General features: G+C 33.8%; 10 protein-coding genes and 1 pseudogene across 15 annotated transcripts; 6 read left to right on the top strand and 5 right to left on the bottom strand.

Moving 5' to 3' along the window:
- Positions 1 to 20,867: 20,867 nt before the first annotated feature.
- LOC109796144 (uncharacterized) lies at positions 20,868 to 29,264 on the bottom strand. The gene is made up of 8 exons (XM_083074325.1): positions 28,978 to 29,264; positions 26,826 to 26,945; positions 26,671 to 26,714; positions 25,466 to 25,997; positions 23,085 to 25,327; positions 22,720 to 22,824; positions 22,385 to 22,559; positions 20,868 to 21,456 (listed from the first exon to the last, which is right to left on the bottom strand). The coding sequence occupies exons 1-8, from the start codon at positions 28,978 to 28,980 to the stop codon at positions 21,253 to 21,255; spliced, it is 3,426 nt and encodes a 1,141-aa protein (XP_082930451.1). The 5' UTR covers positions 28,981 to 29,264; the 3' UTR covers positions 20,868 to 21,252.
- Positions 29,265 to 35,355: 6,091 nt separating this feature from the next.
- Positions 35,356 to 36,779, top strand: LOC145957935 (uncharacterized). The gene is made up of 2 exons (XM_083074380.1): positions 35,356 to 35,670; positions 35,895 to 36,779. The coding sequence occupies exons 1-2, from the start codon at positions 35,356 to 35,358 to the stop codon at positions 36,777 to 36,779; spliced, it is 1,200 nt and encodes a 399-aa protein (XP_082930506.1).
- Positions 36,776 to 39,407, top strand: LOC109796462 (putative ribonuclease H protein At1g65750). The gene is made up of 3 exons (XM_083074343.1): positions 36,776 to 36,869; positions 37,042 to 37,356; positions 37,444 to 39,407. The coding sequence occupies exons 1-3, from the start codon at positions 36,776 to 36,778 to the stop codon at positions 39,405 to 39,407; spliced, it is 2,373 nt and encodes a 790-aa protein (XP_082930469.1).
- A 21,420-nt stretch (positions 39,408 to 60,827) lies between these two features.
- Positions 60,828 to 63,287, bottom strand: NRPB12 (DNA directed RNA polymerase, 7 kDa subunit). Its single transcript, XM_020357041.3, has 3 exons — positions 63,132 to 63,287; positions 62,916 to 63,008; positions 60,828 to 61,119 (listed from the first exon to the last, which is right to left on the bottom strand). The coding sequence occupies exons 1-3, from the start codon at positions 63,169 to 63,171 to the stop codon at positions 61,097 to 61,099; spliced, it is 156 nt and encodes a 51-aa protein (XP_020212630.1). The 5' UTR covers positions 63,172 to 63,287; the 3' UTR covers positions 60,828 to 61,096.
- Positions 63,288 to 65,272: 1,985 nt separating this feature from the next.
- LOC145957870 (uncharacterized) lies at positions 65,273 to 70,058 on the top strand. Its single transcript, XM_083074304.1, has 6 exons — positions 65,273 to 65,501; positions 65,604 to 66,056; positions 66,144 to 66,261; positions 66,357 to 66,534; positions 69,017 to 69,097; positions 69,915 to 70,058. The coding sequence occupies exons 1-6, from the start codon at positions 65,273 to 65,275 to the stop codon at positions 70,056 to 70,058; spliced, it is 1,203 nt and encodes a 400-aa protein (XP_082930430.1).
- Positions 70,059 to 81,351: 11,293 nt separating this feature from the next.
- On the top strand, positions 81,352 to 83,578 carry LOC109795715 (putative GEM-like protein 8). Of its 3 annotated transcripts, none has more exons than XM_083074290.1 (4): positions 81,352 to 81,542; positions 81,724 to 81,831; positions 82,319 to 82,593; positions 83,042 to 83,578. In XM_083074290.1, exons 1-4 carry the CDS (start codon positions 81,434 to 81,436, stop codon positions 83,222 to 83,224), a joined length of 675 nt encoding a protein of 224 aa, XP_082930416.1. In that variant the 5' UTR covers positions 81,352 to 81,433; the 3' UTR covers positions 83,225 to 83,578. The 3 variants fall into 3 exon arrangements, with proteins under 3 accessions (XP_082930416.1, XP_020210819.1, XP_029126921.1); XM_020355230.3 differs by having other exon boundaries at positions 81,358 to 81,542; positions 81,724 to 81,789; XM_029271088.2 differs by having other exon boundaries at positions 81,504 to 81,571; positions 81,724 to 81,789.
- Positions 83,579 to 84,110: 532 nt separating this feature from the next.
- Positions 84,111 to 84,999, bottom strand: LOC109797511 (kunitz trypsin inhibitor 5). The gene has a single exon (XM_020357567.2). The coding sequence runs from the start codon at positions 84,927 to 84,929 to the stop codon at positions 84,315 to 84,317; it is 615 nt and encodes a 204-aa protein (XP_020213156.1). The 5' UTR covers positions 84,930 to 84,999; the 3' UTR covers positions 84,111 to 84,314.
- Positions 85,000 to 87,329: 2,330 nt separating this feature from the next.
- On the bottom strand, positions 87,330 to 88,234 carry LOC109798100 (miraculin). Its single transcript, XM_020358311.3, has one exon. The coding sequence runs from the start codon at positions 88,130 to 88,132 to the stop codon at positions 87,491 to 87,493; it is 642 nt and encodes a 213-aa protein (XP_020213900.1). The 5' UTR covers positions 88,133 to 88,234; the 3' UTR covers positions 87,330 to 87,490.
- An 810-nt stretch (positions 88,235 to 89,044) lies between these two features.
- Positions 89,045 to 89,914, top strand: LOC109797949 (miraculin). The gene has a single exon (XM_020358125.3). It carries the CDS (start codon positions 89,108 to 89,110, stop codon positions 89,738 to 89,740), a length of 633 nt encoding a protein of 210 aa, XP_020213714.1. The 5' UTR covers positions 89,045 to 89,107; the 3' UTR covers positions 89,741 to 89,914.
- Positions 89,915 to 96,778: 6,864 nt separating this feature from the next.
- On the bottom strand, positions 96,779 to 100,149 carry LOC109796463 (coatomer subunit epsilon-1). Of its 4 annotated transcripts, none has more exons than XM_083074310.1 (7): positions 99,759 to 100,149; positions 99,531 to 99,682; positions 99,321 to 99,425; positions 99,081 to 99,236; positions 97,978 to 98,043; positions 97,551 to 97,647; positions 96,779 to 97,015 (listed from the first exon to the last, which is right to left on the bottom strand). In XM_083074310.1, the coding sequence occupies exons 3-6, from the start codon at positions 99,423 to 99,425 to the stop codon at positions 97,639 to 97,641; spliced, it is 336 nt and encodes a 111-aa protein (XP_082930436.1). In that variant the 5' UTR covers positions 99,531 to 99,682; positions 99,759 to 100,149; the 3' UTR covers positions 96,779 to 97,015; positions 97,551 to 97,638. The 4 variants fall into 4 exon arrangements, with proteins under 4 accessions (XP_082930436.1, XP_082930434.1, XP_082930441.1 ...); XM_083074308.1 differs by having other exon boundaries at positions 99,321 to 99,455; positions 99,759 to 100,147; XM_083074315.1 differs by having other exon boundaries at positions 99,327 to 99,425; positions 99,759 to 100,147.
- A 13,295-nt stretch (positions 100,150 to 113,444) lies between these two features.
- Positions 113,445 to 114,287, top strand: LOC145957864 (miraculin pseudogene; annotated as a pseudogene).
- Positions 114,288 to 118,938: the final 4,651 nt, after the last annotated feature.

Here is a 118,938-nt window from a genome sequence, read left to right as displayed (position 1 = left end):
TACCTGTACATGTGGTTGTGTGGTGAAATGTTGGTCTTGTGTATCCTCTTCCTTTACTTCAGGTTGTACCTCCTCAAGAACAAGTTATTGTTGTTGGGGTACATCGGTCAATTACTTCAAGGGGAAACACCATGTCGTTTCATCCTTAACTGTATAGTATCAATTTGGTAGTAAATGATTCACTCCAGTTTGACTAACAATGAAATAAAACCTGCTACCATTGTCCTTAGTAATACACTGCATTGTCCTTAATGATACACTGTATAGCCCAAATATTTAGTAATTGAAGTTATCAATCCCCATTGACAATATTACCAAATCTAGTGTTTGAAATGTTTTGTACCTTGGGTCTTTTTCCTTGCATGATTCACAACCGTGAACTATAATCATCGATCATTTCTGTTTGGCATTCTGGAACCAGAACGGTCCATTCTGGTTTCAGATGCATTAAAGAAATTTGGCATCCACCTATGCATTTACGTGGCCAATAGTTAACTCCGTTTAAATAATTTGGACGGAAGTCCGACATTGCACTAATTATTAGGGACCAAATTGAAACAAAAAATTAAAGTGGGACTAAATTGAAACAAAAAAATATTATAAGGGAACAAATTTGGGTTTTAGCCTATATTTAAATATCTATTTTTAAAGTATTTTTTAAATATCTATCTAGCCAAATCTATTTTTTTAAATGTTTTTCTAATGTCCAACCACACAATCGTTTTTTTTTTTCTAATTTCTTTTCTTTTTCTTCCAAAAAATAAGTCACTGGCCTAGTAAATAATCCTTCTAGTGTGACATTTGGCTAAATGAATAAGTGAACTATGAATTTTTAGTTTTTCTTATGTGAATGGGTTGTGTGTTTTTTTTTTTAAATAAGCGGGCTTTATACTTTATATATATATTTTTTTTGTGTGAATGGGCTGTCGCCACCGGCCCAAACGGGCTTTCGGCATTCGCGAAGGATGGTTGGACTTGTTTTATTTGTTTGAAAATGTGGATTGCTAGAATGACTTATTCTCAAACTGAGACCTCGTCAAACGAGCAATTTTATTAAAAGGCTCACCAATCCATATTAATCCCAAGCGGGACCCTCCATGGATTAGTGGTTTTCGTAAAAGGAGGGTTCGTGGAGTCGCCACCAATGTTTTACTCAAAACATTGGAAAAAGGGATAAGGCAATTGATTAAAAATCAACTTTGGCCATTACAACCAGAGTTGGGTAAGGGAGTCGGTTACGCGTGGGGAAGGTGTTAGCACCCCACGGCGCCCCTTTCGGGTTCCCTATGACAGATTATTTTCTAAAATAACAGCGTAAAATTACTAAATTACCCCTATTTATTCTAAACAATTATGAATTGACTATCTACATGATGACAGTTTAAATATGCACACAGAAAGCAGTAAAAGGAAGGATTGAAGGGAAACCTCTTGAAGCGTGCTTTTTATAAAAAATGAACTGGGAAGCGTTTTGGCGTTCCCTCGCTCTACAAGCCCGCTCCTCGCTCTCCTAGAACAAAATTTTAACTAAGGGAATCAAAGAGATTTCCCCTCGACTAGGTTCGATCCTCAAGCAAAATGGCTCGGGCTCAAGAACTTCGTCGGATCAACTCTCCGAGTGATTTCTAGGGCAGAACACTGCTCAAAAACCCCAGAATACTCAAGGAGAGGGTTCAAACTATGTTGAAAAGTGTGGAATGACGTCCAATTGACGTCATATTTATAGGGAATAGGCGCAGTACGGCCTACAGGGCCAATACGGCCGTATTGAAATTTTTGAACTTCAATACGGTCGTATTGGGGTTCAATACGGTCGTATTGAAAGTCAGAAATTTCAATACGCCCGTATTGAGTTCGCAGCGGTCGTATTGAAGTGTCAATACGGTCGTACTGACTTCAGTATGGCCGTATTGAAGCTTCAATACGGCCGTATTGAGTTCAGTACGGCCGTATTGGGCTTTTTCCCTCCACTTCTTTATTTTAAACTATTCTAAGACCTCTGGACCTACAGAGAACCCTCCTAGGGCCTTCGAGGAGTCCTTCTGGCTGATTATCCTTCAGTCTTCGAGAGTCTTCAAGCTTTATTTCTGACCCGGACAATTTTAGGGGTCTACAGCTGCCCCCCCTTTACTTAGTCGGACGGCCTCTTGGTGTATCGGCTGACAAGTAAAGGAGTTGACCCAATTGTCCGGGTATTGTGCCGACCTTCTGACTTGTAGCGTCTTCCGGTGGGAAAATGTTGAGTAGCCTCTCCAGGTGGGTGCATACCTCGGCGCTTCTGACATCCTCGGTAGCTGAGTTTACCTTCTCCAAGGCCAACTTCACTCGACGCCCGAGCCGGAAGTTGGACATCAACGCGCCTCTGATGACGCTGATGGTTGAGTACCGCCTCTCTAGGCTTAGCTTCACTCTTTGTTCGAGCCGGAAACCAAGCACCTTTGCGACGACGGTGAGCAGTGTGAGTTTTGCCTCTCCAGGCCTTGCTTTGCTTGTTGCCCAAGCTGGAAGCTGTGAGTACCGTCTCTCCAGGCTTAACTTCACTCTTTGTTCGAGCCGGAAGCTAAACACCTTTGTGACGACGGTGAGCAGTGTGAGTTTTGCCTCTCCAGGCCTTGCTTTGCTTGTTGCCCAAGCTGGAAGCTGTGAGTACCGTCTCTCCAGGCTTAACTTCACTCTTTGTTCGAGCCGGAAGCTAAACACCTTTGTGACGACGGTGAGCAATGTGAGTTTTGCCTCTCCAGGCCTTGCTTTGCTTGTTGCCCAAGCTGGAAGCTGTAAGTACCGTCTCTCCAGGCTTAACTTCACTCTTTGTTCGAGCCGGAAGCTAAGTACCCTTGTGACAACGGTAAGTAGTGTGAGTTTTGCCTCTCCAGGCCTTGCTTTGCTTGTTGCCCAAGCTGGAAGCTGTAAGTACCGTTTCTCCAGGCTTAGCTTCACTCTTTGTTCGAGCCGGAAGCTAAGTACCTTTATGACAACGGTAGGCGGTGAGTACCCTTTTTCAGAGATAGCTTCGCTCATTGTCCGAGCCGGAAGCTGCATACCTCCGTGTTTGTGACGACGGGGGTAGCGTGAATATCTCCTTTCCAGGGATTCGTGATGATTTTGTCTCCACAGTCCACGATGCTGCTTCGACGGTCGTTTTTTTGATTTTTGTGCCGCTGAGGGCTGGATAACGCAGGGATCCGTCTAGGGGATGTGCAGTTACTCATAGGTTCTTGTGTCCCAACTTTCCATTGCGTAGTTGGTGCCCACTGGGGAATTTCTGATTCCTTTGGGGTGCAGACACAAAGATGCTCTTTCTGATGTGAGCGGTGCCTTATGATTGGCTGACGTCCTTTCGACGTTGGTGGAGTATCCCGGCTATCCTTGTTCGGGTGTCTCTTTTGGTTTTCTGATTTTGCTGCCTCTGTGTAGGCTGTTATCCACTGGGGGATTTTGTCGTTGATTTTGATTAGCCTCTTCTGTTAGGCGTATCAGCTTGACGTTCAATGATTGGCTAAGAGCCAGATCCCACTTGGGGAATGATTATTGATTTTTTTTATTTTTTTCTTTTGCAGGGATGCCTCTTGAGTAGGCGACTGGGGATTTGGGGATCTTATGTATCCCAGAGTTTTATTTAGGAAGCCTCTACAGGCTTAGCCTCACTCGACACTTGAGTTGGAGAGCTATCTTCACTGAGGAAGTTTAAGTCCTTTGACTTGGATATTCTGCTTGGGTGATCGTACTTCCATTGGGGATTTTGACGATTTTGCTTTGATAGCTCTTGCTGGGGATTTTCCCGTAAGCTTGAGCTGAGGTTCCCTCTGGGGAGTATTATTTCTGCGAGCCTCTCCAGGCTCAGTTATTCTGAGATGTGGAGGATGAGGAGTATTTTGGTAAGCCTCTCCAGGCTCAGTTATTCTGTACAAACTGATGAGTATTGTTTCGGCAAGCCTCTCCAGGCTCGGTTATTCTGCGGGATCTTTTTGTTGGATTTTCTATATCCTTGCCTTTTTCATTTTCGGCTTTTTCTGTATTTTGCCTTTTCTTCTGATTTGGCTTTTTCTGTATTTTGCCTTTTTATGTTTTTGGCTTCTGCTGTACAGAAATTAAAAGTGCCAAAGAAATTAAATTCTGTTATTATGAGAGAGTATTATTTCGGCAAGCCTCTCCAGGCTCAGTTATTTTGTAGGAGTATTGTTTCGGCAAGCCTCTCCAGGCTCAATTATTCTGTGGGAGTATTGTTTCGGCAAGCCTCTCCAGGCTCAATTATTCTGAGAGTATTTTTTCGGCAAGCCTCTCCAGGCTCAGTTATTCTGAGAGTATTTTTTCGGCAAGCCTCTCCAGGCTCAGTTATTCTGTATGATGCTGTTGATTTTCTGAATCTTTGTATTTTGCTTGCTGTTGTCATACACAAGCAATTTTCTATTTTTCTATTTTATGCAGTTGCCTCATGATAAGGTCTTTGAATGTGCAACTCATGTGTGTGATGCACAAATGTAATACAATTTTTATTTTTGTTCATTTATTTAGAAAAGTGAGTGGCTCTCCCTATCCTCTTCTTCTTGGAGGACTTTCTGTCATTGACGCGAGGGAGTATTTTTGTGAGCCTTTATGCAGGAGATTATGGATTTTACAGGAACCCCTCCAATTTTCTTTTATTGACCGATTATTAAGAGTTTCGTACAATTTTTAGAAACATCAATTTTAAAGGCATAATCACAAGGTCAAGAAAGAAAAGAAACAAATGGATATTTTATTGATATTCACAAATGTTCATACAGAAAGATTTACAAAAGGAATTTCTGAAGAATGGCTGGCCAAGGTAGGCTATACATTTTTGGCTTAAACAATTATATCTGTAATTGTCGCTTTTCTCGTTCCCCTAATCGTTTTGGGTGAGATGCCTGAGCCAGGAGTGTAGATACTGCAAGACGCTTGCTTCTAGAAGATTATCACTTGAACCGCCTTTCGGTTTTCGGTTCAAGTGATCGTTGCTTGCTTTACTTTTTGCATCTTATTCTTTTGCCCCTAATTTTTGCCTAGGACGTGTCCTAGCGGGGATAATTTTGCCTTTGTTTTGCCTAGTACCCTTGTACTGGCGGGCTTTTTGTTTTGCCCTAACTTTTGCCTAGGATGCCCTTTTTGGGTTTTCATCCTAACGGGCTGATGCAAGCAACGTCTTCAAGCATAATACTTCTTTACCACGTCAGCGTTGACTGGGTATCGAAGTTCTTCTCCGTCCATGTCTGTGAGAATCAATGCTCCTCCGGAGAAAGCTCGCTTCACCACATATGGTCCTTCGTAATTTGGGGCCCACTTTCCGATTTTGTCCTTTTGAGCTGGTAGCAATTTCTTCATCACCAGCTCTCCCTCATGGTAGATCCGAGGATGGACTTTTTTGTCGAAAGCCTTTTTGATCTTCCTTTGGTAGGCTTGACCATGGCATATGGCGTTCAGTCGTTTTTCTTCGATAAGGTTCAATTGGTTGTATCGACTTTGAACCCATTCTGCCTCGGAAAGTTTTGCTTCCATGATTACTCTCAGAGAAGGTATCTCGACTTCAACCGGCAGAACTGCCTCCATTCCATAAACAAGGGAGAATGGAGTAGCTCCTGTGGATGTACGTACTGAAGTCCTATAACCATGGAGAGCGAAGGGTAGCATCTCATGCCAGTCTTTGAATGAGACAACCATCTTTTGTACTATCTTCTTGATATTCTTATTGGCTGCCTCGACTGCCCCATTCATCTTTGGTCGATATGGGGAAGAGTTATGGTGCTGAATTTTGAACTCTTTGCACAGCTCTTCCACCATCTTATTGTTCAAATTGGATCCATTATCAGTGATGATTTTATCGGGAATACCGTATCTGCATATGATATTCTTTCTGATGAAGGACGTTACCACCTTTCGGGTCACATGAGCATATGATGCCGCTTCTACCCATTTGGTGAAATAGTCAATGGCCACAAGGATGAACCTATGTCCATTGGATGCCTTTGGCTCGATGGGTCCAATAACATCCATGCCCCACATTGCAAATGGCCATGGTGAAGCCAGAACATTGAGTGGCGTTGGTGGGACATGAATATTGTCGGCATATGCTTGACACTTGTGGCATTTCCGGACGTATTGGTAACAATCCCTTTCAATGGTCGACCAGTAATATCCTGCTCTAAGGATTTTCTTAGCCATTGCAGGCCCGGGAATATGGGTACCAAAAACCCCCTCATGTATTTCTTTGATCACGTTTTGAGCTTCGACTCGGTCTATACATCTCAACAAGACCGAGTCATAATTCTTTTTGTAGAGGGTTTCCCCAATCAACAGAAATCCCATGGCCCTTCTTCGGATATGCTTTTTATCATTATCACTAGCCATATCAGGATATTCCCCTTTTGACAGATATTGTTTGATGTCATGGAACCATGGATGATCGTCAACAGCTTCATCTATCAGTAGGCAGAACGCTTGCTTATCGTGCCGCCGGATATTGATGATGGGCATTTCATGCTCCTTATCCAATGCGAACATCGATGATAGTGTAGCAAGGGCGTCAGCAAACTGATTCTCCTCCCTTGGAATGTATTCAAAGGTGACACTTTGGAAAAATTGTGTCAAATCTTTGATATGCTCAACATATGGTATCAGTTTAGGATTTCGGACTTCCCAGTCACCTCGCAGTTGGTGAATGACTAAAGCCGAATCTCCAAATACTTTGAGCTTTAGGATACCATTGTTGATTGCTGCTTGGATTCCTAACGCGCAAGCCTCGTATTCGGCCATGTTATTTGTACAGTCAAAGTTGAGTCTTGCCGTTAAGGGGATATGCTTTCCTTGCGGGGAAATTAATACTGTCCCAATCCCTTGTCCAAGCATGTTGGAGGCTCCATCAAAATACATGGTCCACGCATCGTCTTTTAGTTCTTCATGTTGTATACTCATTATGTGCTCGTCGGGGAAATCATCCTGAAGGGATTGGTAATCATTGGTCGGCCCATGTGCTAGGTAATCAGCTAGGGTACTGCCTTTGATGGCCTTTTGTGTGACATGTATGATGTCAAATTCTGATAATTGCACTTGCCATCGGGCAATCTTCCCAGTGATTATTGGTTTGTCGAACACGTACTTAATTGGGTCCATTTTGGAAACCAACCAAGTAGTATGCCTTATCATGTACTGCCTGAGCCTTTGTGTTGCCCACGCTAACGCACAGCAAGTCTTTTCTAATGGCGTGTAGCGGGTTTCATAATCAAGGAACTTTTTGCTCAGGTAGTAGATGGCTTGTTCTTTCTTTCCAGTTTCGTCCTGTTGCCCTAGCACGGCTCCCATGGACTCATCAAGCACTGTCAGATAGAGGATTAATGGCCTTCCCTCGACAGGTGGCACCAATATTGGTGGATTGGCCAAGCACTGTTTGACCTTGTCAAAAGCTCGTTGACAATTCTCATCCCAAGTTTCGGAATGATTCTTGCGCAACAACTTGAATATTGGTTTGCACGTGTCAGTCAACTGTGCGATGAACCTTGCGACGTAGTTCACCCTGCCGAGGAATCCTCTAATTTCTTTCTCAGTTTTAGGAGGAGGCATTTCCATTATTGCCTTTACTTTATCGGGGTCCACCTCTATGCCTTTTTCACTGACGATGAACCCGAGAAGCTTACCCGACCGAACTCCGAAAGTACACTTAGCCGGGTTTAGCTTAAGCTGATACTTACGAAGCCGATTGAATAATTTTCTCAAATATTGGATGTGGTCCATCTCGTCTTTTGACTTTGCGATCATGTCATCCACGTATACTTCAATTTCTTTGTGGATCATATCGTGGAATAATGTCACCATCGCTCGTTGGTAGGTGGCACCCGCATTCTTGAGTCCAAAAGGCATTACCCTATAGCAAAACGTGCCCCAAGGTGTAATGAAGGAAGTCTTCTCGCGGTCTTCCATGTTCATCTTGATTTGGTTATACCCCGAGTATCCATCCATAAAGGAATAGAGTGTGTTTGTGGCGGTGTGATCCACGAGTGTATCAATATGTGGCAAGGGAAAATCGTCCTTTGGGCTGGCACGATTCAAATCCCTATAATCAACACACACTCTAACCTTTCCATTCTTTTTGACGACTGGCACAATGTTAGCCAGCCATTCGGGATACTGGGATACAACCAAGAATCCCGCGTCCAATTGTTTTTCTACCTCCTCCTTAATCTTTAACGACCATTCGGGCTTGATTCGTCGAAGCTTTTGCTTAATAGGTCGGAACCCCTCTTTTAAGGGCAACTTGTGTTCGACAATGTTGGAGTCCAACCCGGGCATATCATGGTACGACCATGCAAATACGTCCTTGTATTCCCTCAATAATTGAATTAATTGCGTTTTTATTCCATCACTGATACGGGTCCCAATATTGACCTCTTTCAATTCTTGACCCTGCCCCAAATTCACGGTCTCCAATTCTTCTTGATTCGGTTGGAGTAGACGAGCTTCTTGATCTAGCAGTCTTTGCAGGTCCGGAGAGATGGTCTCCTCATCACTGTCCAACTCAACCCATTCATCCTCGGCTTTCGGATCCCGGTCAGAGCGAGCAATCACAGACATAATTATTTATTGGTTCTGTTTAGGTTTAGAATTTATTAATATTAATGAGAGAGAGAGAATAGAACAAAATGAGAGAATAATTGTGTGAAAAATGCCTTTTTATTGATATATGAGTGTAAAACTGTACAAAACCCTTTATTTACATGAAAAGGTCCTCATGATCTCGGGTATTGATCATGAGTCCCTAAAAGAAAAAATGTGGAGGGGCCCTATCATGGCTTGCCCTTCTCTCTACTCCTGCTGCGGTAGAGGATTCTTGCTCACGTCGGGCGCCGTCGAATCGAAAGTGACCCACCCAGCGTCGATAAGGTCTTGGACCTTATACTTGAGAGCTCGGCAGTTCTCCGTTGAATGCCCTTGTGCCCCCGAGTGGTATAGACATTTGTCTTGTGGATTGTACCAATCGGGGTAGGGTGGATTCACCTTCTTTGGTGGAATGTAAGCTATAAGACGCGCCTCCACTAGCTTCGGCAGGAGATCGCTATAAGTGGTCGGAAGTCTATCAAACTTCTTCACAGAGTTGTTTTGCGATTTTCCTGACTTCGAAGCGGAAGAAGACGGAGCAATGGTTACAGCGTTGACTCCTCCTTCTTTCTTCTTCCCGAAGGCCTTCTTAGCTTCATATGATTGGGAAGGCTTAGCCAGCTTCCCACTTTTAAGTCCTTGTTCCACCCTTTCTCCTATGGTGATGATGTCCGAGAAGAGTGTCGTTGTGTTCCCTATCATTTTATCGTAATAGGGACCAGTCAACGAGTTGATGAATAAGGACACCGTCTCCTTATCCGACAGCGGGGGCTCTATCTGTGCCGCCAACTCCCTCCAACGTTGGGCGTACGCCTTGAAGGATTCATCGTTCTTTTTACTCAAGGCTTGAAGATCAGACCTATCGGGTGTTAGGTCGATGTTGTATTTGTAGCGCTTGAGAAAGGCGTCGGCCAACTGCCTCCATGTATGTACTAGATTTCCGTCTAGCTGCATATACCAGTTGAGCGCGGTTTCAGCTAAGCTCTCTTGGAAACAGTGGATCAAGAGCTTTTCATTTGTGGCATATGCAGCCATCTTGCGACAGTACATGGTGAGATGACTTTTAGGGCAAGTCGATCCCACGTACTTTGGGAAATCTGGCACTTTAAATTTAGGAGGGAATTGAATGTCCCTCACTAAACACATGTCGGCGGCATCCTTAATGTCAAAGTCATGCCCCTCCATAGCCCTTAGCCGATCCTCGAGGGCATGGAATTGTTCCTTTGAGACCTCGGGCTCTTTTATTATAATTCCTGCCCCAAGGGGTACGGCGTTTGGAGGATCTTTTTCATGCTCTTCCTCCTCTCCCTCATGATGGGACCCATGATCACTATGATGAGAATCATGGATGTTGTGATGACGCATGAGTTCCATCATTTGCGCCATCTGCTCTTTAAGCTGTGAAAGCTCGGTTGTGAGCTTCTTGTTTTGCTCCTCCAATGCTTCCATTTTCTTGATCTTCCGTGCGCGCGTAAGGACAGAGAGATGACCAGCCACTTTCTAAAATGAATGTTTAGTTAGTTTATTTTACGGAATGAATACACTCTTTAACATGAGCTTGATAAACCTCCATCTTTAAGGCGCTGCCTTTTTAAGACGGAAGTTTACCACCCTTCTTTGTCTATGATTTCTCCCCAACGGAGAATCTCTATAGTCATGGGTCTCTTTCACTCATGTCAAGAGGTATTGGTGATCCTAAAATGTATGTTTTTATGAGGATGCATGATGTCTTATTGGTAATGATGTACATGCTTCTCACTTTTATTATATTTTCACACATGGTCTTTCCTCTCATGTCATGGTTTTTTATGCATGGGGATTATTTTTAGACCTTATCACGAGGTTATTTATTAATGCACAAACAATTGCACGTAAACATTTACACAAACAATTCACTCATCCACGAACAGTCACGAGCGAATCACGAGGTAGGGGTCTCCTGCAGAAATGGTGCATATTCAAGGTAGGTTCTAACTGTTCTCACCAGTCCAAGGCCCCCAAGGTGCCCCCATTATAGGGATCCAATTCCTCTCGTCGTAGGTCGATGGAAAGTTCCAACGCACCGTCGGACTCAAGTTCATGGTTATCACCTTGAGTGATGTTTTCCGACAACGGTCTACGGGCACCTATAGACCCATTCGACAACCGGCCGTACTAACATCCACTCCCTATGGTTAATCACTCATGCCCCCGGGTATAGAGGGAACTGTTGTGTGCAAAGGTTTGTGTACAGTTTTTATTTCAAACAATTGCGTAAATTTAAAAATACAACAGTTATTAAAGCCAAATAGATAAACATGTTATCATACAAGTGAGGGGTAATGAAGTAATTTTAACTATTATTTGTTAAAAATAATCTGTCACTAAATGGGACTGACTCTCGAGGCTTCCCCAGTGGAGTCGCCATCTGTCGCCACCGGCCCAAACGGGCTTTCGGCATTCGCGAAGGATGGTTGGACTTGTTTTATTTGTTTGAAAATGTGGATTGCTAGAATGACTTATTCTCAAACTGAGACCTCGTCAAACGAGCAATTTTATTAAAAGGCTCACCAATCCATATTAATCCCAAGCGGGACCCTCCATGGATTAGTGGTTTTCGTAAAAGGAGGGTTCGTGGAGTCGCCACCAATGTTTTACTCAAAACATTGGAAAAAGGGATAAGGCAATTGATTAAAAATCAACTTTGGCCATTACAACCAGAGTTGGGTAAGGGAGTCGGTTACGCGTGGGGAAGGTGTTAGCACCCCACGGCGCCCCTTTCGGGTTCCCTATGACAGATTATTTTCTAAAATAACAGCGTAAAATTACTAAATTACCCCTATTTATTCTAAACAATTATGAATTGACTATCTACATGATGACAGTTTAAATATGCACACAGAAAGCAGTAAAAGGAAGGATTGAAGGGAAACCTCTTGAAGCGTGCTTTTTATAAAAAATGAACTGGGAAGCGTTTTGGCGTTCCCTCGCTCTACAAGCCCGCTCCTCGCTCTCCTAGAACAAAATTTTAACTAAGGGAATCAAAGAGATTTCCCCTCGACTAGGTTCGATCCTCAAGCAAAATGGCTCGGGCTCAAGAACTTCGTCGGATCAACTCTCCGAGTGATTTCTAGGGCAGAACACTGCTCAAAAACCCCAGAATACTCAAGGAGAGGGTTCAAACTATGTTGAAAAGTGTGGAATGACGTCCAATTGACGTCATATTTATAGGGAATAGGCGCAGTACGGCCTACAGGGCCAATACGGCCGTATTGAAATTTTTGAACTTCAATACGGTCGTATTGGGGTTCAATACGGTCGTATTGAAAGTCAGAAATTTCAATACGCCCGTATTGAGTTCGCAGCGGTCGTATTGAAGTGTCAATACGGTCGTACTGACTTCAGTATGGCCGTATTGAAGCTTCAATACGGCCGTATTGAGTTCAGTACGGCCGTATTGGGCTTTTTCCCTCCACTTCTTTATTTTAAACTATTCTAAGACCTCTGGACCTACAGAGAACCCTCCTAGGGCCTTCGAGGAGTCCTTCTGGCTGATTATCCTTCAGTCTTCGAGAGTCTTCAAGCTTTATTTCTGACCCGGACAATTTTAGGGGTCTACATGGGCTCATGAGTCAGCCCAACTTATTACAGATTCAATTCGAATGAGTCGAGTTCTTAGCATCAGGTTGAATTTGTAACATATTGAAATTTTATTTTATTTTAATCTAACTTAACTCAAACCTGTGATAGGTCAAATTAACTTTTGAAGTGTGACCCATTTTTATAATTCTAATCATGGGACTTTACCTAGAACATGACAAGACACTCGAGGAGGTAGATGCCAAGGTAGCTCTGGTCGAGTACTTGGAGACATGAACAAAAAGCAGTTAAAGACATGTATGTTTCTTTAAAGAAATAGATCGATACATAACAAACTGATTTTTCTATGTATTAGGTTTGCAATTTACTAGAGGTCCCTGAAGTTCAACATAAAATATGTAAATTGCCCGACAAATAAACAATTAAATGCTTGTTTTTCTTTCATAGGAAGAATCATATTAGAATGAAAAATGGACAAGGAAAGGACATACTTGTTTATGAAGTATATCTATCTACAATGAGTAGAAGTGTGGGACCTAATTTAACAACTAATTCTTTATCACAATATAAACACAAGCAAAAGCTAGTATTCACAATGCATTTTGAAAATGTAATAGTAATATTACTGAGAGTTATTATTAGAGTAAGTAATTTCTCATTCATGTATAGTAAAATCATCAAATCTAGGATAATTTTTAGTCTGTTAACCATGCAATATTTTTATGGTTGCATTATATTAAGATAACTATCACAAATTAAATTTATGCTTACAAAGCTTTGTAGGAGTACTAACTTAGTACTCTATCTCTTTAGATTTGTTATCTTTTCAATTGTCATTTTTATGAGTTTGTTATTATATAATTTGTTATTATATTGATACTAATAAGTATCAATTTGTTATTAAACTGATATTTATTTAGTTTATAAGTTTTTATTCAACATCTATATAAGTGCAATCCTTATGTACTCTGATTATGATTAAAATAATAATAGATTTCTCTGTTATTTTGCCACTAGTTTATATGGTATTAGATTAAAGCCTATTGCTTAACAAGCTTTTCTTTCGATCCAATGGCCTCTCAATTGTCCACGACTGTCATTCCTTCTCCCACCCTTTATGATCTAAAGGATCTTGTGGAATTTAATGCCACCACCCAATTACCTATCAAACTAAACTCCTCCAATTATCCTGTGTGGTATCAACATATTCATTCTCTGCTTGTAGCCCGTGGCCTTGAAGGCTACATCACGAGTGACACAACTTGTCCCCTAAAACCATTACCACTGCCTCTAGTGTGTCTTCCAATCCATCTTATAATTTTTGGTTTGTCAAGACAAATACCTCTACATCACCTTACATGGTTCATGCAATACCGAGGCCCATGCCATCATGTCCATGGCAGAAGCATCACATGCTGCTTAATTGTCCTTGGAACGTGCCTTTACTGCTCACTCTCGCTCTCGTGTCATGTCTTTTAAAGAGTGTTTGAATTCTAGCACCAAGGGCTCTTCCACTGTTGCTGCATATTTGCAATCAATTCGCTCGATTGCTGAGGAGTTATCCTTGATAAGACATGCTGTTAATGACATTGATCTGGTTATTCATACTCTTAATGGCCTTGACCCTTCTTTTCGTGAGTTCATGGACTTCATACGCACTCGCGACACACCAATCTCATTCGACGAGTTGTTTGTCAAGCTGCTAGATTATAAAATGTATCTTAAACGTGATGAACATTTCAACCACCAAACTTCCATCACTGCCAACTATGCTAATCAAGGACGCTCCAACTGTTCCAACAAGGGGCGCCACCATAATCACTCCTCTGGTTCATCCACTTCCTCCAGCAAATGCAACAATTATTCCTCCACCTCTAACATTATTTGCCAACTCTGCTCCAAGAAGGGACACAATGCTCAAACTTGCTACAAATTCACTAAGAACAATCGGCGATCTTCCAACCCTACTACTTACGCAACCCATGCCACTATTCCACCACCTGAATGGTTGTTTGACTTTGGTGCTTCACATCACATCACCAATGACCTCAACAATATCTCCTTAATATCTACCTACACTGTCAATGATAAACTCTATGTGGCAAACAATATGTCCCTTCCCATCACACATGTTGGTTCTACTACCCTTCACCCACCTACACATCCTTTATCACTCACCAATGTTTTGTATGCCCTTAGAGTCACCCAAAATCTTATATTTGTGTCTCAATTATGCAATACTAACGATGTCTCCATTGAATTTTTTCCTTACTTTTTTAAGGTAAAGGATTTGAGGACAGGGGCAACGCTTCTTTGAGGTCCGAATGATGACCATGTTTACAAACTCCCACCCACCTCAAACACTCATCGTGTCTACTCAACCACCTCTACCTCATCTTCTCAACGTTGGTATACTCGACTTGGCCATCCATCCTCTCGTGTCTTACATCATGTTCTTCAATCAAATAGAATTCCCTTTCATGGCTCAGTCAATAATTGTACATTGCATGACAAATAAGTGTCATAAGTTACCTTTTAATAAGTCATCTTTATCTAGTTCTCATCCCCTGGAGATTGTATATTATGATGTTTGGGGACCATACTCTTTCACTTCAATAAATGATTTTCGGTATTATGTGATATTTATTGACCATTTTTTCAAGTATCTGTGGTTGTTTCCTATGAAATTGAAATCTAATGTGGCAATCATTTTTCTTATCTTATAATATTGTTGAAAATCAATTCACCTGCAAAATTAAGAATTTTTATTTTGATAATGGTGGAGAATTCATTACACTTAAATCTTTTTTTCAAAATCATGGCATAACTCATTTAACTACTCCACCACATACACCAGAGCATAATGGCCTTTGTGAAAGAAAACACTGCCATTTGCTTGAAACCCACAAGATGTCTCCTTCATCACACTTCTCTTCCCCTAAGTTTTTGGTCATTTGCCATCCAAACGGCTGCCTACCTCATTAATCGTCTCCCTACCCCAACCTTGAACATGAATTCACCATACTGCACCTTATTCCATAGTCAGCCCAATTACACAAAACTCAAGTCTTTTGGCTGTCTATGCTTTCCATGGCTAAAACCATACACCTCTAATAAGCTTGAACCACACTCTGAACCTTGTGTCTTTCTTTGGTATAGCCGAACTCAAAGTGCGTATAGTTCTTAGAAGATGTCTATTCGTTCTATCAAACTAATCCAACCTCTTAATCACATGAATCTCATAATCTTAACTCCCATGTCAACAATTCCTCAAATTCACTACCTCTCACTATTTTCCATAAACCACGACCACATTCAACACTTATCCACAACCCTCAGCCCACTTCTTCTACTGCAATCGAATCCTCAGCCCCACATCCTTCTCTTTGCACATCACCCACGCCTCCCAACCTCATCACCCTACCATATTGGAATCCTCAACAACCACGCCTTACTCAACTTCCCTTGCAACCACTTACCTCCTCCATTCACCCTATGCAAACCCTCTCAAAGACTGGAATCTACAAACCAAAAAAGGCCAACCTTGTCACCAAATATCCTCTACCCAATTCCACAGAACCAACTTGTGTATCCCAAGCACTTAAGTCACCAAAGTGGCAACAAGTAATGAGTGATGAACTCATGGCTCTCATGAAGAATGGAACCTAGACCTTAGTTCCCCCTTGTCCTCACTACAACGTGATTGGAAATAAGTGGGTGTTTAGACTCAAGTGGAATCATGATGGCTCTATATCACGGTATAAGGCAAGGTTAGTGGCAAAGGATTTCACCAACGACTAGGAATTGATTTCAAGAAAACCTTCAATCCCATGATCAAGCCCCAAACAATCAAGTTGGTGTTATGCCTTGATATATCTCATGGTTGGTCCCTTTCCCAAATGGATGTCAATAATGCCTTTTTTCATGGCACTATACAAGAGGATATATACATGTCTCAACCTGCTGGTTTTACTCACTCCTCCTTTCCTAATTATGTCTACAAGCTTCACAAGGCATTATATGGGCTTAAACAAGCCCCTCGAGCATGGTTTCAATCCTTACATGAGTTTTTGCAACACCAAGGTTTCACCAATGTCAAATCAGACACGTCCCTTTTTATCTATAACAAGGGATCCATTATTGCTTATTTTTTAGTTTATGTTGACGATTTATTACCTTCAAGAAACAATACAAGCTTTCTTTTGTCAATTCAAGACATCTCTTACAACCAAATTTTCCCTCAAAGACATGGGGCAATGGAGTCACTTTCTTGGTGTTGAGATCATTCCTACCACCTCTGATCTCTTCCTAACACAACACCATTACATAAGGGACCTTTTTCAACGAGCTAACATGATTGATTCAAAGCTTGTGTCAACACCCATGGCCACATCCTTCTCTTGAAACCCTGTTCCGAGCTCCACAACTTGTGATAGCAATCTCTTTCGTAGTATCATTGGCTCCCTACATTATCTAGCTATTACACATCCAAATGTAGCGTTTTCGATTAACAAACTTGCTCAACACATGCAGTCTCCTACTGCCCTTCACATGCAAGCATTGAAACAGATTCTGTGTTATCTCAAATCCACTATCTCCCATGGGTTGCATCTCAACAAGTCATCAAATCAATGCATCTCTACATTTTGAGATGCAGATTGAGGCAGGAACACAACGAATAGAATGTCCACTAGAGCTTTCTTGATCTATTTTGGCCCCAATGCCATATCTTGGTCATGCAAGAAGCAACCACAATTGCCTGATATTCCCCCGAGGCAAAGTACCACACAATTGCCACCACCACTGCTGAAGTTCTCTAGCTGCAACAATTACTCCATGAACTTGGAGTTTCTATCTCTACACCAACAATCTTTTATGATAATATTGGAGCTACCTATCTATGTGCTAATGTTGTATTTCATTCACAGATGAAACACGTCACCATAGATTTTCACTTTGTTCGCGAATTAGTTGTAGAAAAGAAGCTCAATGTTTCACTTGTTCCTACCAATCACCAGCTTGCAGACTTACTCACCAAGCCACTTTTACCTTCGCGACATCACTTTCTCAAATCCAAGATCGACTTATTAAAGATACCTCAATCTTGCGGGAACATGTAGAAGTACTAACCTAGTACTTTATCTCTTTAAATTTGTTATCTGTTCGATTGTTATTTTTATGAGTTTATTATTATATAATTTATTATTATACTGATATTAATAATTATCAGTTTGTTATTATACCGATATTTATTTAGCTTATCAGTTTATATTCAACATCTATAATATAATTGTAGTGCTTATGTACTCTGATTATGATTAAAATAATAATAGCTTCTTCCATTACTCTGCTACTATTTTATAAGCTTTAGGTTATACGTAACTAATAGATTATGAAGGAATCATATTCAACCAAAAGCATAATATAATAAAGCACATTGATAACAAATAACAATTAACAAAGTTTATTTTAAAAGACATACTGAACTCAAAAATATATATAAAAAAAAGTTTGTTACTTATCTTTTTTTCGATTAAAGTTTGTTACTTATCTAAGACGTATTTATGTCCACTTCTTTTCTTTTTTCGGTAATAATTTTTATTTTATTTTTATAATTTATGTCCTCCTCTTCATCACCAACAAAAAGGTTCCTTGTGGAATTTGAATGTAGTTGACGTGAGACACTTAAAAAGGAAATTTTTTAGATATTTTATTATAAAGACTGATGGTGCTATTTTTTATTACTAAAATGAATATTTTGTCTCAATAATTATTATTTTTATTTTGATGACTAAATGAATTCATTTAAATAATTTTTTTTATTAAAAATAACATTAAATATTTATATTCTTATATTTAAAATTTATCCATATTCATAATGATTGTGTGAAAGGACTTGTATCGTATAATATATTTAAATATCATTATTTTCTTAATGATTAGTCAAAATTTAATAATATCTTATTTAATCTATTACCTTATTTATCAAACTCATCTAACTATTGAAATTGTTCGATAACTGACCTATTTAACCCCCAGCTTGTAGTGACTTGTGTTTAGTCACAACTGGCTTGCATACTATACGATTTTATATGATTTTTTAAATGCTATATATAAAATGAAAATTTTATGATGATTAAATATTATTTTTTATTGAAAGAATTTATAATTTTCAGAAATAAAAAACAAAAACCACATGATAACTTTATTAAAAAAAAAAATCATTCAAGGCAGACATGTGAAAGTAAGATAATGACAGGGAAAAGTCCTTAGGCTACGGCGTGACTATTGTTTATATTATTTACTTTTTTAAGGATAACGACCATTCCATGTGCGTCACGCTCACGCTAAGTCGTTTCAAATCAAATTAACTATTTATAGTGTGTTTGCTTCCGCATCAATAACGTAATTTTTCACGTCAAATTAGAAGTAAATAGTTTTTACTTCCGCGTTTCAAGTAGAATGGACGTGAAAATTTGTTAAAAAACGCTAAAACAAACACGTTATTAATCAAGAGACTAATCATTCGTTGGATTTTGAATTATTTAAACAAAAGCTAATGCAACTTATGTTGGCTAATTTGATCGGCCATTTTTAATATTTAAGAAATCTTTCACCATCATCGACTTTATGTTAGTAAAATTAAAAATAATATTATTTTATTTTTTATTTTAAATCTATTTATTATCTAGAAAATTATTTTTAATTTTTTACATTCTTGTGTTGGGAATCTTACATTAGACATTAGCTACTGTAATGAATGTAATAATATATATAAGTGATGAGTAATCTATATTTTATAAATTGATTTGATAAGATTGTGTTAGTCTCAATTTCAATTTTTAAGATAATATCAAAGTCTATATGTTAACGATTGTTGTTGAGTTTATCGTGTCACTCAATTCTACAAATGTTGTGCTTGAGATGTCTCACACATCCATAATTTGTAAATATCCAATCTTATAAACTTCATCTTCAAATGTCTGTTATTCAATTTGAAATAAAGTTATTCTCATCTTACAAATTAATTTTATAAAGTTGAGTTAAATTTAATGTCACTATCTAATATATTGATAATTAGTAGGGACAAATTTAATTATAAGAGAGTGGGGACAACTATCCCTACTACTTTTTTTTTTTTTTAATCATTTGTAAATTTATAAATACAATATATTTATAATAACAAATTATAAATAATTTGAAATACAATTAAAAATAAATTATATTTACATTATAAATATTTTATGTCTTTATTAATTTATTTTAATTAGTTATCTTTATTTTTTAATTAAACATTCTTAATATTATTTCTATTTTTTAATATAAATTTTACGCATTATTTTTATAGTAAAAAAAACTCTCTCTCAATTATGTTAAATTATATTTATTTTACTTTTATGTAAATAAATAAATTTTAATTATCTAACATTTTGGTGTATTATATTTTAACTCTATTTTTAGTTGACTTATTTTGATAACTTATTTTGAGAAATTATTGATATTTAAAAATAATTTATATGAAAACAGTTATTGATTATCCATTCAAATTTTAGTTTACATATTTAAATATGTTTATTTATGATGAATTTTAATTATAATATAATTTAAAAATTAAAAATATTTGCTATGTTTTAATTATATAAAAAATACCATATATAATATATAATTAAAATACTAATTTATATATATAAATATTTCTCTGATGACCTAAATTTTTTTGGATCTATCGGTAATAATTTCCAACATAATTATTATGTGAGAGAACGTAATACGTATTTCCTTATATTACTATAGTATAGTTATATTTCCATAAAATTCAAGATATTTATATTATAAAAACTCAAAATATCTAATTACTTTTTTAATTCCTACTAACTAATAATTATTTTAAAATAAAAGAATATCCGTTATGCGAGTCTAACATGTACACAGATCCGATCCTTGACAAACGATAACATGTTGTTTTTCTGATAGTTCCAAGAGACAATCGTGAACATAAATATATGCAAACACATTCTGAAGCTTAAGTCACCATTTATTTCTTAGATTAATAATGGTAAAACACAAGTGTACTTTAGTCTTATAAGATGGAGAAAGGGTAATAAATAACTAACACCATATCTATATTTAGTCTTTTCCCTTTTAATTTTTTGTGTGCAGTTAAAGCCCCTTCGGTAAAGTCTAAGTTTAGGCATTGAATTCATACAAATTGTAATGTGAATGTCTTTAAGGAAAGATTGCTTAGGTCCTAGTCATTGTGTGTCACTAATGACCACAATTTGGTCCAACATACCACCAATCATCAATAACGTGACGTATAGCTAAAGTAATTAAATTTAGACTTCATTTTTTTTTTATATTGTTAGCATAATAAATTTTTTCCCCAAAACTTGTTTTTTATATATACCATAGCCTAACTTAGTTGAGTTTATAAGTTTTGCCAAAAATAACGTAGCATATTAAGTGCGTGCTTATATTGGAAAGTAAAAGAAGTATCAAACCGATTTCCAACCACAGCGTAAATGATCCATGAACAAAAAAAGATAAATGATTGTGCAATAAAATATTATAGTGCATAAAAAATAAATTCAATTCCGATCAATAAAAAAATTACCTTTTTTTTTAAATGGGAAAAGAGCAAGTTGGAGATTGTTAAGTATGAATGTAATAAAAGTAATCATGTATGAACGCACATATGGCAGCATTCACTACCTTCAAGCTAAGGAAAACAAGAAACATAAACTGAACTATAGGGAAAAATCCACAATGACTGCTAATATCTCACAATCAGCACTAGATGTTTATTGTTCTCTCTAAAACCCGAAGCAAAATTGAAAGTAAGAATTGAAAAGGCGAAAAAAGGGTACTGCACAAAGCTGCTATGTACAAACGAATTGATGTTGAAACTAGGACCTAAAGACACATGCCATAAGACCAATCACACTTGGATCTTATTTGGGTCATATATCCTACTATGTGATGAATGTAGCCAAAATCATTTGTAAGTTGTAACTATTATCTGGCCTAACCATAGTTATTTTATGGTGAGAAAATTTGAAGAATCAATATTCAATACCGTCGCCTAGACAAGAAAAACTCATAATCAGGATGTCTGTTTGTACAGGTTAGTTTCCCCTTGTTGACAACAGCCCTTGCCATGAGAGATGCTGTTTCCTCAAGTGTCCTCAAACGCTTTTTAAGAAGTAAAGAAGGGTCTAAGCCCACCATTTCTGATGTCTGTGCAGAAGGCTTCATCTGGAACCAACATTCTCCCTGTTCATATCAAATTAAGTGCTTAATTGTTAGAAAGCCTAAAAATGGATCCACATTACTTATCAAAAGTGTCAATGCAAGGCAATCAGTGACATGTAATGAAGCATGAGTACAGTCACAATTATTTCAAGACATGGCACAATGGCTTCTATCTTTGACCAACAAACTACTCGTGTAAAATCAACCACATTAGATGATATTTAGAACTTCTCAATAGGTCTTGTTTGAAAACTTCTCAGTAAGCAGTTATAGAAGAAAATAAAAAGCAAAATAAATCAAACTTTTTCATAAATTAAAAAAAATCAACTTATGCATCATAATTTTTGGAGAAGTTAGATGAAAAGAGCTTTTTATAAAAGTTGAAGTACACAAGTTGATTTAAACTATAGAAGTTTAATTTGTTACTTATTTTATTTATCCTAAAAGTATTCATGGAACCAATGGGATCTAGCTCAGTTGGTTGCGCAGGGTGCATAGTGCTGTAAATCCTTTGATATCAAGTTCGCTTTCCATGTATAAAAGAAATTACTCATGGAAAATTTATCCAACCATGTATAGTTTGAACAACATTCAACAACATACTCCCTTAAACATCTTCCAATAATATTCTCCATGTAAATAACTTCTCCCTTGACTTCTCTTTTAGCAAACTGCAAAATTTCATCGTTTCACCACTAGTGGGGTCCAGAAAATTCATCTTTTACATTCTATCTTTTCCCCACCCCGGCAAAGATTGCTTCCAAATTAAATTAACTGACATTTACATGATTGAATATACCAATATCTTGAAATCAGCCACACAAAAAAGAAAAAACTGTAAAATCTGTCGTAATCTTATTCGCAATTGACTCATCTCAAAAGGTTTTGCTTGATCAATTGAAAGGTTCATCTCAATGCATGGAATAATATGAAGCATCAACATTCTTACCTGGGCATTGTAACTTTGAAGACCCACAGCTGGAGATACTATGCAAGAACCTAGTATAGACAAATCTGAACTAGTTCTTCTAGGAACCAAATGCCCAAGGGAATGGTAAGTCAAAAAAGATGCACGAAAGTTGCCATCTGGTATGCGGTAAATAGGATACCATGCAACTGAGAACCTGCAGACCAAGTGGTCTTAAAAATGCTACCATTTGAAATATCACTAGAAATTGAGTGAAGATAATGCTTACATCTTGTTATCTGATTTAAAGGCAGACATAATCATACTTTGTTTTGCATGTGAAATATAATTGACATGTAGAATTGTAGATCACTTACCAAGACCTAGGGTGAAGATCTCTCAGATTTAATGAATCCAGTTTGGTTGGATCCCCATAAGTTGTAGATTGGATTGGTATATTGCCTCTAACCAGTTCTTGAATCCTGTAAGAAATCAAAAATCAAATCGTAAGCACGTGTTCAACTGACAAACCTGAAAAAAAGGTGAAAACATTTTCTCTTATTCAACTGACCTCCCCCTCCTCCTTTCCCAGAGTATAATGACATAAATTTTGTTGATGATCTTATTAAAATTATCCAGTGTGATATATTCAGTGAAGAACATATAAAATGGCCAGCACTATCTATTCTAATTGAAAACTACTATGTTCTGATGACAGGATAAAGGAGATGAACAATCTTACTTTTCATACAGAGGTTGTCTTTGTTGAGGCTGCTCAAGTTCAAAATATTCAAAAAGAAGTTCTACATCACCAGAGCATGTTGAGTTGATAGACGGAATAGATACATTATTGATAGAAGCTGTCTCCTTTGGTGGTTGAATGCATGCCTCCTGATTGCGAGGTTGAGGAAAGAGAACAGAAAATATAGAATGTTGACTGGCAGTAGATGAGTTTTCTGAAATGTCAACCATTTCACATGCCTCTGAATCCTCACAATTTGGAAGCTTGTCACTGCTGTTTATGCATTGGTTTTCACGGTTCTTAAACAGCTGAACTGCTGATAAAGAAGGGACAAAGTAGGCACGAAATGGGAAATCACCAACACTTCCTTCTCTTTTTGGATTTTCAAGATCCTGAGCCCTAATCTCTAACCCATAGCTCCCATGTTTTTCATACCACTGCCAGAGGCATCCCAAAGATAGGTTAGGGATCTCATGTCTACACAGTGAGACACCACCAGCATGGTTGCATGAGCAGGATGAGCAACCAAGTGAATTGAGTGATTTACAAATAACAGGACTACAAAAATAAAGTAGTCTTTCAAACTCTGCAACTGGACCACCAGTAGCCATGTGTACAGTCTCACAAGCTAGTTGTGCCATGCAAGCATCATTCACGGCTTGAGCTATTCTGTAAGAATCATTTTCTAACATCTCTGGATTTTCACATTCAAAAAGAATGTGATTAGCAACTTTATGCTTGTTCCTGTGCTCTGTGAATGCACATGCAACCTGACTACCCATTTTATGTTTCTCCTCATCTGGACAAGACACTTTGTTGTAAATCTGGCCGGTGCATGTTCTGCTTGCATTTAGTGAAGAATCCAGATTTTCAGAAGAGGCTACTTCCGGTTCAGCGCTGCTTTCAGAGTTGAAATTGTTACTAGAGGATGTATCAGAATATTCTGGTGGTGAACTATTAGATTCAGATTTTTCCAACCCTGTATCCTTTTTGCTGACTGGTATCCATTTCCATAGGGTAGGTCCAGAACTGTGGTTTTGTGCATAGTAGTCTGCAGAAGAAACTTCTTTCTCTGTTTGACCAACCTCATCACCTTCAAGATTACAAGACACTGGAGACAGCTGCTCGGACATATTTGATTGATTGAAGTTCTCACCTGGCATTACCAATGAGCTATCTTCAATGTCTACATTTTCACTGTTTGTGTTTACAATTGTATGACAGGCACCCTTTTGTGGATCTGACTCCTCCAGACAGATTTGTGTGCTTTGAACTATTTCAGATGTTACCTGTTCAAATCCATTGGTCTGAACCCCATCCATCAGGCAATTAATATCAGAATTAAATCCAGAGACAATGTTCAATCCTTGTTGATCAATTTCATCAGATGAGATATTCAACATATCAATCTTTTGAACACTAACCTTCCCATGATCATTTGGCAAAGACTTGTTAAAATGGAAATTTTTCTTAGAATAATTGCCTTGTCCCTTTTTTGAAACTGAATCCATTTTACCTTTTGATTTCCTACCAATTTTATTTTTCAAGTGTTTCTTATCCTCAGTTTTTGATACACCATTTACACCAACAGAACTACAATCTTTGATAACTGAAGGATCCTTTTCCACAGTAGAATCAATTTGTGACAAAGTAGTGTTCACTTTCTTCAAATCACCACTACATTCATCAGAACTGTTCTTCTGAACCTTTTGCCACACGGAATGACTGTTTTCCTTTCCTTTTCGACCATGCAAAACTCCAATGCCCCCAAATTTATTTAAGCTTGAACTCTTTGACATTGTTCTCTTCTGCTTGACTCTTTTATCATTACTGATGCAATTTTGACCACCATGCTTAATCCCCTCAGCATGTTCACAGTTTTTGTGAATACCATTCGTTAAGTTTGGACCAAGAAAATATCCATCTCCCGAATCTGAAGTGTTTGTGCAATTTGCCTTGTTGGACTGTTTTCCTATACCAACAGCATTGATACTTTCATCACTTCTGGAACCAACTGAAACTGAATCCAGCACCAAAGAGTCTTGTATATCATTAAAACAGCATGGCTCAACATGTTGGATGTCCTTTATTTCTCTATCAATGACTGCAAAATCAGTGCCCCTATCTTGGAGCTGGTTCTTGGATTCAAATGTGGCACATTCTCCAGCGGAACTTTGAACAATAGGAGCAAAGGCTTTTGACATCCCCTCCTGATCAACACAAGAGTTGCAACTATTAGGTGCCTGCATAACATTGATGTTGCTGTTCATTTCATTCCTTTTACAATCAGATCTTATTAATATATTATCAGAAGTTGAAAATTCAGCCACACACTCCTTATCCACATCATTGCTGCTACAGGTTTCAGAAGTCATACTTACAGAGACATATTCCTCATTAAGAACTTCATGTTCAGTAATGCCACTGTCACTTGACTTCTTCTTACTCCGTCTATCTTTCTTTCTAACCCTTTTTCTTGAGTTTTTCTTTAAAGATTTGTCATCTTCCTTGGAATGACTTGTGCCCTTATCAGATGAATTAACTGTAGTAGAATTACCAGGGAACAAGGCAGGGCCACAGACTATTGAACTTTGAGAACAAGAATTGTCAGGGTGTTCATTCAGTTTAGAAGCTCTGTTAGCAATCTTGTTTTGGCATCGACGGTGCACATTTGAACCAGTAAAGCCTTTCTTTGTACATGATTTTGCTGAATAAGCATAGGGAGGAAGAGGCACTCTAGGCCCTTTACATTGATCAATCTTCAACCTATTAATCGTTGGAGGGATTAGAAGTTGCAGACCATCCATAGTTACAGCAGAAGCTAAGTTAATGTGATGGGAAATCTGCACTGGTACGTCAAAAGCTTTCCAGATTCCATGATCCTCACTGTAAAGGATTGTAATGATGGCACACCTGATCAATAATTAGCAGAACTTAGCCATAATCACTTCCAAGTTTCAAGTGTCTTTTGAATATAAAAAATCAAAATATAAGGGAGCAATATAACAATGGAAAAATATTTTAAAAATTTGAGTCGTGTAGCCATTAAGAGGTTTAAAAGCTTCAACATTGTGAAGAAATTAAAAAATTGCATCAGTTATTCAAAATAAGTTTGTTATAGTCTTGTGTCTTTTATAACCCCAAAGAACCAGACCACCTTTTGGATGCTTTTGCCACAGATAAAACGTGTTTTCCAACCATATTTCCCCAACTGATGAAATAAAATTAGGTAATACAAGAATAATGAAAAAACAAGGATACCAAGAAGATGTAGAATGAAGAGAGCAACTCCTTCAAACAACCATACGGTATCATTATGACAGTACCAACAAGGAAATGTTCTCTCCCAGCTCCCATCATGCACAAAATCAATAACACTACAAGCTTTTGGTTTAAAGCCTTAGAATTAAAACCATTCTAAAAGGAATGGTATACTTCTAAAGAATGTCTTAGAAGGCTAGGAGTACATTTTATGTCAATAGGACAACAATTTCAACAAAAGAAACATGTAAATTAATTAAAGAATCATATAACCATAAGAACAAAAGATAATGAAAGAAATGCTACAGTGACAAAAATATTTTACCTACTATCAGGGTTAATCTTTGGAAGAGAAGACTCTTGACAATCCTGAACAAAAGAATTACATTTAAAGAGGAAAAACAACAGGTAAGGATCAACTGCCTTTCCAAAATCAATTAAAAAATCATGGAAAAAAATAGGACGGAAATTTATTGTGACCTCCAAAGATGTGAATTTATTTTGTTGTTGATATGTTGTTGATATGGAATCCTCTCTTGCTTCTGAAACTTTTGGACTATCATTACCTTTCTTTTGAGGGGCACCATGCATCTTCCTTGCCTATCCATCAAAAAGTAAAAGAGGAAAAAGAAAAGAATGAGAAGAAGGAAATTGCAGTTTAAAAACAAGATATTACTCTGGAGAATTGATATGCAAATACTTGTAATGTTTTACATTATCAACTAGTAATGTTTTCAACGACCTGAAAGTCATCTAGAGATGAATAAGTTATAACCAGGTTATGATCACTTAAAAACTTGAAGCTAAAATCAGAACAAGAGGAAATCATCTAAACATTTTATAAGCCTCTTTCTTTCCATAGTTCTAAAAGACAGCCATTTACCAAAGAAACAACCAAGGACCAATTTAGTTTCACTATTTATAAATTCTAATAATAACTAAAAAAATGATGAAGACTTCCAAATGGACTTGGAATGGTAGAACAGGGCTATTTGATATGGTCCTAATTGAAAAATTGACAGCAGAATAAGAACAAACCCCAAAACCAATATAATCCGGTGTACCTAACCTTATATGTTTATTGTCAAGATTAATTTCTCCATTTAGATTACAAATCACTACAGGGTAACTACATAAAGAACAGTAGCCATGTTGCTTAGACACAATAAATTAGCCATATTCCTTTATAGTCTGAAAAGAAAATGGCCACAAAGAAATGGGACTTCTGTCCAAGAATAGATGTAATGAAAATATTAATATCAAAAAGGTTGAAACAGGTTAAGCGTTACTAGAACGATAACGGCTAAAACATAGAAATTCATAGTCAAACTCAAGCAATTACAATTCAATAGGACAAATTGAAAACAGCGAAACACCAAACGATATTTAATAAAAAGAACTGTTTTGGAGTTAACACCAAAGTCCAAATGGTATAAATGGCATGCCAAACATAACAAATAAACCTACACAGAACACTTGGCTTCCTTCAACCAATTTCATTGAAAAAATCCAAGTCAAACAGGAACATAAAAAGAACTGTTTTGGAGTTAACACCAAAGTCCAAATGGTATAAATGGCATGCCAAACATAACAAATAAACCTACACAGAACACTTGACTTCCTTCAACAATTTCATTGAAAAATTCCAAGTCAAACAGGAACATTCCTAACGAACACAATACCTCGTCTCCGCAATCTTCGGATGCACCTTATCAATTCAAACATAATAGATGGCATCTACACCAAACAAATTCAACTTCTAGCTGCTCATATCTATTCAAGCACATTCAATAAAACATGAAAGACCATGAAGCCTTTATTCCTGTAGGCTTTGGTTCATATTCTATAGGGCATATACAAACCCCTCCACTTTTCTTGGCTTTCATGAACAAAAGAAGTTGAAAGTCTAGAGAGAACTGTTTAAAAAAATGAACAAAGAATGCAATTCCACACACATAATAGAGATGTGCAGGAAAGGAGAAACCTCAACTTGGGTTTCTCCAAATTAAAACCAGGAAAAGATTGAATTATCCCAAAAGGAATTGAATTTTGTCTACCAATCAAAACAAAGGTTATTCTCTAATTTAACCAAAACCTCACTAAAAGCCTATACAAAGCCAATCTCAATATCAGAAAACTACATAAATAAGCAAACGAATAGGGAAAACAAAATCAAACTTGAAACACCGAGGCTTAATCTGAACCATTCACACAAAATCTTCAAGTAAAATATTACTAAACCACAAATCCCCTGCCTAAAATATCAAAAAGAAACACCACCGTATCCTTAGCCATAGAAATCGTCCCCAGATTTAGGCCTTTGCTTCAGATTACAGATACACACAAGAACACCTAAATTAGCCAAAGATTTCCTATATTTAGATTCCAGCCACCCCACAAGCCCGATCACTTACCCCCACATAAAAAAAAAAAAAATCATTTTTTTTTCAAAGAACCAAAGAAACCAGCAAAAAGAACCACACCCCACTATCACTCCCAATTTAAAAACCCAAAATTTTCAAACAATCCAATCACACAATCAGAAAAGTGAAAATGGGTCATCACCAAAAACACTCAAACACAAAAAAGAAACATGGGAAAAAACAAAGAAACAAAAATTGAGACGACGAACCATGATGCAAGTTCCAAAGGGTCGGAACTGAATGGCTCTCTTCCAAGCCTCAACGGCTCTCCTCTTTCTCGAGTAATCACCCGTTTTGTCCTTTGGGATTGAACCTCTCTCTCTCTCTTTCTTCCGGCAGAGAGAAAGCGACTTCGGATTTTGCTGAGAACAGCAACACACATGCGAACACTGAGGTAGTTCAGTGGCCACACACAGAAAGAAAGTAAGACAGACACTATTGAAGAAGAAAAATGAGAACTCTAACAAGAAAATGATTTTGATTTGACTGCAATGCAACTCACATCATCAGGGGACAATATCGTCACATAAATGCTAATCGTTTTTGCAAACAAGGAAATTTTTGCATTGGTTTTTTCTTTTTGTTGTTGTAGCTATACACTTGTGAGCGTGTGAATGAATTTTGACACTCTATTCAATGACTGGCTGGTGTCACCGTTTCACAACACGTGCACCAATCAACAAAATTAAAAACTAAATTCTCCCAGCCAAGCGTGAACCATGCAACACACAACTTTTTTTCTTTTTTCAATGAAAGTAAAATATTAAAATAAAATAAAATAAACACTCACCTTACTCATTTAATTTACAAAATTTTATTATATTACTCTCTTAAATAACGATATTAGAAAATTGATCAAGCACGTTAACGGTTAAATTAGTTTAAAATTAAAAATATTATAAATATTCAGAAATTAAAATAATAATAATAATAATAATATGTAGTTAAATATAAACACTAATATCAATCATTTGGATCAATTTAATATAAGATTGAGATACTAAATAGAAAAAATGACCTTCAACTTCATTATTATTGTTGTAAATTTTATGAATAAAAAAGGTAAATATCAATATAATAATGATTTCTAAATTCAAAATGAAAATAACTATCATTTAAAAAAAAAAAAACTTGAATAACGTATGCACAAACACAGGAAAAAAGTTACTCTTTTCTCCCCTTCATTTGTTCCGTTATTAAAACTTTTGAAAAAATATCTTACTTTATAAAAGTATGCATTATCTTTATTTTATTTATTTATTTGTCAAAAAAGCTTTAGAAATGGGAAAAAAGATAAAGATGATGCTTTCTTTAACCGACTAGGTTAGAGTAAAATAATTTTTAATGTTTTAAGTTCTAATGTTGTTGATATTATTATATAAAAAGTTAGTATATGTTAATAATGAAAATAATTTTACATCATTATTTAATTATAAATATTTTCAAAGTCATAAAAAAATAATTATTTTGGTGGTTGTGTTAAAAAATATATTGACAAACATAAATTAAAACAATAATTACAATTACAGCAATATCAACGATATTAGTCTTAAGCAGAGTGATAGAAATATTTGTTATCGGACAAAAAATTGAAACTAATTTTTTACTAGGATATATTTTAGGAAATGATATTAAATTATATTTATTTATTAAACTAATTATTATAATTTATGATAAATTACATGTATTTGTAAAGAAAATTATAAAGGTATTAATTTTTGTGAAACTTAAATATATTTTGAATCCCTGTAAAATGAACGAGTTTTATATTAACCTTTGTAATGTTTTATCATTCTTAAATTTATATAAAAAAATTTCTTATAAAAAAAATAAAAAAAAATTAATCCTTAATAAAATATTTTTTTTTAATGTTCATCTTTCTAAAATTTAGTTACTATATTTGGTTGTAATAATTATTTTAAGGTATATATAATAATTATTTTAAAAATTTATATAAAAATATCGTCTTAGATAGTCGCATAACCTTCTAATAAACATGTTAGTTAAGAATAATAATATAATAGTAGAAACTAAAATAATAGTTTTAAATTTTAAAGATAAAAAAAAATATAAGGATCAAAATTAAAACATGCTCATTTTCTAGTGATTAAAATTATATTTAAGTCTTTTGTAATTAATAAGTATCATTTTAAGACAGGAATTGTTTTAAATAATAAATCTTCTTTTCAGAAAAATAATAAAATCATTTAATAGTTTCTTTGAATGTGATATAAAATAAAAAGAGGAAATAAAATGAAGAAAAGTGTAATTGAAGTATAAAAAAATCATTTTTTATCATTTAAATAAAGAGTAAAAAAAGAAAAAATAATTACTTTATATTCTTATTCATTGGACATGAAAAGGTCATATTAAATATTTTATATTCTTTGAACATAACTTTAAACTGAAAGTTATTCGTTTGTTCATTTTCTTCATCAAAGAAGGGGAAAAATTATAGGCATAACAGTTTTATTTTTCTTTTCTTAATTAATATGATAGTAAATATAGTTTTTTCCTCTTAATTTTCTTCAGTCGTTTACTTTCCGCTAGCTTTGTTCTTAATCAACAAAATAATTGTTTGGCATGACCTCAATAGAACAAATAAGGGATCAGTTACGATCTTCTCCTATCTCTGCTACTGGGTGTAGGGTACATTATACTGTAAAAATCAAAACCATTTATTATAATTTTTCTTTCTTTAATTATTAGTGTAATGATTAATCAACTGTTGAAATTAATTGGATTTTAGCTGCATACATAAACATAATTAACCAGACAGGGTCTGATTTTTTCACTAATAAGAGGAATGTTACCGCTAAAAGTAATATATTTTTATATCTACTTTCCAAAATATATTATTAATTATAGATTAAATTTATTAAAAATTATATGTAAAAATATTTATTGATTGAACATACTTGTTACGGGAATAAAGCAAGAATAAGATGGAGGATGAACATTTTTTGAGAGTCATGTTGGAGGATGACAATATTATTTGAAGTACTCTAAAATAACTTATAAATAGTAGTTGTTTGACTGATAACTTAGTATTTGTTTGACCAATAAAATGTTGGAACATTTAAGTTTTCAACAAATTATTCCCTATACACACACATATATATTGTTTCATGTATATCTAGGAACTACTTACGTGATAATCTTAGGTTAATAGATTAATGCTTTCCATTACTAAATTATAAAGTATAGGAACCTGTCGAGTCGTCACATTTTTATGATATCAAGTCAGTCAAGTATTTTAGGCATTTTGTGGGGATGATCCCATTATTTTTTTGTTATGATTATTGTTTTCTGTTGTGTTGTTGAACATTGTTGCTTATGGATATTTGATCTCAATATATGATAGTTAGAGCACACTTTGACCAAATAGTCAAGGCCATAGAGATGATGGTTACAGTTATACATTAACATAATGTCAATTTTGCTCATATAGAAGCAAATCGTGTTACAGTTGAAGTAACTAGATCAGTAGTGTCTCATGAGTATTAGGGCTTTGTCAAGTTTAAGAAGGGTAATCCTCCTTAGTTTAAGGGTGAGGTTTATCCAAATATGGTTGACTAATGGATCAATGAGATAGAGAAGATTTTTAGGGTGACAACATGCCTAAAAAGATGACTTATGTTGTTTATATGTTGATTGGGAGGTTGAGTACCGGTAGAGCGGTACTCCACAAATGTTGGAGGCTAGAGGTGAGGTGATGGATTGGGAAAGCTTGAAGAGGGTATTCTTGAGAAACATTTCCCAGATAGTGTAAAGTATTCCAAGGAGATAGAGTTTGTGAGACTAGATCAAGGAGATATATTTGTTCAAAAGTATGTCATGAGATTTGAGCATTTGACCTACTTTTATTCCCATATTATCTTTAAGGCTTGGATGAGCAAAGAGTTTAATGAAAGGTTGAGACATGAGTTGAAAACATGTTTCTATAAACGTTTATCAAAACGTGAATGAACACTTATCTAAAAATATCTCGTAATTACTTTTTTTTTTATTATAAAAAATCAATATTATCCGTTTGAAGTCTCTCAAATATAAATTCAAATAAGCTCTAAGAGGTTTTGCAAATAAAAGAAGGTTTAATCATAGGTTTTGCAAATAAAAGAAGGTTTTCTCATATTAGGGAGCTTATTTATAGCTTCTGTTTGTAATTTTCTTGTTTGAGACTCGTAGCTAGGAGAAGGAAGGGTGTGATGTAGTAGTGGTTGTGGAAGAGGTTGGCATATGAGTGAAGTTGCATAAAGAGAGTGTGGTTCGTGTAGATATTTTCAATTCCATGCCTCAAAGCGTGACGTTGACCATATCTTGGGGAATGAGCTCATAGTATTATTCATTCGGCAATTTTTGCAGAGAAATATTTTATGGAGACATTTGAAGGGTTTGCGTGGGACAATTGATAGGCACCAGATGTTTTGGAGATACATTGGAATGGTCATGTATCATCTAATGAATATATAAATAATTAGAAAGGTTTCCACAATAATAAAGATTAACATCATAATTTCGAATTTTAAAAGAATAAAAAATAAAAATATAAAAATTATAATCAAAATATATTCATTTTTACATAAATTAAAAATATATTTAAATCTTTCAAAAATTAAATAATGATAAGTAATTATGAATTTTAAATTAAAAAAAAATTTATATCCTATCCGATTTAAAACTTTAATTCTTTTAACTTTCTACACACATATAAAGAAATATTAAATTTATATACATTTAGATTAAATTACCCTCATTTATTACTTTTTACTCAAAAGTACCAACATTAATGACCAACATTAATGACCAACATTAATGATCTATTTAAATTATTTTAATTACTCAACTACATATTAGGTATAATTGAAAAATGATACAAAAAGATATTGAAATCTTAAAAGAAAAATCAAATGGAGTATTATGCACAAGGATTTTACCATAATAAAACAAGTGGTAGGTAGTCATAATTCAAGATCATTGATTAAATTAAGTAACATAGAAATCCGGTCTGAAAATGGAGCGGATTTGGGGCATGCCTATGGGGAGCCAACCACTGTCGGAGCCGCCGAATGGGGGCATTGGGAGTCATAAGATGAATCAGACAATGACCTTTAAGGAGAAGGTACTGGGAACTCCGGCTACGCGGCCGACTGTTCGAGATCTTATTAAGGAGGGGGCGATGACGTTGGAGTTTGAGGGTGGTGATCGGTTGCTACCCAAATTTAGCATTACGGCACCCACCCTTAAACAGTTGTGTGAACCATGGGAACAGTGTCTAGTGATCAAGCTGCTAGGGAGAGAGGTGGGGTTCCTAACCTTGCGGGACCGACTGTCTGCTTTGTGGAAGGTTCAAGGAGGCTTCGAGCTGTTGGACGTGTCAAATGGTTATTTCATGGTGAAGTTTGATCTGGAAACAGATAGAGATCGGGTAATGCATGGGGGCCCATGGATGCTCTTTGACCACTATCTGATTGTGAGACCATGGTCCCCGGAGTTTGTTGCATCAGCAACAAAGGTCGACAGTACTCTCGTCTGGATCCGGTTTCCAGGTCTCGGAGTTATGTTCTATGATGAGAGTGTTCTCTTAACAATCGCCTCAGCCATCGGGAAACCAGTCAAGGTGGATCTTAATACCCTGAACATGACTCGGGGTAGGTTTACACGGGTTTGTGTCGAGATTAATTTGGAGGAACCAGTCGTAGGAAGATTTTTTCTTAATGGTGTGTGGTATAATGTAGAATATGAGGGACTACATTTGTTGTGCTCCTCGTGCGGTTGCTATGGGCATGTTCTACGGAATTGCCCGCATGCCATTAGGCCTGAGTCAAAGGTAACTGCCATGGGTGAGAAGGAAAATACGGTACAGCTGCCAAGGGATCCACCGCATGGTGAGGGTTCTGTTGCTCCAACAGGTGAGCAATCTGCTCTGCGTGTCAGAGGGGAATTAGCGCCTGAACCGCATGGAGATTGGTTGATTGTGAAACGGAGGAATCGAAAATCAAATCTCGGGAAACCGTTGAATAAGGGCAGATCTTCCTCGCATAATGGGAGTGAGATAATCACGGAGCAGCATCATAATGTGCCAAGTTACTCGAAGAGAGGAGTCCACAATTTGGCGGAAACACGTCTAGGCTTTAAAAGCACACATACGGTGAGAGAGTCCCCACGTGAACAGGGCCATGCATTGGGATCTTTAGCTCCTGATGGGGGCCACGGGGTGCTTATAAATGAGAATCGTATGGGTCCCACGCTGGATAGGAAAAAACGTAGCAGAGGGGGGGAGTCAAATGCCCAACCACGACCCATTCCAGCTAATGCGGCTGCGTCAGCAGCTTCGAGTGCGCTTAAGGACCGAAGCACGCACACCAGCCCTTATCTAGGAGACTCACGCCTTGTGCAAGAGGGCATGCAAGGTACAACGTCCAGTGTGCTTCATACAGGGTGCACAACCAACGTACACAATGATTCCGAGGACACAATACAAGAGATTCCGGGGGTGGAGGATATCATGCAATACGACCAGCCATTGGAGACCATGATGGCCTGAGTTTTTTTTTTTTTTTTTTTGTTGTGTCTTGCTGTTATCAATGACTACAAATTTTAACATTTTGAGTTGGAACATTAGAGGGGCTGTTAATGCCAAAGGTAAAAGGAGGGTCTCGGAGTTGGTAAGGCTCCACCACCCATCTTTTTTTATTGTTTTGGAAACTCATTGCCAGTTTTCTTCGGTGGAATCCTTTTGGAGGAAGATGGACTATCAATTGTGTTACAGCGTGGAGGCTACAGGGCATTCCAGTGGTATTTGGGTTCTGATGGCGGGATCGTGCTCTGCTAATATCTCTAAGTTTGCCTCTCACCCTCAGGCTATCTCGTTTAAGGTGGTTGAAGGTAGGAAGAGCTGGGTGTGTACGGCCGTATATGCTAATCCTCGGGTGGACCTCAGACAACAGGTTTGGGTTCATCTTCGGGAGCTGGGAGGTCGGATTACGTTGCCATGGCTAGTGCTTGGGGACTTCAATGAAATTATGTTGTCAACGGAGTGTAGGGGCGGGCGCTTCTCGATAGCAAGGGCTTCACAGTTTCTGGAGGTTTTGAATGATTGTAATCTTCTTGACATGGGGCCAAGGGTCTCCGTTTCACGTGGTATCGTAACCAACGTGGGGTTGTGCTGGCTAAGCGGCTGGACCGTGCGGTGTGTAATGTTGCATGGCAAGCAATGTTTCCGGAAGCATATGTTGAGAATCTGTGTAGGGTCTATTCTGATCATTGCCCTCTCCTACTGCGGCGGGAAGGCTCAAGGGATAATTCTCATGATCGACCCTTTCGGTTCCAAGCTGCATGGGCCACCCATAAAGATTTTGAGCGAGTTGTTAGGGAGGCGTTGTGCCGGAGCACTCCGACCCTGGCTAGTGGTTTACAAGCTGTTCGTGTGGATGCCATCAAGTTTAATTACGAGGTGTTCGGGAATATCTTTAATAGAAAGCAGGCTCTGCAACGACGTCTCAGAGGGGTTCAATTACAGCTCGAGGTAGGGGAGTCAGAGAGTCTGTCGCGCTTAGAAAAGGCCATTCAAGTGGAGTTAGACGAAACTTGTCTCCAGGAGGAGTTTTTATGGTTTCAGAAATCTAGAGAGAAGTGGGTGAGGTTTGGGGACCGTAATACGTCCTTCTTCCATGCTCAAACTCTTGCGAGGAGAAGGAGGAACAAAATACAGGGGTTGTTTCTACCGGATGGGTCTTGGAACACGGACCCTGGGGTATTGAAAAATGAGGCAGTCCGGTTCTATACAGATCTTTTCTCGATCAAGAGTGACCAAGAATCCCTAGTCATGTATACTGGGGTTCCACCTGGCCTGGGAGTTGAGGCCCAATCTGCCTTAACTGCCCCAGTCACGAAGGAGGAGGTTCGCCGTGCGGTGATGAGTATGAAGTCGTACAAGGCACCAGGGCCGGACGGGTTTCAACCATTCTTTTTCAAGCAATATTGGCCTATTTTGGGTGATGAGCTATGACGTACAGTGAAAGATGCTTTTCGGCTCGGGTTCTCGGAAGTATCACTATTGGAGACTCAAATGGTGTTAATTCCGAAGGTGGACCATCCGGTTAGTCTTAAAGAATTTCGTCCTATTAGCTTATGTAATGTGGCCTGGAAGGTTATTTCTAAAGTGCTGGTGGCTCGTCTTAGACCCTTTTTGCAGGATGTCATTGGTCTTTTCCAGGGCAGCTTTATCCCTGGGAGGGGGACTCAGGACCATAGTATTATTGCTTAAGAAGCCTTTCATTTCGTACGGAAGGACGGCTCAGGTGTGGGGTCATTGGCATTAAAGATTGACCTTGAAAAGGCATATGACAGGGTCAGGTGGGATTTCTTGGAGTCTACGCTGGTGCAGTTTGGGTTTCCCCCAGTCACTATCCAACTCATCATGTGGGGGTTGAAGAATTCGACAATTTCACTCCTTTGGAATGGAAGCGCCTTACCTTCCTTTGCTCTGTCTCGTGGCCTTCGACAGGGTGACCCACTATCTCCGTACCTGTTTGTTTTCTGCATGGAGCGGCTCGCCCTTCGGATATCGGAGATGCTCCAGGAGGGTCAGTGAAAACCGATTCAGCTTTCCCCTGGGGGGTTACCACTTTCACACCTTTTCTTTGCTGATGATATTTTACTGTTCTGTCAAGCTTCAGAGGGCCAGGCTCAGTTGGTGGCGTCAATCTTGGAGGAGTTCTCGCGTTCATCAGGCTTGAAAGTCAATTTGACTAAGTCCCAGTTCGTGAGCTCTAGAAGGGTTTCTCAGAGGAGGATTGATACATTGGAGGGATTGCTAGGGATTGGCCACACAACTCGGATCGGGAAGTACTTGGGGGTTCCCATGACTCAGGGTCAGCCGAGGTGCGCAGATTTCTATGACGTGATGGATAAGATCCAGAGTAGACTTGCGGCTTGGAAGTCCAAGCTTCTTAATAAGGCGGGTAAGTTGTGTCTAGTAAAGTCCACTATCTCCTCTATTCTAGTTTATAATATGCAAACCTTGTGGCTTCCTCAAGCAGTTTGCAATAGGATTGATCAGGCTTGTCGCCGTATGCTCTGGGCAAAGTCCGACAGTTCACGGTTTTGGTCCCCAGTGAGTTGGGATGTTGTTACTCAACCCATGATGTTGGGTGGCCTGGGGGTTAGGGAGGCGCGAAGGGTGAATGTGTCACTCCTTGGGAAGTTAATTTGGGATCTGCTTATAGCTCCACAGAAGCCTTGGGTTCATATCCTCAGCAGTATATACCTACATGGAGACTCTATCCTGTGTGCGCAAAATAGGCGGGGTGCGTCTCCAACCTGGTCGAGTCTTATTAAGGCCCTTCCTTTCCTTCGTGAGGGATTCGAGCCCCAACTAGGATCGGGTGCCTCATCATTGTGGTACACGGACTGGTCAGGTACTGGGCTTTGGTGCGGAAGAGTTCCTTTTGTTCATATTGCCGATACGAACAGAACGGTCGCAGACTGCTGGGTTAACGACCATTGGGATTTCAATTCCTTGTATACTGCTATCCCGATGGAACTGATTCACTCGGTCCAACGGTTGACTGTCTCCAACTCCTCTTTAGGGCTGGATCATTATGCTTGGCGGGGTGATAACTCGGGGTGCTATACAACGGCGTCTGGTTATCGTTTCCTGTCTATGGGTTCGTCAATAGAAGATGATGAAGTTTGGAAGAAGTTCTGGAAGTTAAGGCTCCCTGAGAAGGTTAAGTTCTTCATGTGGCAATGCTTTCATTCAGCCCTTCCAATGAATCAGGTTTGGGCTGATAGGCGGTTGGCCGAGTCTGGGGCGTGTTCGCGTTGTTCTTGCCCTCACGAGACTATTTTACATGCACTTCGTGATTGCCCGTACTCGAGGGAGGTGTTGATGTTGGGTGGGGTCAGTGTGGGTTGGTCTTTCTCTGTAATGGACTGTTTCCGGTGGCTGAAGGGGATTATTCTGCATCCGGATGCTATTAAGCTCTCCATTACCTTGTGGTGGGTCTGGCGGTTTAGGAATAACATGGTGTTTAACGACGAGCTTTGGACGATCTCGGCGGTCCGTAGGAAGGTGACATTGTCTACGGTGGAGAATAGTGTGTACAACGCTAACAGGCGGTTATGGGTGGAGCAATCACGTTGGAGGCCTCCGGAACATCCGTGGGTCAAACTAAACACGGACGGGAGTTGGTTGAGTGAGAATTCTGCTATGGGGATGGGTGGAGTCATTCGAGATTCGGCAGGTATGTGGCGGGGAGGATTCTCGCGGGGAGTGCGACATGGTGATGTGTTACGTGCTAAGTTGTTGGCCTTGGAGGAGGGATTATCATTTTGTTGGGATGGTGGGTTTCGAAAAGTGAGTTGCGAATGTGATTGCCTGGGAGTAGTTACGTTATTTCAAGACCGGTCAATGGATAGGGATCATCTACATAAGCACTATGATGTTATTCGTCGTATTAAGTGCATGATAGCTAGGGACTGGGGAGTTTACGTGAGTCATATCCTTAGGGATACGAATTCAGTAGCCCACACGTTGGCTAATTGGGGTGTTCGGAACTTAGGTTCTAATGTATTTTGGAGGAGTCCTCCTGAGTTTATCCTGTTACCGTTAGGAAGAGACTCTATGTCTTGAGTTGTCTGCTGCTTTAATTTTCATTCTTTACCAAAAAAAAAAAAAATTAACATAGAACATTTAGTTTTCTAATCAAAATTTAAGTGTTACTTCAATAATGTATAATAAATTATTTCATTAAATATAAAAAAGCATCCACAATCCATCAACCGAATTTGAAGTTCTTAAATAAAACTCATGTATACACATTATCATTTTTATCATTTTTAAATTAAGACTGTTGTAATCACTTTATTCCTAAAATCTATCACCACCAAAAAAATTTACTAAATGAATATCATCAATATCCTCGCATCCTTACAATTTAATAATTTCAATTATTAAGAAAAAAAAACGTTACATATATTTTTTCAATATGGGCCCACACAAAAAATTTAATCAGCAATCCTTACATAAGCACCCTCCTCTAATGATAAGTTCCTAGTTTACATCACTGCTTAAAGGGTAAAATTTTTGAAAATTTTATATGGCCCAACACATACAATTGTGATTAGAATACCAAATTACCAATATCAACTATTGTACTTACGTTTTGTCTTAAAAAGTTTATAAATCATTTATTTATATTGAGTTTATGGATAAAAAATACGATTAAATTGAAAGACTTATTAAAAATAATTAGTCAGTTGTACAATAAAAATTAAATAAAATTATTAATATCATACAATAATAACATAATTAGAGAAATAAATAATAAAAACAATAGAAATTATGTTGAGCCACATTTTTCATGATCAGGTTACAAAGAAGTCTCCATCATAAGAATATCATGTCTCAGCAAGCATAAAGGACAATTATTGAGGTAGATAGTATTTATTTATAATTAGTGGACTCTATGTCTCTATATTTACTTAAAAATATTTTAAAAATTATCAATATTTTAAAATATTTCTTTTCTTGGTCCAAGATCTCCTGATGTCTGCCTTTCTTAATTGTACATTGGCTGTTAGCTTTCTAGAATATGAGAAGCTTATTAGATATAAGTTAATTAAGTCGTTATTTTTTGTAAGCTTTTAAGTTGACGTGGATTTGATTGACTTTCTTAATTTATTTTTGTAAAATACTATATGTATATAGGTTAGAGTACCATTTGTACTCTTGTTAATTCTATTTTACTTATAAAAAAAATCTAAATTAATTAGTGTTGTGTCTAATTCTTTGACCTTAAAATCTTGAATGAGTTTTGAATTTATAAAAATAATCTTAAAAAATTGTATGTTAAGAATAGGAAATCATTTTCATATATAACTAGGTATAGATGACATCACCCTTTTCTTTAAAAAAAAAATTAAAATATTAATATATTTCTAAAAGTTAAGAACTAATTTTTAATAATATATTTAAAGAACTCACATTTTTAAATATATATTTCCTCATTTAAATGTACTAAGCAAAAATGGGTAGAAGAACGAAGATAGACAAAGAAAAAAAAAGTAAGTGTTAGGAAATTATTTTTACATAATTGATTTTTTTTGTTTGATTACGTAATTGATCATTGGATGTATTAATTTACCTCTAAAACTGGCACCATACCATCAAATCGCGAGGAAGTCACTGAATTAATATCATGACTTTATGTAGATAATTTTTTTCATAAATATTTTTAGAAAAAATAAAATAAATTTCTCAATAGATTAATACTATTTCTTAATAGATTAATACTAATTTTATGCACAAGTTAAAATTAGTATTTTAAAAAAGTTAATTAAAAAAAGTTTTTTTTATATAAATTAACTTATATTTAAATTATTTTTTTATAAAGAAGTTTATTTTATTTTTCTTTTAACAATTTTATTTTCCTTTCATAATTTTTTTTATCATTAACATGTCTTTAATACAACAATCGGATCCATCCCTACCACACCAAGCCTCTACTGGTTGTTGTTTTCTTTGTTGTTTCTAATTCTGATACTTAAAAATTATTAATTTAATTATTTTAACAATTAAATTATTGATTAATAAAAATAATTTAATTATGTGGAACTTCATCTTAATTACTATTCTACATAGGAGGTGTTGATGTATCGACGTTGTTAATTACCATATATTAGTATTAAAGTTTAAAGTTTACTACAGGGGCTAATTATCTCGACGGAAAAAAAAATAGAAATCATATGTACTTGAAACATTTACAAAGGATTAAAATGTATTTAGATCTTAAAAAGTATAATTTATTCAGCTATAAATTCTAGAAAAATAATTCTATATGAATAGCTTTAAATTTATGTAAAAAAAAATAGTTTAGAGTTTAGGATTTATGTAAAAAGGAGTCATGTTTTTTGTTTCCTTAGTGAATTTTTGCATGTCCCTAAAACTTGTAATAAAGTTTCATGCCAATTTCAAGGCCTAGAAGTTATATTTTATTTATTTATTAAAGATATTAAAATTTTATTTACAGTTTTGACTTGTCTATTTGCTTGAGCATAATAAGGTGTCAAAGTAATCAACTTAATTATTTTAAATTTAGCATATTGTACTATTCGTTGACCTATAAATACAATTCCTTGATATATAGTTATGGTTTGTGGTATTCCAAATGAAAAAAAAAATACGATCTTCGATAAAGTTTATAACTTATTTTTTATTCGTTGACCAATCAAATATAAAGTCTATCCTTGAAAAGGCCATTGTTGCCATTGTTTAACAATAGAATGTAATTCACTTGTTGGAACTTATTGTATTGGTCCATATTTTTTTACATTTATTACAACTTTTGGCATACTCAATACAATCTTTCAACATAGTAGGTTGATAATAACCTTTTCGAGACAATACCCACTTCATTTTTCCACCAACTTGATGTGTACCATAAATTCCTTCATGTATTTCTTCCATAGCTAAATAGATTTCATGATCTCCCAAACATTTGAATAACAAACCATTATATAATTCATCATTTAAAATTACATAATTCATGGCTTGATATCTTAGTTTTCAATCCATCTTCATATTTCACTACAAGAAAATTGTTAATTAGAGAGGGATGATCCCTCACTAAGGACAATAGCGAGGGATTAGCAAAGAATTTGTGAAGAATCATTCCATCACTAAGTCCAAGTCGCTATTGGTGACAGCAAAAAATCCCTCACTAATTCCCTTACCATTCTTTTACAATTCCCCTTGCTAATCCGTCGTTATTGCCTTGTAGATGCAATCCTTCTTGTTACTCACTAAATATCTTCATTATTTCCTTGCTAACACCTCTCTAAGCCCCAGTAATGTATCCCTCGCTAGTTTGTTAGTTTGTTGCTATTATCGCAAAAAAAAATTTAATTGTTCCCTCCCTATATCCTTACTAATCTCTTGTGAGATATGGTCGCTAACTCCTCATCAATCCTTCACAATTTTCCCTCGTCATAGCTTCGCTAATCTCTCACAAAAGACGCTCATTAATCCTTCACAATTTGTAATAAGTAATTTTCTCCAATCATGAAAACTCCTTTCTAACTGAACCCTGATATTAATCAACTTTGGTTTCAATGTTGTAAACCAAGTAAATGCATTCTTAGTTAAAGAACTTGGAAAATACTTCATTTTCAAATATTCATTTGCAACTATATCTCCATGTTCTACTTGATATCTTCCTATATGCTCTACTATAGATTCTCTAACTTCTCTAGCAAATTTCAAAAATTTAGGGATTTTAACCCCCTTTGGTAACTTAGTCTGTATAATGTTTTCAAGAAAAAAAAGGGACAAAGTAAGGTTGGTTATAGCATCCTATATCAAAACCATGTCTATTAAGCACTTGCTCAACCACATAATCTAAACTTTCACCATAAATTCAAGGTTGGTTTTGAAGATTTTGATTTTGATGTTGAACTTGATTTAAAATCCTATTTGCATTTTTTTTCTCTACTGACTATCACAGGATTCCCAAATCATTTTGATCTCTCTTTATTCCTTCATTTCTAATATTATTATTTGAATTAGAGGGTTGATTTTGACCATCTATCTTTTTTCTTATTTTGTTTATCAAATCATAGAAAGGAGTCAATACTATTGACAATTGTGTTGATAACATATTCACCATATCATGATTACTATGATCCATTTGTTGTCTAAAGGTCATCCCTGTTTGATTATTTATACCAATTGGTATATAACTACCTTGTCTAATCTTAGAACCTTCTTAACTTGTTCCTACATGTTAAAAAAGGTCTTGCATTACAAACTTCATTCCATGTGGACTTTCATTATATCCATATGAGGACAAATGGACTTAAGGATTAGGCATGAAGTAGGTCAAAGGAATTTCCATATTAACTGGTTATTTTGTTCTCTAATTTGTAGACATACCCCATGGGTATTCCTTCGTAACATTCACTAATGAAGATTGTGAAAAACTCGCATTTTGTCCTATGATGTTTTCTATCACAGGGGATAGAGTAACTACCATTGCTATTATAGATTTGACATTTTCACTCACATTAACTTGTTCTACTACATTTTCATTCTCATTATTATTATAGGCATTTCCTTGATTTGATGTAGACATAATTCTACCACTCTTAAGTCTCATATAACATATTTAAGACTAGTTCAATTATGTTTGACACAAACGAAACCCAGTTGATGTGCCAATTTGTTTTCAATGAATTTTATTTAGTGGATTCTTTAAATTTGAACTAGCAAATTCAACTTAAATATGTTCAGTAAATTATGATTTCTAGAAATGATTTGCTCATTATTATAATATTTAAATCATTCAAAGTCAAACTTACAATGATCAATTGAATAACATGAATGTTGATCGAATAAATTATTTCAAAGAATAATACAACTAAAAAGAAGAAAATAAAAGAAACGAAAACATGTGTATATTACACTAAAAGAGAATAAGGAGTTGGTACGAAAATACATACAAGCATCCCTCAAAATTGAAAATGAGAGAATATGTAGAATGGTATATATAGAGGTTCATGTAAACTATTTCTAACCTCTAACTCATGCCCAATTCTAATGAGTTGAGCTGGGCACAAGCTTGCCCATATTAGGTTTCCAGTGCATCAACACCACAAGGTGAAACCCTAGGCAGTTCCTCCCCAACAACAACGAGAAGATCTCCACTTATCAAGGATAATATCTTCACACAACCACTAGAACATATCTTTGCTAAGTCAAAAAGACGATTCCCTAAACTCAAAATTTTAATGCTAAACAAAAAAATAATTTTATATATAAGAAACGCCTGTGAAAACTTCTTTGAAGATATCTTTGAAAAGTTTATCAGATGAAGTGTAAGACGCAAAGCGTCTATAAGACGATTATTAATCAAACGAAACAAATAGTCTGTCTCATATACATTAAATATTTATCATTTATTGAGATTAACGACAAAGTTTGTTTTGAATGTTTCATTCCTTAGCAGATCGAATCAAAATATCATCTTGGAACTCACAAATCTGTTAAAGTAAAAAACCATGTTTTCCATCAAAATAAAATCCTTGATATCACAAAGAAAAACAAAAAAGTCATTGTTATAACTGTTTTGCGATGACAATGCTTCTACAAGTTTCGTTTGTTTTAGAAAGTTGATAAGTAGCCTCCTTGATTAGATAAGAGGTACTATTTGGTGAAATGCATTCAATATTTGCATTAAATGTGTGAAACGACCACTTGCCACCACAAGGGAAGACGATGAAGATGGACAAAACAAACTTGTGAGTTGGACTCAAAGTATTGCAATAATCATCTTCTCTAAGCTACTATATAAGAAGATTCAAAGCTCAAGAAAGATGTAAGATACAATTTACACTAGAAAACAAATATATATAGATAGATTTGTACAAAAACATATTCTTTGTAAATATATTCTTTCTTGTAAATAGGCATTGCTCTGTATTGGTTGTATAACATCTAAGTGAGTCGAACGCAACATCTTTGTAACCTTCATAACCATTGTTATCAGGTTGAGCCAAGAGAGGCTTATCTAGCAAAGAATACTTGGTTGTTGAGCCTGGAGAGGCTTTTTTGTAAAAGAGTACTTGTTTTGAGATTGGAGAGGCTTGACTGTAAAAGAGTACTTGATTGAGCCTAAAGAGACTTGTCTAAAAAAAATATTTGTTCTTAAGTTTGGAGATGCTAGATTGTAAAAGAATACTTGTTCTTGAGTCTGGAGAGACTTGATTATAAAAGAATACTTGGTTGTTAAGCCTGGAGAGACTTGTTAAAAGAATACTTAAGTAGTTGCTTGAAGAGCCAAGTCAAATAATACTTATGGTTGAGCCAAAAGTATTTGTTAAAAGAATATTTGTGTCTTTGTTTAAAGATAGTGGAACTCAAATGGGTTGGATTGAGAATTAGATGTAATCTTGTTAATTGAGACGAATTAATATAAAAATACTTAATGTTCCATGTGAATGCTCTTCTTACTTTATCTAACTAGAATTACTACTTCATTGTAGAAAATGTGTGAATTTTTTTATATATATTATTTAATCTTTCTTCTAGTGTTTATCTTTTCTCCATAATCTTCAAGATATCATACAATAATATCTTTACATATCATGCCTCATAAAATTAGGGATTACATTATAAGAACAATATATTACTTATCAATAAGAATATCTCCTAAAATCATGCAACATTATCTTTAAAGTTTAGAGATAAGATTAATCACCTATATATAGGACACCAGATATCACTTTAACATTAATCTCATTCTTAATCTACATTCTCTTCTAAATTGAGCATCAGAATATTTTTGTAGGTGTCTCCCATTGATATTAGAGCAACTAAGATGACATTTTGATCGCTGAAGCACTAGCATATTTTGGTAAGAACAAAACTATTCACCTAAAGAAAAATTTGAAAATAATTGATGTTTCATAATTAAAAATAAAAAAAATAAATGTTAAATAAGAGTAAAGTTACACATCACATAAGAAAAGAAAATATAATGATAAACATTCTTATATCCTGTCACTAATTTAGTAGATCGAATGGAGTAAAATTATTTAAATTTAATTACTGATATTAAGTTAAAATTTAAGTATGTACTTATATTAAATATTTAAAGAAAAATTTTTGTTGTCAATTATGATTTTACTCCACTTGAACATGATTATTTTTAATAAATGTGCTATAGATTAAAGAAAAAAGAAATCTCACATTCTAAAATTAAAACTTAAATGTATAATTTTGGGAATAATTGTCTTTTAAGAAGAGTAATGATACATGCATATACAACAAAAACTATATAACATTTTTGTATCTATTTCTCTTTATCGTAATAAGTATTTTTCTTTACAATAAATGAGTGATTGGGAGAAATTAAAAAAAATAATGTTGGACAAGTTATTATATATGTATTATTAACTTCTTTTTTAAGTATTGCACTTTCATTGGAGAGGTGTTTTACGTCATTCAAAACTCCAAGAGAATTTTGTAGTAATAGTGTAACCAATAATATTTTTAAATGGTTAACTTTGTCCAATTCTTTGTAAACACTCATAATTTTATTTAATCTCTTTATATCAAATCATGTTATATATCATATTTATATTTTTCATTAAGATCTTCCATATTATCATATAAACATAATTCTTTATTTATTTTTCTTATTAAGAAAATCCTCTATAACAAATAGTTACAAAATAATGATAGTTGTTTACCCATTTTGGGGGCAGATTGAGGTAAAAAATAAGAGAGATATAGGAATAAAAGAGATAATTAAAAAAATAATAATTGTAATCGATGATAAGATAAAAAAAAATGATGAGAGGTAGAGAGAAAATGAGGTGAAAGTGAGAAAAAAAAATTATATGTATGATAAGTATTTTTCATAGTCAAAATTAATTCTTTTTGAGGTGGAAAATTTATCAAAGTAAATTTTGGTTTTTTAAACAAAATTTTCTTCAAACATATAACTAGTTATTGAATTCTCAATAACACGTTTAAGAAATACAACTATCTACTGTGTTACACTTTTTCGATAAATATTGAGATTAAATTATTATTACGACCTTTACTAACCCCTAATCGACCTTAAATCATTTAAAAAAATGTACTTTACTTTTTACCTAAAAAATGGGACAAACTTTGTTTCGACCAATTGATTAATGATATTCATTTGATTTTATATTTATTGGCTTTGTCTTCGAGATGGATGTGGACAATAAACAACCTGATGTTACAAGAAAGGCGAGAAGATTATGATAAGCAAAATATTATCATCAATGGACAATGGCTACAAAGTTCAACTTCTGCCCCCACTTCAATTAATTTGGCTCATTACTTTCCTTTTATACAATTATTTGATAAAATCAAATTGTAAAACTTGTTGTGTACACTAGTACAAAAGACCCTTTTTACGTCGGTTATTTAGGGGTTTTTACGTCAGGGAAACGTCCGACGTAGAAGCGGGAGACGTAAAATTTACGTCGGGGGTCAAAAACCGACGTAAATTTACGTCGGACATACCCAGGTCCGACGTAAAAAATCGTAAAAATTTAAAAAAAAAAGAAAAATAATGCAGCAGAACGGCCCGTTCTGCTTGGAGAACGGCCCGTTCTCCTTGCAGGACGGGGCATTCTGTTTGGAGAACGGCCCATACTGCTTGGAGAACGGGCCGTTCTCCTTGCAGAACGGCCCGTTCTGCTTCCCAGAAATCGCTTTTCTTCTGCGTTTTCCTCCCAGAAATCGCTTTTCTTCCCATAATCGCTTCTCTTCTCTGTTCTCCTCAGGCTTGGCTTCAGCCACTGGTTGTTCCTACTCAAAATATATAAAGAAACACACATAATAAGTTCAAAATACACATTTAGTCGTATGAACGCAAACTGCTTGTTTTTGTCGTATGAACGGAGACTGAATGATAGAAAAATTATAAGGAAGGAAGGACCGAAGGAGTAGGAGGCGGAGGGATTTACACAACGAAGAGGAAGAGGGTTTACAGAGAAAAAAATGAAAAGTGAATGCGCGCGGTGTGCCTCGCGCTCTCTTATTCAAATTTGCGTCTTTTTTACGTCGGACCTGGTAGGGTGCGACGTAAATTTACGTCGCACCTGGGAAGGTGCGACGTAAATTTACGTCGCACCTGGGAAGGTGCGACGTAGGTTGGACTTTTTACGTCGCACCTGGGAAGGTGCGACGTAGATTGGACTTTTTACGTCGGACCTTACCAGGTGCGACGTAAAAAAGTTCGCAAAAATTACAAAAATGCCACCGCATTTTTTTTACGTCGGATTTTCGTATTTCCGACGTAAAAGGGGTGACGTAATATACTTATTTTCTACTAGTGGTACAACGCATAATATAAATAATTGATTTTTCATGGTTTTAAACAGAAATTAAAGCTTACAAATTACGATCTAAGATTCATCAAATTGATATATTTGATAAACTATTTATAATTTTTTTAAGATTGGTACAAATAATTGTAATTCGATGATTTCATTTTAAAATTCAATTATGTTAGTGGAGAAATTGTTTAGAATTTTTAACCCAAAGTCAATATAATTATTAGTGAGATCAAAATGTTTTGTAACTCTATATTTTATTTAATAAAAATATTTAAAAATTATTAATATTTTTTTAGATAATGGTGTTGTATTTGACTCTTAAGATTTTGAGTTTTGAGCATTGTCTTTATAAAAGTAATTATTTTTAATATTATTTTTATTATTAAAAAATATAATAATAAAATTGTTTAAAAATATGTATATCAAATCAAACTACGATCTTTATATATGTTATAGATTAAGAAAAAAGGGACATTTCGTATCTATCTATTTTTAAAAAGCTAATGAATGGGTTATTAAAAAAAACGAAATTTGAAAACTAAATTTTGTTAAAGTAGAAAAAAAAAAGAATAAATAAAAGAGAAAATAGTGTAGAGATAATTATCTATAATGTAACGACCCATCATTTTTCACACAGTCTATAGCGTCAAGGGAAAACATGATAATACATTTCCCATACTGATAAGTGTCTAATTGGTTTAATGAAAATATTAATTTAAGACACTTATCTAGCACAAATTTTTTGGATCTAATTGTAAAATTATGGAAAATACACATGGAATCAAAAAGGGGCTCTTAATTGAAGTCATTATATGGAGTGATGATTTTCTTAATAAAAAATTCCCTTTAATTTGTAGATTTTGAAGATTGGAGCAAGAAAGAATTTCTGGAAGAAAACGGCTTAGCCCTTTTAAAGGGCTGAGCGCTTTTAAGGCCGCAAGCAATTACTGGAGTAGTGGAAAAAGGGCTCAGCGGATTTAAAGGGCTCAACCCTTTGGATTATTTAAGGGTTAAGGAGTCTCCCAGGCGCTCAGCGGATAAAAAGGGCTCAGCCCTTTGGATTACTTCATAATGAAGGATTCTCCAATCCGCTCAGCCGTTTCCAGGTGCTGAGTGGTTCTTTTTCTTTCTTCCCCACTCTGATTTGATTTCAGCAACTATAAAAGGGCAGAGGAGAGAGAAAATGAGGATCATAAGTTGCACGAAATAAGAACAGAAACGAAGGAACAAAATAGAGCACCTTGGGGCTCGTGGGAACGCGGTTCTTAGGAGGATCTCTTTCTTCTACCTTTCTTCTTGTTATTTTGTGATTTCTTCTTCTATGGAGAGCTAAAGCTCTAGGGTTGGGATTGATGTAATCATCAAACTCTTGTGTATTCCTTTTTGATTCATATATATATATATATATATATATATATTACATCTATTATTCAGTGTTAGTGATTTGTATTCTATTCTTAATGCTTTGATAAACTGATCATTTATTTTTTATCTCAGATTTAGAATTTGGTTGGAAAACGTTTTCTGAATCTAGATTTGAAACAAATCACCTATTAGTTTTGAAAGCCAGGAATGGTTTTGAAATTAGTAGTTGCAACAAGTTCTGATTCTTAATGCGAGACATTTAACTGAATGAAGTGAGGAATCATTCATTGAGTTAAATATCTTAGAATTTCTTATGCCAAGGAATTGACTCTGAATGAATATAGAGAACTCAATGGCAATGAGTAATGGAATCATTTGCAAGAATCATTAGGAATACATAAGAGGGAGATTGATGAAATTTAATCCCAACTGTTTTTCATATCTTTTTCCTTAAATTTAACTTGATTTTGGTTACTTAAGTTTAAACCACTGCTCACATCAAATATTTGACATGTGTGATTATTCAAGCTTTGAACTTACAAGTAACAATTAGTGTAATAGAAATCAAAATGTACTTCACAAGTCCTTGAAGACTGAAAACCTTTTTACTATACTACAGAGACTTGGGTGCGCTTGCTCGGAAAACCAACACATACCATACATAATGCATAAAAATAAAACATCTCCATTTAGCAGTTATATACATGATGATGATAAATAATGACTAAAGTCTCATATACATATATATATGATTGAAAATGGGATATAATATACTATACAAAATATATGGTAGCCAACAAAACATAAACAACACAATGACCACTCCTTAATTGTGTCTCGATCAAAAGTCCACCTTCCCATCACAGCATCACCTACTCATGATCGCTAACATACCAAAATATGGTCATCGCAGTCCCAACCACAAGGGAAAACATGCTAGGGTAAGCTCACAACAATAAACATCACAAAACAACATCAACATATAATAAACAACAATAGAATTCAACTTTTCGTCTTTCAACATCAGCTAAAAAGAACAAAATTTTCTACACATTCAACATGATATACAACTTCAATGCAACCACATAGGCAACATCCATGCAACATCATATGCAACATCTACTAATGCATCGTCACACATATACAACTAGGAAATCTCCAACAATTGAGGTTGAGTAGTCTAAGTGGCATAAACCCTATTGAATCCAACGTTTGACCTATCTCAACCAGGTCCGGTATAGGGCATCGTTAGGAACTCCAAAGAGAACTAGGTATAGATAACAATAGGCAACTAGTCAGGTGTGCCACTCAGACACCATCTACCACACATACATAATACACAATAAATATAAAGTACATTCCTGAGTAAATAAAACTTTCTTAAAAATAAGGTTTCAAAACACATAAATAGAGAGTTCACATTCATATTTTGCAAATCATAGTCCAACGCGGAAATGATTACAAAATAAAACATCAATCTTTCCAAAACACAATAACAGTAATGAAACTCCAATGCTAAACCTAGCTAAGCCCCGATGTCACATATCCTATCAGAGCATGCTCAACTGAAGCCTAAGCCTCATCACCAACATCCTCATGTTGATGATCACCTGCAACACAATTTAAACACATACAAAGAACAACAAGGGAGTGAGAAATATGTCACTCGGTTCCAGGTGCAAAAATAAAGGTTAGATAGCACACACACATAACAAACATAAGTCACATGTAAACAATACACATACACAATCAATATCACATGCACACTCATTTATCATGCAATGATGTCATGGACTCGACTCATAAATGCATGCATGTGGCGCCATACGAAAGTTTCACATTTCTCATCATTTCATCACATAACTTGTTACATCACTGGTGACCCTAAGGTACACCTTGTTAGCTTGTTACATCACCGGTGACCCTAAGGTACACCTTGTTAGCTTGTTACATCACCGGTGACCCTAAGGTACACCTTGTTAGCTTGTTACATCACTAGTATACGGCCTAAGCGGCACACCTGGAATAAATCATATATGCACATGATGCATGTCACACATTCACTATTTCATTGACTCAACATTTCACTTGTCATGGAATTTCATGTCTCATATCATCACATTTCACATTCTCATAGTCATAGATTATCTCATTTCATCATATTCCACATTCTCATAGCCATAGCTTATCTCATTAGCACATTCTCATTCACATCATGTCTCATGTCATTTGTTCATATTTCACACAATCATACTCATAATTATTCCTCATAGGGTTTCGCACAGGAACCCACAGAGCACTCTAATTTATATCAAAGCATATCTAATTTTGAAATCAAATACATATTTACACTCTACATCACACAAGGAACGCAACAGAGCATTTAGAAAGCAAAACAGAAAACATTCATATTTTACCTGTTTCTCATAGGGTTCTCTGGGGAACCCATAGAGTACTCTCGGGAACCCATAGAGTACTCTAATTCATATCAAAACTTGTTTACTTTTAAAATTAATCACATATTCATACATCACATCCAACAAGGAACACAATAGAATAATTAGAAGGCAAAACAGAAAATATTCATATTTTGTCTGTTCCTAGAAGCATGCATCAAGCAAGGGATTGGGGGCCAATCCTGCTACCCAACAATTATTCTCACACTCCCGAGAAAGGTTTCTCACTCTCCCCTTACCTGGATAAGCAGAAGATGAAGCTAGAGCAGAATCTGGCTTATCTCCTTCTCTTGGTTCTCCTTGGTCTCTAGAGAGTGTGTCCAAATATAGTGCCAAAGTGCTCTATTTATAGATTTCAAAAGTGGTCAGAACGGTCTGTTTCGAATCCAGCACGTCTTGTTCTAGATCCTTTCATCATGTATTAACTTTGCATCTGGAACGGCCCATTCTTAAACCATAACGGCCCGTTTTGGAGTTGGATTTTAACACACAACGACCATATTTGGAATGGCCCGTTCCCAGCTTTGGAATGACCCGTTCCCAACTAGGGTTATAGGCCATTTTGGTGGTTTGGAACGGCCTGTTCCAGTTTGGGATCGACCCGTTCTGGGCTACCAAAAATAGGTCTTTTTAGTAGTTTAGAACGACCCATTCTAGGTTGGGAACGACCCGTTCTAGGCTACTAAATCATCCTTATTGGGCTTTGAGCCTTCGTATAATCTGTGAAAATCGAGGTGTTACAATTCTCCCATCCTTTTTGAAATTTTGTCACCGAAATTTACCTGAAAACAAAAATGGGTAGGCTCCTCGCATCTTGCTTTCTAATTCGTAAGTCGTAATCTCTCCAGTCTCCTTTCGGAAACTATACTAGTAGGAAAACTTATATAACCTCACTACCTCACTGATGTCCAACTCTATCAATCTCTCTAAGAAATATTTATTATCAATAAGGGTAATACAAGCAAACTTGGTGAGTCTATCCACTATAACCCAAAAAGAATCAAATTTATTAAGCATCTATAGGCAAACCTACAACCAAGGTCTATCTACACACCATCTCACTTCCAAAATGGGACGTCTAAAGGCTGTAAAAATCTTAAAGACTTCTAGTGTTCTCCCTTATACTTCTGGCATACTATACACGAGTACACAAATTCCTCTACTCCTCTCTTCACCTTAGGCCACCATGCTTCCGCTGAACCACTCTGATACATCTTAGTAGCTCCTAAATTAATGCTAAGAGTACTCTTATGTCCTTCCCCTAAGATCATCTTCCTTAATTTAGGATTACTAGGCACACAGATTCTATCCTTGAACCCTAAAACACCATCAACTTCCACTTGTAAAGGGCTATCTATACCCCTACCAATCCTCTCCACTCGGTTCATTAAGAAAGGGTCTAACTCTTGGGCTTCTCTAATCTCATCCATCAATCTTTTAGTCCTTACCAACATACTCAATCCAATGGGTGAGTTCACACATCACGCTTAAGTCTTTAACCTCCTCAATCAAATCCAACCCTTACATCATAAAAAATGATAGATGAATGATCATCCTACTCAAGGAATCTGTCACAATATTAGCTTTACTTTTATGACCCTCTCCAAGGATTAAGTGCCTAAGTGTAAGTTCATTACGTACACATACTCGGTCTCTAAGTCTTACTACTCCATCTATGTCTAAGGCAAACTCTTATCCATTACCTTGTCCTAAAGCCTCATATCTTGTCACCAACATGAATCAACTAATTATGTTTCTCCAATTTCTTTCAATGATCCACTTGTTACTCGAGTCATACCTAGTTTCACACTACTAGGAATAATCTCACAAGTCAAACTTAAATCCCTAATTTGAGCCCAAAGATCCATCTTTCTAATCATAAGGGAAAATAAATATAAAGGTTTCCTACTCAAAACATCGGTCACCACATTGCTTTGCCCAAATAAAAAATAAGATCAAAATCTTATTCTTTAAGAAATTCCAACTATCTCCTTTGGTCAAAAGATATTTAAGGCTCTTATGATCACCAAATACCTCAAGCTTAGAATCATATAGGTAGTGTCTCCAAATCTTAGTGTAAATATTACAACCGCTAACTTAAGGTCATGGGTAAGGTAATTCCTTTCATGGATTTTCAATTGCCTAGAAACATAAGCTACTACCTTTCCTTCTTGCATCAAAAATCCACCCAAACCCATCTTAGAAGCACAACTATATACCACAAAAGACTTACTAAAATCTAGTAGTATTAACACTAGTCAATCTTTCATTAAGATTTTAGAAACTACTCTCGTACTTACTATCTCACACAAGGACAACACTCTTCCTAGATGACCTAGTAAAAAATAATGCTATCTTAGAAATTTACTCAATAAATCTCTAATAGTAATGAGCTAACCCAAGAAACTCCCAACCTCACTAATAGACTCAAGTATCTCCCACTTAAGCACAACTTCTATCTTATATAGATCTACTTTATACCTTAGTTAGAAATTATAGGACCTAGAACTCACCTCATACAATAAAAAATCATACTTAGATAACTTAGCGTAAAGTTGTCTTGGATATATTTTCACCCTCAACTCCAATATGATGATATCACATCCTAAGGTCAATCTCAATAAACACACAAACATTCATTAATTGATGCCTAAGGTCATCTATCTACATATCAACATACATGTATATCAAATCATATTAGAATACCTACTTTAAACATTTATATATACCATCCCTAAGCATGTACGAATCAATCACCATTTACTCCATATAGCATGTACATGAACCAACCTTACCACATAGCATCATACCATCTTAAACAACCTCTCAATGACAACACCTCAGAACATCATATCCAAATCAGTTTTTATCCTTGTTTTTCTTAACAACTCAAAAATATCATGACAACATACACTTCCCTTCAACAACTGTCAAAGCAAATGACACACAGAGAGTTATATTCATCCAAATGATCTCAAACCTATCTCAAAAGAAAGCTAAGAGAATAAGCTACAACTCTTATGAAAACATGAGATTCTAAAAAGATCATCTTCTTAACTAAGAAAATTCAGAAACCAAACTAATTTTGTATATTTAATTACATTCATTTACACTTAATTCAAAAACAAAAATTACAAGAATAACATAAGTGATGTTGAATTCACATAGTAATTAATTATAAATGGAAATTTTATAATTAGATGTCTAAAAGTAATTATTTAATGTCTTTTAATTATAATTAATTGTATTTTATTAAATGATATACTATGTGGTATTTATTTTACCCTTAATTTCAATTAATTTTATCAATAATCATTAATCATATATAATTATACTATTCTAATTAATTATCCAAATTCAAAGATATATATCAACTTAATTATCCCTATATATTAAACATGAACTTTTATCTTGAGCGAGATTATTTTTAGAAACTTTTCTTCAACGTGAGAGTTTGTAAAAAAAAATTAAACCTCTTAGTTAATTCAACTTTTATTTATCATAATTATTTATTAATTAAATTTTAATAATCTTTGTAAGATAATACTTAGAGGAGAAAAGTTCTCCTTTCTTTCCTTTCTCTTCTTCTTTTCATTTTCACCTGAGTCTTCCTTCCATACCTTCTTTCATAGCTGAGCATTAGAAACGTGTTAGGAAGTTCGAGCTCCAGGGTTGGGGAACTTTAGCTACAGGATCTTCTTCTCCTTCTCCTTTTCTACTCTAGAGCTTTTCTATTTTCTTCTCCTTCTTCTTCCTCAACGTAACTCAGAGTTCTTTGGTTTCACTCCGTTTCGAGGTAAGGGAAGCTAGAATTCTTGGATTTTGGTTGAAACATTGGACTATTGTTGATGAAATTCTAAAATCTAGTTGTTAGGATGAATTCAAAGGGGTTGCATGTTGAAAATTAGGGTTTTGGGTGTTCTTGATGAAAAGTTGAAATGTTGGCGATTTCTTTGATTTTTATGTTTACATATTGCTCCTTTTGAGGTTTCTGAGTTGCATGAATGAACCTGGAAGTGATAATGAGTGTGGATCATGTTTAGGGGGAAAATTGGTGAAGGGAAGGTGAGGTTCGAAGGTGGAAGCCATGGAAATGCATAAAATTCTACACTCATCATTGCAACCATGGTTCATGGCCATAATCCTGGTTCATAGCCATAGCCGTGGAAAAAAAGAGAATGGTAGAGACCCATCACTGCAACCATGATTCATGGCCACAGCCGTGAAAAGAAAAAGAGAATGACAGAGATCCATCGCTACATCCATGGTTTATGGTCGCAGCCATGGACAAAGAGAGAATGGAAGAGATCCATCGTTGCAGCCGTGGTTCATGGTCGTAGCCGTGGGGAAAAAATTGTTGCAGTTTTTACATTTTTTAATAAGGTAGATAATGGATTTAAGACTGGATGTCTTCATGAGAGTTATAGAAAATCTTTCATGTGAGATAAGGATGATCATGATAGAAGTGGTATAACTTCATATGTGCTGTTTTATGTGATGGTTTCCATTTCACAATAAGTGATTTGGTTAAGTTGGAAGTTTTTTTGGGTGTTTAAGTTGATTTATGTTGTGTAAGTTGGCATGGTTGAATCTGTAGTTAAGTTGTATGTTGAAAAGTGAATTAGTTGTATGTTGTTTTATGTGTTGAATATTGATGTGTTGTTGAAGTACATAATGATGATTGAACTGTGAAACATGAGATGCATGTTGTAATTGAGTTGTAAAGTTATGTATTTGTGTAGAGATGTTATATGAGTTCAAAGTTGTGAGTTGATTAAGTTGTGTTGTGTTGTTAAAGTTGTTAAACAATGTTGATGAAACTGTGTTGTTATGCTGAGTTGATGAGATTTGTTGACCACTTAGGACTAGAGGAGATATTTTGAAAGTTGTTCATCCCATTGTGTGGATTGGGTGTGTTGTGCTCTAAGAGCCCAATTTATTGAGAAACCCTCATTGGGAAGTTGTTTCTTGGAGTGGATGTTGTGGTGTTCTTCTCTAGGACTTAGTTGATATCGTGTGCAGGCAAGGTCAAGACACACGTGTATAAAGCGACCAAAGTATAGGGATCATGTTGAGCTATACTGATTACAAGCGGTCAATTCGAGTAAAGTACGAAGTCAGAAATTTAGTTTCTAACCGAGTATTGGAGGGTTGTAGTATTTGGGGGATAGTCGGTAGGCTAATTCCATAGGTAGCTTAATTAAGCTAGCTAATGTCGTGGTAGAACTATACCTAGCTATTCTATCCTGACATAGTATTATACTTCCTTGTTTAAGTGACAAAGTTTAAGAAATCATTATCGTGTTGTGGATTGATATCCAATTTGTTGTTGATCTAGCAAGCCCAAAAAAATCATTGTGTTATCGGTTCGATAGGACCTAACCACTTAGAATGCTCACCCTGTCTTATAGGAGATCTCCGAGTTGCATGCGTGACGATGCATATATGTTGATGAGTTGAATATGTGTTGATATGTGATGTTGTGTTGACCCTGTGTTGAGATGTGTAGTATATGTGTTGTTAGTTGTATGTGTTGGATTTGATGATGATGATGCTAATGTTACGTTGTATTAATTATGAGTTGTTTATTTTACCTAGCTTACCCTTGCATGTTTCCATGTGATTTGGACTGCGATGATTATACTTTGTATGGGAGCAAGGTAATGATAGACTGGAGTATTGTAACTGGAGGTCACTTAGTGGCTGGAGATGGAGTTATATATATTTTGTAGACTACCCTTGTGGTAAAGTATATTTTGTAGTTAGTTGTATATATTTATTGTTGCCAATTGGGCAACTTGTGATGAATAGTTGTATATCTTTAGATGATACTATTTTAATATACTTTTTGGTTGTTTAGTTGTTGTTGCGGAGTGTGGTAATCATGACACTTTAAAATAAATTATCAATAAATAAAAAGATCACAATACAAATAATCACTTATCATAAATCTAAAATATAATTTATATGTTTAAAATATTTATGTATATTTATTTTAAATATAATTTATGTATTCAAATATAATATATATATATATATATATATTGTTATAAATTTTAATTATATTATATATAATAAAAATACATGTGCATTACATATACTAAAATACTAGTATTTAATTAAAAAAATAATTTATGCTCTGTTATAAATATTAAAAATCACTAGTAAGGAAAAAGACACTTTGTGTCTCGAAAAAAAACAGTGGATTGTTTTTAAATAGATGAAAAAAAAATTTACAGTAGAAAGAACAATTTTTTTTTATGCATTCTTTTTCTATTTCATCCTTAACATATATATTAGTAAATTAAAAATTAGAATATAAAATAGAAGTATAACTGACTTTCTAAAAGTGGACACCAAAACAGCACATCTCCTTTATTTTATTATTGTAGATATAATATTTATATGTTCTCACTTAAAATTAAAACTAACAAAATTTTGTTATAAAATTATAACACCATTAACTTTTTATATTATTCATTTTTTTTTTACATATTTTACAAATGATAAATTTAAACTAATTTGTACATATTTAAGTATAATAATTTATGCTTAATTTAAGAAAATTAATTACAATAATAATTGTTATATTGTAATTTATATTAAGTTAATATATAATTTTAATTGATTATAATTTATAATTAAATATCAATCAATTTAATAATATATATAATTGTTTATTTCATAATATAGCATATTCATATTAAAAGTAGTGTTCTTTCATATTTTAAAACTTCTAATAAAAAAAACATGTTTAAAAAGAATGTTCCAAAAATATAAAATATCTACAAAAAATATATAGTGTTGATAATTATGCAAAAACTATTAATTAAATACCGTTTCAATGTAAAAATAAAGAAAAATCATAATTAAAAAATTATATTTAAATTAACACATAAAATTATAAAATTTAATATACTTTTAATTAGATAAAATTTAAATAATTTCACTTTTTTACCCATGCATCACCTAGGTCAATGTCTGATTTATTTATTTATTTTGGTTACTACTAATTGGTGTAATTTTATTTTATAAAGATGAGTTGAATGTTACCTCACATGTTTTTCCTATAAGTCTATTTTATTATGTGATCTATTTTGGATTTAAAAATTATCATGCAAATATATCCAATTATTAAGTCACCCAATAGATAAGTGTGTTAAATTTTTTATATAGTGTCTAATTAATTTAATATATGTGATAGGTAGATATTAAGTTAAGATTTGAGAAATTAAAAAGATAGAATTCCACTAAACTTTGATAAGTCTTGTAATTGTCATTTTTACTTCATCCAAAGATTGTGATAACATATTTAATGTGACCAACATTGTGATAACATATTTATTATAAAGATGTCTATAAATGATTTATAACAATTCATAAACATTGATATAATATTTTTAATTATAGTATTAATCGGATATATAATTCTATCAATCTATTTACTAAATATTTATAAAGTTTTCATATGTTTACAAATATCCGATATTGGTTAAACAAAAAAAAACTTTAAATATAAAGGTAAGAAATAAAATAAATTAAAAATAAATAACATATATATTTTTGTAAAGTATATTTACTCTAAAATAAACAATTATAACATATATAATTATAGTAAAAAATAATTAAATCAAATTATTTTATATAATAAAAAAATACTTTATAACTTTTAAGGTACGAATGCCCACAACTTACTACCTGCCTCTACCTTCACCATATTATTAAAGGGATATCATTTAATTATCCATTTACTATGACAAATTTGTAGATAAATATCCGCGGTTAACAGTTTTGTTTTTTTCATCCGAAAGGGGGATGACATAGTCGTTTGAAATCAAGCAAAACAAAACATCTCACAAAACTCAAAATTAAATCAAGCAAACACGTGTATCATTATGAAGGAATTTTACACGACTTTTTTTTAATGAGTATATAATTTAATTCAGAGAAACCAAACATGCTACGGTTCAGTACGAAATTAAGAGGCACGGTAAGCATAAAAAGATAACGTCAGACATTTTTATTTCCTTTAAAACTGTTGGTTATATATATGTTTGTGTTTGACAGTCCATTTATTTTTATACAAAAGCTGATTTGTAAAACTACCATTTTCCAAATCATATACAACGTACGTTCGTATCTATTGATTTCTGTATAATAATTATTATACGATCAGCTATTATTAATTTTAGTGTCAGCCACGAGCTGATATCCAAAATGGATCATTTTTCTTTAGATGTAATCCAAAAGCTTTGACAATGTTATTTCTGAATATAGAATTATTTTTAAGTCCCAATTGAAGCTTTTGGTGAGCAGACTATAATCCAAATACACACAACACACGGCAGGTTCATCCATTTTGAGAACCGATACTTTTTCTTTAATAGTTAAAACTTAAAATTCTTAACCACAATAGTGATGTAAAGTTACACACTAATGAACACATTCGTAATAGATATTCACATTTCAAAGTTTTATCCTTTTCTAAACATCACCCAAATGCAATCGTACAGTAGAATTACTCGCATCATCATTGTATAAAACTTAAATATCATAGACCTAATACCAAGCACAGATACTGCAACAATTTCTTCATGGAAATTACTTGTCAATGTTGAGAGTTTCTTCAGCGTGCCTCGTACTGGACAACTGCATAAGACCAGATTTTTTTAGCACAGTATGTAAATTGCATGTGCATCAGAAAATAAACAACTGCTTTAAGCATATGTTTGAAAGTCACACAACATAACAAAGTCTTGTTCGAACATAATAATCTCATTATGTATTTCAAGTTTTGTTCAATAGGATAAGCATCTGCCTCGAGATCATATAAAGCTCTGCTACCATGTGGTCAGGAACTGTGCCCAACAGCCCACGGTAGTTTGAATTTCAAATGCAAAAGGGGGAACAGAAAGGACTCATTATGAGCTAGTGTTAGACAACTAGACTGTGAGGGGGACCGATTTACAATTTTTACAAACTTATAAAGGTGCACCATGCATCACTTAGCAAGGTGCTTCACGAGGTTGGAACGAAAAGCAAATGGGCTTTAGGAGGGAGAGTGCGCTGAGTTGATGTGAAAGAGTAAGAAGAGGGAATTTTAAACCCACACAATATTTTCACATTTCTTACATCCCCAAAATAAGCATGCTTATTTGCCATAAAAACTTGAACCCTTGTTACCACCAAACCAAATATGCATGCTAACCTTCCTGACATCTATATACAGCAAGAAGTAAATATTAAATAAACTGTAGAAGTTGTATTTGCACATGTCAATCAGGAGATTAAAGGATTTGCAAATATGCACTGCCAAAAATAATAATACACAATTATACAAGGCCAAATACCCATATCGTTAATTTTTACTTCTCTCAATGAACAGAAGAATTTGGTCAACAATTATATCCATGCCAGGAACTAACAAAATATGTAAAATCAAATTTAAACCTATCAGTATATGAATGAATAGTGTTCAATTTGCAAAGCAACAGCTATTAAGACCTTATCATAGACTTATCAGATAAACAGCCACTGTATAAAGATGATTCACAATAAAGAGAGATGAAATATATTGTTGAGATACTTGTGTCGAATAAATTCCCAGGTTGGAGTCCATCATAGATAATATCAAGTTCAAATAGTCAATAGTTATCAATCAGGGGTGATTCTTTGGACAAATGCTATGTTAGAGGTCAGTTCAAATCATTTACTTCCTAAATTCTCGAATTTTCACTTATCCTAATGTTCGGAACTCTAAATCTGATGTTTCACAAGCAAAGTTTTCTTTCCTGTTCCAATATTAAATGAATTATCTGTCAGATTCTTTAAAAAGTAATCCAGCCCACTGTGCCAAACCAAATCACAATAATAACCTTCATTGCATTAAATGTGGACGAAAAAAAAACTAGGGTCTGTTTCATACCCCTCTTACTTTTTAGTATTAAAAATTATTTTACAAAATAATCTTAAACTCCTCAACAATCAATTTCTAATCCAAAACCCGTGTTTAAAAAACAGAAACAACCTAAAGATGTTCTTCTCATCCTCTCTTTCTGTTTTCACCAAGTGCTCAGGGGACAAAAAAACTCAACAGAAACGTGCTCAAGAAAAAACACTTCCAATATGTGCTCAGTGGACATACAAATCTTTAAAAAAGAAAACTGCTTTTAAAAGCTCTAAACAAACAAAGCCTTAGGCTACACTGTTGCACACTGGACTGAAACGAGCAACTTAAACCAGAGACTTGGTTTTAAACTCACTCTTCTCCAATCAAATAGCTAAAATTTTATAAACAATAATCAGAAAAAGCAAAAAAAAAAAATCACCGGCAAAGATAATTACTAATTACCTCTATTGTTCAATATAATAAGAGAACAAAGCAAACAATAACTCATCAGAGAAATTATACATAAAACAGGACATTAATGAAAGTTGAAGCTTACTGCGACGAGTGCGCTTCTTGTAAAGGATTCGGTAACCGCACTCACGGCACTGTATAACGTCACCAGGCTTCAGCGTATTCTCCATACCACAATCTGAAGTTTATGCATACGTAAATTCAGATACACGCTTAAGATAACACTTAATTTTCAAAACCCTAAAAACACGCACGCATATATGTGAATGAAAAACGAATGAGATGAGAACAGAGAAGAAACCTCCGCAGATGTAGCTGACTGGCTCAGGCTGAGGATCCATCGCTAGTTCCGGCGAACTGTGACGGAAGAAGGTTCTAGGGTTTGGGTTTAGGGTACGGAGCTTCTGCACACTGAAAATACTTGAAAAAACGACTCAGGCAAGCTTTTAAAACGGATGCTTGGGCCTCGTGTTCATCTCTTTGGGGCCCAAACGTTTTAAATATTTGTAATTTTATATTTTTTTATAGAATTATTAATTTAAAAGATTTTCTCTTAAAAGCCATATTCTTCCTTATAAATGGATTAATTCATTTGTTTGGGAAATTTCAAATTTTTTGAAGTGAAATAGCTTGTTTAGATAAAGAATTTATAAAAAATTTAAAATTTAAAATTTATGAAATTTTTTGAAATAGTCAAATTTTAAATTCTCTCAAAAAAGTAAGGATTTAAAATTTCTTATTTTTTTTTCTTATTTCACTTATATATTTTATCTTATCTCTTACCTCTTCATGTTTTTAATTATTGAATACTCAAGAATATTTTTAAAATTATTAAATATTTAAAAATTAGCTAATATTTATTTTTTAAAATTTAATTTAAAAATCTCAACATATAAACATTTTTTTAAAATCAATCTTACTATAGTAGAATCAAATTATCATATCCAACCTAACAATTTAAAATAAAAGAAATTTGAATTGACTTATCCAAATAAAATATTTTAAGAATAATAGAAATTAAATTCAAAGTAATTCAAATACCAAGAATTTAAAATTTCTTAAATTTGTAAATTCTTCATCCAAACATACCATTAAGTTTTTAAATATTGCTCGAAGTATTTTCATGAACAAAGAATCACTCAATTATTTTTTACTTTGGACAATTTACAAGATTATGGAGAAAGAAAGACATTAAAAAGAGATTGAATAACATCAATAAAAAATTCATTATTTTTTAAATAGTATAAAAAACTTTAAAAGTGTAATTAATGTGAGACCCCTTTTCTCCTTTTCTTTTCCCCTTCACTCTCACTTACTCACTCTCCTTGCTACTCACTCACTCTCATTTCCATTTTGCTGGCTGATTCCTTGTGGTGACTTTGGATTGAAGGAGCTGAGTAGGTGTTTGTGCCTTCCAGAGCCGTGCCGTGCGGAGCTTCCCATTCCTTCTCTTTTCTCCTCCTTCTTCCTTCTCTTCCCGGAGCTCGGAATTCTTGAACCGAGGTAAGGGAAGCTAGAGTCTCGCTGTGTTTAGCTGTAAATGAGTCCAGAAACTCATTTTTTGTTTGATGATTGATGGTTTTTGAGTTGAGATTGCTGAAAAATGTGGTTTTCGGGGTTTTGAAGAAATTTTGGGGTTTTTGATGATTTGTGTTTGCATGTTGGAAATGAGGCGTTTTTATTGATGTTTGATGAAAGAGGAAACTTTTGGATGGTTTGCATGTTGATTTTCTGGCAGTTTTTGCAGAATTTGGTTAAGTTTTTCGAAAATGGAGTGTTGTTGCTGAACCTCGCGCTGGGCGCTGTTCTTCGCGCCGGGCGCGTGACCACCAGGGGGCTCCATTTAGGCAAGCCTGCCGGGCGCAAAGGTGTTTGCGCCGGGCGAGCTTGAGAATGGGAGCCTCTGAATGGCCCACGCCGGGCGTGACTTGGACTACGCCGGGCGCGATATTAGTTGTGCTATATTTTGGGTTTTCTGGTGTTGCGCTGGGCGCCACCATTGTCGTGCTGGGCGCGGAGTCTCCTTGGGAGTCTCTGCCAAGAAGGCCCTGGGCACATTACGAATTGCGACGGGCACGAGACCTTGGTAGGTCTCTGCCTTCCCCACGCCGGGCGCAAGTGCTCTTGCGCCGGGTGCGATGGCCCCTGGTGCTCTCTGGTTGTGTCACACCGGGCGTGACCTTAAGTGCGCCGGGCGCGTATGATGATGATGATTTATATGCTGATAGTTGTTAAACCTTGCTTAAATTGTTGATAGATGTTGTTTTATGCTGAATTAAGCTGAAATCGATGAATATGCTGTGCTGACTAGATGATAGTGTTGAGACATGATGTTAAGCTGTAATAGATGTATATTTTTGTGCTGAGCTGGGTTGTGAGCTGGAGAAGATTTTTACAGTGCTGGGGTGCTCTCTAGAGAGGAGGCTGGCATATGCTGTGTACATGCTGGTTGGGGAGGCTCAGCATTGGTGGAGAGGTACCTATCACATGTTGACCGCTAGAGGAGTGGTTGTAGATTGGGAGTGCTTCAGGAGGATGTTCTTAGAGAAGTATTTCCCTGAGAGTGTGAGGCACGCCAAGGAAGCTGAGTTTATGCGGTTACATCAAGGAGGGATGATAGTTTCCGAGTACGCGATGAAATTCGAGCACTTGGCTCGTTTTTATTCGCAAGGTATAGTTGAGGCCTGGAAATGCAAGAAGTTTGCTGAGGGTCTGAAATATGATCTGAAGAGAGTGGTGGTGCCTATGGCCATCACTGAGTTTCCGACCTTAGTGGAGAAGGCGAAGGTTGTTAAGCGGTTGGAAGGTGGTAACCGTGTTGTGAAGACTGTTGAGGGACCAGCTGGGTCCAAGAGAGGTGGGAATCAGAGGAAGCCATATGATAAGCCCCAACCACAACAGTGGAGTCCTATCATTAGGCAACCTTCTAGTGTTGCTGGTGGAGGTAGACAGGATGGAGGTGCCACTCTGAGATGTTATAGGTGTGTTGGACCCCATTTTGTCAAGGATTGTCCACACACGGAGAGCCGGTGCTTCAAGTGCCATCAGATGGGTCATGAGTCGGCCAACTGTCCTACTAGAGGTAGACCAGAGAGGGGTGATGCTCAGAGGGGTGGTACCCAGAGAGGTGATGCTCAGAGGGGTGACAGACCCACTACAGCTGGTAGAGTATTCGCTTTGACTGGGGCTGAAGCTTCTACTTCCTCAAATCTTGTGAAGGGGAAGGGTAGAGCTGCTGGTAAGGATGTGATGATCCTTTTTGATTCTGGTGCTTCTCATTCATTTATATTATATGCTTGTGCTGCTATGCTAGGTGTGCCTGTGTGTGATTTGGGGTCGAGACTACTAGTGTCGACGCCTGCTTCTGCTTCGGTAGTTGCTTCCGAGCTGTGTGCTGGTTGTCCGATTGTGGTGATGAGAAGAAGTACAAGGTGAACTTGGTTTGTTTACCTTTGGTGGATATTGACATAATCTTAGGGATGGATTGGTTGTCTGCCAATCGCATTCTTATAGATTGTGCCAATAGGCGGTTGATTTTTCCTCAGGTGGAGGATGAGTTGTTGATTTCAGCTAGCCAAGCTGAATCATTGCTGAGAGATGGAGCAGAGTGCTGTCTTCTGCTTGCTGCTTTGAGTGTGGAGACCGAGAGGGTCATTACTGAAATAGATGTGGTGAGAGACTTTGCTGAGGTATTCCCTGATGAGGTACCTGGGTTGCCTCCTATCAAGGAGATGGAGTTTAGCATTGACTTGGTTCCAGGTGCGGGGCCAGTGTCGGTGGCTCCCTATAGGATGGCTCCTGCTGAGCTAGTTGAGCTGAAAGGTTAGTTGGAGGACCTGCTGGAGAAACAGTTGGTGTGGCCGAGCGTATCGCCGTGGGGTGCTCCTGTGTTGTTGGTGAAAAAGAAGGATGGAGGTAGTCGACTGTGTGTTGATTACCGGCAGTTGAACAAGTTGACCATTAAGAACAAATATCCGCTTCCCCGGATAGATGACTTAATGGATCAACTGAGGGGAGCATCCGTTTTCTCGAAGATTGACTTGAGGACGGGATATCACTAGATCAGGGTGAAGGAGGGTGACATACCGAAGACTGCTTTCAGGACTAGGTATGGTCACTACGATTACATTGTGATGCCGTTTGGTGTGACCAATGCCCTAGCTGTGTTCATGGATTACATGAACAAAATCTTCCGGCCGTTCTTGGATAAGTTTGTTGTGGTGTTCATTGATGACATCTTGATTTATTCAAGGACCCAGGAAGAGCATGGAGAGCACTTGAGGGTGGTGCTGGAGATTTTGAAGGCGAAGCAGCTGTACGCTAAGCTTTCAAAATGTGAGTTCTGGTTGGATGTGGTAAAGTTCTTGGGACATGTGATCTCAGCTGAGGGGATTGCTGTTGATCCGGCTAAGGTGGAGTCGGTGTTGTAGTGGGAGCGTCCAAGAACTGTCACTGATATTAGGAGTTTTGTGGGTTTGGCGGGTTACTATAGGAGGTTCATTGAGGGATTCTCCAAGATAGTGGCGCCTTTAACCCAGCTGACGAGGAAGGAGCAGCCGTTCATCTGGACCAATGCCTGTGAGCGGAGCTTTGATGAGCTGAAGAAGAGGTTGACTACTTCTCCTGTGCTGGTGTTGCCAGATTCTGGTGAGCCCTTTGATGTGTATTGTGATGCTTCTCACCAGGGTCTGGGGTGTGTGCTGATGCAAAACAGGAAAGTAGTGGCATATGCTTCAAGGCAATTGAAGAACCATGAGAGGAATTATCCCACTCATGACTTGGAGTTGGCAGTTGTGGTGTTTGCCTTGAAGATATGGAGGCATTACTTGTATGGTGATCGGTTCAGTGTCTTCAGTGATCACAAGAGTCTGAAGTACTTGTTTTATCAGAAGGAGCTGAACATGAGGCAGAGGCGGTGGATGGAGTTTCTGAAGGATTATGATTTCCAGTTGATGTATCATCCTGGTAAGGCCAATGTTGTGGCGGATGCGTTGAGTAGGAAATCCATCCACATGTCTAGTACGATGGTGAGGGAGCTGGAGTTGGTTGAGGAGTTCAGAGATCTGAATCTCTGTGTGGAGTTAGCTTAGGATCACATTAGTTGCGGGATGATTACCATAACTAATGAGTTCTTGAGGCAGGTTGGACTCAACAGTTGCAAGACGTCGAGCTGGTGAAGCTTCTTGGTTTGCTGGGTACCAAGAAAGTTGTTGGTTTTGAGCTGGGCGAAGATAGAGTCTTGAGGTTCAAGGGCAGAATCTGTCTACCTTAGGATGCTGAGCTGAGGAGAGCTGTGTTGGAGGAAGGCCACAAGAGCAGACTTAGCATACATCCAGGTATGACTAAGATGTACTAAGACCTCAAGAAGACTTTCTGGTGGTCTGGTATGAAGAGGGAGATAGCTGAATATGTGGCGGCCTGTCTGACGTGTCAGAAGGCGAAGGTGGAGCATCAGAAGCCGAGTGGGTTGATGCAGCAGATGGAGATCCCAAAGTGGAAGTGAGATAGCATTACTATGGATTTCATTGTGGGGTTACCTAGGTCAGCTAGGAATAGTGATGCTATCTGGGTGATTGTTGATCGGTTGACCAAGTGTGCACATTTCTTGCCTGTCAACATCAAGTGGTCCTTGGAGAAGCTGACACAGTTGTATGTGAGGGAGATGGTACGGTTGCACGGGGTGCCTTCTAGTATTATTTTCGACCGAGATCCGAGGTTCACTTCCAGATTTTGGCAGAGTCTACATCAAGCCCTAGGCACGAAGCTGAAGCTGAGTTTTGCTTATCATCCGCAGACGGATGGTCAGTCAGAGAGGACAATCCAGTCCTTGGAGGATCTGCTGAGGGCTTGTGTGTTAGACCACTTGCGTAGCTGGGAGGAGGTCCTATCGTTGGTGGAATTCACGTACAATAATAGCTTTCATGCTAGTATTGGGATGGCGCCCTTTGAAGCCTTGTATGGCAGGAGATGTAGGACTCCTCTGTGCTGGTATCAGGATGGTGAGTCAGTGGTTGTGGGACCGGAGCTGATCCTACAGACTATTGAAAAGGTGAAGATGATTCAAGAAAGGATGAAGACTGCTCAGAGTAGGCAGAAATCTTATGCTGACAAAAGGCGTAAGCCTTTGGAGTTTGCTGAAGGGGAACATGTGTTTCTGAAGGTGACTCCGACTTCTGGTGTGGGCAGAGCGTTGAAGGCAAGGAAGTTGACACCGAGGTTTGTGGGTCCCCATCAGATCATACAGCATGTGGGTCCAGTTGCTTACCGGTTGGCCTTGCCACCATCTCTTTCAAACCTACACGATGTGTTTCATGTATCCCAGCTGAGGAAGTATGTTCATGACCCGAGTCATGTGGTGGAGCTGGATGATGTGCAAGTGAAGGAGAACCTGACGTTTGAGAAGTTGCCAGTAGCTGTGGTTGATCATAAGCTGAAGGAGCTGAGGGGCAAGTCTATTGCTCTAGTGAATGTGTTGTGGGATACAGCTACTGGTGAGGCTACTTGGGAGGTGGAGCAGCAGTGTAGGGACCGGTACCCATCTCTTTTCCCAAGTATAAGTCGGTTTTCGGGGACGAAAACTCTTGTTGTTGGGGAGGTTGTGAGACCCCTTTTCTCCTTTTCTTTTCCCACTTCACTCTCACTCACTCACTCTCCTTGCTACTCACTCACTCTCTTTTCTATTTTGCTGGTTGATTCCTTGTGGTGACTTTGGATTGAAGGAGCTGAGTAGGTGTTTGTGCCTTTTGGAGCCGTGCCGTGCGGAGCTTCCCATTCCTTCTCTTTTCTCCTCCTTCTTCCTTCTCTTTCTGGAGCTCGGAATTCTTGAACCGAGGTAAGGGAAGCTAGAGTCTCGCTGTGTTTGGCTGTAAATGAGTCCAGAAACTCATTTGTTGTTTGATGATTGATGGTTTTTGAGCTGAGATTGCTGAAAAATGGGGTTTTGGGGTTTTCGGGGTTTTGAAGAAATTTTGGGGTTTTTGATGATTTGTTTTTGCATGTTGGAAATGAGGCGTTTTTATTGATGTTTGATGAAAGAGGGAACTTTTGGATGGTTTGCATGTTGGTTTTCTGGTTGTTTTTGCAGGATTTGGTTAAGTTTTTCGAAAATGGAGTGTTGCTGCTGAACCTCGCGCTGGGCGCTGTTCTTCGCGCCGAGTGCGTGACCACCAGGGGGCTCCATTTAGGCAAGTTCGCCGGGCGCAAAGGTGTTTGCGTCAGGCGAGCTTGAGAATGGGAGCCTCTGGATGGCCCACGCCGGGCGTGACTTGGACTGCGCCGGGCGTGATATCAGTTGTGCCATGTTTTGGGTTTTCTGGTGCTGCGTTGAGCGCGAAGGCTCCTTGGGAGTCTCTGCCAAGAGGGCGCTAGGCGCAATACAAATTGCGCCTGGCACGAGACCTTGGTAGGTCTCTGCCTTCCCCACGTTGGGTGCGTGAGACTCCTTGGAGTCTCTGCCTGGGCATGCGCTGGGCGCAAAGCTGAATTGCGCCAGGCGCGTGGGAGCCTTGGGCTCTCTGGTTGGGTCACGCCGGGCGCGAGTACTCTTACGCTGGGCGCGATGGCCCCTGGTGCTCTCTGGTTGTGCCATGCCGGGCGCGACCTTGAGTGCGCCGGGCACGTATGATGATGATGATTTATATGCTGATAGTTGTTAAACCTTGCTGAAATTGTTGATAGATGTTGTTTTATGCTGAATTAAGCTGAAATCGATGAATATGTTGTGCTGACTAGATGATAATGTTGAGACATGATGTTAAGCTATAATAGACGTATATTGCTGTGCTGAGCTGGGCTGTGATTGATGATTTTAAAATGCTGAATTATATTATTGCTGTGCTATAGAATGTTAAGCTGAGTTGTGAGTAGTAAGCTGTGCTGATTACTACTTAGCTGTGTTGTATGCTGATTTGCTATGTTGTGCTGTGAACTGTTTGGCTGTGCTGTGTTAGCTGAGATGTATGCTGTGTATGGCCACTATTGTAGGTCGGTGCTATTATTAGCCACTATTGTGGTGCTGTTATAGCCGCTAAGGCGGTGCTGTTATTGCCGCTATGCGGTGCTGTTATAGCCACTAGAGTGGTGTTGAAATTGCTGCTATGCAGTGCTGAAATTGCCGCTTTGCGGTGCTGATATTGCTAAATTGCTGTGATGTAGTATAAGTTGTGCGGGTGTGCTGATAGCTGTAGCTGTTTACCATTCATACGGTTTTATATGTAAGTTAATTTTTTTTCACTAGCTTACCCTCTGTTGTCTCCATGATGTTTGGAATGCGATGATCATACTATGTATGGGAGCAGAGCAGGGATAGGTTGGTGGCTGATGGTGAGTATGTAGCTGGCAGACGGAGTTGATCTTCTAGGATCTTTTGATGTTTTAGCTACTTAGTGTAGTAGCCTTTGTTGTATTTTGTACACTTTAACTCTATCCAGACTTGGATCATGTATATGTATATATTCTAGACCCTATATGTATACACTTGTTCCTTTCTGTGTGGTGTTTCTAGTGTGCTGTGCGGTGTGTAGTGACCAGCTGGGTCGTTACAATAAAAAGATCAAAAACAAAGAACACAAAGTGTTTTTATACTAATTATCTCAATCATCGAAACTATGTCCATTTTTTTTATCAATTTAATCAAGTTCTATTATCTTTTACAAAAATACAAATATTCTTTCACAAAGTCATTTATGATTTAAATAAGTGTTTTTTTTTATTTGCCCTTTTAAAAAACTAACCAAGTATTATTTGAACAATCAAGTCTCTCCAAATTTTAACAATCAAGTATTTTTTTAACAATGAAATCTCTTCAAGCTTCAATAGTTAAATATTATTTCATAATCAAACATTTTGAAGCTCAAAGCAATAACACAGAGTTGAAGTTAGGAAATCACTTGTTACTTCGTCTTACTATTAAGATGTGATACAATCGATTTAAGTACAATGCTTTTTACACAAAGACCGAATATAATTTTTTTTATAATAATTGTTCTCTCTTCTTTCTCACATGCAATTCTCATAACTTACACAAATGCATGCCAAATAAAGGTTTCTATGATTTACGTAATTTGTTTTTAATATAAGTAATTATTATATGCAATTGTTTCTATTTGAATACACACATCCTTAGAGTTCTCCTGGGAATCCACATAGATTCATAAACGAAGACATATTCACATATCTAAAAGCATTTATAACATAATAGCATGTTTAAAAATTCAAAGAAACATCATACACATATTATAATAACAAAAAAGATTATAGTTTAACCCCCCAGACATGCAAACATACACAACCTAGAGGATTGTGACTAATCCCGCTATCCAACAGATAATTCACTACCCGAAGCGAGGTTCTCACTCCCACATGGACATTAAAATTTGGGCTAGGTCTCCAACCTTTTTTCCAACAACATTTAGTTCTCCTCCTTTTTCATATCATAAGACACACAGGTTAATTATGAAGTGAGGGAATCCTAGCCTTACTATCGAATTCAAATAAAATGATAATCTTATATAGTAATTATTTCTCATAGTCTATTGGCAAAAAGCCTATCTAATTATTTGTCACTATTTTGAGAATAACCGATAAATAGTAATTGCTATTATTTTGAAAATATCACTTAAATTATAATATAACCTCAATTAATCAATTAAAATCTTATATTAATTTATTGTGAAAAAGTGGGATGATACAATTTTAATCTATTAAATCAACTCTTATATATAAAACACAAATAATTATATTGCATAAGAGTACGTTTAAGGATTTTTCTTCAATAAGATTTTTATAGATTTTTTAACTCCATATCTAATTCAGTTTTATTTATTATAATTATTTATTGATTAAATTCAATATTTTTAAATGAATAATCAAAAATAGAAATAATCTTATGCTATAATATAAATTATTTATCATAAATATAAAATATAATTTATATATTTAAAAATACATACTTATTTAAATTTCAAACAAAATTTATATATTCAAATATTGTATTTATTTATATATATAATTTATTTAAATTTTAGTTATATATAATAACCATTTGATCTATATATTACATAAACTAAAATATTAGGGTTTATTACATATAACTAAAATTAAAAACAAATTATTTATATGAATATATATTATGTTTGAATATATAAATTATATATAAAATTTGAATAAATTGATATTTTAAATATATAAATAATATCTTAGATTTATAATAAATAATTTATATTATAGTCTGATATTATTTTTATTTATTTAAAATATTAAAATTTAATTTATAAATAATTATATAGATAAAAAATGAATTAGATAGAAAGTTGAAAAAATTATTAAAACACCTATTATAAAACACTTTTGTATAATAAAATCGTTAAAATATATAGTAATTGATTTTAAGAAAATCAAATTTCTTGAAATTTTAAAATTCTTCCACCAGAATAAATTTAAATTTTTTATTTCTTCATTTTTATTCTGAAATAATTTTTTATTATCTAAAAAATTAAATAGTCTTCTTATATAAATTTATTAATTATTTTTACTTAACATTTTTAATTTAATTAACTATCTTAAAATATTTCAAGGTTTTAGCATTTAGTTTTAGGGATATTCAAAATCAAAGCAATCAAACCAAAAACAACACGACGATCTAAAAAATCGAAAGTCGATAAAAATACATGAATCTTAAAGAAACATTTAATTATAAAAAATTGAAAGTTGATAATCATTTAATTATAAAAAATTGAAAGTTGATAATGTAACGATTCATTATGGCCGTCACACTACGTAATACATGACTAGTTGTGTAATACATATACTAAAATAGTAGTACAATATAAGCATTCTACATCTCATGAACATGTACAACTATGTTAATACATATACTAAAACGTTGTTTGTTCAACAACTATATACAAATATCTACTCAAAAAGCATCTAACAACAACCAGTAGCCTACAAAATAAAATCTAACTCCAAGCACCACCTATGGTCTACTGCTTCTCTCCAGCCTATCCCTGCTCTACTCTCATACATAGTATGATCATAGTTCACACCACATGGAAACAAAATGGTAAGCTAATGAAAATAATCAATATATATATATATATATATATATATATATATATATATATATAAACAACTTATAACACGACAACAGAAACATCATCCCCAATAATTCGTCATACAACACAACAACACATAACTCAGCCACAGCTTCACAACTCAACAACATATATTTAACTTGCATCAACACAAAATCAACTCATTAATAACTTATGTGCCGTCACGCATTTCAACTCGAAGATCTCCTATAACACAGGTGAGCAGTCTAAGTGGCTAGGTCCTACCGAACCGACAACACAGAACCTTTTTGGGCTTACTAGGTAAATAACAAATTTAGATAACAATCCACAACACGATAACGATTTCTCAGACTTTGCCATTTAAACAAGGAAGTATAGTACTATGTCAGAACATGACAGCTAGGTTAAGGCTTACCACGACATTAGCTAGCTTAACTAAGCCACCTATGAGATTAGCCTACTGACTATCCTCTAAATACTACAACCCTCCGATACTTGATTATGAACTAATTTCCCGACATCATACTTTACTTGAATTGGTCGCTTGTAATCGGTATAGCTCGACCTGACCCCTATACTGTGGTCGCTTCATACACGTGTGCCTCGACCTTGCCCACACACGAGACCAACTAAGTCCTAAAGGAGAACAACACATCATCCACTCCAAAGGGGTAACTTCCCAAGGAGGGTTTTTCAACAAATTGAGCCCTTCGAGCACCACAACTATCTTAATCCGCACAATGGGATGAACAACTTCAAAAACTTCTTCTCTAGTCCTAGTGATCAACAACTCATCATCACAGCACAATCAACATACAACTCAACAACACAATGCAACTCAACAACTCAAAATAGCAACACCACAGCTCAATTCAGCTCAACAACTCAGATAACACACAACTTTTCAACTCATATATCATATCTATACAGCTACTTGACTTCATAACTTGTTTATATCACTATAATCAACATGCCTCTCAACATCTCACAACTCAATCAACACTATTCATATAATATCGCAAATATAATCATGCAACTCCACAACATAATTTATCAACATATTTTTAACTCATCATGCTACCACAATCATCATTATTCAATCATTTTATCAAGCATATCCACGCCCGGCGCAAGTTAAATTGCTCCCGGCCTGAACCCAACCCGAGAGCTCTAAAGCTCTCTCACGCCCGCCATAGAATTATCACACCCGACGTCCTTGTAGGCAGAGACCTCCAGGGGTCTCCACGCCCGGGGCACTCGACCTACGCCCGACGCACTCGACCTACGCCCGACGCACTCGACCTACGCCCGACGCACTCGACCTGTGCCCGGCGCCAACTCAGACAAAGACCTCAAAAGGGTCTCCATGCGTGGCGCACCCCACCCTGCGCCTGATGCCACATCAGTAAAACCATCTTCAGGGCCACTATTGATGTCACGCCCGACGTGGTTCTCCTTACGAGACTCCCATTTCAAATCACACCCGGCGCGATCAACTTTGCGCCCGACATGATCTAAAAATGGTGGTCCCTGATGAATGCACGTTGAACGCCAAGAACATGCGCCCGGTGCAAGTTCAAATAATAGCCTCCAAAAACCTCGAAAATTCCTTCAAAACCTGAAAATCGACAATACCAACCACATGCAATCCATGAAATGAAGTACATAGGCTCCATATAACTCAAAAACAAGCTCAGATTCAACATGCAACCACTCAATGCATCAAAATCACCCAAGAACCCCATTATTTCCCGAAACCCAAAAAATGAGGAATCATCCAATTCAACTATTTCTTCTCAAAATTCTTGCACCAATTGAGTTCCTAAACTCACATACAATTAAACAATCTACATTCTAGCTTCCCTCACCTGAAGATTGGCTCAAAATGGCCAAGAATAGGAAGAAGAAGAAGATTTTTCCCCCCGAGCTCAACCCACGGACTTCAGTCCTCTACAGCAAGCTTCCTAGCCTGAATTTCAAGAAAAAGATAGAAGAAATTAGTAATCTAGAGGAGAAGAAGAATCAAACAGAGAAATTTGGGAGAGAAAGGAGCTCACGGACCAGAGTCCTTCTCTCTGAAACCTCTCTCTAGGTTTCTTTGAGAATGAGCTTATGAGACCTTGTTCTCTGAAAAAACCTTAAATACTCTTCCTTCTAGCATCCACTAACCTTGAACCAGCTTACTACGTACAGATAAAAATACATGAATTTTAAAAAATCATTTAATTATGATGAATAAAATCTGAATTAAATATAAAATTAGAAAAATTTATAAAAAAGATTTCATAAAAAATTCATTCATGATTTATATATAAAAATTAAGTTTCCTTAAATCTTAAAATTCTTCGACCAAAATAACTTTAACTATTTTATTTCTCCATTTGTATTCACGTAAGTTATTTAAAAACACTTTTTTTTTATCTCAAATAATTAAATATTCTTCTTATATTAATTTAGTAATTATTTTATTAATTAATTTAATCAAATACTTTAAATTTAATTAATTATGTTAAAAAATTTCAACTTTTAGCACTTAATTCATAACTTAACAGCTTATGCTAATTTTAAAGAATACACGTCATATCCAACGAGTATGAGAAAGAATAAGAGCATCTCCAATGCTAGGTTCTGGTTCTTAAGTTTAAACTCTCATTGTTTATAAGAAACCTATATTGAAGCATGTTGACATGGCAGGTTGCTTAAGAATAAATATTAAGTTTTGGATCTTCAATGTTATATTTAAATTACGTGATTTTAAAGTAACGTTTAATTGTGATAAATAAAAACAGAACTAAATAGAAAGTTAATTTAAAAAAAAAACTCTCTTATAAAATATTTTTGTGAAAAAATCGCTCATCCTTATATATCGTGGTTTATTTTAAAAAAAGTTAATATTTTTGAAAATTTAAAATTCTCGGACCAAAATAACTTTAATTTTTTTAATTTCTCCATTTTTATTCCAGTAAGTTTATTTGAAACACTTTTTTTTAATCTGAAATAATTAAATAGTCTCTTTATATCAATTTATTAATTACTTCATTAATTAATTTTACCAAACATTTTTAATTTAATTAATCATATTATAATTTTCAATTTTTTGGCACTTAGTTTATAGCTTAATAGCTTATGGTAGTTTTACCGAATACACTTAATATTTTAAGTGGGTATGAGAAAGAAATATTAATTATTAAATTTACGATTATCAAGTTTAAATGTAAAAAACATGATTTTTAAGAAACATTTAATTATGATAAACTGAATTTTAGATATAAAATTAAATTTCTTTTAAAATGTTTTTCATAAAATGTACTGACAAATGACAATAATGTCGATTATATTTTATATATAGTGATTAATTTAAAAAAAAAAGGTCAAATTTCTGGAAATTTTAAAATTTGTTGATTAAAATAATTTTAATTTTTTTTTATTTTTGTAAATTTATTTGAAACACTTTTTTTTTTAATCTCAAATAATTAAATAGTCTTTTATAGTGGGAGAAGGAGTTAAAGCATGATTGAGAGGGTATATTTTTTATTTTCTTCGTATTTTTGAAATCTTTCTTATGAATGAAAAAAACATAATCTTCTTATATTTATTCATTAATCAGTTTTATCAAACATTTTTAATTTAATTAATTATCTTAAAAAATTTCAACTTCAACTTATAGAAATTTTATGGAACACACTTAATATTTAGCGGATATCGGAAATAAATATTAATTATTATTTTTTTTGTTAACATTAAATGTAAAATATGTGATTTTTAAATAAATGATAGGTAAAAATTGAATTAGATATAAAGATAACAATTTTTTTTTTTACAATTTTTCTCGTAAATTGTATTACCTAAAAAAGTTGTTTGTGTTTTTTTTAATATAGTGATTAATTTTAAGAAAGTCAAATTTCTTGAAATTTTAATATTATTTAATTAAAATAAGTTTAACTTTTTTATTTTTCCATTTATATTCTCCTAAGTTTATTTGAAACACTTTTATTTTTATCTCAAATAATTAAAAAGTCTTCTTGTAGTGGTTTGTGAGGAAGGGGTAAGTGAGAGGATCTGGGTATGATCCTCGTCAAATCCTTGTAATTTTTTTTATGGATAAAAAAATAGTCTTCTTTTTATCAATTTATTAATTAGTTTTACCAAACATTTTTAATTTAGTTAATTATCTTAAAAAAATTTAACTTTTTAGCACTTAGTTCATAACTTATTAACAATTTATGGTAGTTTTATCAAACACACTTAATATTTAGTGGGTATGAGAAAGAAATATTAATTATTAAATTTTGGATTGTCAAGATTAAATGTAAAATATGTGATTTTTAAAAGAAATATTTAATTATAATAAAAAAAATTGAATTAAATATAAAATTAATTTTTTAAAAAACTTCTTGTAAAATGAATTACACAAGAAATTTGTTCATATTTTATATATATTGGTTGATTTTAAGAAAGTAAAATTTCTTGAAATTTTAAAATTCCTCAACCAAAATAACTTTAACTTTTTTTATTTCTCCTTTTTTATTCTCGTAAATTTATTTAAAACACTTTCTTTTATTTCAAATAATTAAATAGTTTTTGTAGAGAAAAGATAGACACGAGAAGGGGAGCTGAATAATATATCAAAATCCCACATGTTTACAAGTATGTAAAGTAGTATCTGCAATAAATGAATGGTTAGTAAGAGTAATCCATTAACGCATGAAGTTTTTATACTAGTTCACCTCAACCACTAAGGTTACATCTAGTTCTCAATCCAATCAGATTGAGTCTCAATAACTTTCAACAAAGTTACAAGTGTTATTTTATCAAGCCACTCTTAGGTTAAACAAGTGTTCTTTGACTGATCTCTTCAAATCATTATCTAAGTATTCTTTTTACAAACATTAGCATCTCTAAGCTTAATCCCAAATATTCTTTTACAATTAAGTCTCTCCAAGCTCTACCTTATAACAATAATTATGAAGATATTACAAGGTTGCAATTGTTGTATCTTTTAGATGTGATTTCAACAAATGTTTAAGTATATAAAAAAACTCTCAAAAAAGATTTTCTATGAGTTGTATATTTTCTCTGTATCTCAAAATTTTTCTATGTATGACTTGAGTTCCAAATCATCTTACAGAGTAAGTCGTTTTGAAAGAGATGATCGTTACAACTTCGTGAGTTCGATTCATAAAATTATTTCTTCTTACTCCTTCATCTGATCTAGAGTAGTATCCATTGATGCATTAAATGTTTCAATTAATGACTTTTACCTAATTAACGTACTCCTTATTTGTGATAGATCAAGTTACTTAACATAGCAAAGTATCAAAATGGGAACAACAAAAAGCAAAGTCAGTATGTAGCGAGGATACAGTCCTTTTCGTGCGTATTTTTTTTATTTAAAAAATTCGAGATCTTTGTCCTTTGTTCTAATGTTCTAGATGCTTTTATACACTTTTAACAAAAAGTGAGTTCCAAGATAACGACTTTCGATCTGTTAAGACATAAAACATATTCATTTGAAAATTTAAAAAAGCTAGTCATAATAAATAATGAACGTTAGGAATAATTGTATGTTTCATCTTCCAGACATTACTTTATCTTATAAAGTATAAAATAATGACTTTTTAAAAACGTTTTCTTACTTAAAGACAGAGTGTTTGTTATCATTAAAATTATGTAAAATAAGGGATCTAAGATCGTCTTTTAACTTAATAATTTTCTTATACCAATTTATTAATTATTTTATTAATTAATTTTATCAAACTTTTTTAATTTAATTAATTATTTTAAAAATTTTAAACTTTTTAGAACTTAATTTATACCTTAAAAACTTATGGTAGTTTTACCAAATTACACACCTTAACAGCTTATGGTTGTTTTACCAAATCACACTTAATATTTAGCGAGTTTGAAGAAGAAGTATTAATTATTAAATGTTGAACTATCATGATTAAATGTAAAATACGTGGTTTTTAATGAAAAATTTAATTATGTTAGATAAAAACTAATTAGACACAAAATTAATTTTTTTAAAAAATTCCCTTGTAAAAAGTTCTTACGCAAAAAAGTAGTTTATGATAGTGGTTGATTTTTAAAAAGTCAAATTTCATAAAATTTTAAAATTTTTCAACCAAAATAATTTTAACTTTTTTATTTCTCCATTTTTATTCCCCTAAGTTTATTTGAACCACTTATTTTTTATTTTTTTTATCTCAAATAAGTAAATAGTCTTCTTATATTAATTTATTAATTAATTATATAAAATATTTTTAATTTAATGTAAAATACGTGATTTTTAAAGAAACGTTTAATTTTATGGTCAAAATTTAGTCATATGTAATTGAAATTGGATGGTCAAAATTGAAAAATAAATACATATTGCAACATTTATGCCAACATTTTATCCAGCCTATGAAATAAAATAAAACTTCCTTTCCCAGATAAAAATAAAAATAGACTTCTCTTGCAGACATGCTCCCTTTTCTTTGTGCCAATACTATTCTCAGTGTCTGGTTCTTTTTTCTTTTCGATTCTTTTTCTATGTACGAAAGAAAAAGGTAAAATGAGAGTTTTTTCGTTACCCTTCTACAGTTCAATGCACACACGATTCCACAAATATAGAGTTCTTAGAGTTTATTACAAACACTTTCGAACATTTTTCTATTAAAAATAAAAAATATTAATTTTTTAATAAAAAACTTTCAAAAACACTTCTAAACTTATATTCAAACATATACTCTTATTCCTAAAACTGAGATAATCTCCTACTACATTTATTTTCACTTTAAGACAGTACCTTTTCTTTTTAAAAAAATGTAAACACATCCAACTTAATTATTTTCAAAATTTTCCTTCGATATTAAAGTTTATTAGAATCATTTATATGAAGTGTCTACCATATTTGTCAATGGTTAATATTTATAAAAGAATTTAATTTTTCATAAACGAATTACAATCAAATTATTTTTCTCTGCAAGACTTGAATTCAACATCTTATTTAAGAAAACTGGATTCAATTTGACTCAAATCAATCGGTAAAACTTTGATAATTTAAATATGAAAACATTCTACTCGATTAATTTGAACGATATAATTTAGGCATCTTTCCTTTCTTTTCTAGATATTCCATGCTTGGAAAAATCGTTCATTTTAGAAAAGTCATGAATATGTTAATTAGCCATGCTTTGGTCAATTGACCATTAAATGCTTAATCAAATTCAAAATCAAATGTTTACCAGCCTTTTCTGACTTGGAATTCTTTTTCGATTCCACTTTGCTCATTGGCTTATATTTCAACCTAGTGATTAATTAGCTATAAACAATGCATATTCTAGAAAACTAAGACAAGATTTTTGTCTTCCTAGAAACATGCCAAATAGTATTATGATTATAATAATATCGTTATGAGAACTATAATATATACAAAGCTTTCCCTGCCTAGCTGTTTACAAGAATTATAGCTAATACAATATTTGTTAGAATATATTGAAGAATTCCACTCAGCACATCAAGTTTGAAATTATTACACGCAATTATGAAGTCTTTTGGTTCCTCTACGGCGAGATGCTTTCCTTTTCCACGGCTTGAGAACAAACCACTACAAAATTCCACTTCTCATGGCAGCTTTCATCACAAGAAAACAAGTAAGAATCAACTTTTCTTCCTTTGCATGGTATTTCTCATCACACCAATTCACAATACTATGTGTGTATTTGAATTACTGTTTCACTCGTATAAAATTTTCATTTATGCATTGGAAATTAAGTGCAAAACTTTCGTCCAAGGTCATTCTAACGGATGTACCGTTCTCTTGTACCTATGCAGGTAAAGAAAGTCCCATGAAGAACACAGGAAAAAGCAGCAGTATTACGCATAGGATTCATGACCATGGTAATTCAAAGTCGAGAAATCACACCATAGCATTTTACAAGAGTAAATATAATTACACTAAGGTTTCCTCTCTAGTACTGAGGTTTCAAGAAATTGCACACACTTTTCTATTTTTTCTGTCCTTACACCAACTTTTTTATTTTTTTTTATTTTTTATTATCAACTCTTGCATTAATCCATTTAATTGTTTGAAAAACATTATAGTAATACTTTGAGATTTCTAAAAATTACACATACACCTTCTGCTGTTTTTCTTATCCTTACACACTAATTCTCTTAATTGTTTGAAAACCATTATAGCAACACCTTTTATATATTACACTAAATCTCTTTCACTGATTAAAATTTTTTATACCGTGTTCTCTTGTAATAGATGTTATTTATAAACATTAAAAAAGCAATAAGGATTATATGTAATCTCACGAAACCTTAGGAATATAATATCGATGTAATTTATATAAAGTTATGAGAAAATTTGATCAATTCTATTGAACATTAGATTAATTAACTTATATGTGTACTACTGCAGTAAAAATGGGTCCTAAACTGTCTGAGATGGTGAAGGGTAAGTTGAGTTTGGGTGCAAGGATTATACATGAAGGAGGAAGGGGGAACATTTTCAAGAGTGTTTTCGGGATGCAAGAAAATGAGCAATTGTTAAAGGCCTCTCAGTGTTATTTGTACACCACAGCTGGTCCTGTTGCTGGAATTCTTTTTGTCTCAACTGAAAAGGTTGCATTCTTCAGTGAAAGGCCCATAAACTTTACTTCGGTGGATGGAGCATTAGTCAGGGCACCTTACAAGGTAGTCTTCATTTATAACTCAACTTTAGTGTGTTTAAATATATTTTTAAATTTTCAAATTTAAAATTATTTGTAAGTTCAAATTTTTTTGTTTTAGTCTATTAAAACTACCGATTATATAATTGACAGTGACAAATTGAGATAATTATGTTGAATGAATAAATATGTGATATATTAATTAACAATGATAATAATAGGTAAATTTTGTGTTACAAATTCAATAATAGATGAATTTCATTTAACAAATTCATTAACATATTTGAAGAAAATTAAAACAAGATTTTCTTGTAAAGATTAAAAAAAATAAATTTTAGATTTGAGAGAGTAAAAATAAATTTATCTCATATTTGATATATTAAAAATATATTTAAGTTTTAAATTAATTATTTCATGTTTCTTATTTATTGCACTCTTGTGATGTGTGAAGGTTCTTCTTGTTATGTTTGCAGGTTTTGATACCAATAGGGAGTATTAAAGAGGTACATGAATGCCAGAATGTGATGAAGGTAGAAGAGAAGTACATAGAGATATTGACTAAGGATGATTCTGAATTTTGGTTTGTGGGGTTTTTGCGGTATGAGAAAGCTCTCAAGAATCTCAATAAAGCCATTTCCATATCCAATCAATTATGAAAGGAGAAAGTTATTAATTTTCTAGATTTTTTTAGATTTTGTATTTATTATCATTAAAGGGGAGGTTTTCTCACACGAATGAGATGTTCTTAGTTTCTGGATGTTGCCTGTCCTGTATTAGTTTCAGTCCCTATCAATTGGGGATTAAGAGCCACTGGTGACTTAACTTGTATATATATGCCTCAGAAAAAGGCATCAGTGTAGTCCATCGTGAGAGGTGGTGAATGAAACATGGCTTAGTTAGAACCGTGAGTCAAATAGCAGCCAAATGTAAACAAAAAATAGTAGACTTGAATCAGTAGAAGGATTTTACCCCCCCAGAAATATCATTATAAAACTTAAAAATAATTAAAATTTGCTCCTAAATATAAATAGTTTTGAATATATATATATATATATATATATATATATATATATTATAACTATTCCAAAAACTCTAATTATAATTAATTTGTTTGGTTATAACTCAAGAATCAATGATATTTATAATTTTAAGTGATCATGTCACTACATGATGTTAAATAATCCTCTCAACCGACACTTTCAATTATCAATATCTAATATCATATTAGTATGTGATATTAATAATTTTTTAATCTTTAAAATAAATATTACTTATTTATTTTAAATGAATATTAAAGACTAACAATAATGATATTATATTATAAAAAATAAAAATAAAAAATATTTTATAGTGATTAGAATTAATTTTTCTTATTTTACTTAATTTAAAAAATAACGATTCTAAATTCTTAAACGGAATTATTTATAATAAACTTAATGAATATTTAACACTACTAGTGTAATTTGAAAAAAAGAGCTATGCAGTTATTTGGTTTAGCACACAAGTAACACAGGAGTAAGAAAGTTGAGAACGAAAGGGATATATATAGAAATAAGATGATAAAGCGGTTATTCATTAGTGATCTAAGTGACTTCTTTTCCTTCACAAAATGTGCACCAAATTAAGGAAGTGCACATTTATTATATTCATACAATCATGTCATTTCCAAAAACCACTAGTCTGATTTGACTAGCTAGTTTTATATTTTTATTCATTTAGTGTTGGTTTGGTTGGAACTTAATAAACTTAGGCCCTCTTGAACATAATCCTGAAGGATGGAACCTTATCACTAAGAGACAAATGCTTGTAACCATCATCATCAACATAAATCCCAAGTTCCCTGCACAAAGTCTGGCATTTGCACACTGAGGGACAAAAAGAGAGCACATAGTCTTTCTCAGCCTTCTCAATCTTGAACCAGTTCACAATGGTGTCAATTCCTGGATTGCCCTCAATACCACCAGTGCTCAAAAACCACACCCCAGTTAGCACTTTGAGGAGCTTCCACACTGGGGGTTTGGCACAAGTACTACTTGTGACATAGGACCTGATGTTGAGATCAGTTGATGTTAGTATGAGACCAGTTTTGGCATTGTAGGGTGTGAAAGTAACTGGGGTGCCCTTCAACACTTCAAGCTTCTCTTGAACCACAAAGAGGGGGCACGTGTCATTGTTAGCACTGGTGCTTGCAACTGTTAGGCCACCACCTTTGCCTCTTGTGACTGGCAAAATATAGTACTTGACTCCTGTGATCAGTTTCTGGCCTGAGGTGTCAAGCACTGGCTCAGGTGCTGCACCAGTTGTAACAATGAAGAATGTGAAGGCAAAACAAATGAGGCAAAATATTGCTAAGACCTTCATGTTTCTCAGTTTATTTGATGTAAGATAAGATTAGATGGGGCTGTTTCTGTGCACAGATGAGGAAAGTATAGCCTCCTTTATTTATAGGCTTCAAAGGGGACATGAGTTTTGTGTGTTTTTCATCGAGAGGAATTGTTTATAGACCAGTGCTTTCTATAATTTCAAAATAATGTTTGATAAATAAAAATTATATTTGTTAAACGTAAATTATTTTTTAATTATTAATTTTAAAATATTGCTTGAATTATATCATAAATTAAAAAATTAAAATATATAATATTAATTAGTGACATTTTTTTAATATATTTGATTTTTAATTAATAGGAAGACATTGTTAACTAGAGAGTATTGGAGCGACTCTGAGTGACAATGTTTTGTTGGATCAATTCAATTTGCTTAAAGACAATATTTGTTGGGGGGAGAATGATGAGTTAGGGGAGTGGGTTGTGGGTCATATATAGTTGAAATCTTATATTTATTAATAAAGTTCCCTCTATGATTGTATAGTGAGGACACGGGTTCAACACGAAGATGTATATCGATGTAAGTGAACGTCTTTCCCCACAACCTTATCTCTTAGTAATCTGCAAATTCTTTACACATGTTCATCGTGATGGAACTATAATCAGTGTCCAAAAGTCATTTTCAGATTATGACAGACGAAATAATTATTTTCAAAATTCTTTTCGTTTAAATTATGTGTATACTTCCACCTTTATAATGTTCTAATAATTAGATCTATATTTTCAAACTTTCAAACTGTACTGGTTGTCAAAATTATTTTCTTTTAAATTTTGTGCATACTTTCACCGATATACTGTTTTATTTGGTTGAGTTGCACTCGTTGGCCTTCATAATTCATATCGCGTTTAATGGCCGACAGAAGAGCATCGATCACTTTGGTTTGTTTCCTCGGGTACATGATATTTATTTATAAAATCAGTATTAAAAATCAGAGCATCACGCTTTAAAAAAATAAATCATAAATTTAACTTAACTTTATAAAATAAAATTATTCTTTACATATATATATATATATATATATATTCTATTTTAATTATATATTATTTTTTAGTATCTCAAACATCAAATATAATTTTAATGTTGGGAGAGAGAAAATAATACATGTGATTGGTACCAACTCGAAGTTTAGAAAATAATATGTGTCAACCACTTGCTTGGGTGTGGCATCAAGCTTTCCTACAAGTGTTTGTCAACTTACAATTTGTGTAGTATATACGACATGCTGTGAAAAGGGAAAAGCAGGAGTGAAAATAAGAGGCGAGAAATATATTCATTAGTTTGGTAAATCTTAGTTGAAACTTGTAAATGTAGACCTTTTGTGTTTTAAATTTCTTTGTAAAAGTGGGAGGAAATATCATCAAAATTTAAGAGAGAAATGCGTGACATCATTATCCCTTATCTTGTGAGTCTTCTCGCATATACAAAAAGGAACAACTCGCGTCGAACGCATTCACAAGTATATTTTAGGTTCTAAAATGACAGATCTATATATTTTGAGACACCATAATCTTTTAAAGCTTATGGTCTTTGTTTAACATGCACGAAGGTATCTCACTAAAAAAAAAATGTAATTTATTAATTTCTGGCGAATAAAAATCACTACAAATCTCATTATCGGCCGTCAAATTTACAGTCACTAAAAACTGTTTGTGACGGATGTTTGCTCAATATTTTAAAAATTTCAAAGATGAATTAATTTTTTTTTTAATCTTGAAAATTTTTCAAAAATTTGGAACATTTTGGTATATATCAATTAATATTATACAAAGAATAAAAGCAGGAGGGGCTAGCTAAATTCAAGCATAAACCATTGAGACAAAATATATAGTTATAGATAGACATGACAATCTAACTCGTCTTCGTGAGTACCCGCCCGAATCTGCCTTAATTTGGATAGGAAAAATTCGTGTTTATTAGGTTCGGGTTTGGGTTTAGGTTTTTCTCGATTGATAAAATCGAGGGCGGGGATGTTAATACCCACCCGCCCCTGCCCCCATACCCGCCCCCGCCCCTGCTTAATAATATAATTAAAAATTATTTATATATATATATAAACCAAAATTATAAATATTTATATGTAAAAATTTATAATATTTTACTTTTTATTTTATTTTATTTTTAAAATTTTCATATTTATTAAAAAAAAAAGAAAAAAAAATAGGAGCAGGGGTAGGACAGGGAAACCCGAATCCCACCGGGAGCAGGGATGAAAATCCAGATTTTATCCTCAGTGAGTATCGGTGGGACAGGAGCAATTTAAATTTGGAGGGGGAACGTAAAACTCATCCCTAAACTCATCCCTAACCTACCCCGTTGCCATGCCTAGTTATAGATCACATAATTGGGGGGGGGGGGGGGGGGGGAACAACTATACAATACAACGAGAAATTATTTCTTCATTTTATTCTCTTATTTTAACATAACATGCATGTAATTAAATTTATTAAACACTGAATAAACATCATTGCTATAAAGAAAACACACTTTCTAGATGTGATTTATTCATTATTATTAGAAAGAGATTGAGGTTAATTTGATTATGCCAGCTGAAACTTGACTTTGAATGGAACATCACTTAGAGCCAAACGCCTATACCCATTCTGATCCACAAAGACACCAACATCCTTGCACATATGATTGGAAGATGGAAACACACTGGGACAGTAAACAATCTTATAAGCACCATCAAACTTCTCGATCTTGAACCAGTTGCGTATGGTTTGCCAACCTGGCTTGCCCAAAGAGCCACCAGTGGTCACAAACCACTGTCTTTTAGAGACATCGAAGTGATCCAATTTCCACACTGTAGAATACTCAGGACAACTGGTACGATCAGTGGAGAACATGATGTTCAAATCAGTGGAGACACGAACAACACCTTTCTTAGGGTCAACGGGTGAAAATGTGAGTGGCAAGCCATGAGATCCTGGCACAAGAACAACATCAAGAGGGCATGATTCACCAATGCTGGCAAGTGAAAGGCCTCCACCACTAATGCATCTTCCGTACCTTCCACATCTTGTGAAGGGCACAGCTGGAACAATGTAGTAACCCACACCAGCTCGGAGTTTCTTGCCTGATGTGTCTACTACTTGCTCAGGTGATGCATCAGCTGCACCAAGTAGTGGTTGTGAGCTCAAGGCAATGAGAAGCACAAATGCCAGATATATGTTCTTCATTATTGATTTGTATACAATTCAAGGTACTTTGTATTTTGGTTGATGATGGATGGAGGATAAGAGAGATAACTGAATTTATAGATATCTTCAACTAATGCCAGTTCTACCTTTGGATCCTTTGTTATTAGTGTAATAGATATAATATGTTTATGCTTGTAGTATTTGAAGAATACAATTGGCCATATTATGTTGATAAATTTATCTGAAATCATGTAACTATGTATCGCTTACTGTGTACACATGGTTGGCGTCAATGTTCTTTGTGGTCATGGCCTTTTATTTTACAACTGGTTGAAACCATTTTTGCGTCTCTCTAGGCGATGAATTCAGAATTCCCTTCCATAAAAAGTATGCAAGTATTTGGAGAACCATGTGTTACATCTTGTTGATTCTATGGTCCGGAGGTGTTTGGAGAACAATATGTTATATCTTGTTGATTCTATGGTCTGTTCGCTCATGTAATGCCATGATTAATTGTTATTCAAAGGGATTAGGTAGTCTAACCTGTGGGCTAATGCATATAGAGCAATGTTTTTTTTATAGTTAATTTCATGTTTATCGTAATTAATAAAGAATACCAGCAATGTTTTTTTTATTCTTCTGGAATGGTAAAATATATAATAATTAAAGTATAACGGATGTATACCTGTGTCCTTCTACATCAAAAATTGTTGAAAGATTACAAAAGGTGATCGTACGTTAAACAGAATTAGACTTACGGCAGAAATTATTGAAATAATAGCAGAAAAGGTTAAGTTTGCCCATTTTAAAAGAAGGTTTCTTATATACCGATGAAAATATGGGTCCAACTGTATTACTATTGTGCAAATCAATGACCTTTTCCGTGTTTATGATTATCCTGAATCCCATAGATAAAATCCCTCCTAGCAACCTATAAATTGATGCAAACCTCCCACAAACTCCATCCATCAGTAACCAAAACACAAATTACTCAAATCAAATCAACACAAAACAATGAAGACCACACTCTTAGCATTTGTTCTTCTCTTTGCCTTGAGCTCACGACCACTCCTTGGATCAGCTGAAGCTTCACCTGACCAAGTGGTAGACACATCAGGCAAGGTGCTCCGGGTTGGTGTCAACTACAAAATTCTTCTGTCCATGCCCTACACTACTTGTAGAAGTCCACAAGGCCTTGGCCTCTCATCAAAGATTGGTAAATCATCATGCCCTCTTGATGTTGTGGTTGTGGATAGATATCATGGCTTGCCACTAAGGTTTATACCTATTAACCCCAAAAAAGGTGTTATTCGTGTCTCTACTAACCTCAACATCATCATGTTCCCTCCTAATGTGAGTTGCCCTCACCATTCCACAGTGTGGAAGATTGACATTTCTAATGTTTCTAAGGGACAGTGGTTTGTGACTACTGGTGGTGTTGTGGGAAAACCGGGTAGGGAAACCATTGGCAATTGGTTCAAGATTGAGAAGTATGATGGTGCTTATAAACTAGTATATTGTCCCAGTATGTGCCCTTCTTGCAAGAATGATCAGTGTAAGAATGTTGGGATGTTTGTGGATCATAAGGGAAACCAGCGTTTGGCTCTAAGTGATGCTCCCTTCCAAGTTAAATTCCTTAAGGCCTAACCAATGCATGCTCCTCTGGTTGTGCACAGACAACTATGAATATTTTAGTATATTTCCTAATGATGTGTTCATTCAAAGGGTTGATATATTTATTATCAGGATTTCCTAATGATGGATTTCCTTGTTAAGAAAATAAATAAGTAATTGAATAAAATAAACAAATGTTTTCTTGTATGATGTATTTGAATTTCATGTCTCGCTAGCTATAGTAGGTATATGATCATCGAAAAACAGAATAAACATATCTTTCGTGCAAGAGCTTACAAATGAAATTTATTTTAGACATATAGGACTTACAAAATTATCAGTAGGAACTTGAACCAAAATCAGAGAATCACGACAATCAATGGATACTACGGAGCAATTCTGCTCTAGAATGAACCAGTAACTGGGTGTTGAATATTCATCATTTGAGATAGTGCTAGTTATATCTAAAATTATCAGTAGGAACTTGAACTAAAAAGCAAAGAGATATCTTTATGATTATGTCCCAAGTTCACTAGTCACCACCTCCTCTGGTGACTGGTGGAAGTAGATTCTACCCATCACAAAATTATAGAAATTAATGATCTTGAACCTGTGAGCAAGACCTCTTCATTCTAACTCCACTCAAGCTACTCCTAGACTCCATCATTGTAATGAGGGAGAGCCACTTCCTTGGACCTGGTTCTGGCCTTTGCTTTGGAGCACTATGAGACGTCAATTTGGCCTTAAAAAGACTGAGTACTGAGGAAGAAGTTATTGGTACACACAATATTTGGTGTCTTACTTGGGGAGGAAGTTGTGTTATTTAAACAATTATGGTCGATAAAAGCTCCACCGAAGGCACTTATCTTCCTTTGGAGGGTAGCTAATAGAGGCAATATTCTTACGGCTAACATCCTAAAAATAAGGAATTTAAACTTTGATGAACAACAATCGCTTTGCGTGTTATGTAATAAGGTGGAGGAAATAGTTTCACATTTATTCTGCACCTGCCAAGAGGTAGATAATATTTGGAAAGGATGGTTGAAATGGATAAAATGTCCATCTCCCTTCCCACAAGACGTGATACAATCACTTCAACTTTATACCGACACCTTTATCATCTAATTACCAAATAGAATTATGGAGAACTTTACTTCAACTTTATACTGACATCTTTATCATCTAATTACCAAATAGAATTATGGAGAACTTTATGGTTGGCAATGATTCGAATAGTGTGGATGCATAGGAATAAGTGTAGGTTTGAAGGTGTAATTTTTAGCCGAGAAAACACGGTCAGAGAGATTATGTGCACTTCATGGCAGTGGATGAAGTTGTTAAAATATGATACAAACTTCTAGAATAATCTAGACTCTTATAGAAAAAAAAATAGGTATGCTAGTAATTACTAGATACAAATTCTAAAATCATGTAGATAATTATATATATAGATAGAAAACTCTAGAAATAGATATCTCTAGAGTTTTCTACATAAAACATGAATGATGTCTTGAGGCCTATAAATAGGCCATGTGCTCAACATTTGTACCAAGCGACTAGTAAGCCATTTTCACTACTCAAATCTATTCTAACTATTTCTTTAAACTAGTTTTCCTCTCAACTAAGCTTATCATTATAAATTTGTTTCTCCATTCTTTCTACCAATCAAATAAGCTTTTACTATTTGATAATTCATAAACTAACAGTGGTACTAGAGCTACATTTGGTCATCTACTGGGCGTAGAAATATTACTCCACTACTTCCAAAAAAAATTTTCCTAATATTCTACTCACTTTCAAAAAACAAATTCTAATCCATGGCTAACACCATTCAACCATCATCTATCCCTATTCCCATTTTTAATGGTGAAAATTATGATTTTTGGAGTACAAAAATGAAGACATATTTCACCTTCCAAGATTTATGGGACATGATAGAAGAAAGATTTTCTACTCCAGAAGACACCTCAGCCCTTACTGCAGCTCAAAAAAAGGAGTTAAAAGAGAACAAACAAAAGAATTCAAAGGCGTTATTCATTTTGCAACAAGCTGTGACCGACACAATTTTTTCGAGAATAATGGGTGCAACAACCGCCAAAGAAGCATGGACTACACTACAAGAGGAGTTCGAAGGAAATGAAAAGGTACGTGCCGTAAAATTACAAACTCTACGGCATAACTTTGAATTGTTAAATATGAAGGAATCTGAGACCGTAAAGGACTACTATTCTAAGATAAAAGAAATAGTTAACCAAATGAAAGCGTACGGGGAAAATATTCTTGACAAGAAAATTGTGGAGAAAATTCTAATTAGTGTTCCCCCTAAATATGATCCAATCATGACAACAATTGAGCAAACAAAAGATCTATCTACCTTATCAGTAACAGAGTTGATTGGGTCACTTGAAGCTTACGAGCAAAGGTTGAATAGGCATGATGAAGACTCAACTGAAAATGCCTTTCAATCAAAGCTCAAATTACGGTCACAAAATAAAGATAAAAGGAATAATGGAGAAACTTATAGAAATAAAGAGAATTCTAGAAATTTCTCTAGAAATTATCAAAATGAATATCCTCCATGCGGCATTTGTAAGAGGACAAATCATGTCGAGAAAGACTGTCGATATCGTGGAAAGCCACAATGCCGCCACTGCAAAAAATTTGGACATGTGGAGAAGTATTGCTGCAACAAAAATAAGCATCAAGCAAACTTTGCTGAAGAGAAAGATGGTGAACAACATCTTTTCTATGCTAGCCAAGATTCCAATAGTGAAACAAGTGGAAGTTGGTACTTGGATAGCGGCTTTAGCAATCATATGGCCAAAGATGCAAGCATCTTCAAGGATATTGACAAATCCGTCAAAGTGAAAGTCCGAATGGGGAATGACACTGTCGTTGAATCAAAAGGCAAAGGCACAGTTATGGTGGAGACGAAGAAAGGTACGAGACTTATTACTGATGTTCTACTAGTTCCCAATCTTAAAGAAAATCTCTTGATTATTGGCCAAATGATGGAGAAAGGTTATACTCTCCATTTCGAAGGAGACACATGTAAAATATATGACAATAAAAAACTAGAAATTGGCCGAGTAAAAATGGAGAAGAGGAATAGAAGTTTCCCTATAAGCCTGAGACAAGGCCCTAACATTGCCATGAAAGCAGAAGTAGACGACTCATGGCTTTGGCATCAAAGATTTGGCCACTTTAATACACATGCCTTAAAGTTATTATATCAAAAAAATATGATGAGAGATCTCCCATGCCTAAAAGAGAATACTGAAGCTTGTGAAGGATGTCTTCTTGGCAAACAACATCGACTGTCATTTTCAACAGGCAAAGCATGGAGAGCAAAGGACTTATTGGAGCTGATCCATACAAATATATGTGGACCAATGCGGACGTCGTCACTCCATAATAACAGGTATTTCATTCTCTTCATAGATGATTTTTCTAAAATGACTTGGGTCTACTTCATAAAAGCAAAATCAGAAGTCTTTGGTGTTTTCAAGAAGTTTAAGACCCTTGTCGAAAAGTAAAGTGGTAAACAAATAAAAGTACTTAGAAGTGATCGTGGCAAAGAATACACTTCCCATGAGTTTGATAAATTTTGCGAAGATGAAGGCATTAAACGACAACTTACAGTTGCATATTCTCCACAACAAAATGGAGTATCTAAACGGAAAAACCGCACAGTAATGGAGATGGCCAGATCAATGCTCAAGGAGAAAAGATTACCAAACACTTTTTGGGCTGAAACAGTTTATACTGCTGTCTACATACTTAATAGATGCCCAACTAAGGTAGTCTAAGATAAGACTCCAATTGAAGCTTGGAGCGAGAAAAAACCATCAGCAAAGCACCTAAGGGTATTTGGATCTATTTGCTACATACACATTCCAGAAGAGAAAAGACACAAGCTAGAAGACAAGACAATACGAGGCATCTTCCTTGGATATAGCACATAGTCAAAAGGCTACCGCGTCTACAACTTGCAAACCAAGAAGTTGATTATTAGTCAAGATGTTCAAGTTGATGAAAATGCGACTTGGAATTGGAATGATGAGAAAGTAGAGAAAAACATTCCTATCTCAATTCAGCAACCAGAAGAAGTAACTACAGAAGTCCCAGGTGAGCCTCATTCTCCTCCACAACATCAGACTCCATCACCAGAGTCTACTCCAAGAGGAGTTAGATCCTTGGAGGATATATATGAAACCTGCAACTTGGCCATACTTGAACCTGAAAGCTTTGAAGCAACATCAAAGCAACAAGTATGGGTCAAGGCTATGAAAGAAGAGATAAAAATGATTGAGAAAAATAACACATGGGATCTAGTAGACTATCCAAAAGACAAAGATATCATCGGGGTAAAATGGGTTTACAAGACAAAGCTCAATTCGGACGGTACCATACAAAAGCACAAGGCAAGGTTGGTAGCTAAGGGCTATTCACAACAACTTGGAGTCGACTACAACGAGACATTTGCCCCAGTAGCACGCCTAGATACAATTAGAGCTCTAATAGCTCTTGCGGCAGAAAAAGGCTGGAATATCTACCAGTTAGATGTCAAGTCCGCTTTTCTCAATGGAGTACTACAAGAAAAGATCTATGTAGAGCAACCACAAGGTTTCATAAGCAAGGGCAATGAAGACAAAGTACTAAGGCTTAGAAAAGCTTTATATGGTTTGAAGCAAGCTCCTCGAGCATGGTACAGCAGAATAGATCAATACTTCACTGATCATGGATTCAGGAGGAGTAAGAGTGAGCCAACACTATACATCAAGACCCAAGGTCAGTATGACACTCTCATTGTCTCCTTATATGTGGATGATCTTATCTACACAGGGAACAATATGAAGATGATGACAAAATTCAAAGAAGACATGATGAAGACATTTGAAATGACAGACCTTGGCTTGATGAACTACTTCCTTGGTATTGAGGTAAGTCAAAAGAAGAAAGGGATATTCATTTGTCAAAAGAAATACACTGAAGCTCTCTTAAAGAAGTTTAAGATGAGTGGTTGCAAGACTGTCACTACTCCGCTTGTGACAAAGGAGAAGCTACAGAAAGATGATGGAGCACCAGATGCTGATGCATCTCGCTATAAAAGTTTGATTGGAAGCTCACTATATTTAACAGCCACACGACCATACATAATGTATGCTGTAAGCCTTTTATCAAGGTTTATGCAAAAACCAAGCCAAATTCACTTTGGAGCAGCTAAAAGAATTATAAGACACTACTAGAAAAATTAAAATTAGAGAGGGAAGAAATCCGTCACTAATCTTCATAAAATCCGTCACAAATAAATTAGTGACGGAATTTGTGACGGAAATGATTCCGTCACAGAATTTGGCGTCACAAAATATTTAGTGACGGATTATTTTCTCCGTCACAATTAGTGACGGAATTAAGGCATCACAAACAATATAATTTCCGTCACTAATTTCTAACAATAAAGGTTTAGAAATTAATAAAAATCCGTCGCAATTTGTGAGGGATTAAATCCGTCGCAATTTGTGAGGGATTAAATCCCTCGCAATTTGTGAGGGATTAAATCCCTCGCAATTTGAGAGGGATTGAGAGGTATGTGAGTCCGTCACAAATTGTGATGACACAAAATCCCTCACAAATTGTGATGAACGAATCCGTCACAAACTGTGATGCCTATACGTCACAAACTGTGATGCCTAGTATTGACTAGAATCCGTCACAATTTGCGACGCCAGAATTCCGTCACAATTTGCGACGGATAAAATCCGTCACTAACTGGGCTGAATCCCTCACAAACTTGGCATCTTTGATGACTAAACTATTGTTTTAAGAGTCTGGTAATCGATTACCTATACATGTAATCGATTACCAGACAATGAAAATCATATGTTCGAAATTTACTTATTAAAAGGTTCTCTGGTAATCGATTACCCATTTATTGTAATCGATTACCAGAAGATAAAAACTTCAAAATTTGAATTTAAACTTTACAACAATGCTTTTAATTACAACAGGAAAATCATTACAACCTATCAAATAATGAATAACACATCTATAGGCAGCAACACATCATGCTTATTATGAACTGCGGTTGGGATTTCATAGGTTATTAGGCTTCATTATAAGGATGCCAATGCTAGTTGTTAATGATAAATTTTCCTCGTTTATTAAACTTCAATCAATCGACTTAGTCAGAACAATAGAGTCAATAGTTGAAATGCAATAGCAAATTTATAATAAACACAAGTCCATCTCCTAATCTTTATTGAACAATTGCACTTGAGATTGCAATCAGGGGTTACCATCAGTTTCCCCATTGACCATGTTTCTAGAATCCTATGCCACTAAAATATAACCACATGCACGTATAACCACTAAAATATATTAGTAGTTCATACAAGCTATCATACTCCTTCCATTTCGCTTTATCTATCCGTTTGAGAAAATAGTCAACAGATTAAGAATGTAATTTTCTAAAAGTATTTTTAACTTGTTAACTTTTGGCCACTTTTTCTGTCTTTCCTTTCTTTGAATTCTAACTACCCACCTTGTTCCTGTGCAAATCAAGGAATTAACTAGTCTGAGACAAGCCCAGCCATTGTCCAAAGTATGTGCGCATGACCACAACTTTGTGTTAACCACTCTCCCTTGGTCTGTCATTACAACTTGCAATTATTCTCAGGAATTCAAATAGTTCCAGGATTTTAACTCAAATGTTAATTCAGGCAAAATCAGAGTTGAATAAAATCGCACAGAATCTCATCTAAACAACCACCAGTGTTGTTTAATTACTTAACTTTATTTACACAAGTAAAGATTTTTCTACAAACAGAAAAAGAACATAACATGCATGTGAGAGAACTTTTGTGAGCTGCAGAAGGCAAGTTGAATTGACAAGCTCAATTGATCTGGATAAATGAAAGCACGAAATCTGGCAATCTATTATGATAAACCATCCCAAACTAAACTATATCTTCTGCTGCATGCACGTGTAACCATGTATTTATATATATCTGCACACTATGGGTGTGCAATTTTGATATATAACAATTTAAGATTTAGAAAATGTTTGGATACGAATCAAAAATATTTTTAAAAACATTTCTATTATTGGATCCAAACATACTATAATTTCATCTACATCTCCTTGAACATCACTAATGACATTGTACTATTATATATATATATATATAGCATCAACTTAAACTGGAATTGTCCTACCAGAAGAGGATGCACCTTGCTGTTGCTGCTCATGATCATTATCACCTTCTTCATCTTCGTTCTCCCCACTCAACTCCTCCAAGGACTTCCCTTTAGATTCCAGAACCAAGAACGTGAAAAATAAGCCAAGACAAATGAATTAAAGAATAGTATATAAGAAACCCAGTTGACTGAGCCAAAATAACAAACAAACCAAGAATACAAGCAACAAAAAACAAATCATTAAATATGAGAGGCATTAGATTCCAATGAAAAATTCAAAACTCCAAATAAGATGCAACCATGCACCAAGAACAGTTTGAGTGGCTCAGGTGATGATTTTGAATGTCAGAAGAGATTTTAGAGTCATCACAGCCTAATTTTTGAACAACAAGTCCATAAGGACAATGCAAGTTCCATCTAATTTTAAGGCTCTCTAGGTCAAAGACAAGGTATACACTCAACCTGCCAATCAGAAGCACTACTTCATTAAGAGGCATCTAGAAAGAAAGGTCAACATACATCTATTTCAAGCAATCCAGTACAGTCATAATTAACACACGGTAATTACATTCAGCACTTGGGAGGTTGATTGACTTAGTGAATTGTTATTAACAGTTGAGTATCCAGAACCACTTCAACATACCTTTTCAAGACACGGTAATTGCATTCATCACTTGGGAGGTTGATTCACTTAGTGAATTGTTATTAACAGTTGAGTATCCAGAACCACTTCAACACACCTTTTCAAGATAGTTGGGAACTTGTTAGTACATGTAGAGCATGGTACAATGCCTTCTAGACATTTTGGAAACTATTAAAATTCACGTGTTACAAGTAATAGACAAACACATATATCTATCAAAGTCCACTCCCTCTTTGAAAAAAACCAATGCCAAAACACCATAAGGAAGCTAAGAATAGCATCCTATCTAAATAAACGGAACTGGCAGATTGCCATTAGAAGGAAAGAAAACGTTTTCAATTACAAACCATATATACATACATAATTATATTATATATATATATATATATTAAGTTTTCAGAAATATTTCCTTCAAGGAATTTAGTACCCCAAATGTTTGATCATGACTGGATCCATCAATGTCTTTATCTTGAACAGCTTTGGTAACAACATCCTAGAAGGTAGAAAAAAAATATGTCAGGAAACAGAGTTACCTAAACATATAAAGGTACATGTGGTTATTCTCGACCACAACTGAAATTAATAGATACAAAACCATTTTTACGCATATAAAATAATGAAATAAAAATTATGTGACTTGTGACAACCTCTCGTAATAATACAGATTTGAATCAAATGGAAACTACATTAAATCCCTTAAGTCTCTTTCATCCAGCAATTGAACAATGCATACAAAATAGAACCACATGCATATTCACACTTAATATGTTTCTTTTGGGATGTGTTGAAGTTTGAATTTAGAGAAAAACAAAAAAGTTGTAATGCAGAGGACACTCCCCTCTCCCTGGACTCTTTGGAAAAATATTTTATATTTTTATGATGAAATATATTTATTATGATAAATATATGATTATATTAAGAGATTGATTAAAAATTGATATACATTTGATCGGGTGAATTTTATAAAAGAACAAATCACCCGATCAAATGTCACTTCAGTACAATAGCTTAAGGTAAGAAAAACCAAGAGCTAGCACACAAAAACAAAGTGAACGAGGAAGAAACCATCTCAATACCAGATGAATTTAAAAAAAAAGAAAAATTATAAACATTCACTTCCTTTTTCTTCCATCTCCTTTCCACCCTATTTTATTCCTATAAGTCTCTTTCTTTTCTACAATATCCCTTAGAAAGATGTTAGCAACAACACACAGGCTAAAATTTATTGAAAATCACCGAATTGCGAGTCTCACTCCTTATTAATGGAACCTCCTCATGATTTTGTAATTTTCAATACATCTTACAATTACTAGCACTCCTATAACTTGTCACATCAATCGCTTTTCCTCTCTTCCTTCGACCCAAAATGGAGTGTATGTTTATCATATTTCTTTCAAACAAAGTGAACCAATGAATACTTCCAAATGGGAAGACAATAGAGACCATTCCGAAGTCAATTGTAATTTGCAACCACGATCCACACAAGAGAGGAGGATAATATACAACACAATAGGTTAAAAAAAAACGTGCCTTGTTTAGTGCTTCAACCAAAAGGGTCTCAGCCTCATCAAAATTGCCCATGTGCATGCAGCAAACAGCCTTCCCATTCAAGAGCAAGCTAGTGGACTGATACCTCTCCGACAAATCCTGGAAAATCAGATACGCCTCCTGGATCTTCGACCCACCCTAATCCACCAAAAATCACCACTTTTTTCACCATTATTTCTATTCCAAATCTCAATTAATATAAATACAAATAGAATACAATACCACAACCAAATCAAGCCGCGAATTGGCGAGCTGTGTGAGAGTGTGACCCTCGTCCATCTGCTGCATGATCCGCAGCTGCCTCTCCGCGTAATCCGACCTATGCATCTTAATGAAGATCTGAACATTCAACGCATGCTTGAAAAATACAAAAAAAAAATTATAATAAGGAAACGAAATAATAGTAATTAAAATTAAAGTTATAGTTTTTACAGTTCCATGGTTCCACCAGGATTGGTGTATTTGAGTGCTTCGTTGAAATCACTCTCGTGGAGGAAGACGAGGCCGGCGACGAGCCTGAGCGTGGCGTTGTTCCCGATGGCAGGATCGGCGAGCCAGTCCTTGAGGCTGGAGATGGTGGATTCCTGCGAGATGCGAGATTTAGAGGAGAGGGGAGGGGAGTGTGAGAGGAGAAATTGGGGAGAAATTGGAGATGCTGACCTTGTTGTCGGGAGAGGAGAAATAGAAGGCGAGGAGTTTGACGGCTTGGAGAGGAGTGGGGGCAGAGTCGTTGATTTCGGAGATGACGAACTGCAACTGGCCGAGGGCAATGTAGCAGTGGTGGACCAGGGAGTCGCGCTCCACGATGTCGTCTTGGGAGAGGGGAGATAAATATCATCTTGGATGTGCAGTGTGCAAAGTATACAGATTTATTACAATGCTTCCTTCGAAAGTCGTTCGTTGAAGATCCGCGAGCTTGGACGAAGATCCGCGACTGATCGGAGTAGTGCATGCGGCTAAGTAGAGTTGTGCGTGTGGATGAGAGGAGCGAAGTGAGAATTTTCAGGGATTGGGTGAAAAATTGGAGGGATAGGGTGAAAAAAAAAAACTGAGCGGGAAAAGTAAAAGAGGGAAAATGAGTAAAAAAATTTCAGGAAAGAGGGTGCCTCTCTTTAGGGTTTAAACTCATTCCTCTCCTCATGTGCTTTTTAAAAATATATTTTTTATTTTGAAAAAAAAACTACCATTTTAACTTCTATAAATAATATGAAATAAATATCTTTAAAATACAATTATTTTTAAAATTAATACCTTATATTTTTATTAATTAAATTAATATATAAATAATATTTTGAATTTAAACTTGAAAATAATGATTAATATAATTTAATTTAAATGCAAAATAGTAGTATTTCAAATTTAAAATAATAATATATTTATAATAACAATAATAATAGTTCAATTTTGAAATTTTAACAAAATTTTAAAGTTTTATGTACAACACTTTTTCTTTGGATATAAAAAAATTATATTCTCTCTAAATAATTACATAAAATCTTCTAACAAAAACACAAGATCGAGTAATACCTGTCATATTAATATTCTCTCTAAATGATTTAACACAGCTGGAGGTGTGGTGGCCGGCGAGAGACTGTTGGAACGGTTTAACACAAAAAGAGGTGTGGTGGCCGGGTGAGGGACTGTTAGAATGGTTAAACGGAGAAGGAGCTGTGGTGGCCGGCGAGGGAGTGTGGATTCGTTTAACAGAGAAGAGAAAGAGGTCTGCTAGGGCAAGAGGGAGTGTGGATTCGTTTAACAAATTTTAGATTTTATTTATTATGTTTTATAATAAATAAAATCCAATATTAAATCAAAAGATTATAAAAATCATAACTCAAATCTAGGTAAATATTTTGATATTAAATTTATTATATTAAAATTAATTAAATATTTTTATCAAACAAACTCATTCAGATTTTAAATTTTATTTACTATCTTTTATAATCAAAAGAAATCCAATATTAATTCAAAAGATAATAAAAATTATAACTAAAATATTTATAAATTTTCTAATATTAAATTTAGTATATATTAAAATTAATTAATTAAATATTTGTATTTAAGAAATTGTTAAAGATTTTAGATATTTATTTTAAAGTCTTTATTTTATTAAATTAATTAAAAATTAATTAAATTTTATCACTTTTTAATAAAGTGAGTGAATGATAATGAATTAACTAAAATTCAAAAATATATTTTAATTAAAAATAATTTTTTGGTTAATACGGTAACTAAAAAGTATTATAATAAATAATTAAACTAAAAAAATAAATTTTATAATGGTTATTTTTTTAATGATGTTAAATTAAATATTTTAATTATTTTACAATAAATTAAATAAAAATAATAATAAAATATATTAATTGATATTTTAAATAAAATATATTAAAATATTATAACCAAAAGAAATCAAGTATTATATCGAAAGATGAATAATTGATTTAGTATGTATATACCTAATTTTATTTAAATTATATATTGAATTTAATTTTTACGTATGAATTTTTTATTACCGAAACAATTAAATTCTTTGTTTAAATATATTTATATTATAAACAATATAAATTGTTAAGATAATTCTATAAGATATAGTTTAGATATACTAGTTTATAATCTCTTAATTTATTGTTTAGTTTCCGTAGTCAGTTTTATCTAAATTCCTAAACTTTAGGGATTGATTATGTTTTATGCCTATTTATTTTATTGTATCCATCAATTCAATAACATGAAAATCATTCAAATTCAAGTACTAAGGAAACTAAACTAGAAATTAGGAGAGGATAAACTAGTATATCTAAATTATATCTTATAGAATTATCTTAACATAAATATATAACAAAAAACACAATATTTTTTAAGAATAATGTAATTTACTCTGCTCACATACAAAAATTAATAAACGTACAAAGTAATCAAATATATTTAAAATTAAATAGGTCAAACTAAAGTTTTTACTATAATATGTATTTAGTTTAAAAGCATAGGCTACAAGTTATTTAAAAAAAAACTTATATTACACTTAAAAGATTGATCTACCTGAATAAAAATGAATAATAATATTAGTTATTTAAATTTAATGAATAATAATTTTAATAATTATTAGTATTTTAATAATGAATATTTATGAAAATTAATTTTTATAATATTTTGATTTTTAAGTAGCCCAGAACGGGTCGTTCTCACACTGGAACATTTGTGAAATTCCTTAAAATAGTATAATTTCAAATTCTCGCAAAAATAGGAGAATTTGAAATTTCTCGTATTCGTTTTTCTTATTTCACCTATATATTTTATCTTTTCTTTTCATTCTTTTAATTATTAAATATTCAAAAATATTTTTAAAGTTATTAAATATTATCTTATATTAATTTTTAAAATTATTAAATATTTAAAAATTAGCAAATATTTATTTTTATAAAATTTATTTTAAAAATCTCAACATATAAATATATTTTTAAAATTAATTTTATCATGATGGAATCAAATTATCATATCTAACCTAATAATTTAAAATTTGAGATATTTGAATTGACTTAATTATCCAAACAAAATATTTTAAGAATGATAGAAATTGAAATCAAAGTAATTCAAATACCAAGAATTTAAAATTCCCTGAATTTGTAAAATTCCTCATCCAAACACACCATAAGGGAATGCAATTGTAAGAGACAATTATATGAGTAAGATGTTTATTGTATAGATTAGAGTACTAGGTAGATTCTTAAGAGAACCCTGAGAGAAACAAACAAACTATGCAAGTTTATATTTTGCTTTTTGATTGTTTTGTTGTATTCCTTGTTGCATGACATGTATGAATATCTATTTAATTCCACAAATACATGAGTTTTGATTTGAATTAAACATGTTTGGTATTTCAATTATGAAAAATATTATGTTATTCAATTTTTGTTATTTGTGTTATGGTATGTGGGGTAGAGGGTGTCACACAAATGATATATATTTATTATTAATAAATACATAATATATATATATATATATTATTTTATAATATTATTCATAAATTAATAATATTATTAGTATATTTATACATAAACTAATAATTTGATAAATATAACTTATTATATATTAATATACTTTTACAAAAATATAAATATACATATCTTATCTACTATATTTATATTTTTGTAAAAGTATATTAATATATACTAAGTTATATTTATCAAATTATCAATTTATCTATAAATATACTAAAAATATTATTGATATTAATTTATTAGCAATATTAAATTATTAATAATATATAAATTTTATTTATTTAGTAATAATAAATATATATCATTTGTTACATTAATAAAAAATTATAGTATATGTTAACTTAAATAAGCAAATAATTGTATAATTTTAAATTATTATTATTATTATATATATATATATATATATTAAAATTTTAAAATTATTAAATTTTTAATGAGAGAGATTCAAATTGCACAATTATGATTTTTAAGGGACTATAATTGTTCAATTAAAAATTAAACGACTAAAATTGCACAATTACAATCCTTTAGGAACTAAAATTATCCAATTAAAATCTTAGGGATCAAAATTGCACAATTACAATACTTGAGGGATCAAAAATGTAATTAAGCCAAAATTAAATTAATATTCTTTTTTTTTTTAATTTCACAAGTTTTTTTTAAATATTTTTAATGAATGTCTTAGTTTCTTATGTTCAAAATTGACAATTTTTTATTTAATTAAATGAATTTCATAATTTTTTTCAGTCCTTTAATGAAATATAATATTTTTAATTTTATTATTTTTTTAAAAAAATTTAACATATTTTCTTTAATTATGCATAATTCTTAAATATAAAAGTTTCATAAATAAAATTTAATATTTTGAGAGAGAACAATTTGTCACAAATTTTTCACAAAATATTTTAACCTATTTGTGACGGAATTTTGAGAGGGAACAATCCGTCACTAAATTTTTTCATTTTAGTCACGAAATTTGTGACGGATATTTTAGAGACGAACTTCATTCCGTCACAAAATCCGTCACAAACATTTTTTTTATTTAGCGATGAAATTTGTGACGAATTTTTAGAGACAAAAAATTTTCCGTCACAAAATCCGTCACAATTTTTTTTTTTTGATTCAATGACGAAATTTGTGACGAATTTTTAGAGACGGAATATATTCCGTCACAAAATCCGTCACAAAAGTCAATAAATTCTAGTCCGTCACAAAACTTAAAATTCCCTCACAAAATGCGTCACTATTAGCGATGCTATTTTTTCCGTCACAAAATTCGTCACAAATATTAATTTTTCTAGTAGTGAGATACCTACAAGGCACGAAGGAGTTTGGTATTTGTTACAAAACAATGACCAACTCAAGTTTGCTCGGATACACCGACAGTGATTGGGTAGGATCGGTAGATGACATGAAAAGCACCTCTGGTTATGCTTTCTCACTCGGATCAGGAATATTTTCTTGGGCATCAAAAAAGCAAGCAACAGTTGCATAATCAACCGTAGAAGCAGAATATGTTGCAGCTGCTGAAGCTACAAGTCAAGCAATTTGACTACGAAGAATACTTGCAGAAATGGGAGAACAACAAGATGGACCTACTACAATCTACTGCAACAATAAATCAACAATCGCAATGACAAAAAATCTAGTACATCACAACAGGACAAAACACATTGCAATTAAATATCACTTCATCAGAGAAGCAGAAACAACTAGAGAAATCAAGATGGAGTATTGCAAGACCGAAGAGCAAGTTGCTGACATATTCACAAAGGCACTGCCGAGAGCAAGATTCGAACAGTTTCGCACTATGATAGGAGTTAGAGAAATTTGTATCAAGGAGGAGTGTTAAAATATGATACAAACTTCTAAAATAATCTAGATTCTTATAGAAAAATATATAGGTATGCTAGTAATTACTAGATACAAATTCTAGAATCATGTAGATAATTATATATATAGATAGAAAACTCTAGAAATAGATATCTCTAGAGTTTTCTACATAAAACATGAATGATGTCTTGAGGCCTATAAATAGGCCATGTGCTCAACATTTGTACCAAGCAATTAGTAAACCATTTCCACTACTCAAATCTATTCTAACTATTCCTCTAAACTAGTTTTCCTCTCAACTAAGCCTATCATTATAAATTTGTCTCCCCATTCTTTCTACTAATCAAATAAGCTTTTATTATTTGATAATTCATAAACTAACAGAAGTTGCTTAACAAACAGTTCACGATTCCTTTTGATTAGTAATCCAGTAATCCAGCCCAATGTTTGGTGACACTAAAAGATTGATCGAACGGTGGCTTCGCAACAATAGAAGGACAAGAATACCAACTCATGCAGTTAGAAAAAGTGGAGGATAACAAGTAGGAAAAGAGCATCAGATAAGGTGGTGGGTGGTCAAGGGGCTCAATTGAGGACGGGGTTTGGGATTGAAACGATGTTCAAATGGATATGGTGTCACAAAATCGAAGCCATAGAGTGAAAGACAGGGTAAGACAGTGATAGGAGGCAGTGGCAGGAGGAGGTAAGGGGGTGATTGGAAGACGGTGGCGGGAGGTGGTTAACTGAAGACTCAAGGTCAAGAAATTGAATATGGAAAATGCAGCCAAGATGTTACATAAGGTCTTGCTGGATTGGTAAAATTTGGGATTATGAGTGAGGTGTGTGTTGAGAGGGTCACAATTATGGTAGAGTTAGATGTGTAGTGTGTAACTTGGGGAGGGGGGGGGGGGGTGGGGAGTGTCGGAGGTGTGAGTTTGTGGGGAGGGGTGAGTACTAGTCATCTTTGGGTGGGTGGGTTAGAATGCTAGTGAGTGTGCTAATTGGTTTGGTGAGGTGGGTGAGGCGAGACGAAAATAGAGGGTAGTCTAATTGTTGTCAATCCGTCGCAATTAGGGACCTATAGGGTTTCGCAACATGGACTTTGTAAAGGTGCATTTGCCATATTATTGTTTTTTCATGGTTCGGTACTAGAGTATTAAACAACAGCAAAGGGTAGTGATGGTTTGTTTAAAAGGATTAACCAGGGATGCAATAACGGACTACAACAAAGTATTGACTATCCGAACAGTCTCCATCAATCTCCCTAGTTGCATTCAATACGAACAGTAGATGGTAAAGAGACTTGCTGGTGGACTGACATACTATTGGGCATTTTGTTTCAACAAGTTTGTAGGCATTGTAATAAAAAGGTGTTTTTTTTTTTGTTATGTGGTAATTTGGATCAAATGTTCTAAATTACAAATAACCATCTATTTGTAAATATGGGTTGTGGCATCCCTAGTGGCCTAGTGCCACTGTAATATATTTTACTGTTTAAAAAAAAATAATTAGGTGTCATAGATGCAACTGAGTCACAACTACAAGAAAATGTGTGAAGTGTGGAGTGCTTTGTACTACTGAGTCACAACTACAAGAAAATGTGTGAAGTGTGGAGTGCTTTGTACTATAGAGAACTTACACTCTTCTCCTTTTAACCCCCCATTCAGTGTCCTGGAAATTACTTTGGTCTGGTATGGAGTGGACAAACGTGTAGGGGTACTTCTATATGGAACTGGGGAATGGAGAGGAAAGTGCCTGAAATGATGGTTCATCACCAAAATATGATATTGTTCCTTGAGTTTAATGATCATGTAGTGTGAGAGTAAAATGCTTTACAGTTGACCAACCAAAAATTATTATTAATTTGATTTTTAAAATAATTATTATAAAACTCAATAAAGTCACCATACATGAAACTTTATAGATGAATGACATAATAAAATTGTTTTACATTAACTGTACATAGCCTTTTTCCCCATTCTCCTTCTAGACCTTGACTTAGGCCTACCAGTGTCCGCTTTCACTATTTTGGGCACCCATCAACACCGTTGTTGTTGTTGCAAGTGACAAGGTCAGGAGAAATTCATCTAACAAGCATTTCCGAATATAAAAGAGGAGCATGGGGTTATTACAAGTTTTTCTTTACATAGAGCATGAATGATAGTAACGTATATTACGTCATCACAAGTAACAAATTGCACCTCAATCTGTCTCATCAACATCATGGCAGCTCTTGTTTCTCCAATCTTGCATAACCCGTTGATCAGTGTCCTATAACTAATTTGATTGAACAGAAACCTTTCATGCTGTCGTGAAAGTGCAGTGCCTTCTTTACCTCACCACTTAGACAGAAACCATACATGAGTGATAACCCAATTTGTTAAAAAGGGAAATTGTAGTGGGGTAGTGTTTGATCTTCACAAGGGACCCTAAAATGTTGTTAAATTGAATGATGGGTGGGGTGGGACATGCATGCGATTGAATAAGGAAAGGGCATCATCAAGGTCATTGGGAATTATGGAAGAGTGAGAAATGGGAATAGAGTGGATTTTTGTATTTGCTTGATATAACAATAAGGAAGAAAGTTGGGAAAGGAAAGAGATACAAAAACAGAATAACGTAACCTTAACATTGGCAAATGCCATTGTGATGTGCACCTACGCATGTTTGGTAAAACCCTTTGCTGCTTTTCAGGGAGACTCGACGGTTTCTTTAGATGTTATCCCAATTTTTAAGGCATTTCAACATGTGAGTTGAGCCAAAGAAATTTTTACATAAATAATCATGAAAGCTGAGTAACACGCAACTTATCATGGAGGTCGTGAGGCCGGATACTAATCTATTGTTTGTGAAAGTGATTATGCAGCAGCATTACAACTTCTCAATCAGAATGATACTCTATTGCATCCATATGTAGCTATCATTTGCATGATTTCTCTCTTGAAGAATAGGCATTGGATTTTAATGTTCAAACATGTATGTCGAGAGGCGAATCAATGCTACAACCGGTTAATTCAACAAGGATCATCATCAACATTTGCTTTGTTGATATGAGATGCTAGACCTAATAACATGATATGTCTTCTCTAGTACTAGATTTGTTAGAAGATTGAAAATGTTTGTGATGTATCTTATTAATAAGTAATCATACTTATTAATTATTTGTAATTCTAAGTATGATGAAAGAAAATTGTTTGAAAATAAATAATGATTTTTAAATAGACAACATTATTTATGAATTAAAAAATATATTTTATTTTTATTTTTTTAATGAACAATAAAGAATACAAACCGTACATAAATGAAAAAAGTCATGCATAATCAACACTTCATCACCCATGAATAAAAAATTAGACACACATCATTGTTATATATTTTTCATGAATGTATATAATTTCTTTGCTTTTAATATTTATTATTTTTTATACACATTAAATTAATTGTGTAAATTTTATTATTAATTTTTTGTATTATAATATTATTTTATATTTAATTATAATCATTACATTAATTTTTTAAGTAGCTAAAAAGTGAAGTATAAATAAAAAAAATTATAAAAATGTAGGTTACTTATAAGATCTCATCATTATTGGAATAAAATTTTAAAAAATATAATTTGAGTCGCTTAAAAATGATGTGATGTAGCGAATCTTATTTAAAGTAAAATAAGAGCTTTAATAAATTTCGAACAAGAATCACCATTAGAGATGGGATGTAATTACTTTATATTTTTTGTCTTTTAATTTCCTAGTCTAAAAAAATACAGTACCAAAAAAAAAGAGAAAATAAAAATATGCATATCACTTGAAACATAAAAGGAGGGATCCATTTATTTTACTCAACAACTTATATTTTATATCAAATTTTAACGATCAAATCATTCAATTAAACATTTTTAATGTATAGATTAATTCTACAAATTTTTTAGAAAATTAAAAATCATATGATACATCATTATATAAATTCAAATCAATGTATAAAATGTTCTTATAAATATTTGTTAACTTAAGTTAATGAAACGAATTATCAAATAATTTTCAACTTTATGAATATCCTTTATTTTCATCAATTTGTAATTTTGATCCCTCTATTTTAAAATAAAAATATCTAATTCATCTAATTTATAAAATACGAAATTTTAGTTCTCCTACGATACTGACATCCATTAATTGTTAATTTATCCATTAATATGATATTTTGTTACATCACATTTAAAAATAAAAAAAATATGAAAATAGATTATTAACAAAATAAATATCAATCACTCATTAAAATATATACATATATATGAAGATATTTTATATATTAATTGTTATTTCTTTCACTTTTTAATGTAATATTAATTACTTATTTTATATTTTGTCCATTCATTAATTATTTAACTGTTACTATTATAAGTAATTATTTATTAGGAGGGTGAGATTATTTTAGTAAATTTACATTAAAAGTGATACATTATTTATTATTATTATTATTATTATTATTATTATTATTATTATTATTATTATTATTATTATTAATCTATGTATAGAAGCATTAAATTGTAATCATCCAGAGACGATTGAAGTAATTTTTATTCTTACATTTCATGTTATTAAATTACATTTCATGTTATTAAATTACATTTCATGTTATTAAATATCATGTTACCTAAATGGTGACAATTTATCAAAAAGAAATGTCAAAATTTATTAACAAATAATGATAAATAATTATTAAAATGGTAAAAAAAATTTCCATAATTTTAAAAATAAAAAACTAAAAATATATTTATTTTAAAATATAAAAAAATTAAAATTATAATACTAAAATTACAATTTAACTATTTATTTAGTTACCGAGGCAACATCTTCGTTCACCAAAAATTATGCACAACCAATTCGATTACGAAATTGGGGTAGATATCTAGATATTATTCATTAACGACGAAATCACATCATACTCTTATAATCTGTATTTAGGGTTATGCATTAGTCAATTATGGCTAGTTTTAGCTCAAGTATTTTGAATCAGATGTAAATCAAAAGAATAAAAATTCAGATTGACCTCGACCAATGTAAGCCTCGGGTTGTCAAATTCAACTAAAAGCGAGTGAACGGATTTCTTGAGTGGGTTAGGCCACTCCTTCTTCCTTGCTTTTACTTCCTGTTATTCTCGTTATTACCATGACTACATTGCTAGAAAATTCCTTAGGAGGTTGAGAAGTCATGATTGATAAAGGTGAAGAGTTAGTTGGGCTTTCCAAGTTGTTGCACCAAAACTTGTATTGGAAAAAATTTAAGTCCCACGTCGACTAGAAATTAAACAATTAAATAATATATAAGTGAAAAACAATCCTCACACTTTACAAACCGGTTTTGTAGGGTTGAGTTAGACTTAATCCACTATTCTAAGATGGTATCAGATCTATCCTAGATCATTAAAAAGAGTCACCTACCATTTATCTACGTATCAAGTCCAATAATACTGGACGTAAGGGGGTGTATTGGGAAAAACTCAAATCCTACATCGACTAAATATTAGACTATTGAATAATATATAATTGAAAAATAACCTTCATCTTATAAGGTGAGGTAAAGTCGATATTATGAGAAATATTATGAGCCTTTGGCATGCTAGTAGGAGCATGGTGGAAAAGTTGGTGCATATGAAAAATGAAAATCCAAAAAATGAAGACATGCATTAGGACAATAGAAATGATTGAGATTACATGACCAAAAAACTATGAACTTTCCACACGTTCACGCGGTGTGATTGCATAAAACAATTCACCTTTTTTATTTTTTACATCTCACTTCTTTTAACAATTTTAATAATATTTTACTTAATTTGTAATAATTCGGATGGATCAATTTTCAACGAAAAGAAAAACTTCAAACCAAACCCATTTACTTTACTCCTTTTTAAGCCGTTTTTTTCGTTTGTTTAATCCAAATAACCACCGGAATACACCCAATATCTCCCTTATACATTTAAATAGTTTGGATTTCCATCGGAGGCCTAATCTGTATTATAAAGAAGTTGATTTTACTTTACGACAATGCATCTGAAAAGTCAAAATCCCCTTCACATCCTTATCATCTTGAAACTCAATGTCAATCTCAATAATATAAAGGAGAAGAGTTAATCGTGTACCCAATGTATGGACATTAATATTATTATAATAATTTTAAGAGTTTCGGTATATAATTGATTCGTCAGATTTTGGCAATAAAATACATTCAGATGTTTATAATAAGTCAATCCTTTTCATCATTTTTTCCAAAAACATCTTGAGTAAATTGTTCTTATCTCTTCTGTACCTGCCCGTAAGCCAATTTTAAATTTTACAACAATTTTTTAATTCTTTTTTGTTTTTGAAGAATTTAAGTTTTCCCAACCGCGTTTTTCAATATACTTATTTTTAACATGGAAAAGAGTAGAATTCTATCGTTTTTCAATATAGTTTTCTTCGTCATCGTCCCCTTTCCATTTGATATTATTCAAGTTGTCACATACTCACAGTTTGGAAATAAGATTAAACAAATTAAATAATAATGGACCAAATTTGATAATTTCAATGACAGGGTTGCAAAGGAATGAAAGATTGCACGGTTGTTAATCTTGCTCTTTTTTTTTTTTTGTTTTTGAGAGCCTTCTATTGCTTACTGTTACAAGAAGGGTGTATGGGGAAAGAGGTGTAGATGGTGATAAACTCTTAGAATTGTGTATTTAAGCCTAATTTAATCCTATAAAATTGTTCTGTAAGGTGAGAGTTCTTTTAGACTTGGTACGTAGATAAATGAGGATGAGTCTTTTTTAATGATCTAAGATTGATGGATTTGATTTTTTTTCTTCAATACATCCCTTCATGCTTATGGTCCATGTATCAATGATAGGTGTGACCCATTTAGAGTGAATATAAATGGCTCTAATATCATCTTAGAATAGTACATTTGAGTCTAACTCAACCTTATAAAACTAACTTATAAGGTGAAAGTTGTTTTTGACTTATATACTATTAAATAGTTTAATCTCCGGTCGATGTAGAAGTTGAATTTTTCTCAATATATCCAAACATGGTATTCCATCTACTACTATAACTGAATAGTAAGCTACTTGTCGTTGTTGATGTTAAAACTCAGCCAAGCATCATTTAGCCAAGGCTAATCAAATTTGGCCGAATGTCCTAATCTACAATCTGCATCCAAAACTATTCACAAATATCGTTAGGTAACATAGTTTGAAGAACTCTCATCTCCAATTGTTTCCATTTGCAAGTAGATACCCACAGATTACATTCCACAGAGGGAATGATGTTAGAAGTCATAAAAAGAGGGGGAAAACTGCCCCAAAAACATTTTTACATTAAAAAACACTAATTATATAACATATATTAATCCCTAATAAAAAGGAAATATATATTTTTTAAATTAAAATTAATATATAGTTTAAACTTCTCTCAAATGAAGTAAAAGGTTTAGCTAATAATGGGTGATATATGGACGATAGACTTCGTTTTTTATTTTTTATTTTTATTTTTTTTTATTTTATGTTGGTTTCTACTTTTCTAGATTTTGATATTTTGGCTAATGTAAGAAAGTGTATTTTACTGATAAGTTTTTACTTTTCTGAAAATTTGAATTTGTGACTTTTTTTTATAATATTTTTTTGTTATTTAAAAATAGTACTAAAATAAATTGCTTCTTAAATTGTTTTTGGAAATAATTTTTAGATAAATTTTTCACTTTTTTCCTATAAAAAGAGATGGAGAAACTAACATTCTTCAATTAATTTTTTTTAATATATTAAAAATGTTATATTATATTATTTAATTATTTAATATAATAAAAATATTTAATTATTAAATAATATTTAAAAGTATTTATAACCCACCAAGATTTTTATTATTTATTGAAATCATAATTCTTAAAAATAATTTATGATTCACAAGCATGAAAATTTTTTCCTATATACCGAATAACTCTTAAATTCTTCCTCTTTTCTTCTATGTTTTTAATGGCTCCGGACCTTTCTCTTTCAATTTACCTTAAAAAGTTAAAAAAAAAAACGAAAGAAAAAATGATTCTTGTGAAAATTTGGGTCTATATTATAAGGCTAGGTATATGTCTCACAAGAGAAAAAAAAACGGCTAGAAAAATGTTAATCATACAATAGATAGAACTCACAAGAAAAAATAAATAAATAAAACCTTGGATATTCTGAAATATTGTACATTTCAATTGAAGTGTATCATAGTATGCATAGGTGGGCTGCTATAGGACAGATATCATCAGAAGGCAAAGCATATTTTAACAAGTCCTTTTAATTGAAAAAATATTAGCTGAAGTGACCAACCATTACTTTCATGACAATCAATTCTGACAGCTAGACGTGGAGAATTGGAAGTAGTATAATTTAACAAGAAAACTTAATTAATTGTGTTAGCCAAAATCGTTGACCTTATCCTCTTTTATACAAGTCCATAGAATGATTCATACCATCAATAGCAATATATATAAATTGAATCTTATAAGCTCCTCTAAAACCCAAACATTCACAAACTTTAAACAATACAATGAAATCCATGTATCTTTCATTTGTACTTTTCTTTGCTCTTTGTACTCAACCATTGTTTGGAGTTGGTGATGCCTCTCCAAAGCAAGTGATTGATACAGAACGTAAAATAATTCGAGCTGGTATAAATTATTATATTCGACCAGTCCCAAGTACTCCGTGTGACGGACATGGACCTTGTGTTGTTGGAAGTGGTTTTGCTCTTGTAGCAAGATCATCCAACCAGACTTGTCCACTTAGTGTTGTGGTGGTTGAGGGTTTTCGAGGTCAAGCAGTGACATTTACATGCCTGTGAACCCTAAGAAAGGGGTTATCAGGGTTTCTACTGACTTGAACATCAAAACCTCCCTTAAGACAAGTTGTAGTGAATCCACCGTGTGGAAGCTTGATGCTTTTGATGATTCAACTCGACAGTGGTTTGTAACCACTGGTGGTGTTTTGGGAAACCCTAGCGTGGACACACTCAGCAATTGGTTCAAGATTGAGGAGTATGATGATGATTACAAGCTTGTTTTCTGCCCCACAGTGTGCAACTATTGCAAGCCTTTGTGTAAGAATGTTGGGGTGTTTAGGGATAGTAATGGGAACCAGCGTGTGGCTCTCACTGATGAACCTTACAAAGTTAGGTTCCAGCCATCTACTTGAAGCATCATTATTAATGCATGAAAAAATAACTATGTCTGTTCACCTTTACATTCTGTATTGATCTTGTTTTGTTAATGGGTTTGATTGATGTGGAATTAATAAACATGTGATATTTCTTCTGGAAAAGCATGTTGAACGAATAAAATTGATGCTTTTGTCATATTCTATATTGTATGAATAACGAACTATTATTTTATGACATTTGTCCATATAACTAAGTCTTAATTAGCACTATACTTCCATTCATTTTTAATAATCATTTAAGGTTTTTATCACAAACTAATAAACGTAAAAAAAATTCCATTCTTCGTAAAATAATTTTAGTATTTCTTTGTATACTCTCTTTCATTTTTACTTTATAATGAATACATATATTAGTTGTCGATATATGAATTAATTAAAAATTAAGTGTGATGTACAAATTAATTTTTTTTTTCACAACTAACTTTTTTTTAAATTTTTTTTTATCAAAATACAAATTTCTAAAATTATTTTAATTTCTTGTATTTTAATTAAACAACATAGAATAAATATATTAATATTTAAACTTTAGTACTTGTACATAATGGGTATAAATAGTTTCTTTTAGAATTTTTATTTGATTTATTTTATAATATTATTTTTTACTATTTTAGATCATTAAGATATTATCATTTTAGTAATTTGTTTTTTTTTCAACTTATAATATAAATCTTCTGCTATTTTTATTTTATTAATATTATTAATATATTATTAGTGTAGTAACGTTTTTATATTTCTTGAAATTAATGAAATTTTATAATATTAATTTTTTATTCTTTCAAAATTATTAGTAATATTTATTTGGTTGAAAATTAAAATTTATATGATTATTTCTTTATAATTATTAATATTTTAATAATATTTTTCATATCTCAAATATTAATTATAATACTATTTTTTCGTAATTAAGAAATAACAATTTTTCTTAAAATGTAATGACTCGTTAGGTTATTACACTTATAGATAGATAGATATATACACACACATTCCACATAGTAATCCGATAATAGAGTATAAACAATTTTAGTTGTCGATCAAGCAACGTCTACATACCAGATACACGCGTAGCTCAAAAATGGTCAACGTTGTCATCACCAACATGACCTCAAAAGGAGTTCCATCGGTAACCTATCCTTGTTTTACTCTTATACTAAATATGATTATTGTAGTCTAACAAAATAGAAATATGGAAGGGTAAACTAGTATTCAAAATAATCAACAAATCATCAGTATAAGAATGAAACTACTATATTACCAACATAAGCAACTTATTTACTTCAACATAACATTAGCGGGCAACTTGTTAATAGAATACACCATGATACTTAACTAGAACAACATTATAATGCAACTTATCATAATTCAACGTAGCAAGTGAACATCATAAACATCATCAACACGTTACATGCACAACTTAATATTCAACTTCAACAACACTACAACATGGCATATGCACCACACAACCCAACAAATTAATTGCATATACACAACAAATTAACTATATGCATTAACAAATTATGAGTGTTTTTATTAATAAAGAAGATTTGTCAAGTTATTTTGTTATAGAAATCATTTGGAGAAAATACATGTTCTAATTATTTATGTAATTAAAAGTATGTTTTTTTTTGGAAAAGATGTGTTTTTATTATAATTGCTTATATTTTTTATTTTATTTATAATTAGGTTGGGTTTGTTTGATATATTATTTATTTATAAATTTTAATATTTGAGGGAAAGGAAAAGAAAACTATGATTAAATATTTTTATTGAAGGGTTAAATGAGGGTTAGATTTTTAAAAGAGGGATTACGTTAATTTCTTATTTTCACACTTTTCAATACTTTCTTTTATGCTTCATGCTTTGGAGAAAGGGGAGAACCAAAGACTGCTAGAGAACACTCTAGAGATCCACATTCATCTTCTAGGTTTCATCGAGATAAGAGGGAATAAGTAGTCTCGATTTAGGCGTATGATGTATGTTAGCTTGTGAGTTTGACCATCAATCTCTTCTCTACTGCATGTGTTGTATGAAGGGAAAAATCCCAATTTGTGACTTTTGTTGTGTTTTTATCTTCCATATGATTCTTCAGTGCTGTATTTTATGTTATTAATGTATATGTGTGGTTAATTTTGTATATTAAATTAATCTTGTGAATCTTGGATGACCCATTGATTTCTATGAGAATCCTAAGGAAATTTATTTTGGTGTATGTATGAGGAGTCAGTATGAGCATGTGAATATATGTAATTGTTGGCTTAATAGAGTGATTTTTAGGTTTTAAATCTATGATTGAATGGAATGGTCACTTTTGGTGAACTTGGATATATAAGACGAGACAAGATATTGAAATAATCAAATCATATTTGTTAGATTTTGTCATGCATGGGTGTGATCGTGGAATCATGGTTGTGATTGGTTAGTCACAAGCATGAGTGACGAGTCATGGGCATCACAGGCATGACTAATGAGTCATGGCTGTGATGCATCCTAACCCTAACCTGACCCTAACCTTTCTCTTGGAATTCGTCGAGCTAGTCACATGCGTGATTAATAAGTAGACATAAGTGACCAATGTCACAATTGTGATCAATGAGTCATGGATGTGACTCATTTTGTTGTTTTTTTTTTCCATTACTTTCTTGTCTTTTATCCATTTTATCACTTTTATTGCTTAAGATGAGTTATACTTATGAGTTTGAGATAACTATGATTAGCTTGGGTATACAATCTAGTAATGATAAGGAAATATTTAAGTTAATGTTCAAAAGATATAGTGGTGATGAATGTTCTTATAATAATTATAACCAGAGTGTTTTAGTGGTGTGGCTTGGGATTATGATTCATAGTGTTAGTATTGAATGGTTTTGCCCTTTACGTGTTTGATCTTATAAATGGTTTGAGGAACTTTTATTTAGTGTTTAGGAAAGATAAACCATAGGAGAAATCAATTGTGAATAAACTATGATGTAAGTTGATTGTTAATGATTTAATGTTGTTTTGGTGACAATGATGCCTAAGGACTTAATGTGTGATATCATTAATGTTGCTAAATTAGTTAAGTTATTGATTTAAATGCTTAGTGATGTTGATATGTTAGTGACTATGATTGAGGTATTAATATATGGTTATGATTAGACAATTTTATAATAATTATATTTGGAGGTGTATCGAATCATGTTGCATAATTGTAGTGTTTAAACTACGAACATATTTAATTATTGTACTAATTAATATTGATAACTAGTTATAGTATGTAAGTATGCTATCAATACGATTATGAGTTATGTATGAATTGATTGATTGGATCTCTGTACTACTAATTGTTAATATCTAATTGATACAATTGAGTTTGTCAATTAAATAATTGGGAATAGTTGATGACGTACATGCATACTTGTTTTGGAAGAGTATGATATGAGATCATCATTAGGAAAGACCCCCTTGTGTAAAACTTAGGGATTAGTCCTTGGGGACAATCAGGTTTATTAAAGCCCATTTTCGCCCATTGTGTGCTTGGAGTAGAGCTTGCACATTAAGTGTATGACTTAGCATAGACTCCTAGGCTACTTAGCCTTTAAGAAATAATTAACAATTAACAATTGATTTTAATTGGTGTCACATGCATGATTAATTGTAACTCATGTACCCATTGCATAGTGCATGTGCAAGAGTTCATGTATTAGCTTATGATAGTTATGAGAACTAATGTGTATGTGTGTGTTTATATATATATATATATATATATATATATATATATATATATATATATATATATATATATATATATATATATATAGTCTCAAAATGAAAGCCCTCATCAGTCTGATAGATCCCAAAGGCAACATTACTAACAACCTTTTGCTTATAATGGTCTCATGATGCTGCATGGTTCACGTTGCATGGTTCCTTTAGTGTTAGCATGTGCTTGTGATCATATGGGCTCCTTCATTAAAGTTAGAACCTGCCATTTCTATATGTTTCCTAAGGCTCATGAGTGTGAAGCTTTGGGGCCCTAGAGGTGTTAAAATGTGTGGAAGAAGAACCCTCAATATTGTTACATTATTTGAAATTGATTTGTATTCGTGTTTCTCATAGCTTAAATAGTCACCATTGTGATTTATCCAAATTTGGTGTTATTATTAGTATCTGTAAAAAACTCTTTTAGCTAGATTAGAAAACTGTATGGTTAGTTTTGCTAGAAGACAAACAAATTCAGTAACCCACAAACTTGTAAGGACGACTGAATTTCAAGCTAGTGCGTGTAATACAAACACATTCCTCCTTATATTTGTTCAACAAATTATCAATGAATTTTAGTAACTCTGATATCATAAAAAAAACAAAAGTAGAAAACTAATGATATAATTTTAAGAAATAAAAATATTATTATAACGATAATATATTAATAATCTAAAATAGTGTGTATATATATATATATATATATATATATATATATACTATAAAATAAACATAATAAAAAATTCATATGTACTAATAAATTGTTATAATAATAAAGATAATTACAAAGTTTTATAAGAATTAAAAAATACTAAAAAATAAATTTTTTTTTACATATTTATATATGGTACCAAATCTAATTATTAATATATATATATATATATATATATATATATATATATATTATTTACTTAAAACACATGAAATCGAAATAATTTTAAAATTTTTATTTTGATTAATATCTTAATTTTTTTAAAAAATAATTATTTAAAAGAAATTCAATTGTGACTATATATATGATTCAAATAAAAAACTAATAGCAGATAAATACC

The sequence above is a fragment of the Cajanus cajan genome, chromosome 1 (genome assembly GCF_000230855.2).
Source record: "Cajanus cajan strain Asha chromosome 1, NIPB_CcT2T_4, whole genome shotgun sequence".
Taxonomy (NCBI): Eukaryota; Viridiplantae; Streptophyta; class Magnoliopsida; order Fabales; family Fabaceae; genus Cajanus; species Cajanus cajan.
The sequence above is the reverse complement of the archived record's forward strand: the minus strand, read 5'-3'. Positions and strand labels throughout refer to the sequence as shown.

Coding starts and splice junctions, on each gene's coding strand:
- LOC109796144 (XM_083074325.1), bottom strand. Junction 25,328..25,465: donor TTAATGAGGAATATGTCTCT/GTAAGTATGACT, acceptor AATGTTATGCAG/GCACCTAATAGTTGCAACTC. Junction 22,560..22,719: donor GATCTTCACCCTAGGTCTTG/GTAAGTGATCTA, acceptor CTTGGTCTGCAG/GTTCTCAGTTGCATGGTATC.
- LOC145957935 (XM_083074380.1), top strand. CDS start 35,356: ATGACTACAAATTTTAACATTTTGAGTTGGAACATTAGAGGGGCTGTT. Junction 35,671..35,894: donor TTGAAGGTAGGAAGAGCTGG/GTGTGTACGGCC, acceptor CATGGGGCCAAG/GGTCTCCGTTTCACGTGGTA.
- LOC109796462 (XM_083074343.1), top strand. CDS start 36,776: ATGACGTACAGTGAAAGATGCTTTTCGGCTCGGGTTCTCGGAAGTATC. Junction 36,870..37,041: donor TTCCGAAGGTGGACCATCCG/GTTAGTCTTAAA, acceptor TTGCTTAAGAAG/CCTTTCATTTCGTACGGAAG. Junction 37,357..37,443: donor ATCGGAGATGCTCCAGGAGG/GTCAGTGAAAAC, acceptor TGTTCTGTCAAG/CTTCAGAGGGCCAGGCTCAG.
- NRPB12 (XM_020357041.3), bottom strand. CDS start 63,171: ATGGATCCTCAGCCTGAGCCAGTCAGCTACATCTGCGGAG. Junction 63,009..63,131: donor AGTCAGCTACATCTGCGGAG/GTTTCTTCTCTG, acceptor CATAAACTTCAG/ATTGTGGTATGGAGAATACG. Junction 61,120..62,915: donor CAAGAAGCGCACTCGTCGCA/GTAAGCTTCAAC, acceptor GGTCTTATGCAG/TTGTCCAGTACGAGGCACGC.
- LOC145957870 (XM_083074304.1), top strand. CDS start 65,273: ATGCTGGTTGGGGAGGCTCAGCATTGGTGGAGAGGTACCTATCACATG. Junction 66,057..66,143: donor AAATCTTGTGAAGGGGAAGG/GTAGAGCTGCTG, acceptor CTGCTATGCTAG/GTGTGCCTGTGTGTGATTTG. Junction 66,262..66,356: donor GTGATGAGAAGAAGTACAAG/GTGAACTTGGTT, acceptor TTGTGCCAATAG/GCGGTTGATTTTTCCTCAGG.
- LOC109795715 (XM_083074290.1), top strand. CDS start 81,434: ATGAAGTCTTTTGGTTCCTCTACGGCGAGATGCTTTCCTTTTCCACGG. Junction 81,543..81,723: donor CTTTCATCACAAGAAAACAA/GTAAGAATCAAC, acceptor GTACCTATGCAG/GTAAAGAAAGTCCCATGAAG. Junction 82,594..83,041: donor TAGTCAGGGCACCTTACAAG/GTAGTCTTCATT, acceptor TTATGTTTGCAG/GTTTTGATACCAATAGGGAG.
- LOC109797511 (XM_020357567.2), bottom strand. CDS start 84,929: ATGAAGGTCTTAGCAATATTTTGCCTCATTTGTTTTGCCTTCACATTC.
- LOC109798100 (XM_020358311.3), bottom strand. CDS start 88,132: ATGAAGAACATATATCTGGCATTTGTGCTTCTCATTGCCTTGAGCTCA.
- LOC109797949 (XM_020358125.3), top strand. CDS start 89,108: ATGAAGACCACACTCTTAGCATTTGTTCTTCTCTTTGCCTTGAGCTCA.
- LOC109796463 (XM_083074310.1), bottom strand. CDS start 99,425: ATGCATAGGTCGGATTACGCGGAGAGGCAGCTGCGGATCATGCAGCAG. Junction 99,237..99,320: donor CGCGGCTTGATTTGGTTGTG/GTATTGTATTCT, acceptor TTGGTGGATTAG/GGTGGGTCGAAGATCCAGGA. Junction 98,044..99,080: donor TGGTTGAAGCACTAAACAAG/GCACGTTTTTTT, acceptor TCTACCTTCTAG/GATGTTGTTACCAAAGCTGT.